At 44.6% G+C, this 144,179-nt stretch overlaps 1 protein-coding gene across 1 annotated transcript; it reads right to left on the reverse strand.

Annotated features, from left to right (window-relative positions):
* Nucleotides 1–11,801: 11,801 nt before the first annotated feature.
* On the reverse strand, nt 11,802–115,306 carry ARF3 (ARF GTPase 3). The gene is made up of 5 exons (XM_077297475.1): nt 115,156–115,306; nt 61,702–61,911; nt 37,668–37,778; nt 18,982–19,106; nt 11,802–16,942 (listed from the first exon to the last, which is right to left on the reverse strand). The coding sequence occupies exons 2-5, from the start codon at nt 61,847–61,849 to the stop codon at nt 16,781–16,783; spliced, it is 546 nt and encodes a 181-aa protein (XP_077153590.1). The 5' UTR covers nt 61,850–61,911; nt 115,156–115,306; the 3' UTR covers nt 11,802–16,780.
* Nucleotides 115,307–144,179: the final 28,873 nt, after the last annotated feature.

The raw sequence follows: 144,179 nt of genomic DNA on the forward strand, positions 1-144,179 counted from the left end.
AAGAAGGTCACCCAATCATCCTGATCCGCAGAAACAAAACACCTCAAATAAGCCTCCAGAGTCTGATTAGTTCGCTCCGTTTGTCCATTAGTCTGAGGATGAAAGGCAGACGAAAACGACAACTCAATGCCCATCCTAGCACAAAAGGATCGCCAGAACCTGGAAACAAACTGGGATCCTCTGTCAGACACAATATTCTCAGGAATGCCGTGTAAACGAACCACATTCTGAAAGAACACAGGAACCAGATCGGAAGAGGAAGGCAGCTTAGGCAAAGGTACCAAATGGACCATCTTAGAAAAGCGATCACATACCACCCAGATGACAGACATGCCGAGACACCGGGAGATCTGAAATGAAATCCATGGAAATGTGTGTCCAAGGCCTCTTCGGGACAGGCAAGGGCAAGAGCAACCCGCTGGCACGCGAACAGCAAGGCTTAGCTCGAGCACAAGTCCCACAGGACTGCACAAACGACCGCACATCCCGTGACAAGGAAGGCCACCAAAAGGACCTAGCCACCAGATCTCTGGTGCCAAAAATTCCCAGATGCCCTGCCAACACCGAGGAATGAACCTCGGAAATGACTCTGCTGGTCCATTTAACAGGAACAAACAGTCTGTCAGGTGGACAAGAGTCAGGTCTACCAGCCTGAAATCTCTGCAACACACGTCGCAAATCCGGAGAAATGGCTGACAAGATAACTCCCTCTTTAAGAATACGAACTGGTTCTGCGACTCCCGGAGAGTCAGGCACAAAGCTCCTTGAAAGAGCATCAGCCTTCACATTCTTTGAACCTGGTAAATACGAGACCACAAAGTCAAAACGGGAGAAAAACAATGACCAGCGGGCCTGTCTAGGATTCAGGCGTTTAGCAGACTCGAGATACATCAAATTTTTGTGATCAGTCAAGACCACCACACGATGCTTAGCACCCTCGAGCCAATGACGCCACTCCTCAAATGCCCACTTCATGGCCAACAACTCCCGATTGCCAACATCATAATTCCGCTCAGCAGGCGAAAACTTCCTTGAGAAAAAGGCACAAGGTCTCATCACAGAGCAACCAGGGCCTCTCTGCGACAAAACGGCCCCTGCCCCAATCTCAGAAGCATCCACTTCAACCTGAAAGGGAAGTGAGACATCAGGGTGGCACAAAACAGGCGCCGAAGTAAATCGGCGCTTCAACTCCTGGAAAGCCTCCACGGCTGCAGGAGCCCAGTTAGCAACATCAGAACCTTTCTTGGTCATATCCGTCAAAGGTTTAGCAATGCTAGAAAAATTAGCAATAAAACGACGGTAGAAGTTAGCAAAACCCAAGAACTTCTGAAGACTCTTAACTGACGTGGGTTGAGTCCAATCATGAATAGCACGGACCTTGACTGGGTCCATCTCCACCGCAGAAGGGGAAAAAATAAACCCCAAAAAGGGAACCTTCTGTACTCCAAAGAGACACTTTGAGCCCTTAACAAATAAAGCATTCTCCCGCAAAACCTGAAACACCATCCTGACCTGCTCTACATGCGAGTCCCAGTCATCAGAAAAAACCAGAATATCATCCAGATAAACGATCATAAATTTATCCAGATACTTCCGGAAAATATCATGCATGAAGGACTGAAACACTGAAGGAGCATTAGAGAGCCCAAAAGGCATCACCAAGTACTCAAAATGACCTTCGGGCGTATTAAACGCGGTTTTCCATTCATCTCCTCGCTTAATGCGCACAAGGTTGTACGCACCACGAAGATCTATCTTGGTGAACCACTTGGCACCTTTAATTCGGGCAAACAAGTCTGACAACAGAGGCAAAGGATACTGAAATTTAACAGTGATTTTATTCAAAAGCCGATAGTCAATACAAGGTCTCAAAGATCCGTCCTTCTTGGCCACAAAAAAGAATCCCGCACCAAGAGGGGAAGAGGAAGGACGGATATGCCCCTTCTCCAGAGATTCCTTGATATACGAACGCATTGCGGTATGCTCAGGTACAGACAGATTAAATAGTCTTCCCTTAGGAAATTTGCTACCTGGAATCAAATCTATGGCACAGTCACAGTCCCTATGAGGAGGCAGAACACTGGACCTGGACTCGCTGAACACATCCTGATAATCAGAGAAATACTCAGGAACTTCCGAAGGAGTAGAGGAAGCAATAGACACCGGCGGGGAATCACCATGAATACCCTGACAGCCCCAACTTGACACAGACATTGCCTTCCAATCCAAGACTGGATTATGAGTCTGTAACCATGGCAAACCCAAAACGACCAAATCATGCATTTTATGCAGAACAAGAAAACGAATCACCTCCCGATGTTCAGGAGTCATGCACATGGTTACCTGTGTCCAAAACTGCGGTTTATTTTCCGCCAATGGCGTAGCATCAATACCCCTCAGAGGGATAGGATTAACCAACGGCTCAAGAACAAAACCACAGCGCTTGGCAAATGACAGATCCATAAGACTCAGGGCAGCACCTGAATCCACAAACGCCATAACAGGGTAAGAGGACAATGAGCAAATTAAAGTCACAGACAAAATAAATTTAGGTTGCAAATTACCAATGGCGACAGGACTAACAACCCTTGTTAGGCGTTTAGAGCATGCTGATATAACATGTGTAGAATCACCACAGTAAAAACACAACCCATTCTGACGTCTATGATTTTTCCGCTCATTTCTGGTCTGAATTCTATCACATTGCATCAAATCAGGTGTTTGTTTAGACAACACCACCAGAGGATTAGCGGTTTTGCGCTCCCGCAAACGCCGGTCAATTTGAATAGCCAGCGCCATGGAATCATTCAGACTTGTAGGAATGGAGAAACCCACCATCACATTCTTAATGGCTTCAGAAAGGCCATTTCTGAAGTTTGCGGCCAGAGCACACTCATTCCACTGAGTAAGCACGGACCATTTCCGAAATTTTTGGCAATACACTTCAGCTTCATCCTGGCCCTGAGAAATAGCCAGCAAGGCTTTTCCTGCCTGAACCTCAAGATTGGGTTCCTCGTAAAGCAATCCGAGCGCCAGAAAAAACGCATCAATATTTGCCAATGCCGGATCTCCTGGCGCTAGCGAGAAAGCCCAATCCTGAGGGTCGCCCCGTAAAAAAGAGATAACAATTTTAACTTGCTGAACTGAGTCTCCAGATGAACGGGGTCTCAGAGATAGAAACAATTTACAATTATCCCTGAAATTCCTAAACTTAAATCGGTCTCCAGAAAACAGTTCAGGAATAGGTATTTTAGGTTCAGACATAGGACTACTGGTAACAAAATCTTGTATGCTTTGCACACGAGCAGCAAGCTGGTCCACACTTGTAATCAAGGTCTGGACATTCATGTCTGCAGCAAGCTCAAGCCACTCAGAGGTAAAGGGGAGGAAGAGAGGAAAAAAAAAATTTCAGAATTTCCTTTCTTATATCCCACTTCTGCAATGCATTAAACATTCAATGTAGGCCTGGCATACTGTTATGACCCCAATGGCAGAGGGTCTCAGGAATAAGTACCAAGTCTGCAAACACAAAAAACCAGCTCATAGGGCAGTGGTAACTGGGCTGACCATATATCTAATCCTAGCACCACAAATAGAAGTAGCCGGGGAACGTGCCTACGTTGGTTCTAGACGTCTCGCGCCAGCCGGAGAACTAACTAACCCTAGAAGGGAAAAGAAAGACCTTTCTTGCCTCCAGAGAAAAGACCCCAAAAGTTGGATACAAGCCCCCAACAAATAATAACGGTGAGGTAAGAGGAAAAGACAAACATAAGAATGAGCTAGGTATTTAGCAAAGAGAGGCCCACTAGCTAATAGCAGAATATAGTAAGATGACTTATATGGTCAGCAAAAGCCCTATTAAAATATCCACGCTGGATATTCAAGAACCCCCGAACCGTCTAACGGCCGGGGGGAGAACACCAGCCCCCTAGAGCTTCCAGCAAGGTCAGAAATCACATTTAGTACAAGCTGGACAAAAATAGTAGCAAAGCAAGTAACTCAAAAAACAAAGAAGCAAGACTTAGCTTAATTTTGCAAGAGCCAGGACCAGCAGACAGGAGCAACAGAAGGATCTGATAACAACGATGCCAGGCACTGGACTAAGGATCCAGGAAGTTAATATAGCGACACCCCTGGACTAACGACCCAGGTGAGTGCCAAACAGAAAAAAGACAATCCCAGAGTCATACCACTAGTGACCACAAGAGGGAGCCAAAAAGTCTAATTCACAACAGCCTGCATCTTTTTGCTGCTTTGTAATGGTGTTTTAGCAACTGCTCTCTTGATCCAATGAATTTGTCTTGCAGAAGCCTTCCTCATTATGCCTTTATTTGCATGAATCCATCTGTATTCTGTATCAGTCACAAATCTCTAAAGCTCTTCAGAGAGTGATAATTAAGGTAACCTGTCAATAGGTTTTTCCCTTATGAAGTAGGGACAGCACGTCTGCCCTCATGTACAGCATTCTAGAATGCTGTCTATTATGTACCCAATGTGCTTTTCATAATACAAAAAATTACTTTTATTATACTCAGCTACGAGGCGGTCTGATCCACTGGGCGTCGCTGGTCTTGATCTGGCAGCTCTTCTCTTCTTGCTTCATGTGGATGACGCGCTGTACGTCATCCAGTGTCCTCGGCATTGCGCTCCTACCCAGGCATACTTCTGTGCCCTGCCGAGGACGCAGCAAGGTTTTGCAGTGTGCATGTGTTGGCGCTCTTTGGCCTTTCCACACACATGTGCACTACAATACTTTTTATTGAGGGCACATTCTGGAACTATAGCCAGCATTCTAGAAAGCTGTCCCATGTAATGGAGGGCCATCACCTGTACGCACCATGTGAAAACCCTGTTGACCGGTTCCCTTTAAGGGTCTGTGAAACATCTAATGTTTTCGTACTTTGTCTAAGGCATTAAACGCATTGACACTTTTCGGAAGCAGCGAGATCCTTTTGCTCTCCCATATTGCTTGAAACCTGCTTAATAATGAGGAACATCCGTCTTAAGTAGTTTTCCCTTCATTGGGCTCACCTGGCAAACTACACTGCTCAAAAAAATAAAGGGAACACTTAAACAACAGAATATAACTCCAAGTAAATCAATATTCTGTTAAATGAAACTGTCCACCTAGGAAGCAACACTGATTGACAAACAATTTCACATGCTGTTGTGCAAATGGGACAACAGATGGAAATTATTGGCAATTATCAAGATGCCCTCAGTAAAGGAGTGGTTCTGCAGGTGGGGACCAAAGACCACATCTCAGTACCAATGCTTTCTGGCTGATGTTTTGGTCACTTTTGAATGTTGGTTGTGCTTTCACACTCGTGGTAGCATGAGACGGACTCTACAACCCACACAATTGGCTCAGGTAGTGTAGCTCATCCAGGATGGCACATCAATGCGAGCTGTAGCAAGGTTTGCTGTGTCGGTCAGCGTAGTGTCCAGAAGCTGGAGGCGCTACCAGGAGACAGGCCAGTACACCAGGAGACGTGAAGGGGGCCGTATTAGGGTAACAACCCAGCAGCAGGACCGGTACCTCAGCCTTTGTGCAAGGAACAGGAGGAGCACTGCCAGAGCCCTGAAAAGTGACCTCCAGCAGGCCAAATGTGCATGTGTCTGCAGTTAGAAACAGACTCCATGAGGATGGTCTGAGTACCTGACGTCCGCAGATGAGGGTTGTGCTCACAGCCCAACACCGTGCAGGAAGCTTGGCATTTGCCACAGAACACCAGGATTGGCAAATTCGCCACTGGCGCCCTATGCTCTTCACAGATGAAAGCAGGCTCACATTGAGCACATGTGACAGACGTGAGAGTCTGGAGATGCCGTGGAGAGCGATCATTAGGTACCGAGATGAGATCCACAGACCCCTTGTGAGACCATATGCTGGTGCAATTAGCCCTGGGTTCCTCCTAATGCAGGACAATGCCAGACCTCATGTGGCTGGAGTGTGTCAGCAGTTCCTGCAAGATGAAGGCATTGAAGCTATGGACTGGCCGCCCGTTCCCCAGACCTGAATCCGATTGAGCACATCTGGGACATCATGTCTCGCTCCATCCACCAATGTCCCGTTACACCACAGACTATCCAGGAGTTGGCGGATACTTTAGTCCAGGTCTGGGAGGAGATCCCTCAGGAGACCATCCGTCACCTCATCAGGAGCATGCTCAGACGTTCTACAGTAGGGAGGTCATACAGGCATGTGGAGGCCACATACAATACTGAGCATCTTTTCCTTGTCATGAGGCATTTCCACTGAAGTTGGATCAGCCTGTAACTTGATTTTCCACTTTGATTTTGAGTATCATTCCAAATCCAGACCACCATGGAATATTCATTTTGATTTACCATATATACTCGAGTATAAGCCGAGATTTTCAGCCCACTTTTTGGGGCTGAAATTGCCCCTCTCGGCTTATACTCGAGTCATACCGGGGGGTCGGCAGGGGAGGGGGAGCGGGGGCTGTCTAAAAATACTCACCTAGTCCAGGCGCGGTCCCTGCTTCCCCGGCGCCGGCAGCAGCAGCTTCTTCCTGTACTCAGCGGTCACATGGTCCCGCTCATTACAGTAAATGAATATTCAGCTCCACCTCCCATAGGGGTGGAGCCGCATATTCATTACTGTAATCAGCGGGACCATGTGACCGCTGAGTACAGGATGAAGCGCTGCGGCATCGGGGAAGCAGGATCTACACAGCAGGACCAGGTGAGTATATGGGGAGGGGAGCGCAGCGCTGCGCGATAGTCACCTGTTCCTCGTTCCGGGCGCCGATCTGTCTCCAGCACTGACGCTGAGGTCAGAGGGCGCGGTGACGTGGTCAGTGCGTGCCCTCTGCTGAACGTCAATGCTGGAGACAGATCGGCGCCCGGAACGAGGAGCAGGTGACTATTGAAAGTGTGGGGGTCTGAGCGACGGAGAGGTATGTGATTTTTTTTTTTTTTATCGCAAATGGGGCAAGTGTCTGTATGGAGCATCTATGGGGCCATAACGTTCCTGCAGCACTATATGGGGCCATAACATTCCTGCAGCACTATATGGGGCCATAACATTCCTGCAGCACTATATGGGGGCCATAACGTTCCTGCAGCACTATATGGGGCCATAACGTTTGTGCAGCACTATATGGGGCCATAACGTTTCTGCAGCACTATATGGGGCCATAACGTTTCTGCAGCACTATATGGGGCCATAACGTTTCTGCAGCACTATATAGGGGCATAATGTTTGTGCAGCACTATATGGGGCAAGTGTCTGTATGGGGCCATAATTAACTTTGTAGGGCACTACGGCATATGGGGCAAGTGTCTGTATGGAGCATCTTATAGGGCCATAACGTTTGTGCAGCACTATAAGGGGCAAATATCTTTATAGAGCATCTTATGGGGCCATAATCAGCATTTGTGCAGCATTATATTGGGCAAATGTGTCTATGGAGCATCTTATGGGGCCATTATTAACCTTTATGCACGATTATATGGGGCATATTTTAATATGGAACATCTTATGGGGCCATAATGAACAGTATGGCGCATTATATGGGGCTCCTGATTCAATATGGATATTCAAAGACACTTAACCTACTGATGTCTCAATTAATTTTACTTTTATTGGTATCTATTATTACTTTTGACATTTACCGGTAGCTGCTGCATTTTCCCCCCTAGGCTTATACTCGAGTCAATAAGTTTTCCCAGTTTTTTGTGGCAAAATTAGGGGGGGTCGGCTTATACTCGGGTCGGCTTATACTCGAGTATATACGGTACATTGATAATTGTTATGTTTTATTGTTCTGAACACATTTCGCTATGCAATGAATAAAAATTTGCAACTGGAATATTTCATTCAGAGATATCTAGGATGTGGTATTTTAGTGTTCCCTTTATTTTTTTGAGCAGTGTAATTATCACAGGTGTCTAAGATTGATTTCAGTGATCTAAAGAGCCCGGAGACACAATGCCATCCATGAGTATATTTGAAAAACAAAACATCTTTATGATGCTTAAATTCAGTTTGCATAATAATTTGAAACAAAACAAAACCAAAGAAGTGAGCATGAACATGTGTTTGTATAAATGCAACATGTAGGTACACGTTCACACTGTGGCCACCTAACAGACAAACCCTATACTCATAGCAGGACTATATAGCTTTCCATGGGCAGGTGTCTGAACATTCGGGCCTGCCTTCTGCTCTGCCCCATTTACATTGAGGTCTGCTGACACAGGGTGAAGTTTAATATCAGAGCTAGGACCATCCTGACTGGTTACACTATGTCGCAGTGGGATGGCTTTTACACTTTTTTGATCAAACCAGTGTCAACTAAGTACCCTAATTTATTTACATTTACTATTAATTTATATATTTACTTACTGCAGTGAATTTGATCATTGTCACGCTAGTGGGTGTGGACCCACTGCTCCATGGGCCAGGCCTATCCTTGAGGGGCATAACTAAGTAGCTACCTGGTGTTTACTAGAGCCTCTGAAGGTGAGGTTAAGGTTGACCTGTAGGTAGCCGCCAGGTACACTCCAAGGCGGTCTCCGCTACTGCAGCAGCTGACCCCAATAGTCATGAGCAGCGCAGGTGCGGACTTCCCCCGTCTACACTAAGGTCTGCTGATGCAGGATGAGGTTTATTAAAGATAGGACTGTTCCTTGCCGCAGTGGGATGACATTTACGCTTCTTTGATCAAAACATTGTCAACTACGTACCCTATGCTATTTACATTTACTATTTGCTCATTTTGTTTTTATCTTGGAGTTTAATAATTTGTAACGTTGCATATTTACATCTGGCCCCCGGCGGAGCTAATAACAGATGAGTGGTGAGGTTGCCAGATCTTCACCAATCCAATATTGGTGACCTATCCTCTGGAGAAAGTTAAGTCATCAATATTAGATGCAGAGAAAACCTTTTTTAAAAGTGAACCTGACAGTTAATACACTCTGCCCGATCCACGGGCAGCATATATCGTACATTGGCTGCATGATTTCAGTGATATATGCGTAACTCAAACTAGAAAAACCTGGTTTAAAAGTCACAGGAAATCAAGCCACACAGACTAGCGGGCGGGTCCCCGACAGCGTCTCTCCACCCACTTCCCTGGAGTGACATGTCTCTCCCTGCGTGCATGTATAGGGAGATATGTCACTCAAGGGCAGTCACCGGGACCTGCATGTCTGACTAGTCTCCCTCATGGCTTGGTCCTGGCATATTTTTACGTATGTTTTTTTCTCAAACACCAGGTGTTTTGTAGTCAAACATACCTTGGCTGAAATCATGCGGTCAATGTCTGATAAATGGGGCCCGTGGATCGGACAAAACATATCATCTGGCCTAAGTTGGAAGCCTTTTGTAAAGAGGAGACGAGAATTCCAAATCTTACAGACCTCGATCCACCAAATGATGCAACCTTTTTCACTTTAACCACAAGCCTGAAAGCTATATAAACTTTGATTTCTACTTTTGTGGTATAGTTTTAGCAACATTATTCATACGTGTCATGTGGAAAGGCTTAAAATATCAATTTGTCAGTCTCCGAGTTGGGTTAAAGACATGAAAATAGAAACGCTCATATCCTGTTTGATACGAACCAACCACTCACATTTAGTTAACAAAGTACATCTTAAGTCATGTCTCGTACATGTGGTTACTCATGTGAATGCCCCGGGGGTAGTCCTGTTCCACCTCTGTCCTTTTAGATATTTGCCCAGTGATAAAACTCTTCTTACAATTATCTGACTGGCTTCTACTCTTACTTTATATAACAATTTTACTATTAAACAATTATAAAACAATTTAGGCACTCTATAAGGTAAAAAAACAAAAGAACAACATACTGATTGTGGTCACGTGGGCTTTGCAAAAACACCTTTAGGATATGTGCAAGAAGCTTTTTTCCAGGTGCATTCAGCCTGTTTAAACTATGGGGTAAGATATAGGGAAGTGTGAGGAGCAATGAGTCTTGGAAATACATTTTCTGCTAAACATAGGGCAGATAGAGTTACTAAAGGAGTTGTCCCGGATTTAAATATAGATGACTTATCTATAGGATAGGTCATTAATATGAGGACTGGTGAGCGTTTGATGCTTGGCATGCCAACGATCAGTCAGTATCTGCTCTGGCAGCAGACAAATGTAAGTAATGCACACAACAGCTCGATACATTGTTTACTGCAGTGTGCTTCAAGTTTATCTCCTAGTTACTTGGGCAACCCCTTTAAAGTCATGGACATCAGCTTTAAGTCTGTGTGTTGGACTATGAACTGCAATACGTGGTAACAAACAGCTGAAAGTCTATATCTACTTGGTGTTAACTCCAATTAATTATCTAGCAAGCATCAAGAGAAAGAGAGCTAGTTAATGACAACACATTTCTCTCTACATTGTAAATTAACTATAAAACCATTGTTTTTACATCCATCTCTTTTTTTCCCCCTCTTCCTTTCCTTGGAGCTTCACATTCAAGGTCTGACAGCGCACAGTTCAAAGTGATAATATTGCAATTCTTCAGACTACTCCCATGAAAACAGTAGTGCAGAAATGCAGGCAGGTGCCATGACTGGGAGTATTTTAGCAGTAGCAGTGAGCCTTGGTTGGAATTGGGAATTTAAGCAACTGAAGTAGTTTTTGCCCACATTAATAAAAAAAAGTTGAGTAGATGGAGAATGGATGTGGGCTATAGTAGCAAACTACAGTCACATACTTACATTTCAGAAGGGAATGAATATATAGGTTAGTAAGAACTACAACCATATTCTGACACTATTTTGTTGCATTCTTTATTTTTTCATTGTAGAGTTTTGACAAAATCTTTCAATGAACTGGCATTTACAGGCTTAGAAACGTTCCCAGTCTTTTGTTACCGCAGCACTCACCCCAGTTGCCCATGTGCCAGTTGACACCAATGTCTACATGCTGAATTAATGGGCAACTAGGAACCTTCACTGGGGTGTTTGTGCAGGAATACAGCGGGATTAGGCTTTTTTTTTTAATGTCCTTACAGTTTATATATAATGTATACTATTTACAGCAATTCGGAGATTATAGCTGGACGTGCCCAGCCCCTTTAACAGCATATAAAATAATGCTTTACAGCAGCCAAATCAACCATAGGAACTTGGTCTAGAAATCAAGGATATATTTATCAATGCTAACTAATTTTGGGGACATGTTCACAATGCTTTTTGCAGTGTGTTGACAGGAAAAACACTGCGCATATTTCGAATGTTTTAGATGTTTTTTCTTTTCCTTTACATACATTCAATTGAATAGTCAAAAATACAGCAAAAAAAGCTAAAGAATTGAAATGTTGAGCTTTAAAAAAAAAAAAAACCACACGTAAAAAAACCTAAGGAGAAAAAAATCCCAGTGTGAATCATATTTGAGAAATCTCAGTTACTTTGCGGCTGTTAGACAGCTTGAATACATGTGGGGATTGCCTGTTTGTTAGGCAATCCCCACATGTATTCAGGCTGTCTAGCAGCCACAAATCATGCAGCTGCATCTACAAACTAAATCTCCGAGCATGCAGAAATACTCAGAGACCACCCGAGCATGCTTGGAGAAACTCGAGTAACGACTATACTTGCTCATCACTAGTCCAGAGTAAATGCTTAAAGATTTCAGAATTATTTTAATAAAGATAACGCCATGGTAAAAATAATCACCAAAATGATTAATAAAAAATTAATAAAAAACCCACACCCTTAAAAATTAGCTTTATGCAAAATGATTACACATTGTTTAAAAAAAGGTCACCAACAAACCTGGACAAAAGAACAGAAACAACACGGTGTCTTGCTTCCAGTGGTTTAATTCTTTTCTTTTTGAACACATACAGCTTACATTCCAAAATATACAAACAAAAAGAGAATAACCGGCTGAAACCATACGTTCCACTATACACCACACAGACCAGAGGTAAAAGAGTAGAGATAAAGTACAGTTGAAAAAGTCTACTGAGGCAACAACTTCAACTAAGTTATGAGAAGGAGAAAAGAAACACCAGGAAAAGTAACCTGATTACAACCAAACAATATCAATAAATATCAAATCAACAATCACTGGAGAAAACAATATGGTCCCTTATGTAAAAAGTGCACTACATGGTATGAAAGAGGACAACGGCAGCTCAGGTTTATTAATACCTCTTCTTCCCAACACAGGGATGTAGTCAAAAGCACCCAAGAGTGTTAAGTACCAGCAGCAACTCTGGGAAACAGATTCGTCTTCAGATACTGTCACAGATGGTTCTTTCTAATTTCATCTGGATTTTCCCTTTTATTGTAGCACTTCAGGGTTACAGTAAATAGCACTTGTACAATAGAGAAAAACCTACATTGTATATATTGTAAATTTAGCCGAATACCGAAAGCTGGTCCTCATAGATAATGGTTTTGCTTTCTTCTCTGTATCTTCTGTCTGTTATCAGACAAACCTTGAGGGTAGCAGTCATTTCCCTTTAACAATTACATCACAAAAAAGGGGTTCTCCACTTCGGACAACCCCTGCATAATCGCTTGAGTGCCTGATACAAACTAACACTAAATCGATACTCCCTTCCCGCATCCCTTGATAGCGGCACTGCTATTTCTAGTAAATCACAAAATATTGTTGTGTCATGTGACCACTGTAGCCAATTAGTGGCAACTGATTGGCTGCAGCTTTTATTCCATGAAAGCGGACATTTGTTTTGACAGAATACTGAAGGGATGCAGACGATCAGTGAATTGGCTGCAAGGGTCATGTGAGACGTATGAGAACAACCTCAACATCACAGGAATAGCACCACTGCGGGATGGGAATATTGCTTGTTTTCCATTTATATCGGGCACCAACATGATTACGCGGGGTTTATCCAGTAGTGGTCAACCACTTTTAAATAAGCCCAGCAATAGGAGCCTTTTACTGATGTATATGTAAAATGTTTAATAACAGTATTTCCGCAGTATTTGGCATCATTATAATTGACAAAAAAAAGCCTAAAATTCAGCTTTTTTCTAACTGAAGACCCCTAAAGTATAGAAAATATTTTACGGCCCCCAAAAACACCCCATGAAAAGCAAAAAGGACTGCAGAACAGGGTATTTCTTTATATTAGTCACGCACATGACATGTGTGGGCTCTGCAGTTTTTTTGTTTTTTTTTAATTCTGTTTATTAATTTCACAAATAAAAAAAAAATACTAATTTACAGTCATGGGTGAAAGTTTTGGCACCCTTGAAATTGTTCAAGAAAATTAAGTATTTCTCACAGAAAATTATTGCAATAACACGTTTATTCCTTGTGTGTGTATTAGAACAAAAACCACTCGTTTCCTATAACCACCAACAAGCTTCTTACACCTCTCCACTGGAATTTTGGACCACTCTTCTTTTGCAAACTGCTCCAGGTCTCTCATATTTGAAGGCTCCCTTCTCCCAACAGCAATTTTAAGATTTCTCCACAGGTGTTCAAATGGGATTTAGATCAGGACTCATTGCTGGCCACTCCAGAACTTTCCAGAGCTTTGTTTCAATCCATTTCTGGATGCTTCTTGAAGTATGTTTGGGGTATTGTCCTGCTGGAAGGCCAATGACCTAGGCACTACAATGCAACCCAAAATCCTTTGGGATTTCATGATGTCTTGCACACAATCAAGGCACCCAGTGCTTTGGATCTCCATCATATTTGACTGTAGGTACTGTGTGCTCTCCGTTTTGGGTAAACAATAGAATGATGTGCATTACCAAAAAGCTCTATCTTGGTCTCATCGGTCCGTAAGATGATTTCACAGAAGGATTATGGCTTATTCACATACATTCTGAAAAACTGGGTCATCCAGGGTCTCCTATTGTTCCATTTCATTCAAATATTGACAGATAGTTCGTGCTAACACAGATGCAAGCTGAGCCTGAAGGACAGCTTGAATGTGTTTGGAACTTAATTATTATTCTTTGTTGCAATCTTTCAGCAATTTTTCTCTGCCATCCACGTCCAGGGAGTTTAGCTACAGTTCAATGGGTTGTCTTTAAGTTCTCAGACAGTTTTCTTCTCCTCTTCCTGTTCTCCATGTTTAGTGTGGCACACACAGACAAACAGTGGAAAGATTGGGTCAACTTCTCTTTTTATCCGGATTCAGGTGTGATTTTCAGATTGCCCACACCTGTTACTAGCCACAGGTGAATTTGAAAGAGCATTGCATGCTTGAAACAAAGTTGTTTACACCCAATTTTGGAGAGGTGCCAAAAATTTTGTACTGTCCATTTTTGGTGTTTTGTGTGAAATTATGCCTAATTCACCTTTTTTCTCTCTTTTTTTGTGCTGTTCAAATATACAAATGAAATAAACAGGTGTATAACAAAACATGTAATTGCACTAATTTTATGAGAGAAATACTTCATTTTCTGGAATAATTTCAAGGATACCAACACTTTCGGGCATGACTGCATATTGCATGCTGAGGTCTCTTTGATTTTGTGGAATTGTTCCTTGGGCATTTGTCTTCCTAATCCTGAATACTAAAGAATGGTGCTGCCGTGATCCTCCTTTAAAAATGCCCAGAGCAGCCAGTTAGTGCCATACCTTACAGTGAATACCAGCTTTTCTGGAGCTGTGAACACTGAAGTTTTTATGAGCAATTGACTGTAAAAGTTGAAAGGCCTGTGTGAAGAAAACAGATTGGTCAGCTGATCAGTGTATGACAATCTCAGTAAAGATATAAATCACTGGAATAGGAGTGGTGAGGAATTAAGAGCGGCAGGTGACCATGCGCGATGCTTCTCCATTCAACGTCTGTAGGACTGAAGGAGCCCGCCGAGTATACCGTGTTTGGTTGTTTCCAGCAGCTACAATGAATGTAACAGCTGTACGCATGCGCTACCTTTGACCCACGCAAACTCCTCACTGCAATGTTGGGTTTTTAGGTGCTCGATTTAGTGGTTGAGTAGGTCCCAACAGTGAGGTCAGGACTGGGAAATAATGGGAAATGGCTGAAAAATATTTAAAAGTCCCATAATGCGTGTGTAATAGCCATGGTACAATTACCATAATTAATAACAATAGCAGAAATGCCAAATTTATCAAGATTTACCACAATGTGATAGAACATCCAACATGAGGCTATTTCCCCCAATCCTCCAATAGCAGAAGTCCTCTGAGAAGACCAGAGATGGAACACAGGACAGGTTGTTCTCTAGAAAAAGAAAATAGCAGAGAGGAAAAAGAATTCTTGGCGTGCCAACCATTTCTGAATTACATCTCCCATGATGCTGTGCTAACTGCCAGGGGCCAAAAGTTTCCCATCCTGGGTCCACAGAAACAAAATCTCTCTGCTTTAAGGAAAAAAGAAAAATAGAAAGATACGAGGGGCGATTTTGGTATCTGACACTCCTGTCATTACAATAATCCCTATTATTCCATCTGAAAACATTTTGCAGACAATAAAAGGTCACTTGGAAAAATCTGTTTTAAATCTATGATGTAAAGATGAATCACCTTAACACTAAATCCCCATCACGCTGTTTGCTTCACAGAGAGTTACGAGTCGCACAAACCATGAGTGCACGCCGTTTTTTCATCTCGCAGAATTCTGACAAAATATTTTAAAAAATTGTGTTTTTTAATCAATTTAGCCGCAACTAAGTTTGGGGAGAAGCGTCAGCACCGATTATACAAAACTCTTCATTTTATTGAAAAGTTTTAATGCAAATACGATGCTATTGGAATGTCATCAGCTGGATGGGCTCCCAGTGATGTAACTGACAGGAGGAGTGGAGATTGCCACAATGACCTCATTGGGAGCTGCTCCAGGCATTAGAAATAAGGGTGGTGAGACGAGAGCACAATGTGCTCAAATAACCTCTTATTTCACTATAGCAGGTGTCTAGAAATTAACACGCACGACCTACATGCACTGCACAGTTCATATAGAGTAAACTTTCCCACTGGCTCAATACAGTTGCAAAGGAAATAATACTATGGCTTTTGCGGTCAGTTTTTACCACCCGAGTACATGGGATTCATTTTGCTTTATTGCACTACACGTCAAACACAGTAAAGAATCCAGCTCTTGTGTGTATCCCATATAAATGAAGCACACGAGCAGCAGAGTCCGATTTCAGCACCACCCTGAAGATCTATGCAGATCTAGACCACAGTATACCGTAGAAATGAGATACGTACCGAGAACAATATATGGCCTTGGAATATATGCAAAGTTAATAAATTACTGTAGAGTAAAACAAGTCCGTCATTTATAGGACCCCTTTGAGTTAAAAAAAAAAAAAAAAAAAAAATCTGTAAAAGTTCACTTGTTCGGTGTACTAATTTTTCTTGTATGAAGCACTGAAGACAACCTGCCTTAAAAACAATCACAGTAAGCCAAATACATCTCTCCATCTTCAGCACAGGGAGCTTCTACAGAACATACAGACACAAAAACATCACAGCTCCCAAATCTGTTCCTTACCAACCCTGTCTACAGGGGGTACATTGCTATGGCAGAGGCTGCCAAATCTCACAAGTCCTCCCCCACCCAAATCTCCAAAAGGACAAATAAATAGAGAGTAACAGCAGCTGGATGAGTCAGAAGAAACACGGCACCCGATAAAAACACCCCAAACCAAAACGGCAAAGTAAGCTAGTGTGGAACCAGGAGAAGCAGGTGGGATAGGGTGGTCTGTGTCGGAAGCCAACCCCAACCTGCCCTGGCGCAAGAGGGAATTTTGGATGGAGGGGAATGGGGGAAGAAAAGTCAGGCGCACGCTGGGGAGGCAGAGGTAGGGCCACGAATCATTACTTCTTGTTCTTTAGTTGGTTGGCTAGCCAGTCCAGGCCCTCGTAGAGACCATCTCCACTGGTGGCACAGGTGGACTGGATGTACCAGTTGCGATGACGAAGAGAATGAAGGCCCAGTTTGTCTGTGATTTCTGCAGCATTCATGGCATTCGGGAGGTCCTGTAATGAGATTATTAGGAAGGGATTTTGATGAGCAACATATAACGGAATGAAATGGACATAAACTTGTAGATTGAGAGCCCTCGCGGGCAGGGTCCTCTCTCCTTCTGTACTAGTCGTGACTTGTATTGATTAGTATTATTGTACTTGTTTTTTAATATGTATACCAGTCCTCACATGTAAAGCGCCATTCCATGGCGCTATAATACTAAATAATAATAATCTACTATATAATTGTCTAAGGGTCACTTCCGTCTGTCTGTCTTTCTGTCACGGAAATTCCAAGTCGCTGATTGGTCGTGGCAAAACAGCCACAACCAATCAGCGACGGGCACAGTCCGGCGGCAAAATGGCCGCTCCTTCCTCCCTGCAGCCAGTGCCCGCTCCATAATCCCCTCCAGTCAGCGCTCACACAGGGTTAATGGCAGCGCTAACGGACTGTGTTATGCCGCAGTGTGACGCACTCCGTTAACGCTATTAACCCTGTGTGACCAACTTTTTACTATTGATGCTGCCTATGCAGCATCAATAGTAAAAAGATCTAATGTTAAAAATAATAATAAAAAAAAAAAAATAGTTATATACTCACCGTCCGTTGGCCCCTCGGATCCAGAGCAGGCCTTTCCCTGCTCCTCACGACGCTCCGGTGACCACTCCATGCATTGCGATCTCGCGAGATGATGACGTAGCGGTCTAGCGAGACCGCTACGTCATCATCTCGCGAGACTGCAATGCACTCTTGAGACCGGAGCGCGCGAGGAGCGTCGGTAACCGCTTCGCCTGGATCCGGGGGCCAACGGAAGGTGAGCATATAACTATTTTTTATTTTTTTTAATTCTTTTTTTTAACAGGGATATGATGCGCACCTTGCTATATACTACGTCGGCTGTGCAATATACTACATGGGCTGTGCAATATACTACGTGGGCTGGGCAATATACTACGTGGGCTGGGCAATATACTACGTAGGCTGCGCAATATACTACGTGGGCTGCGCAATATACTGCGTGGGCTGCGCAATATACTACGTGGGCTGCGCAATATACTACGTGGGCTGCGCAATATACTACGTGGGCTGCGCAATATACTACGTGGGCTGTGCAATATACTGCGCGGGCTGTGCAATATACTGCGCGGGCTGTGCAATATACTGCGCGGGCTGTGCAATATACTGCGCGGGCTGTGCAATATACTGCGCGGGCTGTGCAATATACTGCGCGGGCTGTGCAATATACTACGTGGGCTGTGCAATATACTACGTGGGCTGTGCTATATACTGCGTGGGTTGTGCTATATACTGCGTGGGCTGTGCTATATACTGCGTAGGCTGAGCAATATACTACATGGCTGTGCAATATACTACGTGGGCTGTGTTATACACTACGTGGCCTGTGTTATACACTACGTGGCCGGTGTTATACACTACGTGGCCTGTGTTACATACTGCGTGCGTGGGCTGTTATATACTACGTGGCTGTGTTATATGCTATGTGGGCTGTTATACACTCCATGGGCTGTGCTATATACTATGTGGCTGTGCTATATACTCTGTGGGCTGTGCTATATACTCTGTGGGCTGTGCTATATACTCTGTGGGCTGTGCTATATACTCTGTGGGCTGTGCTATATACTCTGTGGGCTGTGCTATATACTCTGTGGGCTGTGCTATATACTACGTGGCTGTGCTATATACTACGTGGCTGTGCTATTTACTACGTGGCTGTGCTATTTACTACGTGGGCTGTTATATACTACGTGGCTGTGCTATATACTACGTGGCCAGCCGCGGACAATCAGCGACAAGGCAGTCCGGCCGCGACCAATTAGCAAAGCGTGGTTCAAATCCCGGGCCAATTCGCGGCCGGACTGCCCTGTCGGTGATTGAATACTACGTGGCCGGCCGCGAACAATCTATTATTCTAAAATCTTCATAAATAAAATACATACATATTCTAGAATACCCAATGCGGTAGAATCGGGCTCCCATCTAGTAATAATAATAAATGGTGTCTCAGAGAATTACCACACATGAGACAAACCTGTTTATTTGCAAATACGAGCAGTACAGCATCCCGAAGCTCATCTTCTGCTAGCATCCTCATTAACTCTTCACGTGCCTCATTAACTCGTTCTCTGTCATTACTGTCAACCACAAATATTAACCCTGAAAAAAAAAATAGGATGGTAAACAGATAAATAAATTGCTCTAATTCAGGTCAGACTAAGGGGTGTGGTCATTTGAGACAGCCCCCACATGTACTCAGCCTGGCTAATAGCTGTAAAATCATTCAGCTGCCGTGATGAAAATTAAATCTCCGAACACTAACAAATACTCGGAGGTCACCCGAGCATGCTCTGGAAAACCCGAGCAACGAGTATACTTGCTCATCACTACTGGTCACCTCAAGTCTCTGCGTCAACTAGAACAGTTTGTAGGATTCTGTCTCGAAATGGCCTCCATGGTCGAATCAGTGCCCAGAAGCCAGGACTAAACAAAAGGCAAATAAAAAACCGTGTGGCATTTGCAAAGTCCCACAGCCTGCTAAACAGAAGGACCCTGGAAAAGTGGCAGAAGGTGGATTTCTTTGATGAATCTTCAGTAGAATTACACCACAGCCACCGCAAATACTGCAGGAGACCTACTGGAGCCCGTATTGATCCAAAATACACCCAGAAAACAGTTAAATTTGGTGGTAGAAAGATCATGGTCTGGTGTCACATTCTGTATGGGGGTGTGCGAAACATTTGCAAGGTGGAAGGCAGTATCAATAGCCTAAAATATCAAGAAGTATTAGCTACCTCTTATATTCCAAATCATAAAAGGGGTCAAATTCTGCAGCAGGATGGTGCTCCATCTCCTACATCCATCTCTACAACAAAGTTCCTGCAGGCAAAAAAGATCAAGGTGCTCAAGGGCTGGTCAGCCCAGTCACCAGACATGAACATCATTGAGCATGTTTGGGGTAGGTTGAAAGAGGAAGCTTGGAAGACAAAACCAAAGAATCTAGATGAACTCTGGGAGGCATGTAAGACTGCATTTTTTGCTATTCCTGATGACTTCATTAATAAATTGTATGAATCATTGTTGAACTGCATGGATGCAGTCCTTCAAGCTCATGGAAGTCACACAAAATATTAAATATGACTCTAATAGTACCCCAACTTAAAGTACAAATATATGTTGCATACCATTGGTGAATTAAGTTAATTATTTGTTTGAATATCACATTACTTTCTGTGGATGACAAAACTTTTGTCTTGCCAAAATCTGACCATTCTGTGTCCATTAACTGATCAATATTTCTGCATTGATGCCAATTTATTTTCTTAACCTAAACCACATTTCAGAGGGTTTCAGCTTTCAAAAGAATAATTTATACAACCAATGGATGAATTTAACATCCGGTTATAAGCTTTTATTTACATAACATGGATAAGCGACATAACTTCTGTCAGGGAGTGTATATATATTCATTTTTCGGCTGATAGAGCTGTATGATGGCTTATTTTTGCAGGGTAAGACAACATTAACCCCTTTCTGCCATTAGACGTACTATTCCATCCATGTCACCCGGGCCCTACTTCCCACGGACGGAATAGTACGTCATAGGCGATTGGCCGCGCTCCGCGTACCATGCGCGATGTGGCCAATCCGGGGCGACAAGAATCCCCCGCACCCCCTTCGTCTTGATTTTTCGGATCACCTTCGGCAGTAAGGGAAGCGGAGGAAACACGTACGGGAGTTGGAACTGATGCCATGGGGATATCAGTGCGTCCACCCCGATGGCCTGGGGATCCCGCGACCGTGCTATGAAGTTGGGAACTTTGTTGTTCAGTCTGGACGCCATCAGATCCACGTCCGGATTTCCCCAGCGAAGACAGATTTGCCGTAAAACCTCTGGATGGAGTTCCCACTCCCCCGAGGCGAGACCCTGACGGCTGAGGAAATCCGCTGCCTGGAATGTGCACTGCGGAAATGGTGGAGTGGTTGGCCTCGGCCCAACGGAGAATGTGGGAGACCTCCTGCAACGCCGCCCTGCTGCGGGTACCCCCCTGATGGTTTGTGTACGCCACCGCTGTGACGTTGTCTGATTGAATTTGAATTGGGTGACCTGCGAGCAGGAAGTGAAAATGTCTCGGGGCAAGTCTGATCGGTCAAATCTCCAAGATGTTTATGGTAAGTCTCGACTCCCGAATTGTCCAACGCCCCTGGGCAGTGTGGTGTCGAATCACCGCTCCGCAACCGAGGAGACTGGCGTTGGTAGTTACCACCAGCCAGCGGATCTGGAGAAAAGACCTCCCCTGGAAGAGAGATGATCCCAGAGTCCACCATTTGAGGGCTTGCCTGATCCGTGGAGACAGAGGACATGGTCGATCGAGGGATAAGGGACTCCTGTCCCAATTGTCCAGCAGAGCCTGTTGTAAGGGGTGGAGATTGAGTTGAGCGAAGGGAACCGCTTCTATTGCGGCCACTATTTTCCCCAGGATCTTCATAGCAAACCGAATGGACTGCGGACGAGGACGAGGACAGATGACCTGGTGGTTAGGAGCACCCGGAATGACCTGATGAGTAAACTAGTAATCAGAACAAGCTCTGGGAAAGTGGGAACTCTGCTGACCGCAAACCCTACTCCTAATCGCACACACTAGAAATAGTCGTGGAGCGTACATAACTCTCCCTAGACGCCTCTTCACAGCCTAAGAGCTAACTACCCCTAAAGATAGAAATAGAAGCCTAACCTTGCCTCAGAGAAATTCCCCAAAGGTAAAGGCAGCCCCCCACATATATTGACTGTGAGTTAAGAGGAAAGTCACAAACACAGGAATGAAACAGGTTTTAGCAAAGGAGGCCAGACTTCATTAAAATAGTCAGAGGATATTTGTGCGGTCAGCACAAAAGACTACAAAAAACCACGCAGAGTAAGCAAAAAGACTCCCCACACCGACTCACGGTGTGGAGGTGCCACTCTGCACCCCAGAGCTTCCAGCTAGCAAGGGAATATCATGATAGCAAGCTGGACTAGAAATTAGCAGAACTAAGAAATATATTCAGGAAGCAGTAACAACCAATGAACTAGCAAAGACTTAGCTTCTGCTGGAGTAGACAGGTCCTCAGAGAAGTCCAAGAGCGATCTGAACCAATACTGAAACATTGACAGCTGGCATCAAGTAACGATCTGAGTGGAGTTAAATAGGGAAGCCAGCAAGCAATAAACAAGAGCAGCTGACAAAGCCAACCTCAGTGACCAGCAGTTCCGCTCAAAGCCACCAGAGGGAGTCCAAGAGCAGAACTAACCAAAGTACCATTCATGACCACAGGAGGGAGTCCGAGAACGGAATTCACAACAGACAGAGCGTCCAAGCTCCCTCCTGAAGCTCTTGGGCCTTGGGAGCAAGACCAGCCCGTTTGACGTGTCCAGGATCATGCCTAGGAAAGAGATCCATCGGGCAGGAATGGGGGAGGACTTGTCCAAGTTGATTAATCAGCCCAGGCGCGAAAGAGAATCTAAGGTAATGCGGACACTTGCCTCGCAGGCCTGATAAGACAGACCTTTTACCAGGAGGTCGTCTAAGTATGGCAACACAACCACTCCTCGGGAGTGAAGAATGGCCATGACAGCCGCCATGACCTTTGTGAATACCCTGGGCGCAGTGGCAAGGCCGAAGGGTAAGGCCATGAATTGAAAATGGTCCTCTTGGATGGCGAAACGGAGGAACCTTTGATGTGGTGGGAAGATTGGGATATGAAGATAAGCATCTTTGATGTCTATTGATGCTAGGAACTCCCCTGTCTCCATTGAGGAAATGACTGACCGGAGGGACTCCATCCTGAAGTGCCGAACTTTTACGTTGTTTAGGAGCTTCAGGTCCAAAATTCCGTTCCGTCCTTTTTTGGAAAGACGAAGAGGTTTGAGTAAAAACCTCTGAATCTCTGGTGTTCTGGGACCGGAACAATGACCCCGTTTTGGCGGAGGGATTCGATGGCGCAGTAAAGTGCGCGAGATTGAGCCCCCGAAGTTGGGAGGCGAGAGGGGAAAAACTGTGCTGGAGGGGAGAATTCTATTTTGTAACCAGCAGACACCAGATCTCTGACCCATTAGTCGTGGATGGCGGAAAGCCAGACTTGTTGAAAAAGGAGCAGGCGTCCGCCTACTTTGGAGGTGTCGACTGGAATACTCCCCGAGTCATTGTGAAGGGAATCTGGCAGGTCTGGACCCTCTGGTCCTGGGTTGTCTAGGCTTTCATCGCCAGGACTGATTCGGCCTGTATGAAGGTCGAGAGTCTCTGTCTGTGCGTCGAGATCGTCTGATCTGGACGAGGCTGTGGAGTAGGACCAGAATGGGCTACTGCGAAAGGGCCGAAAACGAAAATATTGTTGGCGCTGAAAGGCAGCTTTAGGCCTGTGTTGCGGGACGAACTTACTCTTCCCGCCTGTAGCATCGGAATTAAGCTGGTCTAATTTTTCTAAAAAGAGACGTCCGCTCTGAAAGGAAAATCACACTTTTTTGAGGAGGAATCTGCGCGCCACTCTCTAAGCCAAATAGCTCTCCTAATGGTGATGGCGTTGGAAGCCGCAGTTGCCGCACAGCACGCTGCGTCTAAAGACAAATACATCACATAATCTACAGCCATGGCAATTTGTTTGGCAAGATCTGCCGCCTCAGATGGAAGATCCTGTTCCTGAATGGATTTTGCAAGGGCATCTGCCCAGAAAACCATTGCTTTGGCGACCCAAGCCACAGCGAAGGAAGGAGATAGAGAGGAATCGGAGGCTTCATACACTGAGCGAGCCAGGGAATCTAACTGGTGTTCTGTGGGATTTTTAATTGAAGCCCCATCAGGTACGGATAAGAGCGTTTTGGTAGCCAAGCGTAATACTGGAGGATCTACTAGTGGAGGTTCCGTGCAATCTTTAACAAGATCTGCGGAAAAGGGATACTTCAGTTCCAGGGCCTTTTTGCCCATAAAGCACTTATCTGGTCGCTCCCTGTGTCGCCGGACTATATCCAGGAAATCTGGATGAGAGGCGAACACCTTATGGGAACGCTTGGTTCTCGTAAAGGAAACCGAATGATCCGGAGCCGAATTAGGGTCATCATCCACTTTTAGCGCATGATTGACTGCCTTGATGAGGGAGTCAATAGTAGATCTAAACTCCGGAGAATCCGGATCTAAGGATGCATCAGACTCATACTCGGAGTCGTGATCGCTATGAGCCCCTGGAGAGGGTGAGCGAGAAGTGGAGCTACCAGAGGCGGAATGGCGTGGTGAATGCTCAGGAGAGGTAGTTTGGATCCGTTTTTTGGATGACCGTACCCTCCTTCCGGTGAGAGCGGCCCCTGCTAGCCGACGATTCCCCTGTTATGGAGGGATCTCTTAACCCAGGAAAAAGAGTGCCCCGCTCCCCAGAGGGGTCATGAAAGGATTTAATCGCTCTGGCTAAAGAATCCATGGACTGTGAAAGTGACGCGGCCCACTCAGGGGGCTAGATACACTGGGGTCAGTGGCGGCGGAGGGCTCCTGGGTACATTGGGCATCGCAGGCTGAGCAGAGAGGGGAGCTTTGAAGCCGAGGAAGTGAAGCCTGGCAGGTGGTACACGCAGTAAAAAAGGTAGTATGCACCTTGGTGGTCTTTTTGGCTCTAGACTGCGACATGATGTACCGTAATATAAGTAACAGGAAACGCTGCTGGATGGAAGCGAGGGTAACGCTGCAGGGAAGCACCTAACGCGGTCTCCTTACCCGGGTCCTGTGTCCCGCAAAGAGATGAAGTGACACTGATAGAAGAGAAGGCCGGCGTCCAGAAGAAAAAGCGCTGGCAAGTGCAGACTTGATGGAGCTGCGGCATGCAGAGGAAAAAAGATGGCCGCCGGGGGTTGTGAGGGTAATCTTGCAGAGAGTGAGAAGCGCCAGGCCCGGGGGCGGAGCCGCAAGATGATGCGAGCGGTGGGCGGGCCTATCGGGATGCGGCCCGCACTAGGCCGAAGCCGGGGACTAAATTTATGGCCTCGGCCCGGCGCGCGTCCGCGTACCGCCAGAAAACGTACAGCCCTGGGGGGACCCTGACAGATGAGCCCTCCAGATCCGCCAGAAAGACCGACCATACCCAGGTTGCACTTACCCCATATTGTGAGGGTAATCTCTGGAGGGGAATTGTGGAGCAGCTTGCCGGAGGTTAGCTGTGCCCGGGGTGGTTAGGACGGTGCAGGGTTGGGGAAGCCTCTATCCACCATCCCCATAAGAGGGGGGTGGAGAGGAACCGTCCGCCTCCTTCCATCATCCGCTTTCTCAGTGGTGATGCAGTGGGGGCTGCACGGACGCCACAAAGTAGAGAGCCTCTGAACAGCCGAGGGTAAAACCTGGTGGGTAGGGCAGAATGTCCAGCAATAGGCCTGGCTGCAGAAGAGGATACATGGAGGACACTCCATGTGCTCATCTGTAAGGAGGGGGGGAGATCAGAGCCCTTGAAGGGGCCCGTCGCCCCCCAAAAAATCAGCTCAGGCAGTGGCATCCCACGTCGCAGGAGATGATACTGAGAGGTAAAACTCCTGTGCTCGCCTGTTGTTGGTTCGGGGAGATCGGAGCCTTGAAAGGTTCCGTCGCCCCTTCATCCAGTAAAAAAGGTTAAATCAAGTGTGCCTCCTACGGACACTAAGCTTGAACTGGGTCTCTGGAAGCCAGCATGAGGGTGTATACTGCAGGGGAGGAGCTAACTCTTTTTGTCTCAACTTAGTGTCAGCCTCCTAGTGACAGCAGCTATAACACCCATGGTCCTGTGTACTCCAATGTGGCAAAGGAGAAAAGTGGAATAACACGTGATCAAAAAAGACGGATACAAATAAACATGGTACCACTGAAAACGCCATCTTGTCCAGCAAAAATGAGCCACCATACAGCATCAGCAAAAAAATAAAAAAAGTTATAGTCCTCAGAATAAAAGCAATGCAAAAATAATTATTTTTTTTTTTATATAAAATAGTTTTTATCGTATAAAAGTGCCAAAACATAAAAAAAAGATATAAATGAGGTATCGCTGTAATCGTACTGACCCGAAGAATAAAACTGCTTTATCAAACGTGGAACGGTATAAAAGAGATCAAAAAATGTCACGTGCCCGAAAATGGTACCAATAAAAGAGCCAACTCGTCCCGCAAAAAACAAGACCTCACATGGAAAATGGAAATATGGAAAATTATAGCTCTCAAAATGTGGAGACGCAAAAACTATTTTTTGCGATAAAAACCGTCTTTTGGTGTGAGACAGCTGCCAATCATAAAAATCCACTAAAAAATCCGCTATAAAAGTAAATCAAATCCTCCTTCATCACCCCCTTAGTTAGGGAAATATAATAAAATTTAAAAAATGTATTTATTTCCATTTTCCCATTAGGGTTGGGGCTAAAGTTAGGGTCTGGATTACATTTACGGTGTGTCAGGGTTAGGGGTGTGGTTAGGATTAGGGGTGTGTTGGAGTTAGGGGTGTGGTTAGGGTTGGGATTAGGGGTGTGGTTGGGATTAGGGTTAGGAGCATGTTCGGGTTAGGGGTGTGGTTAGGGTTATGGATTAGGGTTAGGGGTGTGTTTGGGTTAGAGTTTCAGTTAGAATTGGGGGATTTCCACTGTTTAGGCACATCAGGGGCTCTCCAAACGCAACATGGCATCCGATCTCAATTCCAGCCAATTCTGCGTTAAAAACGTAAAACAGTGCTCCTTCCCTTCTGAGCTCTCCCGTGCGCCAAAACAGGGGTTTACCCCAACATATGGGGCATCAGCGTACTCAGGACAAATTGGACAACAACTTTTGGGGTCCAATTTCTCTGGTTACCCTTGAGAAAATAAAAATTTTGGGGGGCTAAAAAATCATTTTTGTGGGAAAAAAATGATTTTTTATTTTCACGGCTCTGCGTTATAAACTGTAGTGAAACACTTGGGGGTTCAAAGTTCTCACATCACATCTAGATAAGTTCCTTGGGGGGTCTAGGTTCCAATATGGGGTCACTTGTGGGGGGTTTCTACTGTTTAGGTACATCAGGGGCTCTACAAATGCAATGTGACACCTGCAGACCAATCCATCTAAGTCTGCATTCCAAATGGCGCTCATTCCCTTCCGAGTTCTTCCATGCCCCCAAACAGTGGTTCCCCCCACATATGAGGTATCAGCGTACTCAGGACAAATTGGACAACAATGTTTGGTGTCCAATTTCTCCTGTTACCCTTGGGAAAATACAAAACTAAGGGCTAAAAAATAATTTTTGTGGAAAAATTTTTTTTTTTTTTTTCACGGCTCTGCGTTATAACTGTAGTGAAACACGTGGGGGTTCAAAGTGCTCACCACACATCTAGATAAGTTCCTTAGGGGGTCTGCTTTCTAAAATGGTGTCACTTGTGGGGCGTTTCAATGTATAGGCACATCAGGGGCTCTCCAAACGCGACATGGCGTCCCATCTCAATTCCAGTAAATTTTGCATTGAAAAGTCAAACGGTGCTCCTTCCCTTCCGAGCTCTGCCATGCACCCATACAGTGGTTTACCCCCACATATGGGGTATCAGCGTACTCAGGACAATTTGTACAACAACTTTTGGGGTCGAATTTCTTCTGTTACCCTTGGTAAAATAAAACAAACTGGAGCTGAAATAATTTTTTTGTGAAAAAAAGTTAAATGTTCTTTAAAAAAAAAAAAAAAAAAAACATTCCAAAAATTCCTGTGAAACACCTGAAGGGTTAATAAACTTATTGAATGTGGTTTAGAGCACCTTGAGGGGTGCAGTTTTTAGAATGGTGTCACACTTGGGTATTTTCTATCATATAGACCCCTCAAAGTTACTTTAAATGTGATGTAGTCCCTAAAAAAAAAAAAAAAAATGTTGTTGTAATAATGAGAAATTGCTGGTCAACTTTTAACCCTTATAACTCCCTAACAAAAAACATGTTGGTTCCAAAATTGTGCTGATGTAAAGTAGACAGGTCGGAACTGTTACGGTACTTAAGTATTTTGTGTGACATATCTCTGATTTAATGGCATAAATATTCAAAGTTGGAAAATTGAGAAACGTTCAAAATTTTTGCCAAAGTTCCGTTTTTTTCACGAATAAACGCAGGTAATAGCAAAGAAATTTTACCACTATTATGAATTACAATATGTCACGAGAAAATGTCAGACTCATCAGGATCCGTTAAAGCGTTCCAGAGTTATAACCTCATAAAGGGACAGTGGTCAGAATTGTACAAATTGGCCCGGTCATTAACGTGCAAACCACCCTTGGGGGTAAAGGGGTTAAAATACGGGAGCCCCCCCCCCAAAAAAAAAAAATGACGTGGGGTCCCCCTATAAATTAATAACCAGAAAAGGCTATGCAGACAGCTGCGGGCTGATATTAATAGCCTAGGAAGGGGCCATGGATATTGTCCCCCCCCCTGGAAACAAACACCAGCCCTCAGCTGCCTCAGAATTGGCGCATCTCTAAGATGTGCCAATTTCGGCACTTAGCTTCTCTCTTCCCGTTTGCCCTGTAGCGGTGGCAAGTGAGGTAGTAGTTGTGGGGCTGATGTCGCCTTTGTATTGTAAGGCGACATCAAGCCCACGGCTTAGTAATGGAGAGGTGTCAATAAGACACCAATCCATTACTAATCCTATAGCTAGTTGTTATAGGTTAAATAAAGACACAGCCAGAACAAAGTATTTTAATGACATAAAACACCACACAGTTTCCCATGTTAACCCCTTCATGACCCAGCCTATTTTGGCCTTAATGACCTTGCCGTTTTTTGCAATTCTGACCAGTGTCCCTTTATGAGGTAATAACTCAGGAACGCTTCAACGGATCCTAGCGATTCTGAGACTGTTTTTTCGTGACATATTGGGCTTCATGTTAGTGGTAAATTTAGGTCGATAATTTCTGAGTTTATTTGTGAAAAAAACGGAAATTTGGCAAAAAATTTGAAAATTTCGCAATTTTCACATTTTGAATTTTTATTCTGTTAAACCAGAGAGTTATGTGACACAAAATAGTTAATAAATAACGTTTCCCACATGTCTACTTTACATCAGCACAATTTTGGAAACAATTTTTTTTTTTGCTAGGAAGTTATAAGGGTTAAAATTTGACCAGTGATTTCTCATTTTTACAACAAAATTTACAAAACCATTTTTTTTAGGGACCACCTCACATTTGAAGTCATTTTGAGGGTTCTATATGGCTGAAAATACCCAAAAGTGACACCATTCTAAAAACTGCACCCCTCAAGGTGCTCAAAACCACATTCAAGAAGTTTATTAACCCTTCAGGTGTTTCACAGCAGCAGAAGCAACATGGAAGTAAAAAATGAACATTTAACTTTTTAGTCACAAAAATGATCTTTTAGCAACAATTTTTTTATTTTCCCAGCGGTAAAAGGAGAAACTGGACCACGGACGTTGTTGTCCAATTTGTCCTGAGTACGCTGATACCTCATATGTGGGGGTAAACCACTGTTTGGGCGCACGGCAGGGCTCGGAAGGGAAGGAGCGCCATTTGACTTTTTGAATGAAAAATTGGCTCCAATCTTTAGCGGACACCATGTCACGTTTGGAGAGCCCCCGTGTGCCTAAACATTGGAGCTCCCCCACAAGTGACCCCATTTTGGAAACTAGACCCCCCAAGGAACTTATCTAGAAGCATAGTGAGCACTTTAAACCCCCAGGTGCTTCACAAATTGATCCGTAAAAATGAAAAAGTACTTTTTTTTCACCAAAAAATTTTTTAGCCTCAATTTTTTCATTTTCACATGGGCAACAGGATAAAATGGATCCTAAATTTTGTTGGGCAATTTCTCCTGAGTACACCAATACCTCACATGTGGGGGTAAACCACTGTTTGGGCACATGGTAAGGCTCGGAAGGGAAGGAGCGCCATTTGACTTTTTGAATGAAAAATTATCTCCATCGTTAGCGGACACCATGTCGCGTTTGGAAAGCCCCTGTGTGCCTAAACATTGGAGCTCCTCCACAAGTGACCCCATTTTGGAAACTAGACCCCCCAAGGAACTCATCTAGAGGCATAGTGAGCACTTTAAACCCCCAGGTGCTTCACACATTGATCCGCAAAAATGAAAAAGTACTTTTTTTTCACACAAAATTTCTTTTAGCCTCAATTCTTTCATTTTCACATAGGCAACAGGATAAAATGGATCCTAAAATTTGTTGGGCAATTTCTCCTGAGTATGCCGATACCTCATATGTGGGGGTAAACCACTGTTTGGGTGCACGGCAAGGCTCGGAAGGGGAGGCGTGCCATTTGACTTTTTGAATGGAAAATTAGCTCCAATCGTTAGCGGACACCATGTCGCGTTTGGAGAGCCCCTGTGTGCCTAAACATTGGAGCTCCCCTACAAGTGACCCCATTTTGGAAACTACACCCCCCAAGGAACTTATCTAGATGCATAGTGAGCACTTATAACCCCCAGGTGCTTCACAGAAGTTTATAACGCAGAGCCGTGAAAATAAAAAAATTATTTTTCTTTCCTCAAAAATGATTTTTAGCCCAGAATTTTTTATTTTCCCAAGGGTAATAGGAGAAATTGGACCCCAAATTTTGTTGTCCAGTTTCTCCTGAGTACGCTGATACCCCATATGTGGGGGTAAACCACTGTTTGGGCGCACGGCAGGGCTCGGAAGGGAAGGCACGCCATTTGGCTTTTTGAATGGAAAATTAGCTCCAATCATTAGCGGACACCATGTCGCGTTTGGAGAGCCCCTGTGTGCCTAAACATTGGAGCTCCCGCACAAGTGACCCCATTTTGGAAACTAGACCTCCCAAGGAACTAATCTAGATGTGTGGTGAGCACTTTGAACCCCCAAGTGCTTCACAGAAGTTTATAACGCAGAGCCGTGAAAATAAAAAATGTGTTTCCTTTCCTCAAAAATATTTTTTAGCCCAGAATTTTTTTATTTTTGCAAGAGTAACAGGAGAAATTGGACCCCAAAAGTTGTTGTCCAGTTTCTCCTGAGTACGCTGATACCCCATATGTGGGGGTAAACCACTGTTTTGGCACACGTCGGGGTTCGGAAGGGAAGTAGTGACGTTTTGAAATGCAGACTTTGATGGAATGCTCTGCGGGCATCAGGTTGCGTTTGCAGAGCCCCTGATGTGCCTAAACAGTAGGAACTCCCCACAAGTGACTCCATTTTGGAAACTAGACCCCCAAGGGAACTTATCTAGATGTGTGGTGAGCACTTTGAACCCCCAAATGCTTCACAGAAGTTTATAACGCAGAGCCGTGAAAATAATAAATGTGTTTCCTTTCCTCAAAAATATTTTTTTAGCCCAGAATTTTTTATTTTTGCAAGAGTAACAGGAGAAATTGGACCCCAAAAGTTGTTGTCCAGTTTCTCCTGAGTACGCTGATACCCCATATGTGGGGGTAAACCACTGTTTGGGCACATGCCGGGGCTCGGAAGGGAAGTAGTGACGTTTTGGAATGCAGACTTTGATGGAATGGTCTGCGGGCATCATGTTACGTTTGCAGAGCCCCTGATGTGCCTAAACAGTAGAAACACCCCACAAGTGACCCCATTTTGGAAACTAGACCCCCGAATGAACTTATCTAGATGTGTGGTGAGCACTTTCAACCCCCAAGTGCTTCACAGAAGTTTATAACGCAGAGCCGTGAAAATAAAAAATAATTGTTCTTTCCTCAAAAATTATGTTTTAGCAAGTAATTTTTTATTTTTGCAAGGGTAACAGGAGAAATTGGACCCCAACAGTTGTTGCCCAGTTTGTCCTGAGTACGCTGGTACCCCAAATGTGGGGGTAAACCACTGTTTGGGCGCACGTCGGGGCTTGGAAGGGAGGGAGCACCATTTGACTTTTTGAATGCAAGATTGGCTGGAATCAATGGTGGCGCCATGTTGCGTTTGGAGACCCCTGATGTGCCTAAACAGTGGAAACCCCTCAATTCTAACTTCAACACTAACCCCAACACACCCCTAATCCTAATCCCAACTGTAGCCATAACCCTAATCACAACCCTAACCCCAACACACCCCTAACCACAACCCTAACCGCAACACACCCGTAACCCTAATTCCAACCCTAATCCTAACCCTAATCCCAACCGTAGCCCTAATCCCAACCCTAACCACAACTGTAACCCCAACACACCCCTAACCCTATCCGTAACCCTAACCACAAGCCTAATCTTAACCCTATTTCAAACCCTAGCCCTAATTCCAACCCTAACTCTAATTCCAACCCTAACCCTAAGGCTATGTGCCCACGTTGCGGATTCGTGTGAGATTTTTCCGCACGATTTTTGAAAAATCTGCAGGTAAAAGGCACTGCGTTTTACCTGCGGATTTACAGCAGATTTCCAGTGTTTTTTTGTGCGGATTTCACCTGCGGATTCCTATTGAGGAACAGGTGTAAAACGCTGCGGAATCCGCACAAAGAATTGACATGCTGCGGAAAATACAACGCAGCGTTTCTGCACGGAATTTTCCGCACCATGGGCACAGCGGATTTGGTTTTCCTTAGGTGTACATGGTACTGTAAACCTGATGGAAAACTGCTTCGAATTCGCAGCGGCCAATCCGCTGCGGATCCGCGGCCAATCCGCTGCGGATCCGCGGCCAATCCGCTGCGGATCCGCTGCGGATCCGCGGCCGATCCGCGGCCAATCCGCTGCGGATCCGCTGCGGATCCGCTGCCGATCCGCTGCGGATCCGCGGCCGATCCGCTGCGGATCCACTGCCGATCCGCTGCCGATCCGCTGCGGATCCGCGGCCGATCCGCTGCGGATCCGCGGCCGATCCGCTGCGGATCCGCGGCCGATCCGCTCTGTGTGCACATGCCATAACCCTACCCCTAACCCTACCCGTAACCCTAACCCTACCCCTAGTTCTAACCCTAGTTCTAACCCTAACCCTAGTGGAAAAAAAAAAAAAAAAATTTCATTATTTTATTATTGTCCCTATGGGGGTGATAAAGGGGGGGGGGGGGTTATTTATTATTTTTTTTATTTTGATCGCCGTGATAGAACCTACCACAGCGATCAAAATGTACCTGTAAGGAATCTGCCGACTGGCAGATTCGGCGGGCGCACTGAGCATGCGCCCGCCATTTTCCAAGATGGCGGCGCCCAGCGAGGAGACGGCCGGACACCGGGAGGATCGGTAAGTATGATGGGGTGGTGGGGGGGGTGGATCGGAGCACGGGGGGGGGGGGGGGGAACGGAGCACAGGGGGGGTGGGTCTGAGCAAGGAGGGAGCGGACAGGAGGACGGGGGAGCCGGCAGGCGGACGGAGGGGACCGGACCCCATAACGGAGGACGGGGGGGGCGATCGGTGGGCGTGGGGGGGGGCACTTCAGTATTTCCAGCCATGGCCGATGATATTGCAGCATCGGCCATGGCTGGATTGTAATATTTCACCAGTTTTTTAGGTGAAATATTACAAATCGCTCTGATTGGCAGTTTCACTTTCAACAGCCAATCAGAGCGATCGTAGCCACGGGGGGGTGAAGCCACCCCCCCTGGGCTGAAGCACCACTCCCCCTCTCCCTGCAGATCGGGTAAAATAGGAGTTAACCCCTTCACCCGATCTGCAGGGACGCGATCATTCCATGACGCCACATAGGCGTCATGGGTCGGATTGGCACGGGTTTTCATGACGCCTACGTGGCGTCATGGGTCGGGAAGGGGTTAATTATACGCCTAATTCCGGTGACACCCTCGTTCTCCTGCAAAAAAAATAAAATAATAAATGAATACAAATACTCTCTGGTCCGATGAAATCCATTTAATAACAAGTGTCCCAGGACGATCTCTCGTGTAGAGTGGTCACATCGGGGGATGTGACCGCTCTACAGGGGCCTCCAATGACACACTGACAGGAGATATTACTCCTGCCGTGTAGTTCATCGGAGTTGGTGCTCTCACTTTACAGCACTACAGCTGTGTGAGAATTTTCCTCCTAATACAATGACCTCCTGTCATTGTATCACTGGAGCAGTGAAGAGCGGTCACATCTCCCGATGTGACCGCTCTACACAAGAGATCGTCGTGGGACATTCGTTATTAAATGGATTACATCGGAACAGGGAGTATACTGTTGGTTTATTTTATTTTTATTTTTTTTGCAGGCGATCGAGGGCGTCTGGGATTAGCTGTTTGGGGAGTATGTACTGTATGAGTATATGTTTTTTTTACTATTCAACACAGTAGCCGGATGATGGGACTAGTATCCCATTATTGGATAATGCTGTCACTGTTCTATGTGACCGCAGACATAGCCGGATGGGACTAGTAGTCCCATTGCACGATGCCTGCTTACACACACACACACACACACACACACACACACACACACACACACACACACACAACACACACACACACACACACACACAACACACACACACAGCCAAGCACATCTTCTCCGCACACAGTCTCCGCCCACACACTCTTCCTCCCTATCTGCAGCGTTTTTTGCATGCAACTCCGCAGCAAAACCGCAAATCTTTTTACACCTGCAGTTTTGCTGCGGATTTGACTGAATCAATGGAAGTCAATGGGTGCAGAAACGCTGCAGATCTGCAAAAAGAATTGACATGCAGTGGAAAATTTAACGCTGCAAATCGGCGCAGATTTTTCCGCAGCATTTGCACACTAATTCTAGATTTCCCATTAACATTGGTTGTGCACTACACTGCGGATTTGATGCAATTCTTCGCGTCAAAAAACGCTGCGGATCCGTGTGCACATAGCCTAATAGACTATTTTGACTCCTTGTTCTCTGTATTATATTCTACGTTTTGGATTGTAAAGCTAATTAATTAATGCTGGCCTACTATGCAATCAGGTCTCCCCCTCCTGATTACATACCTATGATGGTTTCTGTTCTCAGGATATTGTTTAAAAGCTATTATTAGTAGTAGCACTGTGGGATAGATGTGACTTTTTGATTGCTTGGTACAACATTTTGTGTACAATTGTGAAAGTAATTTTGGCGTTCTTTAATTTTTCCTTCATTTACAGTGTTTACCAATCGAGTTAATTGTTTTTATATTTTAATAAATCTGACTTTCCTCAATGCGGTGATACCATGTGCTTTGGTTTGTTTTTTTTTATATATCTTTATTTTCGATGGAGGAAAGGGGAAGTGATTTGAAGTTAATCTTTTTTATTTTTTTGAACTTCACTATTTTTGTTAGCCTCCTTAGAGGACATGAAGCTGCAATCGTCTGATCGCTGGTGCTGCATATAGCAGAAACCACGATCTCCTTTGAAGCCGGGTATCGGGTGGGCTTGCTGCTTAATACATGTATGGCGGATGTCATGCAGGGGTTAACATTGTAACTCTGCTCAGACTAAGTATAAGCCCAAGCTCACCAGGAAGTAAGAGCAGAGAGAGGATTTCCATTACAACCAAAAGATACTAAACCACACGCAATTTACACATTTACAGCAGATGAGCCAGAACAAGAGCAGATTTAACTGAAGAAGTCAGCTAAAATTTAAATAAAAAAAAAAACATAAAACATAAAAAGTTATTCGGCAGGGCTGCGGATGGCAGAGTACTTCCTCACTTCTTCCTCCCTGAAACCCTGCCTACTTCTCCTTGTGTCCTGCGGTGCCCTGCGTACCCAATGATAAAGATAGGTACGCAGGGCACCGCAGGACACAAGGAGAAGTTGGCGGGGTTTCAGGGAGGAAGAAGTTCCCCACGTACCTATATTTATCATTGGGTACGCAGGAACGTACGCTGTTTGCGGATGCCTCTGCATGCGCCGTTAGGTCGCTGCGCTGAACGTAACAAGTTGCATTTTCTTGCGGTCAGCGCAGCGTCCAAATGGCGCATGCAGAAGCATCCGCAAACAGCGTTCGTCCCTGCGTACCCAATAATAAAGATAGGTACGTGGGGAACCATAGGACGCAAGGAGAAGTAGGCAGAGCGTAGGCGGGGTTTCAGGGATGAAGAAGTGAGGAAGTACGCTGCCATCCGCATCACTCCCGTACGCAAGTCTGAAAACAGCCTTACTGACATGCATATCAGCTATCCTCTCTTGGAGCTGGATTCCCTTTTTTCCACATGTGCATCTCCAGGTGACTGGCAGAGATGCAAATCCGTGCTCAAGATTTCCTGGACTCATAAGGAAATTCATCTAAAGGGTGAGCTGAATATACCTTTTTTTCTATATCAGCTATCCTGACATGTTTTTGGAGATCCATTTGCACAGATTGCTTACAAAGTATAATTGGCCTATGTATGTATAGATATCATCACCAGTAATTACCATCAGTAATTTTATGATTAAATGTAATCAATCTTGTGTTTACGATCTGTATATTAAAATTGTGACATATAAGGGGAAGGAAGGGTCTCGAACACAACATACCGTATATACTCGAGTATAAGCCGAGAATTTCAGCCCATTTTTTTAGGCTGAAATTGCCCCTCTCGGCTTATACTCGAGTCATTCCTAGGGGTCGGCAGGGGAGGGGGAGCGGCAGCTGTCTAATAATACTCACCTGCTCCTGGCGCAGTCCCTGCACGTCCCTGGTTCCCGGGCGCTGACTGCTTCTTCCTGTAGTGAGAAGTCACATGGTACCGCTCATTATAGTAATGAATATGGACCCAACTCCACTCCCATAGGGGTGGAGCCGCATATTCATTACTGTAATGAGCGGTACCATGTGACAGCTCACTACAAGAAGAAGCTGCAGGCGCCGGGGAACAGACGTGCAGGGACCGCGCAGGAGCAGGTGAGTATAACGCAGTGCGCGATATTCACCTGCTCCATGTTCCACCGCTGGCCGCCGCCGTGTCTTCCACGTCCTCTACAGTGATGCTCAGGTCAGAGGGTGCGATGACGTGCTTAGTGCGCGCCGCCCTCTGCCTGAACAGTTAGTGCAGAGGACGCGGAAGACGCAGCGGCGCCCATCGGTGGAACGGGGAGTAGGTGAATATAGCAAGTGCCGGGGGCCTGAGAGGGGAGTATGTGATTGTTTATTTTTTTTTTTAATCGCAGCAACAGCATATGGGGCAAATGTCTATATGGAGCATCTTATGGGGCCATGTGCAGCATTATATGGGGCAAATGTCTGTATGGGGCCATGTGCAGCATTATATGGGGCAAAATATCTCTATGGAGCATCTTATGGGGCCATGTGCAGCATTATATGGGGCAAATATCTCTATGGAGCATCTCATGGGCCATAATCAGCATTTGTGGAGCATTATACGGGGCAAATGTGTCTATGGAGCATCTTATGGGGTCATAATCAGCATTTGTGGAGCATTAAATGGGGCAAATATCTGTATGGAGCACCTTATGGGGCCATAATCAACATTTGTGCAGCATTGTATGGGGCGTATTTTGTATGGAGCATCTTATGGGGCCCATCATGAACTGTATGGAGCATTATATGGGGCTCCTGATTCAATATGGATATTCAAAAACACAACCTACTGATGTCTCAATTAATTTTACTTTTATTGGCATCTATTTTTAATTTTGAAATTTACCAGTAGCTGCTGCATTTTCCACCCTAGGCTTATACTCGAGTCATTAAGTTTTCCCAGTTTTTTGTGGCAAAAATAGGGGTCTCAGCTTATACTCGGGTCTTATACTCGAGTATATACGGTAGTTTCTAAGTCGAAAACCCAAGGATAATCATCATCGCTGTCATCTTGTCCACTTCAACAAATAATGCACATAACACATATAAAAAAATATATAACATCTCACCCTGAGTATTCTGGAAGTAATGTCTCCACAGTGGTCGGATCTTGTCTTGGCCACCAACGTCCCAAACTGTGAAGCTGATGTTCTTGTATTCTACTGTTTCTACATTGAAGCCTGAGGGGGAGAAAGCAGTACAAGTATTTGAGATTGTTGAGGTATGGAAAAGTGGAAAAAGTAGATAAACAACAAAAAACATTCACCTCCTTCTGTACTCTCCATTTGAGAACATGACTACCAGGACTAGTGAAGCTATTGGGGTTGGCCACTATGATGTTATGGGGTTGGATGGATGTCTATTCACTAAAAAACATGGTGTCCAAAAATGAATGGATCAATGTAAAAGTGGGTGAAGATTACCATTGCACAAAAGTATTACTGCAATATAGATTGTGAGCCCTCACTGGCAGGGTCCTCACTCCTCATGTACCAGTCGTGACTTGTATTGTACAACCAAAGCAGCAACAATTAAGTAGCTAACTCAATGAAGCTCACCAATCACAAGATCATTTAAAATTTAACATTTATTGATATCATAAAAAAAAATCCAAGAAACCGCTCAAATATTTGAACACGAACAATTACCCCAAGTCAGTGGGGAACATCCAACCAAAGCATAGCACGTATAGATAAATCCATAAATATAAATAATATCAATGTCAGCGGGCAAGGAAAGGTAACACTTTAAAGCAGACAAAGCCCCATCCGGTTATATTATTTAAAACCTATAGCACTTAATGTACCGTCACACTCAGCAACGCTGCGGCGATATAGACAACGAGCGCTGGATCGCTGGAGCGTCGCTGTTTAGGTCACTGTAGAGACGTCAAACACAGCAACTCCAAAACGATGCAGGAGCAATCCAGTGACGTAACGGCGACTCACTTCTCGTTCTCGCTGGTTGTTAGCTCCATTACATCCATTGTTAGTGTCACGATTCACACCGTGACTGTCAAGATCCCTTAGCCGCTGCCCACAATATGTCACGGATCGGGGTGACTTTAGACCAGCAGCCGGCTGTCACATGTGCAGGGGGCTTATCCTAGTTATCCCTCCACTGCCACAATGTGATGAAAAAACACCCACGAGGCTATTGACCTCTTAGTTTACAGCAGGGGCTTATTTTAGGTATCCCACTGCTCTTCAGTATACCATGAACTGCAGGGATTTGTGTATATCCCGCTTGCAGTTCCACTTAAACCTTGCAGCTCTCTGGCGCCCCCCTTTCTCTCAGGTCAGATTAGGTACCGCACCTAGGGTGATTAGTCGCCAGAAACGCTGCCTGCTATGTACTGGCTATTGGGTGCACTGCAGCGACGCGATAACTACTCCCACTCAGGCAGGAACAATAATTATCAAGCTGCAGTCGCTACAGGGACCCCCAAAAGCCGGCACACGGTCGCTGCCACCAGCTCCAATTGAACGGGTCTGGAGCAAACCCCAAAAAAACAGTAGCGTAATTCCCTTCAGAGACAGGGTACGGTTTAGGGCAGGAAGAACGAACTAGTATTAAATAATATACCCCATAAATGATTTTTAGGCAGTGTTTATAAAAATATTTTACAAAGATGTTACAAATGAGACAATTGTAAATATGTACAAGGTAATTATAAAAATAAAAGGATTAAATGAAGAAAAGATAACACTCACATTTCTCAGATCATTGCATTGCAGGCAACAGGCTAGGAGCTTTCCATCTATCCCAGTGCATTGGCACTCGCAGTCTGGTCGCTTCAGGTAAAAACTCACAACTCTGCTCTCTTGGATGCCTGCCAGCACTTAAAACCTACAGTCTGTGACCTCACAGAAAGGGCCTGGTTTTCCAACTCCTCCTACCTCTTCGGTTTCACTAACTGGGCATTAAATATATCTGATGCCCGTAACTTCGCTACAGAACATAAAATAATCGCACCATACCCATCGTTCATCTCATAGTATCGTGGGCATTCCGATGAGATCAAATATGTCCTATTTGTCACGCACACTGACAGAGAAATCCCTACCTCTGTACCAGATGGAGCTACAAGCCTGTGATTAGAGTGATGCGTAGATCCTCCGAGTGTGATTATGACGATATATTTTGGTGTTCGTAACTTAAACGGTTTGCATAATATCTTCCAAAAACAGAACAAAGACCTTCCATGCGTTCTAGAAGTTTCTCTAACAGTTCCTGCTAACACAAATTTCTCTTGCAGCTATGCTAGTCGTAAATACCTTTCGTCAATAAAACTCCCCCACAAGGCAAGCTCTTCTACACAGACAGATAGAAACACAGGGAAGGAAAGAGAACCAGAGAGAGGGGGGGGTCTTAGCCCCCGCATGCTAGCAAGAAAACTAACTTATGATATTTCATACCATATCGTGACACCTCCCCCTTTTGGCGTGCGCTACGGCGGCAGGACCTCTCGGTATGCCTCCATGCGCACCTCCGTGGGTTCACCCTGGCGGGAGAGTCCATCTGCATTACCATGCTCTTTGCCCGCTTTGTGTTTAACGGTGAAGTCAAATTGCTGAAGGGCAAGGCTCCAGCGTAGCAACCTGCCATTGGTTCCACACATGGTGCTTAGCCAGCGCAGAGGGTTGTGGTCGGTCACCACGGTGAAGGTGCGACCGTACAAGTAGGGCTGCAAGCGCTGCAGGGCCCAGACTATGGCCAGGCACTCCTTCTCAATGGTGGAGTAGGCCACTTCCCTCGGCAAAAGTTTCCGGCTCAGGTAGAACACGGGGTGCTCTTGGTCCTCCGAGTCAACCTGGCTGAGCACAGCACCAAGGCCAAACTCACTGGCGTCAGTCTGTACCAAGAACGGTCGACTGCTGTCGACGGCTTTCAACACAGGGGCGTTGCACAGTGCTGTTTTCAACGCCTGGAAGGCCCCCTCACAGCCATCTGTCCAGTTGACGATGTGGGGTAGCTTCTTCCTGGTGAGGTCCGTCAAAGGTTTTGCCAGGCTACTATAGTGCTGCACGAAGCTCCTATAGTACCCTGCAGTGCCCAGGAAGGACATCACCTGTTTCTTGTTCCTGGGAGTGGGCCAGTTCACGATCACGCCCACTTTGTCAGGCTCTGGCTTTAGGGTGTTTCCACCTACCCGGTGCCCCAGGTAGTGAACCTCCCTCATGCCCATCTGGCACTTTCCCGGCTTGATAGTCAGTCCTGCTCGGTGAATTCGCCCGAGCACCTCTTCGAGATGCTGCAGGTGTTCATCCCAGGAGGGACTGAAGATGGCAATGTCATCTAAGTACGCCACAGCGTACTTCTCCAGTCCCTGAAGCAGGAGATTGACCATCCGCTGGAAAGTGGCAGGGGCATTCTTCATGCCGAAGGGCATGACCGTGGACTCGTACAGTCCAAAGGGTGTGATAAAGGCGGACTTCTCCTGCGCCTCGGGGCTCAGGGGAATCTGCCAGTATCCGCGACTCAGATCCATTATTGTCAGGTATTCTGCGCCAGCTAACTTCTCAAGCAGTTCCTCGATGCGCGGCATTGGGTGCGCGTCAGAGGCTGTAATGGCGTTGAGCCCCCTGTAGTCCACGCAGAACCGGGTGGTCCGGTCCTTCTTTGGCACGAGAACTACAGGTGAGGCCCACGCGCTCTTTGACCGTCGAATCACCCCCAACTGTAACATCTCATCGATCTCCTGGCGCATAATCTGCTGCACCTGGTCAGAGATTCGATAGGGTGTTCGCCGTAGTGGGGCGTGGTTCCCGGTGTCCACCTCATGGACCGCTAACTCAGTCCTTCCAGGCCGGTTGGAGAACACGACCCGGAAGGGTTCCAGTGTGGTTTGCAACTGCAACCGCTGTGGTTCATCTAGCGAGGCGCTTACCTCCACGTCCTCAATGGACCCACGGGCCTTGGCTTGGGCCAGCATGTCCAGGAGGGCGTCTTCCTCCCCGTCCTCGGGTGCGCTGCAGACCGGTAGGATGAAAGGTTCACGTTCGTGATGAGCCTTCATCATGTTGACGTGAAAGGCCTTTCGCCTACCCCGAGTGTGGTCAAGGGTGACCACGTAGGTGACCGGGTTGAGCTGTTGGTGGACAACGTACGGGCCGTCCCAGGCTGCCTGAAGCTTATCCGTTGGTACAGGAACCAGCACCCACACCTTTTGACCCACGTGGTAGGTCCGCTCCTGGGCGTTCTGGTCGTACCAGTGCTTCTGTTCAGCCTGAGCCTGCGTCATGTTGTCATGCACCAACTGCGTCAAGGTCTGCATCTTGTCACGGAAGCGCATGACATACTCCACTATGGACACTTCAGAAGGGTTCGGCTCCTCTTCCCAGGATTCTCTTACCAACCCAAGGGGTCCCCGGACTCGCCTGCCGTACAGGAGCTCGAAGGGGGAGAACCCCGTCGAGGCCTGCGGAACCTCTCGGTAAGCGAATAGCAGGTGTGGGAGGTACCGCTCCCAGTCGCGCCCTTGTGTCTCAACCAGCATGCGTAGCATCTGTTTGAGGGTACCATTGAAGCGTTCACACAAGCCATTGGTCTGTGGGTGATATGCACTCGATACCAGGTGCTTCACCTGCATTTTCTTACAGAGAGCCTCCATTAGGTGAGACATAAATTGGGTCCCTCGATCAGTAAGCATTTCCCTGGGAAATCCTACACGTGAAAAGATGGCCAACAGGGCATCCGCCACCTTATCTGCCCTAATTGACGACAGAGCTACTGCCTCTGGGTACCGGGTAGCGTAGTCTACCACAGTAAGAATATATTGCTTTCCAGAGCTGCTGGTGACGGCCAGCGGGCCCACAATGTCCACCGCAATCCTCTGGAAAGGCTCCTCTATCACTGGCAAAGGGATCAGGGGAGCCTTAAGAGCAGGCCCCGCCTTCCCCACTCTTTGGCAGGTGACACAAGAGCGGCAGTAGTTTGACACATCTGTCCCCATCTTAGGCCAATAGAAGTGTTGAGACAGCCGGGCCTTAGTTTTGCTGATCCCCAAGTGTCCAGCTAGCGGGATCTCATGGGCAATCCGCAACAACTCACCCCGGAATTGCTGCGGGACGACCAGCTGTCTTTCCCTCAACCACTCCTTTTGTGATTCTCCGGGTACTGTCTCCCGGTACAACCTTCCTCCTTCCCAGAACACCTTCTCCTTATCAGTCTCGGAGAAGCGCGTCTCGGCGAGTTGTCTCAAACTCTCTAGGCTCGCATCTGTGTGCAGAGCGGCCTGAAACTCCTGGCTAGGGGAAGCCAGAAGCGACGTCAGGGTCCCTTCCCCACGGGAGCCCTCTGGGACCTGCACTGGGTCCACCTCTGGTTCAGTCATACTGATGACTGAGGAGGGTCCGGAAGGCAGACAGGTATCTGTGTTCCGGGCACTCTGACTGCGGGTGACAGCAGCTACGTAGGCTGTCTCCCCGGGGATTTCTACAGACCCAACAGCCGACGCTGCTATGGGCTCTACCTCCCCATCCACCCCCGTTACCTCAGGAGCATTGCTACTTATGGGCCAGTTACCTTCCTCGGTGGCACTGGTCAATTTCATGGCGTCACCTGTCTCACGGTTCCCATGTATCTCCCCATTTCTTGTAGCACCGACACTTGCCCCTGCTAGGGGTTCCTCAGCCGTCTCACTCCGCAGAGCAACGTGGCTGAGCACTCCTGTACCTATGGACACATCAACTTTTACAGAAACATCATTATCAGATACAGTTGGCACAGGTACAACATTTTCACCATCAATCCTAGGGAAAAAATGGTTAGCAGATGCATCACTACAAGATAAAGCATGGTCAGGTAACACATGCGATTTCCCATCATCATCATCATCATCATCATCCCCAGGGTTAACTTTACCCTCATTAGTAGATTGGGGAGGAGGGTCATCCACGAAGTATGCAACCAACCTCCCCAAATCAGTCCCCAACAAAACATCAGTGGGCAAATTATCAGACAGCCCCACTTCCTTCACCCCGCTCCCAGCACCCCAATCAATAAAAACCCGGGCCATCGGTAAGGGACAGCTGATGCCCCCAATCCCAGTGACAGTTAGGGTTTTCCCCGGAATGATTTCTTCAGGGGCCGCCAGTTCGGGTCGGATGAGGGTTCGTTCAGCCCCGGTGTCCTTGAGGCCTGTAGCAACACGACCTCCCACAGTGACATGCTGTACGTTATCACACCCCCTCCCAACCACACCACCCACCAAAAGAACGGCTGCATTAGGCCCTGGGGCCTGGGATGAGGGGTTCTTCTGCCTGGCTGGACATTGGTGACTGAGGTGTCCAGTCTGCCTGCAGTGGTAACACTGGCGAAGTTCGGTGGTAGGTCTGGTGCTGTTGGCCACGGGGACAGGACCTCTGGTGTGTTGGCTGGCAGGGGTACTGGCGTTGGCTGCAGGCTTACCCCCTCTCCAGCTGGTGGTGACTGGCTTCCGCACTTCCGATCTACGGTTGGCCTCATAGGCATCGGCAATCTGCGCTGCTTTCGTCACGTCTTTGGGTTCTCTGTCCATCACAAACTGTCGCACCTCAGTTGGGCAAAGACGGAAGAACTGGTCTTTGATCATCAGGTCTCGCAGCTGTACAAAGGTGGTCACTGACAGTCCTTGGGTCCACTGGTCAAAGTGGGTCCCCAGTCCATGCACCACATCACTGTAACTGTCGTGTGGGCCACGTTGGAGGGTCCGAAACTTTTTACGGTACACCTCGGGTGTAAGCTGGTACTTGGCTATCAGAGCCTGCTTGATGGCCTCATAGTCACCATCTTGTTCTTGAGGGAGTGCAGCAAACGCCTCCAGAGCTTTTCCTCTCAGCCCTGGTGTCAGGTACCGTGCCCATTCTTGTGTAGGCAGCTGGTACTGTCTGCAGGCTTTCTCAAAGGCCCGCAGAAAAGTGTCCAAGTCCCCATCCTTTTCCATAACAGGAAAGTGGTCGGGTCGGGGTTTTGGTGTCTGAGCGCTGCTGGGCTCACGGCTGGACTGGGACGACCCCTGCATTTGCAGTTGGGCCATCTGCAGCTGGTACTCCCGCTGCGCTTGGGCCTCTCGCTCGGCTCGCTGGGCCTGGGCCTCTCGCTCGGCTCGGGCCTCGGCCTCCTGCCGGTATTGCTGAATCAGCTGCAGACGTCTCTCTAGATCATCTGCGGGGCATTGTTGCAGAGCCAGCTGCAGGAGGAGGTCTGCGCCCCCTTGGTTGCCAGTAGGGCCCGTATTCAGTGGTTGGACCTCTGCGGCAGCACCATGCTCGCTTGTGCCAGCTTCTGCGGCCTCTGGGCTCTGTGGCCTGGCTTGGTCTGCTTCAAATTGCACCAGTTCAGCGACCATTTGAGCCTTGGACTTGTCCTGGGGTTTCAGGCCATGGTACATGCATATCCCAGCAAGAGTGTCTTTCTTCTGCTGGGTGTACCAGGCTTCTCCTTTCGCAGCCATGGTTGCCAAATAAAAGATAGAATAGAAAAACGAAAAGAAAGGGACGGGATAATTACCAGTACACAATTGTCTCACAACTAATAAACACTGAGTTCGTTCTCCAAACTTATTTGCGCAGAGTTCTCGCAAGAACTTTCTGCAAGTTTTTAGTGAGAGGAATGATTGCTCAAACCAAATCACTAATGCTCTAATATCCCACCGCCTTGCCACCAATTGTCACGATTCACACCGTGACTGTCAAGATCCCTTAGCCGCTGCCCACAATATGTCACGGATCGGGGTGACTTTAGACCAGCAGCCGGCTGTCACATGTGCAGGGGGCTTATCCTAGTTATCCCTCCACTGCCACAATGTGATGAAAAAACACCCACGAGGCTATTGACCTCTTAGTTTACAGCAGGGGCTTATTTTAGGTATCCCACTGCTCTTCAGTATACCATGAACTGCAGGGATTTGTGTATATCCCGCTTGCAGTTCCACTTAAACCTTGCAGCTCTCTGGCGCCCCCCTTTCTCTCAGGTCAGATTAGGTACCGCACCTAGGGTGATTAGTCGCCAGAAACGCTGCCTGCTATGTACTGGCTATTGGGTGCACTGCAGCGACGCGATAACTACTCCCACTCAGGCAGGAACAATAATTATCAAGCTGCAGTCGCTACAGGGACCCCCAAAAGCCGGCACACGGTCGCTGCCACCAGCTCCAATTGAACGGGTCTGGAGCAAACCCCAAAAAAACAGTAGCGTAATTCCCTTCAGAGACAGGGTACGGTTTAGGGCAGGAAGAACGAACTAGTATTAAATAATATACCCCATAAATGATTTTTAGGCAGTGTTTATAAAAATATTTTACAAAGATGTTACAAATGAGACAATTGTAAATATGTACAAGGTAATTATAAAAATAAAAGGATTAAATGAAGAAAAGATAACACTCACATTTCTCAGATCATTGCATTGCAGGCAACAGGCTAGGAGCTTTCCATCTATCCCAGTGCATTGGCACTCGCAGTCTGGTCGCTTCAGGTAAAAACTCACAACTCTGCTCTCTTGGATGCCTGCCAGCACTTAAAACCTACAGTCTGTGACCTCACAGAAAGGGCCTGGTTTTCCAACTCCTCCTACCTCTTCGGTTTCACTAACTGGGCATTAAATATATCTGATGCCCGTAACTTCGCTACAGAACATAAAATAATCGCACCATACCCATCGTTCATCTCATAGTATCGTGGGCATTCCGATGAGATCAAATATGTCCTATTTGTCACGCACACTGACAGAGAAATCCCTACCTCTGTACCAGATGGAGCTACAAGCCTGTGATTAGAGTGATGCGTAGATCCTCCGAGTGCGATTATGACGATATATTTTGGTGTTCGTAACTTAAACGGTTTGCATAATATCTTCCAAAAACAGAACAAAGACCTTCCATGCGTTCTAGAAGTTTCTCTAACAGTTCCTGCTAACACAAATTTCTCTTGCAGCTATGCTAGTCGTAAATACCTTTCGTCAATAAAACTCCCCCACAAGGCAAGCTCTTCTACACAGACAGATAGAAACACAGGGAAGGAAAGAGAACCAGAGAGAGGGGGGGGTTTTAGCCCCCGCATGCTAGCAAGAAAACTAACTTATGATATTTCATACCATATCGTGACAGTTAGTGTCGTTGCTTTTGATGTCAAACATGACGATACACGCCGACCTGACGACGAAATAAAGTTCTGGACTTCTAGCTCCGACCAGCGATGGCACAGCGGGATCCAGATCGCTGCTGCGTGTCAAACACAACGAGATCGCTATCCAGGGCACTGCAACGTCACGGATCGTTCTCGTTCCAAAGTTGCTGAGTGTGACGGTACCTTTAATCACAACCATAGGACACCTATCATAAAAAGGTATAGTGAGTGCCAAACGGCATATCAAAAACCATAAGCCGTTGAGTCCCAGTGTGAAAGCCAAGGTAATATCCTGGAAAAAGCCCGTCCATGCATGATAATCCACCCAACACCTTACCCAAGCCGTGCCAGTCTAGTGAATGCCCTCCTCCGGCGCCCCAACGTGCGTTTCGCCCTCTGCTTCTTCCGTGGGATGCCCCCGGAAGTGTTGCTGCTTTGGTTGTATATGTCTAGAGAAGTACCAATATTTTTTGTAGTTTAGGACGCCTTTGTGATTCACGTGACTTGTATTGTGTAAGATTACTGTACTTGTTTTTTTATTATGTGTACCCCTCCTCACATGTAAAGCGCTATGGAATAAATGGCGTAATAATAATAATAATAATAATATTAATAATATTATCATCATCATCATCATCATCATCATCATCATCATCATCATCATCATCATCATCATCATCATCATCATCATCATCAACAACAACAATAATAATATATGCCAGAATACTGGCATTCATTGTAACTGAAAACTACACTAGCTCATACATTCTTTAGATTCTATTTTCTGGCACAGGGGCAGCTAAAGATTAACCATATTTATAAAGAGGCATGTAGCTTTTAATAAATTTGGTGCATATTAGTTAAGCATGTAAATTCAAGCTTGGTATACAAGACTCCAGTTTTGATAACAGATTATATATATATATATATATATATATATATATATATATATATATATATATATATATATATATATATATACCGTATTTTCCGGCGTATAAGACGACTGGGCGTATAAGACGACCCCCCAACTTTACCAGTTAAAATATAAAATCTTCTTAAAAGTCGGGGGTCTTCTTATACACCCTATGTCGTCTTATAGGGCCGGTGAATATGTGCCTTTTGGGGGGGGGGGGGAGTGATCCTGATGCCGAGGGGGCGTCTCACAGGAAAGTGAGTATCCCCCATTACCTTATCGTAGCGGTGCAGCGTGGGGGTCTCAGTGCTGGGAGTGGCGGCGGCGGCGGCTGCTGTGCTCTGGTGCGGCGGTTGCTGTGCTCTGGTGCGGCGGCTCCTCTTCTGTGTGGGGCCTCTGTGCTGTGCGGTGGCGGTGGCGGCGGCATATCTTTATCCAGTTGGGGCTCCTCCGGCATCTCCTTAGCCCTGGAGGCCCCGCCGCAACTCCATCGGTGCAATGCAGCGGCCATTTTCCCGGAGGCAGCTCAATAGGTGCGATGCGGTGGCCTCCGGGAAAATGGCCGCTGCTCAGATTCAGATCTCGTCCCGAAATCTCGGGACACGAGATCTGAATCTGAGCAGCGGCCATTTTCCCGGAGGCCACCACATTGCACCGATGGAGTTGCGGCGGGGCCTCCAGGGCTAAGGAGATGCCGGAGGAGCCCCAACTGGATAAAGATCCGCCGCCGCCGCCACCTCACAGCACAGAGGCCCCACACAGAAGAGGAGCCGCCGCACCAGAACACAGCAGCTGCCGCCGCTCCCAGCACTGACACCCCCACGCTGCACCGCTAGGATAAGGTAATGGGGATTACTCACTTTCCTGTGAGACGCCCCCTCGTCATCAGGATCACTCCCCCTCCCCACCCACCATATACACCGGCGTACACGACGATTCCCGGCGTATAAGACGACCCCCGACTTTTAAGAAGATTTTCGGGGGTTAAAAAGTCGTCTTATACGCCGGAAAATACGGTATATATATATATATATATATATATATATATATATATATATATATATATATATATATATATATATATATATATATATATATATATATATATATATATATATATATATATATATATATATATATATATCTATATCTTGAGAAAGGATTTGTTTTATCCGAAACATTGCCACGCCGCAGGGAATTAAAGTCCTTTTTTTTTTTTTTTTTTTTTTTTTACATCTTTTTGTGCTGCTTCCCTTTTTGTTTACTATAAATTATATAGTAATATTTATACACATATATTACTATATATAAATATATATACACACATACAGCTAGTGGAATAAGCAGAGGACGCCACCAATTTTCGAAGTAAATATGTTTTTAAAGATTCTATTGACATTAAATTCTCACCAGATGTCAGTAACAACCCATCCAATCCACACAGGAAAATAAATCATATTGTCCACAAATGAAGTTCAATTATGTGTAATAATGAGAAATAACACAGTGAAAAAAAGTATTGAACACATCAAGAAAGAGGTGCAAAAAGCCATGGAAAGTCATGACACCAGCCGAAATCTATCAGCAATTAGAAAGCAATACTGCCACTTAATGAAAACAAATACGGTACCAGCTTGTTCAACTAATGGTCTATAGAAAGACGTCTCATTGCCAATGTGCTACACAAGAAACATCTTATGATGAGTAAAACCAGTGAGCCACCTCAAAACTCCTGCTACCTTATTGTTGCCAAACATATAATATATACATATATACACAGTACAGACCAAAAGTTTGGACACACCTTCTCATTTAAAGATTTTTCTGTATTTTCATTACTATGAAAATTGTAAATTGACACTGAAGGCATCAAAACTATCAATTAACACATGTGGAATTATATACTTAACAAAAAAGTGTGAAACAACTGAAATTATGTCTTATATTCTACAGTAGGTCCTTCAAAGTAGCCACCTTTTGCTTTGATGACTGCTTTGCACACTCTTGGCATTCTCTTGATGAGCTTCAAGAGGTAGTCACCGGGAATGGTCTTCCAACAATCTTGAAGAAGTTCCCAGAGATGCTTAGCACTTGTTGGCCCTTTTGCCTTCACTCTGCGGTTCAGCTCACCCCAAACCATCTCGATTGGGTTCAGGTCTGATCACTGTGGAGGCCAGGTCATCTGGCGTAGCACCCCATCACTCTCCTTCTTGGTCAAATAGCCCTTACACAGCCTGGAGGTATGTTTGGGGTCATTGTCCTGTTGAAAAATAAATGATGGTCCAACCAAACGCAAACTGGATAGAATAGCATGCCGCTGCAAGATGCTGTGGTAGCTATGCTGGTTCAGTATGCCTTCAATTTTGAATAAATCCCCAACAGTGTCACCAGCAAAGCACCCCCACACCATCACACCTCCTCCATGCTTCACGGTGGGAACCAGGCATGTAGAGTCCATCCGTTCACCTTTTCTGCGTCGCACAAAGACACAGTGGTTAGAACCAAAGATCTCATATTTGGACTCATCAGACCAAAGCACAGATTTCCACTGGTCTAATGTCCATTCCTTGTGTTCTTTAGCCCAAACAAGTCTCTTCTGCTTGTTGCCTGCCCTTAGCAGTGGTTTCCTAGCAGCTATTTTACCATGAAGGCCTGCTGCACAAAGTCTCCTCTTAACAGTTGTTGTAGAGATGTGTCTGCTGCTAGAGCTCTGTGTGGTATTGACCTGGTCTCTAATCTGAGCTGCTGTTAACCTGCGATTTCTGAGGCTGGTGACTCGGATAAACTTATACTCAGAAGGAAAGGTGACTCTTGGTCTTCCTTTCCTGGTGCGGTCCTCATGTGAGCCAGTTTCTTTGTAGTGTTTGATGGTTTTTGCCACTGCACTCGGGGACACTATCAAAGTTTTCCCAATTTTTCGGACCGACTGACCTTCTATTCTTAAAGTAATGATGGCCACTCGTTTTTCTTTACTTAGCTGCTTTTTTCTTGCCATAATACAAATTCTAACAGTCTATTCAGTAGGACTATCAGCTGTGTATCCACCAGACTTCTGCACAACACAACTGATGGTCCCAACACCAATTATAAGGCAAGAAATCTCACTTATTAAACCTGACAGGGCACACCTGTGAAGTGAAAACCATTTCCGGTGACTACCTCTTGAAGCTCATCAAGAGAATGCCAAGAGTGTGCAAAGCAGTCATCAAAGCAAAAGGTGGCTACTTTGAAGAACCTAGAATATAAGACATAATTTCAGCTGTTTCACACTTTTTTGTTAAGTATATAATTCCACATGTGTTAATTCATAGTTTTGATGCCTTCAGTGTGAATGCACAATTTTCATAGTCATGAAAATACAGAAAAATCTTTGAATGAGAAGGTGTGTCCAAACTTTAGGTCTGTACTGTATTATATATATATACTGTATATTATTTTATAGATCTATTGGTTATTTTCGGATCTTAAGTCACACTTTTTTCCCCAAATTTGGGGGCACAATTGGGGTGCGTCTTGGCAGTGCATGCACAGGACTCCCTCAATACTTCACCGCACATCTGTGACCAATGCTCCCAACACAGCTGATTCTGTACTGTACACCAAGGCAGTGAGTTACAATAACAGACATTTTTCATTGCTCTTGTGCCTGATATTTTGCCATTTGCTTACCATCATGTTGATGGATAAATGAACAGTTTTGTTTAGTGTGCGCAATCAATGTGTCCAGTGCATCGGCACACACTCGTGATATTGCTTTCATTCATACCAAAACAGGTTAAGTTTTTCTAATGCATTATCACTATATAATTATATACCTTATTATTAATTTTTTATAAACGGTTTGGTTTAGTTGACGATATTTGTGGCAGTCCTTGCACAGAGTGGTTTCTTTCATTTGGGCTGTACATGTTATTTAAGGTAAGCTGCTAGCGGTGGTTAACTGAATGAACGTCCGCAACTGATTAACACCACCTCACTTTTCCCTGTAGATAAAATATTGGTTGCTTGTTAATTTAGCATCCACATGAGCAGTCCTTGGAGTTGCTCAGCGCAATGGTTTTTGTTCAGTATTTGCCTATCTTTGGAGTAAGTGCAGGTGTTAAAACATTATGGAGATAGGGAATATATAGGTTTATATTATAGCTTTCTTATATATAATTTTGGCAGTTTATCAAAACTGGAGGAGTTTTGTAGGCCACACTTGAATCTACATGCTGGAGAACAAGGTGAACCTGTAATATTTATTAGTAAGCGCCACAAAATGTAGTAAGCAAGTATTACAGGTTCTCCTTGTTAGTGCCGCCTTCACCACAGACAGTTCTCCCATCCACAAAACGTCACAATATCACATCGCCAACACATTCGGTAAAATAAAGTGGGCAACGATTTCACTATAGAAGTGACAAGTTAAGGGGCTGCTGCTTACAAACATTTTAGGTCCCCCAAAAAACCAGAACTTTATCCCTTGCTTGATTATGGTAATTTTTTTAATTTTTTTTTTTTTTTTGTCCAGTTTCAGCAAAGCAAATCTAAAGCCCTGTATAACAGATCCAGAATATAGCCTCATCATAGATCAGATCGCATCAGTTTTACATTTTGTTTTGGAGATATACAATATACACAGGTGAGTCTTCTGGATTATACAGAAGCAGAAAGAGTAGAAAGTGTAATTCACCATTTGTCATTGTATACGGATTTCAATAAAAAAAAAAAAAGGAAACATTTGTATATATTAAAAAAAAAAGCCCATTATCTTTGCCCAAGTTGCACAAGTATACTGTAGTCATTAGCAAACAAGCTATACAGTAGTGAATTAGTCAATATACCTATAACCAGAGGAGTAAAAACTCAAAGCCTTATAAAGCCACCCTACTGCTCAAGTATGACATAGAGGCTTTTCCTCAGATTCCTTTTCCATCAAGAGAGGCTGCCCTATTCCCCTCTATTCTTCTTACTATTGAACCCTTGACTTGAAGTACGGTAGTTGTCTTAATTAAAACTCCAACACATAGAAATAGAGTCAGTCTCCCATAAACTCCTTCTGTTCACAGATGACATTTTGCTCTAACTTCCTTGCTTTATGGATGATTTCTAATATTGAACTAATGGGCGATCTAGAGGTCAATCATAACCTTAAGCCCTGAACTTCTCTCTTCCCACCGCTATAATGTAATTAAACAAGACTTTCCAGTGGCCCACACCAGTCAACTCAATCACCTTGGCGTGAAATTGGCCACTAACCTTGAATCCCCATTGGCAGCAAACTACCCTTAAATGCTGCGTAAATTCCGTTTGCTAATTCAAATGGGGGCAAATGTCAGCTTTCCTGGATAGTCCGCACACACACACCCTCAAACTGACAGTGCTCCGCATATTACTTTACCTATTCTGAGTTCTCACGGCTGCCATTCCATGTCAGTACCGTAAAACAACCTAACAATTGATTAATTCTTTTGTTTGGAGAGATGGCCTCCCTTGAGTACAGGGAGTACTGTCAGCGCCTAAAAGGTGGCCCAGGGGAACCTAATATGGCAAAATATTATCAAGCAGCTTAACTGGCTCAATAAACATATCATGCACCCTTTGAACCACCTTTTTGGCTTTCCCTGGTGGCCCCACCGTGCCATCCACTGATCCTTGACACTATCTATGGCTCCACAAACCCCAAAACTTGTTTCAAACACTAACGTTCCACTCACTCAAAATCTTGAAGTTATTAAAATACTCGTTTGCCCTTAATGATTCAGTTTTACCTTAAGCACCCTTGTGGGGTAACATTCAATTTACTTCAGGTACGAAGTCCATCCTAACTTTCCGTGCATGGATCGCCAGATTTCACCACCTACTTAATGAAGGTGGCATCATCCTATTTCCAGCTATCCAAGAAAAATGTAATCTTCCCTCTAAAAAGGTTTTTAGGCATTTTGTTACCTATAGCTCAAACACTTTATTACTTTGCTATTAAGGAATACAACCCCACCTTTACCCTCATTTGAACAGAGATGTCACCAAAACCCATCATGCCCCAGCAACCATCTCAATCCTCCATTTTCATTTAAACCATTCCAGACACAGATGTAATCTCACCTACACCACCCGTTGGGAATCAAATATTGGTGCTACGTTATTGGATTCAGACTTAAGTCTGGTCCTCCATCACAAGTAGTTTACTCAACACTTTGATGATAGAAATAAATGATAAAGCTATAGCGAGATAGCTTCTGACTGCAGCTACGAGTTGCTACGGCTGTTTCTAACAAATCATCCCGATGCTTAAGAGGCTACCAATCCACAGGCAAAATGTACCATAACATATGTTGGCTCTGCCCCAAATCATGTACTGTAGGTCTGGATTAGGGTATATTTCTTCATTCTTTCAGTCACATATCAGTACATAACCTAAAGAAAAAGGTCTGGGAGGCTTTACTAAATAAAAGCTTCCACAACATCCCAAACCCTTATCTACAGTCATATGAAAAAGTTTGGGCACCCCTATTAATCTTAAGCTTAATGTTTTATAAAAATTGTTTTTTTTGCAACAGCTATTTCAGTTTCATATATCTAATAACTGTTGGACACATTAATGTTTCTGCCTTGAAATGAGGTTTATTGTACTAACAGAAAATGTGCAATCTGCATTCAAACAAAATTTGACAGGTGCATAAGTATGGGCACCCTTATCATTTTCTTGTTTTAAATACTCCTACCTACTTTTTACTGACTTACTAAAGCACTTTTTTTGGTTTTGTAACCTCATTGAGCTTTGAACTTCATAGCTAGGTGTATGCAATCATGAGAAAAGCTACTTAAAGTGGCCACTTGCAAGTTGTTCTCCTGTTTGAATCTCCTCTGAAGAGTGGCATCATGGGCTCCTCAAAACAACTGTCAAATGATCTGAAAACAAAGATTATTCAACATAGTTGTTCAGGGGAAGGATACAAAAAGCTGTCTCAGAGGTTTAACCTGTCAATTTCCACTGTGAGGAACATAGTAAGGAAATGGAAAAACACAGGTACAGTTCTTGTTAAGGCCAGAAGTGGCAGACCAAGAAAAACATCAGAAAGGCAGAGAAGAAGAATGGTGAGATCAGTCAAGGACAATCCTCAAGCCACCTCCAGAGATCTGCAGCATCAACTTGCTGCAGATGGTGTCACTGTGCATCGGTCAACTATACAACGCACTTTGCACAAGGAGAAGCTGTATGGGAGAGTGATACGAAAGAAGCCGTTTCTGCAAGCACGCCACAAACACAGTCGGCTGAGGTATGCAAAAGCACATTTGGAGAAGCCAATTTCTTTTTGGAAGAAGGTCCTGTGGACTGATGAAACCAAGATTGAGTTGTTTGGTAATACAAAAAGGCGTTATGCATGGCGGCAAAAAAACACAGTGCGTTGTATAGTTGACCGATGCACAGTGACACCATCTGCAGCAAGTTGATGCTGCAGCTCTCTGGAGATGGTCTGAGGATTGTCCTTGACTGATCTCACCATTCTTCTTCTCTGCCTTTCTGATGTTTTTCTTGGCCTGCCACTTCTGGCCTTAACAATAACTGTACCTGTGTTCTTCCATTTCCTTACTATGTTCCTCACAGTGGAAATTGACAGGTTAAATCTCTGAGACAGCTTTTTGTATCCTTCCCCTGAACAACTATGTTGAATAATCTTTGTTTTCAGATCATTTGACAGTTGTTTTGAGGAGCCCATGATGCCACTCTTCAGAGGAGATTCAAACAGGAGAACAACTTGCAAGTGGCCACTTTAAGTAGCTTTTCTCATGATTGCATACACGTAGCTATGAAGTTCAAAGCTCAATGAGGTTACAAAACCAAAAAAAGTGCTTTAGTAAGTCAGTAAAAAGTAGGTAGGAGTATTTAAAACAAGAAAATGATAAGGGTGCCCATACTTATGCACCTGTCAAATTTTGTTTGAATGCAGGTTGCACATTTTCTGTTAGTACAATAAACCTCATTTCAAGGCAGAAACATTACTGTGTCCAACAGTTATTAGATATATGAAACTGAAATAGCTGTTGCAAAAAAAACAATTTTTATAAAACATTAAGCTTAAGACTAATAGGGGTGCCCAAACTTTTTCATATGACTGTACTTTATATTTCTAGCGGTTAAAAAAAACAAAAAACTATTGCATCAGCTTGCAAAAAAACGAGACTAGACTTCTCAGAAGTTAAAAGGCAAATTTTTAGTTATATGATCAAGGAGAAACTAATCACCTATATTGACGGATAAGGTACATAAATTCAGTCACCCTGAGAAGACTACAGCAGCCATACTCCCTCCGCCACACGACCACTGCATCTACAGGCTTCTACTAACCCCAATTTTTCTCAAGTTCTCAATAAATAATGATAATTTTTATTTATATAGCGCCAACATATTCCGCAGCGCTTTACAAATTATAGAGAGGACTTGTACAGACAATACACATTACAGTATAACAGAAATCACAGTTCAAAACAGATACCAAGAGGAGTGAGGGCCCTGCTCGCAAGCTTACAAACTATGAGGAAAAGGGGAGACACGAGAGGTGGATGGTAACAATTGCTTTCGTTGTTCGGACCAGCCGTAGTGTAAGGCTCAGGTGTTCATGTAAAGCTGCATGAACCAGTTAACTGCCTAAGTATGTAGCAGTACAGACACAGAAGTCTATTAACTGTATAAAGTGTGTGAGAACATGATGCGAGGAACCCGATTATGGTTTAAGTTTTTTTGTTTGTTTGTTTGTTTTTTTAAATGGGCCACAAAGGGATAGTTAGGTTAATGCGTTGAGGTGGTAGACCAATCTGAACAAATTAGTTTTTAGGGCACGCTTAAAACTGTGGGGATTGGGGATTAATCGTATTAACCTGGGCAGTGCATTCCAAAGAATCGGCGCAGCACGTGTAAAGTCTGGGAAACGGGAGTGGGAGGTTCTGATTATTGAGGATGCTAACCTGAGGTCATTAGTGGAGCGGAGGGCACGGGTAGGGTGGTAGACTGAGACCAGAGAGGAGATGTAGGGTGGTGCTGAGCCATGAAGTGCTTTGTGGATGAGGGTAGTAGTTTTGTACTGGATTCTGGAGTGGATGGGTAGCCAATGTAATGACTGGCACAAGGTAGAGGCATCGGTGTAACGGTTGGTGAGGAATATGATCCTGGCAGCAGCATTCAGGACAGATTGGAGCGGGGAGAGTTTGGTAAGAGGGAGGCCGATTAGTAGAGAGTTACAATAGTCCAGACAGGAATGAATAAGTGAGACAGTAAGAGTTTTTGCAGAGTCTAAAGTAAGAAAAGGGCGAATTCTAGAAATATTTTTGAGATGCAGATAAGAAGAGCGAGCCAGTGATCGGATGTGGGTGGTGAATGAAAGCTCGGAATCAAGTAGGACCCCAAGGCGGCGGGCATGTTGCTTTGGAGTAATGGTGGAACCGCACACGAAGATGGCAATGTCAGGCAAAGGTAGGTTAGTAGAGGGAGAGAACACGAGGAGTTCAGTTTTTGACAGGTTCAGTTTCAGATAGAGGGAGGACATGATGTTAGAGACAGCGGTAAGACAATCACTGGTGTTTTCTAAAAAAGGTCGGCGTTATATAAATTTCATGTAACAAATAGAACTTTACTCCCCGTTGGGCATCCTCCCTCATCACATCCTCTCTTTTCCCGTTTGACAGCTCCCCTTATTGTTCCTTGACATATAGTCACGGTCTTTGACCTTAAAATTAATCAATAATAAAAAAAAAATTAAAAAAAACAGTTTAAAACAAACAAAAAAAAGTTTAAGAGCATCTGTCATTAGGCTTATCTACAGTATATGTGCATGCAGGTCATAGTAAGCTGAATAAATACTAATCAAGATCTGAGAGAAAATCATGTTTTTCTTACATGTAAATGAGCTGTTCCAGGCTATGGGACTGACACAGATCTGCATGAGAATCTGCCTAAAAGGATTATTTTATATGAAAGGTGTGGTTACCAGAGTGAGCTCTCCTGATTTCACTGCAGAGCTAGGTGTGATTATAACGGTCACAGCTTAAGCTTCCATCTCAGAGGCAGCCAGCGTTTTAATACAGCAGAGCTGTGAGAGCTGCAGCAAATGTGCTTGTAAGGAGACAAAGTTCAGTGTACATGTCTCACACTGCTCATACCCCCTTTAATTAAAAAGAGTTCATGAGGCAGATTCTTATACAGACCTGTGTCTGACCCATATTCATGAACAGTTCATTTACACATAGTAAGGGTATGTTTCCACGTTCAGGAAACGCTGCGTTTTTGACGCTGCATTTTTCCGCAGCGTCAAAAACGCAGCGTCCAGATGTTACAGCATAGTGGAGGGGATTTCATGAAATCCCAACTCCACTATGCGTTAAAAAACGCATGCGTTTTTGCCGCGAAAACGCATGCGCGGTGCATTTTTTCAAAACGCAGCATGTTGCTACAATGAGCAAAACACGCAGGTACACCGCAGGTGACCTGCCAGTGATCTCAGGTGCAGTTTTGGTCAGGATTTTACTTGCATAAAATCCTGACCAAAGCCTGAAGCAAGCCTGAACGTGGACACATACCCTAAGAGAAACATGGATTTCTCTGGAATAAGACATTGGATCGCAGATATAAACCATTGTATTCAGCTTCCTATGACCTACATGTCCACATAGACGGCTTGGGAGGGTTGATTCTACTTACAAATTCCCTTTAAAGGGATATCCGGTACTAAAAAAAAAAAAAAGTGACCAAGCACTAAGCAGGCAGGTAGTTGTTACCTACCTACTTGTTGTGCCTGGTGCCATTCTCTGGCAGCAAATAGCGGTTACAGAATTCCGCTGATGTCAAGTCTACAGAGCGGCAGTTTCTCTTTTTGTTGACAGTACGGGACTACTTGTGTCATGCTGATTAACAGCCGGCATGACACCAGCAGTCCCGCATTGTTAACAAGAAGAGAAACTGCTGCTCTGTTGACAGGGAGCAGCTGAATCTCTGGCAGGAGTGGTCAATGACCGATGCCAGGTACAACAGACATGTAGATGTCTCTATTAAGCAACTACATAGCTTTTTTTATTTATTTATTTTTTTATTTAAAGGGAATCTGTCACCTCATTTTGCCGCTACAATCTTCAGCCACCGCCATTAGGGGCTTATCTACAGCATTCTGTAATGCTGTAGATAAGCTCCCGATGTAACCTGAAAGATAAGAAAAACAAGTTAGATTATACTCACCCAGGGGCGGTCCGGGTCCGATGGGCATCGTAGGTCCAGGTCTGGCGACTCCCATCTTCATGCAATGACGTGCTCTTCCTTGCTTCTGTCGCGGCTCTGGCGCAGGCGTAATTCTCTGCCTTGTTGAGGGCAGAGCAAAGTACTGCAGTGCGCAGGTGCCGGGAAAGGTCAGAGAGGCCCAGCACCTGCGCACTGCAGTACTTTGCTCTGCCCTCAACAGGGCAGAGAATTACACCTGCGCCGGGGCCGCGACAGAAGCAAGGAAGAGGACGTCATCGCATGAAGATGGGAGTCGCCGGACCCAGGCCTGCCATGCCCTTCGCACCCGAACCGGGACCGCCCATGGGTGAGTATAATCTAACTTGTTGTTCTTTTCTTTCAGGTTACATCGGGGGCTTAGCTGCAGCATTACAGAATGCTGTAGATAAGCCCCAAATAGCGGTGGCCGCAGTTTACATCGGCAAAGTGAGGTGACCGATTTTTTATTTTTTTTACTTTCCCAGGATATCCCCTTAAAAAAAAATATGTCGGCAGAGCCCCGCAACACCGGAGACCGCAACAGCAGGACAGGACACCCACGCAGCAGCGTGCCGCACATCGGAACACCCCCTCATCCCAGCCTGCTGCATCACCCCAATCCTGCCTCCTGCAGCAGCGATCCTGGGACCCCGCTTCACCACAGCCACCACCCCAGGTAAGCAATAAGACGCATGGATTATAAGAAGCACCACTATTTTATTTAAAAAATTTGGGGTGCATCTTATAATCCCCCCAAAAAAATACGGCATGTGTAAAAAAAAAAAAAAAAAGTATTGTTTTTTTTGTATTGGGGAAGTATAAGTGGTGTGTGAATGTTTAGTCTAGCGCAAAATTTTTTTTTTTTCCCCCTGCATTTGTTAAGTCTCCTCAGGGTACTAGAACCTGCGATCGTCTGAACGCTTGAACTATACTCAGCATTGCCAGGCTCTGCAGCATTTAGTTTAAAAAAATTTTAAACTAAAAACTTATTATTAATAATACACCTTTGAGGCCCACCACCAACTGTGCTTCAATGGAGCTTTGTGTTGCCATAGCAACCCACAGGCACAGAGCGGCACCCCCATACCAGCGCGATGTATATGACACTGTCAGACTGAGAGTGGCATTTAACAGGTTAACAGTCACAGGCTCTGCACCACCAGCAGCTGTAAGGCTATGTTCACACGGTGCGGTTTTTGCTGCGGATCCGCAGCGGATTTGCACTGCGGATCCGCAGCAGTTTTCCATGTAGGTTACAGTACAATGTAACCCAATGGAAAACAGGACCCGCTGTGCCGACGATCCTTTTTTCCACAGGCAAATCCGCAGCGGTTTTGCCTGCAGAAAAAAGAAGTACCATGTCAATTCTTTCTGCGGATTCCGCTGCGGGTTTCCAGCAGCACCAATAGGAAACTGCATTTGGAAACCCGCAGTGGAATCCGCAGAAGAAAAAGGATGAAAAACCGCAGCTAAAATCAGCGCTGAATTTAGCTGCGGTTTTTCAAAACAGGACCTGAAAAAAAAAGGATGAAAAAAAGGAACGTGTGAACGTAGTCTAAAAAGCAGATCCTGACTGTGACACACACCCATTATCTGCTCGGTATGGGAAAGGCTACCCTTTGAGCTTGCTTCATAGGAAACATTTAGTTTTCTGCATTTTAATTTTAGCCTTGCTTTTTCCAAAAGCCATAACTTTTTCATTTTGTCATCTACATAGACGTAAGAGGGCTTGTTTTTTTGTGGGACACGTTGAACAGTATGATTATAGGGATACCAAACTTGTCCAGTTTATTATGTTAGTATTGTCTCCTTCCCCACCATCCTGTAGAATGCAAGCAAGGGCAGGGTCCTCGCCCCTCTGTATCAGTCTGTCATTGTAAGTTTGTCAACTAAGTGATATCTGTAATTTGTATGTAACCCCTCATGTACAGCACCATGGAATCAATGATGCTATATAATAACAATAATTTTCTGAGACCCTTAATGTTTTTATTTTTTGTCGATGGAGCAGTGCAATGTGACTCAGCTGCACTTCGCCTCACCCCACACTGACTAATGCAGAAGGTTAAGACCAGGAGATCAGGGCTGTATCATAAGTCTCACCCTGAGAAATCTTCTCTGGCTGGTGGGGCGTGTTCTTCTTTCCTTTCCTGAGTAATGTAGACCAGGGGTGTCAAATTGCATTCCTCAAGGGCTGCAAACAGGTCATGTTTTCAGGATTTCCTTGTATTGCACAGGTGATCATTTAATCACCTGCACAGAATGATTCCAGCACCTTGTGCAATGAGAAGGAAATCTTGAAAACACGCATGGTTTGAGGCCCTCGAGGAATGCAGTTTGACACCCCTGATGTAGACGGCTTAAGATTGCTCAGAATCATACAGGAGGCAGAAGTACACATTCCCAGTGAAAACTGCATCATAACCTTTTTATGTTCAATAGGGTGTTACATTTATTGAGTACAAAATATTTTGATTGCTAATATCGCCGCAACAGAAGAAATTAAAAAACAATAATAATAAACAACACTTGCACTGTTTGTCCAGTTCAACATGAAAAAAAATAGTGAAAGGTTCTGTAACAATACAACACCATAAACCCTGCCTCACACTTTATCACTGCAATATTCCATTCATTGGCTATGTGCACACAACGTTTTTATAGTCGCTTCAGGAGCATTATGTCCATTTTTGTGGCACTTTTTCTGACATTGCGTGCACGAATTGCAATCAGTTGTTCAGATTTGGCATAAAGCTTCTATTCATCCTAAATGTGATTTAGAGACTTGGGACATTATATTACAAGATTGTTCACTTGTTATTAACACACAAAAGCGTTACATGTGACTTTACCTATAGTTGGGATTGTGGTGACGATCTCTCCAAGTTTCAGCTTGTATAATATGGTGGTCTTCCCAGCGGCATCAAGTCCCACCATAAGTATTCGCATTTCCTTCTTCCCAATAAGACTTTTGAGCAGATTTCCAAAAATGTTTCCCATGGCTCTTCTCTCAGGATCACAGATCTGAACAGGTAAAGACTGTAGGTGGCTTGTGCTCTTTCCTGAAATGACAACACATGACTATAAATCTGAAACAATAAGATGAGATTCGGCTTATCAGATGCTCTAAACATGGACTGCTGCATAAAATGAAAAAGTCTACCCAGCGCTACATCATGAAATAGTCTTTGGTTTTGACGCAATAGTGTGGAGGAAGGAGGACGGTTCTTGCACCAGCCTTCCCAGCTTTGATATATATGAATTTTTGGGGCACACAGCATTTACACAGAAAAACAAAAGAGCTTTTTAAATTACATGGCACAAAGAGGTTAAAAAATATTTTAAACATGGGCTCCTTGACACAAACCGTTGTGGTCAACATTATTGGCATCCACGAATATTAAAGGCAATCTGTCCCCAGATTTAAGCTATGTGAATTGAGATCAGCACAACGTAGATGCAGAGACCGTGATTCCAGCAATGTATCACTTACTGGTCTCCTTGCTGTCATGTTGATACAATCACTGTCTTCTCTGCTTTGCACACCGTCGCCCACACCTGTGATTGGCAGCTTTCTAATTACTCTGTGCATAGGCAGTAAGCTGCTAGTCAATGGTGGGGACAGTGGTATGTAGAGCAATAAACTAGGAGTAATGAGACACCTAGATAACCTCCTGCCGATAAAACCTTAACTTTATATTAAAAAAAAGCAGTACACAGCCTAAAAATTGACATTACTGGAATCAGGGTCTTCACCCCTACACAATGTTGCTCTTGGATTACGTAGGAAAACCATGCTAAAGGATTCCCTTTAGAAGGGATTTTGCCATTACAACTTTCTGTACAAATTTATGCTTGCTGAGACAAAAAAATATATTTATATATAAATAATATAAATAAAACAGGTACAGATCCTCCCCAGGTCCACTGCTCTGGTAATTGTACAGTGTGTGCAGAATTATTCGGCAAGTTGTATTTTGATCACATGATAATTTGTATGCATGTTGTCCTACTCCAAGCTGTTCAGGCCAACTACCAATTAAGTAAATCAGGTGATGTGCATCTCTGTAATGAGGAGGGGTTTTGTCTTGTGACATCAAAACCCTATATAAGGTGTGCTTAATTATTAGGCAACTTCCTTTCCTTTGGCAAAATGGGTCAGAAGAGAGATTTGACGTCTCTGAAAAGTCCAAAATTGTGAGATGTCTTGCAGAGGGATGCAGCAGTCTTGAAATTGCCAAACTTTTGAAGCGTGATCACCGAACAATCAAGCGTTTCATGGCAAATAGCCAACAGGGTCGCAAGAAGCGTGTTGGGCAAAAAAGGCGCAAAATAACTGCCCATGAATTGAGGAAAATCAAGCGTGAAGCTGCCAAGATGCCATTTGCCACCAGTTTTGCCATATTTCAGAGCTGCAACGTTACTGGAGTATCAAAAAGCACAAGGTGTGCGATACTCAGGGACATGGCCAAGGTAAGGAAGGCTGAAAAACGACCACCTTCGAACAAGAAACATAAGATAAAACGTCAAGACTGGGCCAAGAAATATCTTAAGACTCACTTTCCAAAGGTTTTATAGACTGATGAAATGAGAGTGACTCTTCATGGGCCAGATGGATGGGCCAGAGGCTGGATCAGTAAAGGGCAGAGAGGTCCACTCCGACTCAGACGCCAGCAGGGTGGAGGTGGGGTACTGGTATGGGCTGGTATCATCAAAGATGAACTTGTGGGACCTTTTCGGGTTGAGGATGGAGTGAAGCTCAACTCCCAGACCTACTACCAGTTTCTGGAAGTCATCTTCTTCAAGCAGTGGTACAGGAAGAAGTCGGTATCGTTAAAGAAAAATATGATTTTCATGCAGGACAATGCTCCATCACATGCCTCCAACTACTCCACAGCGTGGCTGGCCAGTAAAGGTCTCAAAGAAGAAAAAATAATGACATGGCCCCCTTGTTCACCTGATCTGAACCCCATAGAGAACCTGTGGTTCCTCATAAAATGTGAGATCTACAGGGAGGGAAAACAGTCCACCTCTCGGAACAGTGTCTGGGAGGCTGTGGTGGCTGCTGCACGCAATGTTGATCGTAAACAGATCAAGCAACTTACAGAATCTATGGATGGAAGGCTGGTGAGTGCCATCATAAAGAAAGGTGGCTATATTGGTCACTCATTTTTGGGGGTTTTGCTTTTGCATGTAAGAAATGTTTATTTCTAAATTTTGTGCAGTAATATTGGTTTACCTGGTGAAAATAAACAAGTGAGATGAGAATATATTTGGTTTTTATTAAGTTGCCTAATAATTCTGCACAGTAATAGTTACCTGCACAAACAGATATCCTCCTAAGATAGCCAAATCTAAAAAAAAACAACCACTCCAACTTCCAAAAATATTAAGCTTTGATATTTATGATCAATAATAAAAATAATCCTCTAAAATACAACTTGCCTAATAATTCTGCACACAGTATATATGTGATGTCTTGTCTACAGCTCATCACTGGGCTCAGTGGCTTGTGCTATCTTAATTGCAGAGTTGCTATGGCCTGTAATTGGGTGAGGTGGTCAAAAAAAAATAATTTTGAATTATTGAGAATTTTACCTGCAAATATGTACAAATAAAATCCACATTGAATTACAATATGATCCATGTGGATCCTTGCAGAGAGTGACATGTTAAGCATGCGGAGATGAGGTGAGTTTTAGACTGCAATGCTCCTCACGGAAATAAGCAAATTGTCTCCTCAGAGAGGAAGAGTGCTAGAACTCTAGTGCCTCCTATAGGAAGTAGCAATCCTAACAGTCAATGTTGACCCTCAAAGGAGCCTTGTCACATGACTTATTAGGATAAAAGCCAAAACCAGAATCTCAATTTGCAGACACTGTGTTTCGGGATAATGCCCATCGTCAGTGCAAAGTGTGAGATCTGGTTTGGCTGGGTGAGATCTGTCTGACCGAGATCCATATGAATACAATTTTACAAATCTAATTCAGATGTATTATTTTTCTTCACCAAAATTGACCTTCTAGCAGATTTTAAAATCTGCTCCATGGTAATTTCACTTTCACTGCAGATTTCAAACCCTCACTTCAGCAGGTAAAATGCAAAGTGAATCCAAAAGGAAGAATACGCTGTTACAAGCAAATTTCTCCACCCTAAGGTTACAAGTTGCGTTTTAGCTGCGTATTTTACTGCAGGCAAAATCTGCTCTCTTGGCAGTAAAGAAGCTGCTTACAAAAAGCAGGTTCTGCTGCATATTTGTTGTCTGTTTCATGCTGATAAAAGTTTAGTTATCCTAAGAAAATAACGATGATTATGAAACTTCCTTCAGGTCTTTGCACCAAAACCTGATGCATGCGTTTTTGCACTTACATAAGGCTTTCTATACATTAAAAAATGCTGCAAAAAAACCCTGATTGCAGTGTCCATAGAAGGGAGGAAAAGGTATGGATTTTTGAAGAAGTGCAGGGTGCAGGTGCGGGATTCCAGCGCCACAACTGACGTGCATGGGGGGGTAGCATTACAATGAAGACAGGAGGCAGGGATTTCCTCCATGCACAGCACGCTCCAGAGCCTGGAAGAAATCATTACATAAAGAAAGAATATAAGATTTCTCAGCAATAAGACCACTAATGAGAATATGAGGCATACAGGTAGGACTAGTGTTACATTTCTATCACCTGTATGCCCATATTAATAGGTCATATACAGGGGTTGGACAAAATAATGGAAACACCTGGAAACATCAACAAAAGTTAGTTTAATCTGGTGTAGGTCCACCTTTTGCGGCGATTACAGCCTCAATTCTCCGAGGTATGGATTCATACAAGGTGTGAATTGTTTCCAAAGGAATTTAAGCCCATTCTGCAGTTAAAACACACTCCAGTTCTTTGAGCGACGATGGCGGCGGAAATCGACGTCTAACTTGAATCACTAAAATCGACAATAAATCCTTAATAATATTGAGGTCTGTGGATTGTGGGGGCCAGATGAGATGCTTAACTTCATTAGAATGTTCCTAGTGCCATGCTTTAACGATTCTAGCTGGATGAATTGGTGCATTATCATCCTGAAAGATGGCGTTCCCCTCTGGGAACAGTGCTTCAACCATTGGATGCACTTGGTCGCCCAAAATGCCTAAATAATCTCGGCTGTTAATTCTTCCATGAAGGGATATCATTGGCCCAGCGGATCTCCACAAAATAGCACCCCAGATCATCACAGAACCTCCACCATGTTTCACGGTTGGGAGAAGGCAGTCTGGATGGAATGCTTCTTTTGGCTGTCTCCAAACAAACACTCGGCCGTAGGTCGGAAATAGGGTAAACGATGATTCGTCTGAGAATATCACATGTTTCCACTGCTCGAGGGACCAATTCTGGAGGTTTCTACACCACTCTAAACGCTTGGAAACATTTGTCATTGAGAGTAGCGGTTTTCTAATTGTAGCTCTTCCGTGGAATCCAGATTTGTGCAGCTCCCGACTAACAGTTTTCATGGAAACTGGGTTCTGTAGGTGTTCATTGAGCTCAGCAGTGATTTTCGGAGCCATGGTCTTGCGATCCTCTCTCACAATTCGTTTTAGAGTCCGACGGTCTCTCTCAGTCAACTTTGACTTTCGGCCGGACCTGTGCTTTGCTGCGGACGTTTTTCCTTCTCTTTTAAGCGCAGTCATTACTTTGGAGACAGTACCTCTTGACACGCCAAGCATTCGGGCACTTTCTGTTACACTAGCGCCTGCCACACGAGCACCAACAATTTGGCCTCTTTGAAAATCCGAGAGGTCTGCCATTGGTATCAGGTTCTCATCAATGTTCTTACAATTATGCAAAACAAACAGTTAATTTACATACACATATCACATAACACAAATAATCAACTACAAAACATTACCATATGTCACGGTTTGCATGTTTATCACATGTTTGAAGATTATGATGCCAAAACGTTAGGTGTTTCCATTATTTTGTCCAACCCCTGTACGTTCCGTGGATTAACAGAATCCCTTTAAAACTTTGCTTTTCCTAGTGATGCCTCTGGCTGCAGGTGATACTTACGCAATCTCTCTGGACCATCAGGCGTTTGGTACCTCTATACACATTGGACAGTCAATCTAACCAGTCGATAATGGCAGGTTCTAACAACATTAGTCTAATGTGCACTGTGGCCTTAAAGGGAATCTGTCAGCAGGCTTTTGCTATCTCATATGACAGCAGCATGATGTAGGCAAAGAGAAGCTTAATCCAATCCAACGATGTATCACTTTGAGTTAAATGGGTGCAGCCGTTCTCACAGAGTTTTTAGATTTAGTAAAGCAGCTGATCTGAGAAAGCTGCCCCACCCCCATCAGGCTCTATATAGACAGTAAACTGCTTATTGCAGAAGGGGTGGAGTTGGATTTGCAAGCAGGCAGCCAGCTAGTCACAGCAATATTATCACAAGGTGAGCAAAGCTTCAGGTTAAATACACATCACCCAGCTGCACATCTGTGTTTTAACCCCATCTCATGCTGTCCTCCGTTTACATAGCAAAAACCTGCTGACAGATTCCCTTTAAAAAAAGGAGTGGTCTGAAGTTTAAAGTAATTTCCCTCCTAAATCCCCATCTATTGAGTGCCAGAGTACACCATATTCTAATATACTTGAATTCCATGTCCTTCCCTAACTACAATAACAGCTATCCCCCCACACACACACACTTCCTTTTTGATAATGCTTCGAGAATCCCAGTGCATGCTGGGATACTAAGATGAAGCATCATCAGGGGGCAGAGGCTGCAGTTACTGCCGCAAACTCCTCCCGGAAAGTCTCTTCAGTTACGCTCGTTTTAGGGTCTGGGCGATGTGTAGAATGACAGTGCGTGCTCTGTTGCCGGCTCAGATCAGCACTAGATTTTGCAGAATAGCTGTGTCATTTATAACACCAAAACGTATTTGCCTTGTGATATTGATGGCAAAGCATTTGTTCTTCTGTAAAATCAAGTGACCAAACCCCTAAAAAAAATTAGTTGACCGATGCACAGTGACACCATCTGCAGCAAGTTGATGCTGCAGCTCTCTGGAGGTGGTCTGAGGATTGTCCTTGACTGATCTCACCATTCTTCTTCTCTGCCTTTCTGATGTTTTCTTGGCCTGCCACTTCTGGCCTTAACAAGAACTGTACCTGTGTTCTTCCATTTCCTTACTATGTTCCTCACAGTGGAAATTGACAGGTTAAATCTCTGAGACAGCTTTTTGTATCCTTCCCCTGAACAGCTATGTTGAATAATCTTTGTTTTCAGATCATTTGACAGTTGTTTTGAGGAGCTCATGATGCCACTCATCAGAGGAGATTCAAACAGGAGAACAACTTGCAAGTGGCCACTTTAAGTAGCTTTTCTCATGATTGCATACACCTGGCTATGAAGTTCAAAGCTCAATGAGGATACAAAACCAAAAAAAGTGCATTAGTAAGGGTATGTTTCCACTGTCAGGATGGCCGGCGGTATCGCCGCAGCGGCGAAGCCGCTCGGCGCTAAGCCCCGCCCCCTTTCTGGGACGCGATCATGCCAGATGTGTTAACTCTTCACATCCGGGATGATCGCTCTCTCCCATAGCGCCCTGTGATATGCCTTGCGGGGACGCTGCGTCCCCGCAAGGTGTACGGACATGCTGCGATCTGAAAAGACGCACAGCATGTCCGTAGTCGCAGGGCCGCCGCATGCGGGTTTCCACGCATAGTGGAGACGGGATTTCAGAAAATCCCCTCCACTATGCTGGAACATCTGGACGCTGCTTGTTTGACGCTGCAGCTCTGCGCAGCGTCAAACAAGCAGCGTTTCCTGACCGTGGAAACATACCCTAAGTCAGTAAAAAGTAGGTAGGAGTATTTAAAACAAGAAAATGATAAGGGTGCCCATACTTATGCACCTGTCAAATTTTGTTTGAATGCAGATTGCACATTTTCTGTTAGTGCACAATAAACCTCATTTCAAGGCAGAAACATTACTGTGTCCAACAGTTATTAGATATATGAAACTGAAATAGCTGTTGCAAAAAAAAACAATTTTTATAAAACATTAAGCTTAAGATTAACCCCTTAAGCCCGTATGACGTACTATACCGTTGAGGTGGGGTGGGCCTTAATTCCCGGTGACGGGATAGTACGTCATACGCGATCGGCCGCGCTCACGGGGGGAGCGCGGCCGATCGCGGCCGGGTGTCGACTGCATATCGCAGCTGACATCCGGCACTATGTGCCAGGAGCGGTCACGGACCGCCCCCGGCACATTAACCCCCGGCACACCGCGATCAAACATGATCGCGGTGTACCGGCGGTACAGGGAAGCATCGCGCAGGGAGGGGGCTCCCTGCGTGCTTCCCTGAGACGATCGGTACAAGGTGATGTACTCACCTCGTACCGAACGTCTTCTCCCTGCAGGCCCCGGATCCAAAATGGCCGAGGGGCTGTATCCGGGTCCTGCAGGGAGCACTTCCGGGTCGGAGCAGGCTGCAGATGAAAGCTGCAGCCTGCTCCGATGAAAGTATGATCGCGGATCTGATAGAGTGCTGTGCACACTGTCAGATCTGCGATCTGTGATGTCCCCCCCCTGGGACAAAGTAAAAAAAAAAATTTCCACATGTGTAAAAAAAAAAATAAAAAAAAAAAATTCCTAAATAAATAATAATAAAAAAAAAAATATTATTCCCATAAATACATTTCTTTATCTAAAAAAAACAAACAAAAACAATAAAAGTACACATATTTAGTATCGCCGCGTCCGTAACGACCCAACCTATAAAACTGGCCCACTAGTTAACCCCTTCAGTAAACACCGTAGGGAAAAAAAAAAAAAAAACGAGGCAAAAAACAACGCTTTATTATCATACCGCCGAACAAAAAGTGGAATAACACGCGATCAAAAAGACGGATATAAATAACCATGTTACCGCTGAAAACGTCATCTTGTCCCGCAAAAAACGAGCCGCCATACAGCATCATCAGCAAAAAAATAAAAAAGTTATAGTCCTCAGAATAAAGCGATGCCAAAATAATTATTTTTTCTATAAAATAGTTTTTATCGTATAAAAGCGTCAAAACATAAAAAAATGATATAAATGAGGTATCGCTGTAATCGTACTGACCCGACGAATAAAACTGCTTTATCAATTTTACCAAGCGCAGAACGGTATAAACGCCTCTCCCAAAAGAAATTCATGAATAGCTGGTTTTTGGTTATTCTGCCTCACAAAAATCGGAATAAAAAGTGATAAAAAATGGTCACGTGTCCGAAAATGTTACCAATAAAACCGTCAACTCGTCCCGCAAAAAACAAGACCTCACATGACTCTGTGGACCAAAATGTGGAAAAATTATAGGTCTCAAAATGTGGAGACGCAAAAACTTTTTTGCTATAAAAAGCGTCTTTTAGTCTGGTTTCACACTTGCGTTTTTATCTGCATGCGTTTTTTAAAAAAACCGCATGTGTGAAAAAAAGCATGTAAACGCGGTAAAACGCATGCGTTTTTATAGAAAAACACAAGAAAACAAGAAAAAAACAAAAAACCCTAACCCTACCCCTAACCCTACCCCTAACCTGAAATACGTGGCACTGAAATACGTGGCACTGAAATATACGTTTATATACGTATATACGTATATAAGTGCCACGATATTTCAGTGGCCACGTATATAAGTGCCACGTATTTAAGTGCCACGTATTTAAGTGCCACGTATTTAAGTGCCACGTATTTAAGTGCCACGTATTTAAGTGCCACGTATTTCAGTGCCACGTATTTCAGTGCCACGTATTTCAGTGCCACGCATTTACGTGCCACGTATTTACGTGCCACGTATTTACGTGCCACGTATTTTTCAGTGCCTGAAATACGTGGCACTGAAATACGTGGCACTGAAATATCGTGGCACTGAAATATCGTGGCACTGAAATATCGTGGCACTGAAATATCGTGGCACTGAAGTATTTACGTGCCACGTATTTTTCAGTGCCTGAAATACGTGGCACTGAAATACGTGGCACTGAAATATCGTGGCACTTAAATACGTGGCACTTAAATACGTGGCACTTAAATACGTGGCTCTTAAATACGTGGCACTTATATACGTGGCACTTATATACGTGGCACTTATATACGTGGCACTTATGACTGTCAGAAAATGTTCAGTAAACGGTTAGGGGTAGGGTTTCAGGTAGAATTGGGGAGTTTCCACTGTTCAGGCACATCAGGGGCTCTCCAAACGCGACATGGCGTCCAATCTCAATTCCAGCCAATTCTGCGTTGAAAAAGTAAAACAGTGCTCCTTCCCTTCCGAGCTCTCACGTGCGTCCAAAAAGGGGTTTACCCCAACATATGGGGTATCAGCATACTAGGGACAAATTGAACAACAACTTCTGGGGTCCAAGTTCTCTTGTTATCCTTGGGAAGATAAAAATTTGGGGGGCTAAAAATCATTTTTGTGGGAAAAAAAATATGTTTTATTTTCACGGCTCTGCGTTGTAAACTGTAGTGAAACACTTGGGGGTTCAAAGTTCTCACAACACATCTAGATAAGTTCCTTGGGAGGTCTAGTTTCCAATATGGGGTCACTTGTGGGGGGTTTGTACTGTTTGGGTACATCAGGGGCTCTGCAAATGCAACGTGACGCCTGCAGACCAATCCATTTAAGTCTGCATTCCAAATGGCGCTCCTTCCCTTCCGAGCTCTGTCATGCGCCCAAACAGTGGTCCCCCCCCCACATAGGGGGTATCAGCGTACTCAGGACAAATTGGACAACAACTTTTAGGGTCCAATTTATCCTGATACCTTTGTGAAAATACAAAACTGGGGGCTAAATTTCATTTTTGTGAAAAAAAAAAAAATATATTTTCACGGCTCTGCGTTATAAACTGTAGTGAAACACTTGGGGGTTCAAAGTTCTCACAACACATCTAGATAAGTTCCTTGGGGGGTCTAGTTTCCAATATGGGGTCACTTGTGGGGGGTTTGTACTGTTTGGGTACATCAGGGGCTCTGCAAATGCAACGTGACGCCTGCAGACCAATCCATTTAAGTCTGCATTCCAAATGGCGCTCCTTCCCTTCCGAGCTCTGTCATGCGCCCAAACAGTGGTCCCCCCCACAAATGGGGTATCAGCGTACTCCAGACAAATTGGACAACAACTTTTGGGGTCCAATTTATCCTGATACCCTTGTGAAAATACAAAACTGGGGGCTAAAAAATCATTTTTGTGAAAAAAAAAAATAATTTTTATTTTCACGGCTCTGCGTTATAAACTGTAGTGAAACACTTGGGGGTTCAAAGCTCTCAAACCACATCTAGATAAGTTCCTTAGGGGGTCTACTTTCCAAAATGGTGTCACTTGTGGGGGGGTTTAATGTTTAGGCACATCAGGGGCTCTCCAAACGCAACATGGCATCCCATCTTAATTCCAGTCAATTTTGCATTGAAAAGTAAAATAGCGCTTCTTCCCTTCTGAGCTCTGCTATGCGCCCAAACAATGGTTTACACCCACATATGGGGTATCGTCGTACTCAGGACAAATTGCACAACAATTTTTGGGGTCCAATTTCTTCTCTTACCCTTGGGAAAATAAAAAATTGGGGGTGAAAAGATCATTTTGTGAAAAAATATGATTTTTTATTTTTACGGCTCTGCATTATAAACTTCTGTAAAGCACTTGTTGAGTCAAAGTGCTCACCACACATCTAGATAAGTTCCTTAGGGGGTCTACTTTCCAAAATGGTGTCACTTGTTAGGGGTTTCAATGTTTAGGCACATCAGGGGCTCTCCAAATGCAACATGGCGTCCCATCTCAATTCCAGTCAATTTTGCATTGAAAAGTCAAATGGCGCTCCTTTGCTTCCAAGCTCTGCCATGCGCCCAAACTGTGGTTTACCCCCACATATGGGGTATCAGCGTACTCAGGACAAATTGTACAACAACTTTTGGGGTCTATTTTCTCCTGTTACCCTTGGTAAAATAAAACAAATTGGAGCTGAAATAAATTTTGTGTGAAAAAAAGTTAAATGTTCATTTTTATTTAAACATTCCAAAAATTCCTGTGAAACACCTGAAGGGTTAATAAACTTCTTGAAAGTGGTTTTGAGTACCTTGAGGGGTGCAGTTTTTAGAATGGTGTCACACTTGGGTATTTTCTATCATATAGACCCGTCAAAATGACTTCAAATGAGATGTGGTCCCTAAAAAAAAAATGGTGTTGTAAAAATGAGAAATTGCTGGTCAACTTTTAACCCTTATAACTCCGTCACAAAAAAAAATTTTGGTTCCAAAATTGTGCTGATGTAAAGTAGACATGTGGGAAATGTTATTTATTAAGTATTTTGTGTGACATATGTCTGTGATTTAAGGGCATAAAAATTCAAAGTTGGAAAATTGCGAAATTTTCCAAATTTTTGCCAAATATTCGTTTTTTTCACAAATAAACGCAAGTTATATCGAAGAAATTTTACCACTAACATGAAGTACAATATGTCACGAGAAAACAATGTCAGAATCGCCAAGATCCGTTGAAGCGTTCCAGAGTTATAACCTCATAAAGGGACAGTGGTCAGAATTGTAAAAATTGGCCTGGTCATTAACGTGCAAACCACCCTCGGGGCTTAAGGGGTTAATAGGGGTGCCCAAACTTTTTCATATGACTGTATATATATATATATTAGGGCATGTTAGGTTAGAATATGGGTTGAACTAGATGGACTTAAGGTCTTCCTTCAACCTTAATAACTACATTACTATTTATATATATATCAGATTTTGGCAGAACTGATACCAATTCAGACCAAATGATCTAAGCTTTCATCTTATGTGGGTGAGGGGGAGGACACCAAACCAGAGGTGGGGCTAGGTTCACCTGACCCATGGGCAGTGCAACAGGTCGATGGCCATTGGTTATCACCTCAAATGTGGCCTGAACGTAGCACATTTGGATTCATGTTCACTTTCACAAGTATTTTTACTCAAAGTCATCAAAATTCAGTCACAGTGCAGTAAATCATTGCATCTCCACTAATGCTTTTGTTATTAGTTCGGCTAGGATAGTGGTGCTGTATGATGAGCAGGGAAGGGGGGGGGGCGTGTGTCTAGGTCTAGGTCAGAGGAGCTGCGGAGTGTAATTAAGTTATTAAACAGAAAAAAAATTATGTGTGTACATTCCGGCAGCCAATCAGAGTACAGAAACCATCCACGTCATGACACGTCTGTAATTTGCTGCCAAAGTCACATCTTGTTTAAGTGGCGCTATTTTCTCAGTGTCACAGTGCAGAGAAGCCGCTTCTGATAGTGCTGCAAGTGAACTTGTCAGTTAGCTAGATAGGATCCTGTTTTGTGTGAAATTGATCTTCGAGCATATAACTACCGTATTTTTCAGCGTATAAGACTGGGCGTATAAGACGACACCTAACTTTTCGGGGGTCATCTTATACACCGGGTGTCGTCTTATACAACGTGTGCAGGGAGCAGTCCCAGATGGTTCCCAGGATCTGGAGGAGAAGAGACTCTCCTTCAGGCCCTTGGATCCATATTCGTGTAAAAAAAAAAGAATAAAAATAAAAAATATGGATATACTTACCTTCCGACGACCCCCGGAGTTCTCCCGGCTCTCAGCATACGGCGGCTTCCGTTCACTGGGATGCATTGCATGCCACGAACGACCTTCATGACGTCACGTGGCCTCTAGACTTTCGCGTCTCCCCTCCTCCAGACCCTGGGAACCATCCTGGACCACTCCCTGCACCATATGCGGCGACCACAGAGCTCCGCACATGCTGTACCCGGCGTATAAGACGACCCCACGACTTTTGAGATTTTCAGGGGTTAAAAAATCATCTTATATGTCGGAAAATATGGTAGATTGTGCTAAAACTGTGTTCCAGTCTCAGGAGACCCCTTTTGCTAATTCAAATCGTTTGTACTAAAACTGTGTTTCAGTGAGAAATCAGAAGGCCCGATTTCCACTTATAAAATCGTTAGATATAACAGTGTTGTTCAGTCACACTAAGAAAATAGTGATTATTATTTACTGACAGGTGTGGGCCTAAGGTTGTGAAACAGTGGGTTACAAGAGGGGAAGGCTACTTACAACATGAGTGGGAAAAAGCGAGATCATGGTGGAAGGGGGAATAGGCTTGGTGTTCGACGTGTACGTGGGTTAGGTGTTATTGTTAAAGAAAGCTCAACTGAACAAACACCGTCTCGTCCTAACCAAAGGTTACTGACAACATCTGTTACTGGACAGGCTACTCCACTCCCTTGCTTTGGCAGCCATACAGCGGTACGCCTTGTAGACAAGGGCCAGAAAGAGCTCCAGCGGGTGGCAAGCGTTGCATCAAGTGGCCTCTCCTCCTCTTCCTCCACCTTAACATTACACACAGTACAATCCTCGGAGGCGGCACCCCAATCACACTTGTTTCCCCCCAAATTTCCAAACGCTCAACTGACTGTGGGGAACCACAGATGGGCCATTCTGCAGAGCTATTCACACATTCTATTCCTTGGGCATCAGAGGTCTGCTTCGAAGATTCACAGAACCCAGAGGAAAAAAACATCTGCAATGATGCCCATATTTTTTTCATGTTGGATACGGGGCCAGATGAAAGCATGGTCCAAGCAGAATCCAGACCCTCAGCGCCAGACGTTAACCATCGGGGGTGGAGGTGATCCTGATGAGACTCAGATACCAGAGGAGCACACGGACTGTACTGTGGTGTCAGGGCAGGAAGAGGAGGAGTGTGAGAACTGAGATGATGACAATGAATCCTCAGCCACAACTCTGGCTGTGGCCAACACCAGTCGAGAGTGTGCAGTTGGCAGGGGCGTCAAAATTGCCTAGCATGGACCTTTTCTGAGACCGCAAAGGATGACCCAACTCATGTTATCTGCCAATTTTTTATTTTTTTTTGCAAAACTCTAGTAGAGGCAAAAATTTTACTAATTTGACAATTACATACATGAACCGGCACATGCGTGATCAACATGCCTTAGGCTACTTTCACACTAGTCCGTCGGTACGGGCCGTCGCAAACCATCGGCCCGACGTACCGACGGACAGTGTGTTACATTGCACAATGGGGCAGCGGATGCAGTTTTTCAACGCATCCGCTGCCCCATTGTAATGTCCGGGGAGGAGGGGGCGGAGTTCCGGCCGCACATGCACGGTCAGAAATGGCGGACACGACGCACAAAAAAAGTTACATGTAACTATTTTGGTGCCGACGGTCCGCCAAAACACGACGCATCCGTCGCACGACGGATGCGACGTGTGGCCATACGTCGCAATGCGTCGCTAATGTAAGTCTATGGGGAAAAAACGCATCCTGCACACAACTTTGCAGGATGCGTTTTTTCTCCTAAACGAAGCATTGCGACGTATTCCAAACGACGCTAGTGTGAAAGTAGCCTTAGTCTGGGGAACTCCCTGTGCTAAAATGCGGACTAGAGGTCCTCGCCAACCATCGGCTGTCCCATCAACAACATCTGCTGCTTTCAGTCACCATGCCAAGTCTTCCCACACAGTCTCCGGCTGCAAAAACTTCATTTGTTTACCCCCCTACAGTCATGGAGAGTGAGAGCCAGGCAGCTGTTAAGGAAGTGAACATGACTGCTGTTTGGGTCACTAGCACAACCCATCTTTCTTAATCCACCATAACATCTCCACCTGCATCTCACTCACAGTCCAGCATTTTGTCCTGTCTCCATACTCCACCCTCTCTCAGCACAGCAGCCAGCCCTCAATCCCGCAGTTATGGTCATGTAAAAGAATATTTCCTCCTACACATGCCAAAGCTAAGAGCTTGAACTCCACCATCTCCAATCTGTTGGCCAAGGAAAAGCTGCCTTTCCGTCTAGTGGATACAGACAGTTTCAGAAAGTTGATGGCCGACAGTCCCCAGTACCATTTCCCAGTTGCCATTAGTTCTCTTAGAAATCTGTGCTTGTGCTACACCAGCATGTCGCAGACATCACTCGTTCCCTGAAAAAAATCTGTCTGCCAACTGGACAAGAAAATGGACAGGGGCGCTACATCTCGCTGCCTGGGCAGTGGGTGACTCAGGTGGCTGTGGGGGAAGGCGGTCAAGGGGCTGTTTCGCAAGTCTTTGAATCCCCAAGGCTTGCGGGACAAACCTCTGTATCTAATACTTCCTCCAATGCTTCTGGCTCTTCCACCTCTTATATGGCCTCCACCTGTGCCCTCATCCTCTCCCTTAATCAGATGTGTTCCAACAGTGCAGTGAGAATCCCCCGAACCTCCGCAATCAGGCAGTGTTCAAATTAATATACTGTGGACATCGCAGTCACACAGCTCAAGAGTTTTGGACAGCCATCCAGGCAGAGTTAGAGCAATGGCTGCAAGGGAAGGCCGTGTGCGATAACTGTGCAAAACTGGTGGTGGTCCTATGCTGGGGAACCTCACACACGTGCCTTGAATGGCTCACGTCCTCAACCTGGGGGTACAACAATTTCTACACCACTCCAGGTCATCGACTTGCATCGCTAAAGTCTTTCGGCATATTGGTTAACCGTTTGATTTGCGATGTTCCGACATAGTGGAATTCCACTCTGCACATGTTGCAGTGACGAGCCCTGGAGCAGTATGCCTTTTGCATAGCCTGGGTCAACGCAGTATGGATATGGTGCAAATCACACTTGTGGAGTGGGCACAGATGAATGACCTCTGCACCCTTCTGCACAGTTTTGAAATTACTACTAAGATGGTTAGCGTGGACAATGCAGTCATCAGCAACACTATTCTGGTCATCTACATGCTGGAGCACACTTTAAAAAGTCTGCATGAGGAGGTGATGATCCCAGGAGGTGGAAGCAGAGGAGGATGCAGAAGGGATTACAATTTCTCAAATTTCAGGACTGTGGTCACACAGGTGGGTGCCATGGGAGGGTGAATTACAGTGATCGAGAGGGGCTCATGGTACCAGACAAACTGTTAGTGAAGATGCAGGAGCCAAGGAACAAATGTAGGAGGACAAGGAGAAAGAGGTAATAGACGAACAACAGTCAGGAGATAAAGAGGATAATGATCCCCTCTTTGTTGTCCGTGGTCGGCAGGAGGTGACAGAGGAAGCAAACTTGAGTGTTACCCTGCCACTAACACACCATAGACTTGGACCTCATGGAAGAGCCCGACACTTGAGCGCCATCTTGCTGCACTATTTTTAACATGATGCCCATATTCTTAGTTAGAAATAGTGTTGACTACTGGATTGCCATCTGTTAGATCCACAGTACAATAGCAAATTTAGCCAGATGCTTCCCCCTTGAAAGGGACATGCGCATGCTGTAGTATCAATACACGCTTGTAGACAATCTTAAGAGTGGGTTTTCCCCAAGACAGCAGTGAGCCACACAGTGTGCTTCCCATTTCTAGACGTCAAACCCCAGGAACATCAAGGCACTATCGCAAAAGCATTAGCAGCAGCGTAAGTGGCATAAGCAATTTCTGCGAGTTGTTTCACACATTATTTAGACTAGCCTGTGCACCAGCAGAACCGAATGCAAGTCTGCCACACTGAAAGACTGGAGAGGGTGGTGCAGGAGTATCCAGAGTTCAATATCAATGCCAAGGAGGGCGGGCATTTGGATTTGGGGGTGTAGAATTTTGTTGGATTTCTTTAGGGGGTCGAGGAGCCATTTTGCTTTTTCAGAGCCTTTGTTGGACCAGTTACGTGGAAGCCCCCAATATTTCCATTAACAGATGACAGACCTGAGCGGGGATTTGCATTTTTTTGCAGATTGATTTGAAGCTTTTGTAGGGAATACATTACATAACATTTGGAAACACATTTATCCGGCGCTCTACGATGAGCATCTACATTGGATTTTCCAGCTAAGTCTCTGAGTGATGCAATTCAGCTGAGACACCCTACCCCCCCCTTCCCCGAGTGAGCCATTCACTATGAGGCAGCAAAGAGTTACTCTGGACTCCGTTTGGCTTCTATTCAGTGATGTCTTTCTTTTCAGAGGTGCACAAAACTGGCCGACCGTGCTTTTATTCACGCCTAAAAAGATGGACAACGCTGGATCAAAGGCAGCTTTTCCAGCACATGTCAGCTGATTTCATTAGCTGACATGTGGCCCTAACAGCTGCAGGTGGAAATTGCAATCCTCCCACAGCTGTTAACATGTTAAATGCCACTGTCAATCTCTGACAGCAGCATTTAACATGCTCGCGCCGGAAGCACGTCACTAATCCTGCTCATCGCCGCCCATGTCACAAGACTGCAGGATGCCGATGGGTTGGCATGACAACCCGGGGTCTGCAGGAGACCCCTGTGGTTGTCATTGCCAGATAGCCATAAGTGCTGCCCAGCAGTCGGCGCTTATAGCAAGTGAGCATTTCTGCTCCACAGAGCAGGCCTGAAGCCCTGCTCTGCGTAGCACAGGTGATCTGATGATCACAGCTTCCGGTCTCCCATGGAGGCTATTGAAGCAAATGTAAAGTTAAGGAAAAAGAAAAAAAAAAAAAACACACCACACCCACGTAGTGGAATTGAACTTTCTTTGCAATTTAACCGAAATTTCAATTTTTTTTCCCCGTTTTCCAGTACACTATAAGGCAAAACCAATGGTGTTGTTCAAAAGTACAGCTTCTCGCAAAAAACACAAGCTCTCACATGGCCATAATGATGGAAAGATTTAATGAAAAATAAAAAAGTTATGGCTCTTGGAAGAAGGGGAGCAAGAAAAACTCAAAACCAGAAAAACCCAAGGTTATGAAGGGGTTAACTTGTTTTCTTATCTCTTCAAATGTGCTTTTCCAACCTTTTTTCAAAGTATAATTAGGTCAATAAAATTATATTGGTTGTGTGAGGGAAAAAAAAAGTAAAACGTATGTCCTCATGAATTGGCCCCTTAATGAAAATCCACTTCAGTAAATTGCTCCCATTAGGATGCATGTAACTTTGCTCCTCTTTCAGCTGCGGCGCCGCACTGTAAGAGATGTACACTTATCAGTGGTTTTAGTACCTTTATATTGCAATATACCATTTATTTGTATTTGTGGAGTAAATTATAACAGGGTGGATTGATTTAAATCACGCCGATTTAAATCACGATTTAAATCAAAAGATTTTTTTCTATTTAAATCGGATCGATTTAAATCATGATTTTAATCATGATTTAAATCACTGATTTAAATCAAAAGGTTTTTTTTAATATAAATCACGATTAAAATGAGAAGTGAGAGCAGTGCGCATGTGCGCCCATAGTTACACGGACGAAACTAGGGGCAACGATCTAACGCCAGGGTGAGGGGGGGACCCCAAAGTAAGTAAAAATCTTTTTTGTTTTACTATATGGCAATAGGTAGGTGTTTAAAAGCAGCATGTCTTAATTGTATAAACTATTAATAGCCTCCACATTTTGTTCATACTGCCCCTTTAATTCCACACTTCTAGCTTGGTTTCACTTTTGGTTTAGTTTCTTTTTCCATTCAGTTGACATGCCCAAACTTGTTGGATAGTCAGCATCCTACAGAAACCTCTGGAAGAGCATGGCATTGTGAATGTTACACATATACAGCCTTTATTCTACTGAGTTAAACAACTCAGCTTTATCTCATGATGGAAGAACCTTTGGATGGTAAAATATTTTCCTCAAAAAGCAGTTTATTGAAAAAAATCCGATTTAAATAAAAAAAATCCGATTTAAATCAAAAAAATCCGATTTTTTTGATTTTTTTAAAAAAACATTGATTTTTATCCACCCTGAATTATAAACTTTACAGCCGTGTTTGACAAGGGTACTTTAAAAAGATAGCGTTAAATGACAAAAAAAAAAAAAAGAAAAAAAATGAATTTTTGCACATGTATTACATGTGAGGCTGGCGTCACACTAGTGCGTTTTACGGACGTATGAGCACAGAAAACACGTCCAGAAAATACGCATTGCACACGGCCCAATGATTCTCTATGGGGCAGCTCCTATCTGCCGTATATTACGCATCCGTAATATACGGTATGTTACGGGCGTAGAAAATCGCAGCATGCTGCGTTTGTCAGCGTATTGCGCAAAAAATCCGCCAATGAAAGTCTATGGGGGCGAGAAAATTACGGATTACACACGGACCATGCGTGTATAAAATATATAAAGCTGAATGTGTGTGTGTATGTGTGTGTGTGTATGTCCGGGATTGGCACCTGCACCGTCGCAGCTACAGCCACAAAATTTTGCACAGTCACACGTCTGGACCCCGAGAGCGTCATAGGCTATGTTGTGAGGCGAAATTTTAACCCCGCGCGTTCCAATTCACGAAACAATTTTGCCCCTATATACATAATGGGGAAAATGTGAAAGGAAAAGTGTTGGAGGCAAATTGACAGCTGCCAGATGTGAACAAGGGGGACTTAAAGAATGAGAGCGATGGCGCCAAAGAGTATATACCGTACAGTTGCTAAGGTGGGGCCCCGACATGGGATACTCACCACACACGGGGATATGAACACACACACAAAATGCGCCACACACTACCACGTGCTTGAACACATATACCACCCTCAGCACACATTTCACCACACATGCACCAACCTCGCCACAAAAGTCGAAACACAAAAGTTGCCGCTCAAAACTCGCCACGCGCAAAACTCTCCACATGCAAAACTCACCTCATGGAAAACTCGCCACGCGCAAAATTCGCCACATGCAAAACTAGGCTCCAGTAAAACTCGCCACACGTGCAAAACTCACCTAATGGAAAACTCGCCACACGCAAAACTTGCACACGTGGAAAAATTGCCACATGCACAAAAGTTGCCTCACACAAAACTTGCACATACTCAAAATGCACCACACATAAAACTCGACGCGCAAAACACACTAACCTGTCACATGCAACTCGACACACAAAAAGTTGCTACACGCATGTCGCCACACAAAACTCATCTCACAAAAGTCGCTACATGCATGTCGCCACACGCAACTCAACACACACAACTTGACACATGAAACTCGCCCTAAAACACACACACAAGTCTTGTATTATCCTTCAAAAATAAAAATCTGATTAATAAGCGGACAAACTACAAGAGCAACAACTGTACCATATAGGAAATACGGCAGCTGTCAGTCACATGACCTGTCTATTATGTGTGTGTGTGAGCTAATATATACTGCCAGGGGGGAGGGCTTCCTGTTGGCTGGGGATTTATCAGTCTGCCAATAGCAACCAATCACAGCTCAGCTTCTACTTTGCTACAGTTAATCTGAGCTCTGATTGGTTAATATAGGCAGGACTGTTGTGAATTTGCTTTTTGCTCCCTCTAGTGGTTACTAGTTTTTTGACTCTGGTTTTTCTGTCATTCCTTTTATCCGCACCTGGGTCGTTAGTTAGGGGTGTTGCTATATAAGCTCCCTAGACCTTCAGTTCAATGCCTGGCAACGTAGTTATCAGAGCTAGTCTGCTGTGCTCTTGTCTACTGATCCTGGTTCCAGTTATATCAGCTAAGTCTGCCTTTTGCTTTTTGCTATTTGTTTTGGTTTTGTATTTTTGTCCAGCTTGTTCCAAATCTATATCCTGACCTTTGCTGGAAGCTCTAGGGGGCTGGTGTTCTCCCCCCGGACCGTTAGACGGTTCGGGGGTTCTTGAATTTCCAGTGTGGATTTTGATAGGGTTTTTGTTGACCATATAAGTTACCTTTCTTTATTCTGCTATCAGTAAGCGGGCCTCTCTGTGCTAAACCTGGTTCATTTCTGTGTTTGTCATTTCCTCTTACCTCACCGTTATTATTTGTGGGGGGCTTCTATCCAGCTTTGGGGTCCCCTTCTCTGGAGGCAAGAAAGGTCTTTTGTTTTCCTCTACTAGGGGTAGCTAGATTCTCCGGCTGGAGCGTGTCATCTAGAATCAACGTAGGAATGATCCCCGGCTACTTCTAGTGTTGGCGTTAGGAGTAGATATATGATCAACCCAGTTACCACTGCCCTATGAGCTGGATTTTTGTATTCTGCAGACTTCCACGTACCTCTGAGACCCTCGCCATTGGGGTCATAACACAGGACATTCTCAGTATAACAAAGCTTGTGTGAGGTAATAGCATGTTGTTAGGGTGAGTTGGTGGAAAGGCTGATGTCAGTCACATTACCTCTATGTGAGAGGATATAGAAACTGCCAGTTACAGACTATTTTTACCACAATAATGCCTCATAAGAAAAGGAATTCCATGGCACGAATGTCAGCTGATGCGAAAAGAAAAGCTGCATTACGGGCCAATGAAAAATGTGAAGACCGAGAAACAAGGCTGACACACATGAGAACAGCAGCTGCTTTCTCAAGAGCCAATGAACTTTCTGAGGAGAGGGAAGCGAGGCTTGCAGACAAGAGAACAAGAACTGCTTTCTCAAGAGCCAATGAATTTTCTGAGGAGAGGGAAGCGAGGCTTGCAGACATGAAAACACGAACTGCTTCCTCAAGAGCCAATGAACTTTCTGAGGAGAGGGAAGCGAGGCTTGCAGACAAGAGAACACGAACTGCTTCCTCAAGAGCCAATGAGTCATCTCAGCAGAGAGAAGGCCGACTTGCCGCTAAGAGAATTTCTATTTCTTCCACCAGGGCACAGGAAATGGTTGGAGATTTGAAATATGCTGCCTTTTGTTACTAGTCAGACATAAACTATCAGGATAATCCTAAAGTTCAGATAGGAAAAATGGATGTGGTCTGCATGTACTGCAGTGCCCTAAAATGGAAAGATGAACCGCCAGGTTTATGCTGTGCAAATGGCAAGATAATACTTCCACCTCTCGTGTCACCACCAGATCCCCTAAAGTCTCTGATGACAGGTACGAGTACAATATCAAAGCATTTCTTGGACAACATCAGGAAGTACAACTCCTGCTTCCAAATGACATCATTTGGTGCAACAAAAGAAATGTTTGCAACAGGATTTATGCCGACATTTAAAGTTCAAGGACAGGTTTACCACTCAATTGGCTCACTGCTTCCATTACAAGGAGACAATTTCTTCAACTCTTCTTCATGGGAAATGCAGAAGCATAGGCTCAGCGGAGATGCTCTTTAATTCCTAACACTCGCCTTGATATTGTCACTATTTTGCAGCAGTTCCTTCACTCCAACAATCCATATGTTCAACTTTTCAAGACTGCACTTGAATGCATGCCAAATGACGATTACAAGGTTGTCATTCGAGCTGACAAAACACCACAAGGTGAGCATCAGCGACGTTTCAATGCTCCCACATTTGATGAGGTAGCCATCTTGATTGTAGGTAATGATTTTCAAAGCCGTGACATTGTGCTTCAGAAAAGGAACAATAGTTTGCAACGAGTAGCAGAAACTCACAGGTCCTATGATGCACTGCAATATCCAATCATCTTTTGGCAGGGACGGCTATCACTTTGGAATACCTCAGACAGATCCTACAACAGGCAACCCTTCAGGAAAAAAGCGTCTGCCATGGACTTCTATGCATATAGGATCATGACAAGATTTGCAGAGGAAAATCACATCTTGAAATGCAAACACCTCTTCCACCAATTTATTGTTGACATGTATGCTAAGATTGAGAGTGAACGTCTTTTATATATCCGACTAAACCAAAAGAAGCTCAGGGCAGAGGAATATATTCACCTTAGAGATGCTGTTGCAAATGATGCTGATCCAAAAAAGTTAGGGAAAATGGTTATTCTTCCATCAACTGTCACTGGAAGCCCATGACACATGCATGAATACACACAGGATGCAATGGCTTATGTGAGAAAGTATGGCCGTCCAGATCTTTTCATCACCTTTACTTGCAATACTGCCTGGGAGGAAATTGGAGGGCACCAATATATATATAGAAAGATAGATATAGACAGATATAGATATAGATACATATATTTATATTTAATTCAGCGCTAGATAGCAGAAAAGCCGGTAATTCAATTGCCGGCTTTTCCAATCTCCTTCACATACCCAACAGGATATGAGACATGGTTTACATACAGTAAACCATCTCATATCCCTTCTTTTATTACATATTCCTCTTTACTAATGTAACAAGTGTCTCTGTGTAAAATTTAGGGGGTCTAGCTATTAAATTAACCCCTTCATGACCCAGCCTATTTTGACCTTAATGACCTGGCCGTTTTTTGCAATTCTGACCAGTGTCCCTTTATGAGGTAATAACTCAGGAACGCTTCAACGGATCCTAGCGGTTCTGAGACTGTTTTTTCGTGACATATTGGGCTTCATGTTAGTGGTAAATTTAAGTCGATAATTTTTGCATTTATTTGTGAAAAAAATGGAAATTTAGCGAAAAATTTGAATATTTCGCTATTTTCAAATTTTGAATTTTTATTCTGTTAAACAAGAGAGTTGTGTGACACAAAATAGTTAATAAATAACATTACCCACATGTCTACTTTACATCAGCACAAATTTGGAAACAAAATTTTTTTTTTGCTAGGAAGTTATAAGGGTTAAAATTTGACCAGCGATTTCTCATTTTTACAACGAAATTTACAAAACCATTTTTTTTTTAGGGACCACCTCACATTTGAAGTCAGTTTGAAGGGTCTATATGGCTGAAAATACCCAAAAGTGACACCATTCTAAAAACTGCACCCCTCAAGGTGCTCAAAACCACATTCAAAAAGTTTATTAACCCTTCAGGTGCTTTACAGCAGCAGAAGCAACATGGAAGGAAAAAATGAACATTTAACTTTTTAGTCACAAAAATGATCTTTTAGCAACAATTTTTTTATTTTCCCAAGGGTAAAAAGAGAAACTGGAACCCAAACCCAAAAGTTATTGTACAATTTGTCCTGAGTACGCCGATACCCCATATGGGGGGGGGGGAACCACTGTTTGGGTGCACAACAGGGCTCGGAAGGGAAGGAGCGCCATTTGACTTTTTCAATGAAAAATTGGCTCCAATCTTTAGCGGACACCATGTCGCGTTTGGAGATCCCCTGTGTGCCTAAACATTGGAGCTCCCCCACAAGTGACCCCATTTTGGAAACTAGACCCCCCAAGGAGCTTATCTAGATGCATAGTGAGCACTTTGAACCCCCAGGTGCTTCACAAATTGATCCGTAATAATGAAAAAGTACTTTTTTTCACAAAAAATTTCTTTTAGCCTCAATTTGTTCATTTCCACATGGGCAACATGATAAAATGGATCCTAAAATTTATTGGGCAATTTCTCCTGAGTACACTGATACCTCACATGTGGGGGTAAACCACTGTTTGGGCACATGGCAAGGCTTGGAAGGGAAGGAGCGCCATTTGACTTTTTGAATGAAAAATTAGCTCCAATCGTTAGTGGACACCATGTCGCGTTTGGAGAGCCCCTGTGTGCCTAAACATTGGAGCTCCCCCACAAGTGACCCCAATTTGGAAACTAGAGCCCCCAAGGAGCTTATCTAGATGCATAGTGAGCACTTTGAACCCCCAGGTGATTCACAAATTGATCCGTAAAAATGAAAAAGTACTTTTTTTTTTTTCACAAAAAAATTCTTTTAGCCTCATTTTTTTCATTTTGACATGGGCAACAGGATAAAATGGATCCTAAAATGTGTTGGGCAATTTCTCTTGAGTACACTGATACCTCATATGTGGTCACAAACCACTGTTTGTGCACAAGGCAAGGCTCAGAAGGGAAGGAGCGCCATTTGACTTTTGAATGAAAAATTAGCTCCAATCTTTAGCGGACACCATGTCGTGTTTGGAGAGCCCCTGTGTGCCTAAACATTGGAGCTCCCCCACATGTGACCCCATTTTGGAAACTAGACCTCCCATGGAACTAATCTAGATGTGTGGTGAGCACTTTGAACCCCCAAGTGCTTCACAGAAGTTTATAACGCAGAGCCGTGAAAATAAAAAGTCATTTTTCTTTCCTCAACAATTATGTTTCAGCAAGCAATTTTTTATTTTCACAAGTGTAACAGGAGAAATTAGACCCCAATAGTTGCTGCCCAGCTTGTCCTGAGTATGCTGGTACCCCACATGTGGGGGTAAACCACTGTTTGGGCACACGTCGGGGCGCAGAAGGGAAGTAGTAACGTTTTGAAATGCAAACTTTGATGGAATGGTCTGCAGGCGTCACGTTGCATTTGCAGAGCCCCTGATGTGCCTAAACAGTAGAAACCCCCCACAAGTGACCCCATTTTGGAAACTAGACCCCCCAAGGAACTTATCCAGATGTGTGGTGAGCACTTTGAACCCCCAAGTGCTTCACAGAAGTTTACAATGCAGAGCCGTGAAAATAAAAAATAATTATTTCCTCAAAAATTATGTTTTAGTAAGTAATTTTTTATTTTCACAAGGGTAACAGGAGAAGTGGACCCCAATAGTTGTTGCCCAGTTTGTCCTGAGTATGCTGGTACCCCATATGTGGGGGTAAACCACTGTTTGGGCGCACGTCAGGGCTCGGAAGGGAGGGAGCACCATTTGACTTTTTGAATGCAAGATTGGCTGGAATCAATGGTGGCGCCATGTTGCGTTTGGAGACCCATGATGTGCCTAAACAGTGGAAACCCCTCAATTCTAACTCCAACACTAACCCCAACACACCCCTAACCCTAATCCAAACTCTAGCCATAACCCTAATCACAACCCTAACCCCAACACACCCCTAACCACAACCCTAACCCTAATCCCAACCCTAATCCTAACCCTAATCCCAACCCCAACCACAACCCTAACCCCAACACACCCCTAACCCTAACCACAAGCCTAATCTTAACACTATTTCCAATCCTAGCCCTAATTCCAACCCTAACTCTAATTCCAACCCTAGCCCTAAGGCTATGTGCCCACGTTGCGGATTAGTGTGAGATTTTTCCACAGTGCATTTTACCTGCGGATTTACTGCGGATTTCCAGCGTTTTTTGTGCGGATTTCACCTGCGGATTCCTGTTGAGGAACAGGTGTAAAACGCTGCGGAATCCGCACAAAGAATTGACATGCTGCGGAAAATACAATGCAGCGTTTCCGCACGGTATTTTCCGCACCATGGGCACAGCGGATTTGGTTTTCCATAGGTTTACATGGTACTGTAAACCTGATGGAAAACTGCTACGAATCCGCAGCGGCCAGTCCGCATCGGATCCGCAGCCAAATCCACACCATGAGCACATAGCCTTAGGGTATGTGCCCACGCTGCGGATTCCATTGCGGAATTTTCCGCAGCGGAATTGATAAATCTGCAGTGCAAAACCGCTGCGGACCCGCAGCTGCGGAAACGCTGCGGTTCCGCAGCGTGTGCACATACCCTAATTCTAACCCTAATTTCTAACCCTAACCCTAGTGTAAAAATAAAAGTAAATATATTTTCTTTATTTTTATTATTGTCCCTACTTATGGGGGTGATAAAGGGGGGTTCATTTACTATTTTTTTTATTTTGATCACTGTGATAGGTTTTATCAGTGATCAAAATGTACCTAGAACGAGTCTGCCGGCAGATTCGGCGGGCGCACTGTGCATGCGCCCGCCATTTTGGAAGATGGCGGCACCCATGGAGCAGACGGACGGACACCGGGAGGCTCGGTAAGTATGAGGGGGGGAGCGGAGCACGGGGGGAGCGGACAGGAGGACGGGGAGCGGACAGGCGGACGGAGGGGAGCGGAGCACAGGACGGAGGACTGGGGAGGCGATCGGTGGCAGTGGGGGGGCAGATCAGGGTTTCCAACCATGGCCGATGATATTGCAGCATCGGCCATGGCTGGATTGTAATATTTCACCATTTTCATAGGTGAAATATTACAAATCGCTCTGATTGGCTGTTTCACTTTCAACAGCCAATCAGAGCGATCGTAGCCACGAGGGGGTGAAGCCACCCCCCCTGGGCTGAAGTACCACTCCCCCTGTCCCTGCAGATCGGGTGAAATTGGAAATAACCCTTTCACCTGATCTGCAGGGACGCGATCCCTCCGTAACGCCACATAGGCGTCACAGGTCGGATTGGCACCGACTTTCATGACGCCTACGTGGAGTCACAGGTCGGGAAGGGGTTAAAGGGTTAAATCCCGGAAAAAATTGGTGTGGGCTCCCGCGCAACTTTCTCCGCCAGAGTGGTAAAGCCAGTGACTGAGGGCAGATATTAATAGCCTAGAGAGGGACCATGGTTATAGGACCCCCCTGGCTAAAAACATCTGCCCCCAGCCACCCCAGAAGAGGCACATCTGTAAAATGCGCCTATTCTGGCACTTAGCCTCTCTCTTCCCACTCCCGTGTAGCAGTGGGATATGGGGTAATGAAGGGTTAATGTCACCTTGCTATTGTAAGGTGACATTAAGCCAGGTTAATAATGGAGAGGCGTCAATTATGACACCTATCCATTATTAATCCAATAGTACGAAATGGTTAATAAAACACACACACATTATTGAAAAGTATTTTAATGAAATAAAGACACATGGTGTTGTAATATTTTATTCTACTCTTAATCCACCTGAAGACCCTTGTCACCTGAAATAAAGTTCAAAAAACCAAACAACAATATTCCATACCTTCCGTCGTTCAGTCTTGTCCCACGCTGTGAATCCATCTGAAGGGGTTAAATCATTTTACACCCAGGAGCTCTGCTAATGCAGCTGTGCTCCTGCCTGTGAGGCCGGCGTCACACTAGCGAGTTTTACGGACGTATGAGCGCAGAAAATACGTCCAGAAAATACACATTGGACACGGCCCAATGATTCTCTATGGGGCAGCTCCTATCTGCCGTATATTACTCATCCGTAATATACGGTATGTTACGGGCGTAGAAAATTGCAGCATACTGCGTTTGTCAGCGTATTGTGCAAAAAATCCGCCAATGAAAGTCTATGGGGGCGAGAAAATTACGGATTACACACAGACCATGTGTGTGACTTGCGAGAAATACGCACCGGTGTTCTATAGAAAAGCCGGCAATTCAGTGCAGAGTACAGTAAAATCACACTCTCAGAATAGAGTAGGCAGAATAAATGTGTACACATGGAATATATATATATATATATATATATATATATATATATATATATATATATATATATATATATATATATATATATATATATATATACATATATACACATATATACATATACATATACACTCACCGGCCACTTTATTAGGTACACCATGCTAGTAACGGGTTGGACCCCCTTTTGCCTTCAGAACTGCCTCAATTCTTCGTGGCATAGATTCAACAAGGTGCTGGAAGCATTCCTCAGAGATTTTGGTCCATATTGACATGATGGCATCACACAGTTGCCGCAGATTTGTCGGCTGCACATCCCAAAGATGCTCCATACAAGGCAGGATGGATCCATGCTTTCATGTTGTTTACGCCAAATTCTGACCCTACCATCCGAATGTCGCAGCAGAAATCGAGACTCATCAGACCAAGCAACGTTTTTCCAATCTTCTACTGTCCAATTTCGATGAGCTTGTACAAATTGTAGCCTCAGTTTCCTGTTCTTAGCTGAAAGGAGTGGTACCCGGTGTGGTCTTCTGCTGCTGTAGCCCATCTGCCTCAAAGTTCGACGCACTGTGCGTTCAGAGATGCTCTTAGGCCTACCTTGGTTGTAACGGGTGGCGATTTGAGTCACTGTTGCCTTTCTATCAGCTCGAACCAGTCTGCCCATTCTCCTCTGACCTCTGGCATCAACAAGGCATTTCCGCCCACAGAACTGCCGCTCACTGGATTTTTTTTCTTTTTCGGACCATTCTCTGTAAACCCTAGAGATGGTTGTGCGTGAAAATCCCAGTAGATCAGCAGTTTCTGAAATACTCAGACCAGCCCTTCTGGCACCAACAACCATGCCACGTTCAAAGGCACTCAAATCACCTTTCTTCCCCATACTGATGCTCGGTTTGAACTGCAGGAGATTGTCTTGACCATGTCTACATGCCTAAATGCACTGAGTTGCCGCCATGTGATTGGCTGATTAGAAATTAAGTGTTAAAAAGAAGTTGGACAGGTGTACCTAATAAAGTGGCCGGTGAGTGTATATACATACACACATATATATGTATATACTAGATGGTGGCCCGATTCTAACGCATCGGGTATTCTAGGATATGCATGTCCACGTAGTATATTGCACAGCCCATGTAGTATATTGCCCAGTTACGTAGTATATTGCCCAGTGACATAGTATATTGCCCAGTGACATAGTATATTGCCCAGTGACATAGTATATTGCCCAGTGACATAGTATATTACCCAGTGACATAGTATATTGCCCAGCCCACGTAGTATATTGCCCAGTTAAGTAGTATATTGCCCAGTTACGTAGTATATTGCCCAGTTACGTAGTATATTGCCCATTTACGTAGTATATTGCCCAGTTACGTAGTATATTGCCCAGTTACGTAGTATATTGCCCAGTTACGTAGTATATTGCCCAGTTACGTAGTATATTGCCCAGTTACGTAGTATATTGCCCAGTTACGTAGTATATTGCCCAGTTACGTAGTATATTGCCCAGCTACGTAGTATACAGCACAGAGCCACGTAGTACATTGCACAGCGACGTAGTATACAGTACAGAGCCACGCAGTATATTGCCCAGCCACGTAGTATACAGCAGAGCCACGTAGTATATTGCCCAGCCACGTAGTATACAGCACAGAGCCACGTAGTATATTGCCCAGCTACGTAGTATATTGCCCAGCCATGTATGTCACAGCCTAAAAAATAAACATATACTCACCTTCCGAGGAGCCCCTTGTAGTTCTGTCGCCTGTGTTCAGTGCAGGCGGCAGCTTCCGGTCCCAGGGTGTGATGATGTCGCGGTCACATGACCGTGACGTCACGGCAGGTCCTTCTCGCGCAGGTGCGCGGGGCCTGCGATGACGTCGCGGTCACATGACCGTGACGTCACGCAGGTCCTTCTGGCGCAGGGCCTGTGATGACGTCACGGTCACATGACCGTTACGTCATGGAAGGTCCTTCTGGCATACCATCCTTGGCACCGGAACGTCGCGAGGAGCGGGAAAGGCGGCAGAAGGTGAGTATATAATGATTTTTTATTTTTGTTAACATTAGATGTTTTTACTATTGAGGCCGCATAGGCAGCATCAATAGTAAAAAACTTGGTCACACAGGGTTAATAGCGGCGGTAACGGAGTGAGTTACCCGCGGCATAACGCGGTCCGTTACCGCTGGCATTAACCCTGTGTGAGCCGTGACTGCGGGGAGTATGGAGCGGGCGCCGGGCACTGACTGCAGGGGAGTAGGGAGGGACTAATCGGACTGTGCCCGTCGCTGATTGGTCGCGGCAGCCATGACAGGCAGCTGGCGCGACCAATCAGCGAAGCGGGATTTCCGTGACGGCAGTTGCCGACAGAAAGACAGAAGTACCCCTTAGACAATTATATATATATATAGATATGTCAGTGAGACACACATACATATATATATATATATATATATATATAATTCAGCGCTAGATAGCAGAAAAGCCGGTAATTCAATTGCCGGCTTTTGCTATCTCCTTCACAAACCAGACAGGATATGAGACATGGTTTACATATAGTAAACCATCTCATATCCCTTCTTTTATTACATATTCCTCTTTACTAATGTAAGAAGTGTCTCTGTGTAAAATTTGTGGTCTCTAGCTATTAAATTAAAGGGGTAAATCCTGGAAAAAATTGGCGTGTGCTCCCGCGCAATTTTCTCTGCCAGAGTGGGAAAGCCAGTGACTGAGGGCAGATATTAATAGCCTAGAGAGAGACCATGGTTATAGGACCCCCCTGGCTAAAATCATCTGCCCCCAGCCACCCCAGAAGAGGCACATCTGTAAAATGCGCCTATTCTGGCACTTAGCCTCTCTCTTCCCACTCCCGTGTAGCAGTGGGATATGGGGTAATGAAGGGTTAATGTCACCTTGCTATTGTAAGGTGACATTAAGCCAGGTTAATAATGGAGAGGCGTCAATTATGACACCTATCCATTATTAATCCAATAGTACGAAATGGTTAATAAAACACACACACATTATTGAAAAGTATTTTAATGAAATAAAGACACATGGTGTTGTAATATTTTATTCTACTCTTAATCCACCTGAAGACCCTTGTCACCTGAAATAAAGTTCAAAAAAACAAACAACAATATTCCATACCTTCCGTCGCTCAGTCTTGTCCCACGCTGTAAATCCATCTGAAGGGGGTAAATCATTTTACACCCAGGAGCTCTGCTAATGCAGCTGTGCTCCTGATGGTAAAACTTGGTGAATTAATGGAATGCAGGGGAATGAACTGTAGTTACCTCGAGTCGCGGTGATGCGCCCTCTGCTGGATGAACTCATATGAACTCGAGCGTGGGAAAATATTCTGAAAAGTTCACAGGCTCGAGTTCATGGGGTGGCTGGGGGGAGATGTTTTTAGCCAGGGGGGTCCTATAACCATGGCACACCAATTTTTTCCAGGATTTAACCCTTTAATTTAATAGCTAGAGCCCCCAAATTTTACACACTTCTTACATTAGTAAAGAGGATTATGTAATAAAAGAAGGGATATGAGATGGTTTACTGTATGTAAACCATGTCTCATATCCTGTCGGGTATGTGAAGGAGATAGGAAAAGCCGGCAATTGAATTACCGGCTTTTCTGCTATCTAGCGCTGAATTAAATATAAATATATATATGTGCCTCACTGACATATCATTATATATATATATATATATATATATATATATATATATATATATATATATATATATATATATATATATATATATATATATATATATATATATATATATAATGATATGTCCATTTTGCAAGCCTGCGAGAAAAAAAAAAAAATCGCCATACGGATGACACACGGATAAATTTGTGCGTAAAAATCGCATCCTCGCATTGAATACGGAACAGTGTTTTGGGACAATTACTGCGTATTACGGCCGTAAAAAAACAGACCGTATTTTCATACGCCTAGTGTGACGCCGGCCTGACAATGAATCGCCTCCTTGAATCACTTGACGGACTACACTGACCTGATCCATTATGCCACTTTTTAATACAAAATGATCTATGGTATTTGTAGGGGTTATCCCTTTAGTGACCGGTCCAAATTTTTTAAATCTGTCCAGTGTCACTTTATGTGGTAATAACTCTGGAATTCTTCAACATATCCCAGTGATTTTAAGATTGTTTTTCATGGCACATTATAATTTATGATAATGGTAAATTTAGGTCGAGATGTTTTGTGTTTATTTATAAAAAATATTTAAAAAAATTTACAAAAATGTAAAAAATTAGCCATTTTCAAACTTTGAATGATTATCCGTTTAAGGCTGCTTTCACACTAGCGTCGGTACGGGCCCGTCGCAGTGCGTCGGGCCGACGTACCGACGCATACTGTGAAATAAATGCCCGACGTGGGCAGCGGAAGCAGTCTTACGACGCTTCCGCTGCCCCATTGCAAGGTCCGGGGAGGAGGGGGCGGAGTTTCGGCCGCGCAAGCGCAGTCGAAAATGGCGGACTCGACATGTAACTTTTTTGTGCCGGCGGTCCGCCAAAACACGACGCAACCGTCGCACGACGGTTGCGACGTGTGGCAATACGTCGCAATGCGTCGGTAATGTAAGTCTATGGGGAAAAAACGCATCCTGCAGACAACTTTGCAGGATGCGTTTTTTCTCCTGAACGACGCATTGCGACGTATTGCAAACGACGCTAGTGTGAAAGTAGCCTAAGGCCGGAGTCACACTAGACCGTAATACGGACGAGTGCTATGAGAATAAAAAAATAAATAAAACAAAAATCGTATAGCACTCGGCCCAATGTTAATCTATGGGGCAGCTACTATCATCCGTTGTTTTCTCGGCCGTATTATACGTGCGAGAGAAATCGCAGCATGCTGCGATTTTCACCGTACATTGGCAGAAACTCGCTAATTAAAGTCGATGGGTGCGAGAAAAACTTGCACACCACACGGACCATCAGTGTGACTTGCGAGAAATATGCACCGGTGTCCTATAGAAAAGCCGGTAATTCAGTGCGCTCTACAGTAAAATCACACTGACAAGATAGAATAGAATAGATAAAATAAATGTCTACTATATCTATCTATTTATATTAGTGCCTTGCGAAAGTATTCGGCCCCCTGGAACTTTTCAACCTTTTCCCACATATCATGCTTCAAACAAAGATACCAAATGTAAATTTTTGGTGAAAAATCAACAAGTGGAACACAATTGTGAAGTTGAACAAAATTTATTGGTTATTTTAAATTTTTGTGGAAATTCAAAAATTGAAGAGTGGGGCGTGCAATATTATTTGGCCCCTTAATACTTTGTTGTGACACCTTTTGCTGCGATTACAGCTGCAAGTCGCTTGGAGTATGTCTCTATCAGTTTTGTACATCGAGAGACTGAAATTCTTGCCCATTCATCCTTGGCAAACAGTTCAAGCTCAGTGAGGTTTGATGGAGATAGTTTGTGAACAGCAGTTTTCAGCTCTTTCCACAGATTCTCGATTGGATTGAGGTCTGGACTTTGACTTTGCCATTCTAACACCTGGATACGTTTATTTGTGAACCATTCCATTGTAGATTTTGCTTTATGTTTGGGATCATTGTCTTGTTGGAAGACAAATCTCCGTCCCAGTGTCAGGTCTTTTGGTCCTGTATTTGGCTCCATCCATCTTCCCATTAATTTTAACCATCTTCCCTGTCCCTGCTGAAGAAAAGCAGGTCCAAACCATGATGCTGCCACCATGTTTGACAGTGGGGATGGTGTGCTCAGGGTGATGAGCTGTGTTGCCTTTATGCCAAACATATCGTTTGGCATTGTTGCCAAAGAGTTCGATTTTGGTTTCATCTAACCAGAGCACCTTCTTCCACATGTTTGGTGTGTTTCCCAAGTGGCTTGTTGCAAACTTTAAACAACACTTTTTATGGATATCTTTGAGAAATGGCTTTCTTCTTGCCACTCTTCCATATAGGCCGGGTCTTAGTAGATTTGCAGTGGTATGATACTCCTTCCATTTCAATATGATCGCTTGTACAGAGCTCCTTAGGATGTTTAAAGTTTTGTAAATCATTTTGTATCCAAATCCGGCTTTAAACTTCTCCACAACAGTATCACGGACCTGCCTGTTGTGTTCCTTGGTCTTCATGATGCTCTCTGTGTTTCAAACAGAACCCTGAGACTATCACAGAGCAGGTGCATTTATACGGAGACTTGATTAGACACAGGTGGATTATATTTATAATTATTAGGCGTTTAGGACAACATTGAATCATTCAGAGATCCACAATGAACTTATGGAGTGAGTGTGCTGCACTGAAAGTAAAGGGGCCGAATAATATTGCACGCCCCAATTTTCAGTTTTTCAATTTCCACAAAAATTTAAAATAACCAATAAATTTCGTTCAACTTCACAATTGTATTCCACTTTTTGATTCTTCACCAAAAATTTACATTTGGTATCTTTATGTAGCCTGCATTTCATTCATTCCCCAGTCTTTTACAGCCGGGAGCGGCAGTATTTAACCCCCTTGAGATGGATTTACAGCGTGGGAGTTGACTGTACTGCGGACAGGTATGGGATATTATTGTTTTGTTTTTGTTTGTTTTTTACAGAACAACGAGGGCTTCGGTTTGGATTGAGCATACAACAAAGATATTAAAAACCTGTGTGTTTCTTTCTTTCAATAAAAGACTTTATTCTTAATGTATGTATTTTTAACCCTTTCCTACTATTGGATTAATAATGGATAGGTGTCTTATTGACACCTCTCCATTATTAACCAGGCTTAATGTCACCTTACAATAGCAAGGTGACATTAACCCCTTATTACCCCATATGCCAATGCCACAGGGCAGTGGGAAGAGAGAGGTTAAGTGCCGGAATAGGCGCATCTTACAGATGCGCCTTTTCTGGGGTGGCTGGGGCAGATGTTTTTAGCCGGGGCGGCGCAATAACCATGGTCCCGCTTTAGGCTATTAATATCTGCCCTCAGTCACTGGCTTTCCCTCTCTGGCGGAGAAAATTGCGCGGGAGCCCACGCCAGTTTTGTCTGTGGATTAACCCTATAATTTAAGGGGCACGCTGGACCTATATTTTGGTAAGGTATTAACAATAACTTTGTATATTTTTCTTACTATCGGCATTCTTATACTTTGTTTTTTCTAGGTTATGATGTGCACATTGGTACTATTGGCTATGTAGCCTTATTTTTTACTCTAATACTATTGGCCTAGTGTGTGTCATCTTATGCCTTTAGAGTAATTGCAATTATATGAATTGACTCAATTATCTTTGCACTATACACTTTATATTTTGCACATAAACTCTAATATTCATGGTATTCATATCTATGGCATACCTTATACATATACAGTTAGGTCCATATATATTTGGACAGAGGCAACATTTTTCTAATTTTGGTTACAGACATTGCCACAATGAATTTTAAACAAAACAATTCAAAAATGAAAGCTGAAAGTATGAACTTCAACTGCATCTGAATTGTTTTGTTTAAAATTCATTGTGGTAATTTCTATAACCAAAATTAGAAAAATGTTGTCTCTGTCCAAATATATATGGACCTAACTGTATATATATGTATTGCTTTATTTTTCGCATAATTTGATTTTTTGTCCAGCGTTTGCGTTTTTCCATCACTTGCATGGGCTACCTGCATCTCCTATCTTTTAATTGTTTTTTAACAAAAATTATTTGTGTATTTGAATAAAGATCTTTTTATATTGAAAGTTATTGGTGTCTGAGGACCTTGTTTCTTCTCGTTCTAGTGGTAATTAAATGGTTAGAGATGTCAAAAGGTGTGATCCATTAGTGATTATGTATTTAAAGCGTGTCAAAAACATTTGTCTCAATGACATCTTGGCTTTGGCTTGTGTGTTAGTAGTCCTTTGGCGTAACAAATATGTCAAGGTCTAGACACCTGGCTAGTAAAGAAACAATTTGTTTCAATATTAACCCTATAACTTTAAAAAAGCACACGGACGGCACACGGACAGCACATGGACGGCATCCGTAAGCAGTATGTGTTTACACGGACCCATTGACTTGTATGGGTCCGTGTGATCCGTGCAGCTGCACAAAAACGGACATGTCGACGTGTGGGGCACATGGACACACGGTCCGTGAGAAAACACATATGTGCACAGACCCATTATTTGAATGGGTCTACGTGCATGTGTCTCCGATACGTGTGAAAATTGTCACCACACGTACTGGAGACACTGACGTGTGAAAGAGGCCTAAAAGACGTTTTTTATTTTGAAAACTAGTTTTTGCATTACCATATATTTTGAGAGCTATAATTTTTTCATATTTCGGCTGACAGTCATGTTATGGCTTGTTTTCATTGGTACCATTTTCGGGCACATGCCATTTTTTGATCGCTTTCTATTCCAATTTTCGGGGGACAGAATGAACAAAACCCAGCAATTCAGGAATTGCTTTTTGCTTTTATACCGTTCCACGTGTAGTAAAATTGGTAAGGCCAGGTTCAACACATTAACACGGGCTGCTGTTAACGCAAGTGCCGACTTGTCATAATGTTAGCGCAGATAGAGCTAGCAGGTGCTCTATCTGCGCTAGCGGTGACGGACCCGGAAACCCTGCAGCCCGCGTCCGTCACTCAATGATGGCACATCGCTAGCGCATGCCCATTATGGGTGTGCACTAGCGATGCGCCCGAAATAATCATAATGGCAGCGTTAACGGACTGCATAACGCGGTGTAACGCAGTCTGTCTAACGGACTTTTAAAACGCAATGTGAACCCAGCCTAAGACAGCTTTATTCTTCGGGTCAGTACGATTACAGCGATACCTCATTTATATCTTGTTTTATGTTTTGGCGGTTTTACACAATAAAAACTATTTTATAGAAAAAATAATTATTTTTGTATCGCTTTATTCTGAGCTATAACTTTGATTTTTCTGCTGATATGGCGGCTGTGCAGTGAGATCAGCAGAGCAGACTGTCAGTCATTACATGTCTCACAATGGTAATGCCCGCTTTTATCTATATATAATTGTCTAAGGGGTACTCCCGTCTGTCTGTCTGTAACGGAAATCCCGCGTCGCTGATTGGCGACGGGCACAGTCCGGCCGAGAATTAGTCCCTCCCTACTTCCGTCCAGTCAGTGCCCGGCGCCCGCTCCATACTCCCCTCCAGTCAGCGCTGACACAGGGTTAATGGCAGTGTTAACGGACCGCGTTATGCCGTGGGTAACGCACTCCGTTAACGCTGCTATTAACCCTGTGTGACAAACTTTTTACTATTGATGCTGCCTATGCTCCATTCCCTGACAGCAAGCAGCTTGAATGGTAAACATATCATTCATTCTCTGAACTGAAATATCCTGCATGTCTATTGCTCCATTCCCTGACAGCAAGCAGCTTGAATGGTATCTGAGTCATTCTATCTTCGGCATTGAATCCTGCATATATCTATATATGTTAGTTATGTTATAATGCATTTGTTTGTGTTTATAGATATTTAACTCACTTCTGCTTGTCCTTATGCAGAGAGATCACATAACTGTTTCAAAGGGGTTTATGATCCATGTAGACCTGGACATTTGTTTATCTGATCACTACATTTATTGTGTCCTGCTGTCTCAACAGAGTTAGATTGATTTGTAACGAGAGGGGGAGAAACACCCAAAAAAAAAAAAAGTGAGATCTAAGAGCTAGTCTTCTATAAATGTAGACATAGTTTGGGGATGCATTCGTGCACTATTATTCGTGTACTTTTATTCAAAGTAGTTTTTTCTAAGTATTCGGCAGTGATAACATGGCAGTTAGACAGGGCAGGAGACAGGTAAGACAATCTAAATCTATTCCCTATTCACTTGAAACAGAACAAATACTCACCATATCTATCTGTATAATCTATATCCTGGCTGCTGCATTCACTCACATTCACCGCCCTTGCATTAACTTTCTACACTCCATCCATATCGGCCCCTCTGTCCTTGCTTCTCCTATGTATAGCACTCATGCTCTGTTCACATTGCTTAACAGCGCAGATCCATTCAGTCCCACCATCCAACACAAGAGACGCTCTCACAAATCACTTAACCATCTGCTCACTCTTTCTATCCTCCTTCTCCTAGTCGCTGGAGACATCTCTCCCAACCCCGGCCCCCCATGTTATAGCCAGTCAAATCTCCCAACTGCTACACTCAGAAACCCCTCTAACCTTATTAATATTCCCTGCATGCTTTCTGTCTCTTTCAATTGTGCCCTTTGGAATTCTCACTCTGTGTGTAATAAACTCTCCTTCATTCATTACTTTTTCCTTTCTAACTCTCTTAATCTCCTGGCTCTTACTGAAACCTGGATCCAGCAGTCAGACACCACCGCTGCTGCTCTTTCATATGGTGGACTACACTTTTCTCATACCCCAAGATCAGACAACAGAGCAGGTGGAGGCGTTGGTCTGCTCCTTTCACCCAAATGTACCTTCCAAGTTATCCCCCAAGTACCCTCACTTGTATTCCCTTCCTTTGAGGTCCATGCTGTCAGACTCTACGTCCCCTTCTCCATGCGAGTGGCGGTGGTGTATTGTCCTCCCGGCCCCTCTCATCAGTTCCTGGATCACTTTGCCACCTGGCTTCTACACTTTCTCTCCTGTGACACTCCCACCCTTATCATGGGTGATTTCAACATCCCCATTGCTTCTCCCCCTCTCCCCATCTGCTACTCACCTTTTATCTCTAACCTCCTCTTTCGGCCTCTCGCAGCATACTAACTCTCCAACGCATGAAGATGGAAACTCCCTTGACTTGGTCTTCTCCCGACTTTGCTCAGTGGATGATTTCACAAACTCCCCTCTCCCGCTCTCTGACCACAACCTTCTTTCATTCTCTATCAAGAACTGCCACCCCGCTCAGGTCACCCCCACTTTCCACACTTATAGAAACATACAGGCCATTAACACCCAGAAACTTATGAAGAACTTGCAGTCCTCATTGGCCTCAATCTTCTCCATCTCATGTCCTGATTCTGCTCTGAAGCATTACAATGAAACCCTGCAAAGTGCCCTGGATGAAGCTGCACCTCCTATACATAGAACAACTCGGCACAGACAGCGACAACCGTGGCACACGCTGCAAACACATTTCCTGCAGCGGTGCTCCAGGTGCGCCGAACGTCTGTGGAGAAAATCTAATCTACCCGAAGATTTCATCCATTATAAGTTCATGCTAAAAACATACAACTCTGCCCTTCACCTCTCCAAACAAACCTATTTCAACACCCTCATCACCTCACTGTCAAATAACCCTAAACGTCTCTTTGACACTTTCCAGTCCCTCCTCAACCCAAGAGAGCAGGCCCCAACCACAGATCTCCACGCTGACGATCTGGCCAATTACTTCAAAGAAAAAAATCGACCACATTCGACAGGAAATCATCTCCCAATCTCTTCATACCATGCACAGTCCTCCCTCCCCCACTGCATCTAGTTCACTCTCTGACTTTGAACCAGTTACAGAAGAAGTAAGCAGGCTCCTTGCATCTTCTCGCCCGACCACTTGCACCAGTGACCCCATTCCGTCACATCTCCTCCAGTCCCTTTCCCCGGCTGTCACCTCTCACCTAACAAAAATATTTAACCTTTCCCTCACTTCCGGTATTTTTCCCTCCTCATTTAAGCATGCCATCATACATCCATTACTTAAAAAACACTCCCTCGACCAAAATTGTGCCGCTAATTATAGACCTGTCTCTAATCTTCCCTTCATCTCTAAACTCCTCGAATGCCTGGTCCACTCCCGTCTTACCCGCTATCTCTCAGATAACTCTCTTCTCGACCCTCTTCAATCTGGTTTCCGCTCTTTACACTCTACTGAAACTGCCCTCACTAAAGTCTCTAATGACCTACTAACAGCTAAAACTAATGGTCACTACTCCATGCTAATTCTCTTGGATCTCTCCGCAGCATTCGACACTGTGGATCATCAGCTCCTCCTCACTATGCTCCGCTCCATCGGCCTCAAGGACACCATTCTCTCTTGGTTCTCCTCCTATCTCTCTGACCGATCCTTCACTGTATGTTTTGCTGGTTCCTCCTCCTCTCACCTTCCCCTTACTGTTGGGGTTCCTCAAGGATCAGTCCTAGGCCCCCTCCTCTTCTCTTTGTATACTGCCCCTATTGGACAAACAATCAGTAGATTTGGCTTCCAGTACCATCTCTATGCTGACGACACCCAATTATACACCTCTTCTCCTGTTATCACGCCGACCTTTTTAGAAAACACCAGTGATTGTCTTACCGCTGTCTCTAACATCATGTCCTCCCTCTATCTGAAACTGAACCTGTCAAAAACTGAACTCCTCGTGTTCTCTCCCTCTACTAACCTACCTTTGCCTGACATTGCCATCTCCGTGTGTGGTTCCACCATTACTCCAAAGCAACATGCCCGCTGCCTTGGGGTCATCCTTGATTCTGAGCTTTCATTCACCCCCCACATCCGATCACTGGCTCGCTCTTATCTGCATCTCAAAAACATTTCTAGAATTCGCCCTTTTCTTACTTTCGACTCTGCAAAAACTCTTACTGTCTCACTTATTCATTCTCGTCTGGACTATTGTAACTCTCTACTAATCGGCCTCCCTCTTACCAAACTCTCCCCGCTCCAATCTGTCCTGAATGCTGCTGCCAGAATCATATTCCTCACCAACCGTTACACCGATTCCTCTACCTTGTGCCAGTCATTACAATGGCTACCCATCCACTCCAGAATCCAGTACAAAACTACTACCCTCATCCACAAAGCACTCCATGGCTCAGCACCACCCTACATCTCCTCTTTCGTCTCAGTCTACCACCCTACCCGTGCCCTCCGCTCCGCTAATGACCTCAGGTTAGCATCCTCAATAATCAGAACCTCCCACTCCCGTCTCCAAGACTTTACACGTGCTGCGCCGATTCTTTGGAATGCATTACCTAGGTTAGTATGATTAATCCCCAATCCCCCCAGTTTTAAGCGTGCTCTAAAAACTCATTTGTTCAGACTGGGCTACCGCCTCAATGCATTAACCTAACCATCCCTGTGTGGCCCATTCAAAAAAAAACAAAAAAACAAAAAGAACCAAAACAATCAGGTTCCTCTCATCATGTTCTCATACACTTTATGCAGTTAACAGCACTCTATGTCTGTACTGCTACATACTTAGGCAGTTAACTGGTTCATGCAGCTTTACATGAACACCTGAGTCTTAAACTATGGCTGGTCCAAATAACTAAAGCAATTGTTACCATCCACCTCTCGTGTCTCCCCTTCTCCTCATAGGTTGTAAGCTTGCGAGCAGGGCCCTCATTCCTACTGGTATCTGTTTTGAACTGTGATTTCTGTTACGCTGTAATGTGTATTGTCTGTACAAATCCCCACTATAATTTGTAAAGCGCTGCGGAATATGTTAGCGCTATATAAATAAAAATTATTATATTATTATAATAGTAAAAAGATCTAATATTAAAAATAATAAAAAAACCGCTAAGTCATCTGGGTAATTTCACAATGCATCGCTGGGAACGGAAGCTGGCGGCAGCAGCGTGCGCATTGGGACAGCTTCGCTGGACGCCGGCAGTTGAGTATATAACTATTTTTTATTTTAATTATTTTTTTTAACAGGGATATGGTGCCCACACTGCTATATACTACGTGGGCTGTGTTATATACTGTGTGGGCAGTGTTATATACTTCGTGGCTGCTATATACTACGTGGCCTGTGCTATATACTGCGTGGGCTGTGCTATATACTGCGTGGGCTGTGCTATATACTGCGTGGGCTGTGTTATATACTGCGTGGGCTGTGTTATATACTGCGTGGGCTGTGTTATAAACTGCGTGGCTGTTTATATACTGCGTGTCTGCTATATACTACGTGGCTGCTATATACATACATATTCTAGAATACACGATGCGTTAGAATCGGGCCACCATCTAGTATATATATAATTGTCTAAGGGGTACTTCGGTCTGTTTGTCTGTCTGTAACTAACTTCCGTAACGGAAATCCTGCGTCGCTGATTGGTCGCGGCCGACCGTGACCAATCAGTGACAGGCTTAGTCCGGCTGCGAATTGGCCCCTCCCTAGTCCCCTTGAGTCAGTGCCAGTGTGTCGCCCCATCCCGGGCCAACTTTTTACTATTGATGCTGCCTATGCAGCATCAATAATAAAAAGATATAATGTTAAAAATAATTTAAAAAAATAAAAAATTGTGCTATTCTCACCTCCCGTCGTCCACCAATGCGCGCGATGCTGCCGCCAGCTTCCGTTCCCAGTGATGCATTGCGATATTACCCAGATAAATTAATGTCTTTAAAGGGAGATTTGTAGTTAAAATTCCACGTCGCCGCTAAGACGAATTTCAGGAGAGTATAGTTGATTCACAGTGGTTTTATTCAACGCGTTTCAGGGGTCTCATGCCCCCTTCATCAGGAAATACCACTATACTCTCCTGAAATTCATCTTAGCGGCAGCGTGGAATTTTAACTACAAATCTCCCTTTGAAGACATTAATTTCTTTGGTCGGTGAACACATGTGGATCTGCAGCAGCCGCTATCTACATGCTCTAATCTCATCCTAACCAGGTGAGCAAATTTGGTGTATATTCTCCTCTGTGTAACGTGGATAAGACCCTATTGCACTTTGTCTCCCCATTGTTTTGCAATAGATATTACCCAGACGACTTCATTGGGAACAGAAGCTGGCTGCAGCATCTCGCGCATCGGGACAGCTTTGGTGGAACGCCAGAGGGTGAGTATATAACTATTTTTTATTTTAAGTTGTTTTTTTAACAGGAATATGGTGCCCACACTGCGCTATACTACGTGGGCTGTGTTATACACTGCGTGGGCTGTGCTATATACTACCTGGCTGCTATATACTACGTGGGCAGTGTTATATACTGCGTGGGCTGTGCTATATATTACGTGGGCTGTGCTATATACTACGTGGCTGCTATATACTACGTGGTTGTGCTGTATACTACGTGGCTGTCTGTGTTATGTGGGCTGTGCTATATACTATGTGGCTGCTATATACTACGTGGGCAGTGTTATATACTGCGTGGGCTGTGCTATATACTACGTGGCTGCTATATACTACGTGGTTGTGCTGTATACTACGTGGCTGCCTGTTATGTGGGCTGTGCTATATACTATGTGGCTGCTATATACTACGTGGCTGCTATATACTACGAGGCTGTGTTATATACTACGTGGCTGTCTGTTACGTGGGCTGTGCTATAAACTACATGGCTGCTATTTACTTTGTGGCTGCTATATACTATGTGGCTGTCCTATATACTAAGTGGCTGTGTTACATACTACGTGGCTGTGCTAAGCGCGACATACATACATACATACATACATACATATTCTAGAATACCCGATGCGTTAGAATCAGGCCACCACCTAGTGTAATAGAAGCTCTGAAGAGATTCTCAAGGGGATTCTGTGTCCTGCCCATAGCTCATTTGCATATTTAAAAAAATACCTTAGATTTCTCTGGAATCAGACATCAGTTCGCTATCAAGGCGTCAATTAAGTCAACTTTCTATGTCCTACATGCCCATATAGACAGCTTAGGCGGGTTCATCCTACTAACGGAGTTAATTTAACCACCGAAAATGCATCACTCTTCTCCATTGTTTGTAGCATCACAGCACAGTCCTATTGAAGTGTGTATTTCAGAACACTGGGTAGCCGGTTAGATTGGGAACACTAGAACCCAGGAACTTATGTGAATATTGGCAGCTGCATATCTAAATCACCCAAGTAGGATATTTGTTGACTCCTTGACAAGAACAATTATCAGCATTTGGAGAAGTTTCATCTCTTCAGTTTTAATGACTTTATAAATATAAGTGCCATGTATGAACTTTTTATTTTTAGGAGGTGCTGTGTGCCTCAAGCTGTGTGCCTTCTATCTACCAAATATTCCAAACATTTATTATAGAAGGAGCCAGAAAATACAAAAGCTAAATGTGCAGCCGACTTCTTTTAATAACTGTATACAATCCTGGTAAAATGTATAAGAAGTATCACAGAGAAGAATGACGTTTATACAGAATAAGGCCTCATAGACGTCCGGTTTTCATGCACATTCTTCTCTCCATGGTTGAAACACATACCTCTTGTAGTCTATGGGGGGTGGTTCACATGAACACTATCATCCATGTGCCGTCTTTTTTTTTTTTTTTTTAGCATTGCCATTATTAGTAGAAGGTTTGCATTTTCTTTTTTCATGTGAGAAATTAATCACAGATGAAACTCAGTTTTGTTTGGCGTATGAGGAAAATCACTGATGTCTGAATGAAGCCCAAGGCTAGGTTATTATGGCCACATTTTAGAGTCTAAATTATGCACAACACAACTGGAATCCATAGTTTTAATGACCATTCAAAAGGGATATGAAGGCTAAATATGTACATACCGTATGTACGTACTGGTAAAATTATTTACTCATCTTGTGTGATATACTGCTGCTAAACGGCTTGATTTTCTACTTTTTGTGAAAAGCTGTTAAATGTATATCCAGGTTGGGATCTAAATTATGCATCTCAAGATGTGGCACAGATGGTGTGAATTGTGCCCTGATCCAGTGATCCAGGCAGGTAGTGAATTATTTATAGGCCTGGATGGAGAGAAAGTATTATTTCCGAACGCTCGATTCATTTAACAATGTCCTACATGGGGTTATAAATGCTACCTGCATCTGGCAGAATTACGTAGAATTGCTAAAAATAGCCAGGGGACTACGATGGGGCATTCATACGTGCCTTTCATGCTCACACAAAAATAAATATTAATTTGATGTCAAAGAGATGGTCTTTGAAAAATAATATTTGTTTTATAGCAAAGAGACATGAGATCAGGGGAATATGGAGGTACAGCCCCATGCTCTCCAACAAGAGCCCTTTTTCGGCCTTGTACATGAAGTCACAGTCATATGATAGACACAGCTGCATGGCTCCTAACAGTAGCAACCCAGTTATCAGCGCTGGAAGTAAACAATGAAGGGCTTGTGAGTGATCTGGAACAACCAAAGCAACTGATACAGAAAGTAGATAAAGGAAAATGCATAGCTTTTCTTCATAGAAAACACTCATTTGCTGAAACATTACTACCCTTTTAACCGTTTGGTCTACTCGAGTGCTGTGGACTTCTTACATGGCATCCACACCTTCCAGCCAGGAGCGCAGCTTTCCCTTCACACGTGTCCCTTCCATTATGTTATATTGCAACCTGCTCCACCAGTGGTGCCAGTTTCCTTCATGCCTGGACTGCTCAGGTACAGGTGGAGGAACCATTCTTACATATATGTGATGACTGTGTAATAGTATAAATCAAGATATTTATTATACTACAATAAAAAAAAAAAGTGCTGTCAAGAAAACATACTATATAAAGCCAATTATAAAAGAATAGTATTGATGGTCTCCAACTGGTGAAAACCTCCTTCTATACGGTGTGTTACCACAGCTAAAGGATGCCCATTGTCCAGGTGACACCAGACTACATGGCACGTCACCATGCCCATACTCTTTAGACATGGCCATTTTTTTTTAATCCACCCTAGTGCCCCTAGCAGACTTTTTAACCAGGTCATAAGGGCAAGTTTATTCTTTCTATCATATCAAAACATTCCTGGGTCTCGTTTACACGTGTAAGTACAGAGGTGTCCTTTTTTAGTAGGATTCGGCAGCACAAATAACCCAATAGAGCGGCACAGATGACAGGTTTTATTTTCCCCCATCGATCACAGCATGCATTATTCTCTTCTGCAGATCAGAAAAGACTGGATCATTCAAGTCAATGGATGCATAAAAACAAGACATAGGTACTGCATCACATGTTTAATCTAGGAAACTAGGATCATGTAGATATTAAAATGAGGTACAAATCTGATTACCCCAAGGGAATAAAATAATAGACACATGAATGAAAATCATCTGAGTTTTCTGGATGAAAAGCAGACAATTTTTTCATACGCTTATCTGAACCTAGCCTTGCACTCAAGCATCGCAGCGGGTATATGTTGATTCAATATCGGTAATAGAATAGTGTGGGAGAGTACTTTACTACACAAAGGGTCAAGGCAAGATGAGATACATTATGTGGCATATGCTCCATTTAATAATAGGACCCTATGGGCAACAGAAGCCCCTGCATACCCCCACAGTGACATACATCGGCGGTATACTCGTACATAGGGTGATGTTATTGACTAATAGCTCTGACAAAGGCTCAGACAACATGATCACTGGGGATTATATTGTCAACCTCTCTAAATGATTTTAGGTAGTACATGGCTAGGATCTGATTAAAGCATTAGCACCTCATTTAGATTCCAAAAATGTTGTATTAAACCAAAGAGCAATCTTCTAAAGAACATGACTAATAGCGACTCGCTTTGTTATAATGAATACAAGGAGAGTTGTATGTCTGTTTATTCAGACAACTTCCTTCACGTCTCAATCTTTTCTTCCTGGAGACGTGTAATTTTGTCATGCGAATACTAAGAGCAGGCTTTATTCTGTCATCGTGAGGCAGGCAATAAAGAACTTTCTGCCTACTTATGAGGGAAGCAGCAGTCTCTACTGTAACATAATGACAATGGCTCCTTTTGTAGGGGAAACTATACAGTTGTGCTAAAATGTTTACATACCCTGGCAGAATTTTTGCTTTCTTGGCCTTTTTTCAGAGAATATGAATGATAACACCAAACCTCTCTCTCCACTCATGTTAGTGGTTGGGTGAAGCCATTTATTGTCAAACTACTGTGTTTTCTCTTATCACATCATAAAGACAACCCAAAACATCCAAATGACCCTGATCAAAAGTTCACATACCCCATTTCTTAATACCGTGTATTGCCCCCTCTAACATCAATGACAGCTGCTTGAAGTCTTTTGTGGTAGTTGTGGATGCGGTTCTTTATTTTCTCAGATGGCAAAGCTGCCCACTCTTCTTGGCAAAAAGCCTCCAGTTCCTGGGTTGTCTAGCATGAACTGCATGCTTGAGATTTCCCCAGAGTGGCTCAATGATATTGAGGTCAGGAGACTAAGGTGGGCACTCCAGAACCTTCACTTTGTTCTGCTGTAGCCAATGGCAGGTCGACTTGGTCTTGTGTTTTGGATCGTTGTCATGTTGCAACGTCCAAGTAAGTCCCATGCGCAGCTTCCGGGCTGATGAGTGCAAATTTGTCTCCAGTATTTTCTGATAACGTGCAGCATTCATCTTTCCCTCAACTTTGACCAAGTTTCCTGTGCCTTTGTAGCTCACATCCCCAAAACATCAGTGATCAACCTCCGTGCTTTACAGTAGGAATGATGTTCCTTTCATTATAAATATTAATCTTTATTTTTATATAGCGCTAACATATTCTGCAGCTCTTTAAAGTTTTGCACACATTATCATCGTTGTCCCCGATAGGACTCACAATATAAATTCCCTATCAGTATGTCTTTGGAATTTGGGAGGAAACCGGAGAACCTGGAGGAAACCCATGCAAACACGAGGCCAAAATACAAACTCCTTGCAGATATGGTCCTTGGTGGGACTTAGACCCCAGCGCTGCAATTCTGCGGTGCTAACCACTGCGTCACAGCGATGCCCGAGCCTTGTTGACCTCTCTCCAAATGTAATTTATGGTTGTGGACAAAAATTTTAATTTTGGTCTCATCCCTCCAAATTACCTTGTTCCAGAAGTTTTGACGCTTGTCTCTGTGCTGTTTTGCGTATTGTAGGCGGGATACTTTGTGCCATTTGCACAGTAATGGCTTTTTTCTGGCGACTCGACCATGCAGCCCATTGTTCTTCAAGTGCCTCCTTATTGCGCATCTTGAAACAGCCACACCGCTACTTTTCAAAGAGTCCTGTATTTCAGCTGATGTCATTTGTGGGTTTTTCTTTGCATCTCAAACAATTTTCCTGGCAGTTGTGGACGACATTTTTGTTGGTCTACCTGACCGTGGTTTTGTTTTTACAGAGCCCCTGATTTTCCATTTGTTAACCCCTTCACCCCCGGAGCTTTTTTCGTTTTTCGCTCCCCTCCTTCCCAGAGCCATAACTTTTTTATTTTTCCGTCAATATGGCCATGTGAGGGCTTATTTTTTGCGGGACGAGATGTACTTTTGAACGATACCATTGGTTTTACCATGCTGTGTAACAGAAAACGGGAAAAAAATTCCAAGTGTGATGAAATTGCAATAAAAGTGCAATCTCACACTTGTTTTTTGTTTGGCTTTTTTTGCTAGGTTCACCAAATGCTAACACTAACCTGCCATTATGATTCTCCAGGTCATTACGAGTTCATAGACACCTAACATGTCTAGGTTATTTTTTATCTAAGTAGTGAAAAAAAATTCCAAAGTTTGCTTAAAAAAAAAAAGTGCGATTTTCCGATACCCGTAGCGTCTCCAATTTTCGTGATCTGGGGTCAGGTGAGGGCTTATTTTTTGCGTGCCAAGCTGGCGTTTTTAATGATACCATTTTGGTGTAGATGTCGCAGCGACCAAAAAAACGTAATTTTGGCGTTTAGATTTTTTTTCTCGCTACGCCATTTAGCGGTCAGGTTAATCCTTTGTTTTTATTGATAGATCGGGCGAATCTGAATGCGGCGATACCAAATATGTGTATGTTTGATTTTTTTTTTTATTGTTTGATTTATTTTGATTGGGGCGAAAGGGGGGTGATTTGAACTTTTATATATTTTTTATATTTTTAAACACTCTTTTTTTTTTAATTTTGGCATGCTTCAATAGCCTCCATAGGAGGCTAGAAGCATGCACAACTCGATCGCCTCTGCTACATAGAGGTGAAGTACAGATCACCTCTATGTAGCAGAAATGCAGGTGTACTTTGAACGCCGACCACAGGGTGGCGCTCAACGCAATCGGCCATCAACAACCATAGAGGTCTCAAGGAGACCTCTGGTTGTTATGGCAATGCACCGATGACCCCCGATCATGTGACGGGGGTCAGCGGTGCGAGCAGCTCCGGCCGCGCAGCCGGGAGCGCTAGTTAAATGCCGCTGTCAGCGCTTGACGGCGGCATTTAACTAGTTAATGGGCGCGGGCGGACCGCGATTCCGCTCGCGCTCATTGCACGCACATGTCAGCTGTACAAAACAGCTGACATGTCGCGGCTTTGAGGTGGGCTCACCGCCGGAGCCCACCTCAAAGCAGGGGATCTGCCAGCTGACGTACTATTCCGTCAGCTGGCAGAAAGGGGTTAATCACAGTTTGAACGCTGCTGTCTGGCATTATCAATTCCTTGGATATCTTTTTGTATCACTTTCATGTTTTATACAGCTCATTAACCTTTTCCCGTAGATCCATTGATAATTCTTTTGCTTTCCCCATGACTCACAATCCAGAAACGTCAGTGGCTGGATGAAAGATGCAAGTCTGTCTGGATCCCAGAAACTCACTCAGCTGTTATGCACACTGATTACAAGCAAACAGGTCACAGGTGATGATGTTACCTTTAGTAGGCATTCAAACCCATTTGTGTCTACTTCTGTGCATGTTATCAGGCCAAAATCACCAGGGTATGTGAACTTTTGATCAGGGTCATTTGAATGTTTTGGGTTGTCATGATTTAAAAAGATAAAACACAGTAGTTTGGCAATAAATTACTTCACCCAACCACTAACCATGAGTGGAGAGAAAGTTTTGGTGTTATCGTTCATATTCTCTGAAAAAAGGCCAAGAAAGCAAAAATTCTGTTGGGGTATGTAAACTTTTGAGCACAACTGTATATGGGAGGAGAATGACAGTTGGTGCTCTATGTTCCATGGAGCTTTCAGTAGAATGTCTTTCGCTCTAGCTTCTACCTTTACATAGAATTTTATAAGCACCAACTCATCTTCTGCCTCAATAATGTGAATGAGTCTTCACTGAATGCAGATTTTACCTATAAATTGAAGAGTAAAAGATCAATAAACGGAGATAAATAAAAATAAAAAAACAAGTATCTCTGATAAGATATATTGCAAAGTTGATCATTTTTATCTGCAGGACCGATTTATGAATTAAAAGTTACTTTTAAAGAGAACCTGTCAGCAGGATTTACTCCTGCACTGAACCTCAGTTTCCAAGAAAAGCTTCCTATCACCCCCTTGTTAGAGCAAAACGTCCAAGCAATTTTTCCAAAACGTCATGTGCATGAGGCGACTTCTCTGGCACGCAGTGGGAGGTTGAAGCTGCCGGATATATTCCTGACTTCTCTGTCAATGCCAAGGAGAAGGTAACTGACAAATGTGATTTCAAGTGCTGGTACATCATAATTTCATGACACTTTTTTTTTTTGCAAACTTGCCAGGACACTTTGCTATAATAATGACAAGATGAGAAGCATTTACAGGATTCCAGTTTCCTTTAAAGAGGCCGTGGTGTTCATAGTGCACAACCATCTAATGGTTCTGAATCTGCAATATTCAGGGGGTGAATAAAACCATTCCAGTTCTTTGCTTGCTTAGTTTTCATTATGCATATGGATTTCCAAAATGAGATGACTTGAAGGATTTAGACGAAAGTGGAAAATTCAGCAAAATCAAGTTTCTCTGAATTGAACAAATAATTGTCTATAGATTTTTCTAACACGTCACTATTTCTTTAATGCTTTTCTACTATCAGACAAAACTATTTCAGGTAAAAACACATGCGGCACAAAGGAGGTGTTCTATCTCCAGTGCAGCACGGTGGCTCAGTGTTGCTTTTTAGGTTTGGGGTCCTGGGTTCAAATCCCACCAAGGACAACATCTGCAAGGAGTTTGTATGTTCTCCCCGTGTTTGCGTGGGTTTCCTCCCTCATTCCAAAGACATACTGATAGGGAATGTAGATTGTGAGCCCCAATGGGGACAGTGATGCAGATGTCTGGTGCTACAACCAAAGACATTACAACTTTCAGAAATTGCAGAGATTATCTGTTTGGCAAGGATGCATCAACCACTTATAATGTACAGAATCTAAAATGATCACTACTGTGCACAATGGCTGCAGTCCCCCATATTCCATGAGGTTAGCACAACTGTGTGCAGCTCTCCTGAGATTTTCATGACTGCGGTAAGACAATGGAATCAGCAAATGATGGAGTGGAGAAAGCTGCAGACAAGACCGTCACACACGTTTTGTGAGGCACAAATAGAGTCTCCAGACACCTCCAGTCTAGGTGTTAGGGCTCATACTCACCTGCGTGAAATACGGCCGAGTCTCGCAGGTTACAACCCGGCTCTGCCGCCGGCACTCCAGAGCGGAGCGTGCGGCCGCACAGCAATACATGGAGCTGCACGCTCCGCTCCCAAGTGCCGGCAGCAGAGCCGGGTGTTACCATGCGAGACTCGGCCGTATTTCACGCAAGTGAGTATGAGCCTTTAAGGTCACGATCACATAGATATTGTATAGATCTGTGTGGCGCAGACCTCTAATATATTGCCTGTAGCCCTCTATGTGCTCATACTAAACCCAACTCTACAGAATACTAGATTATGGAGGTACTCCACCCCACTTACCAGATAACATAGGGCCTACGCACATCTATGTACAGGCTCACAAGATCTGTTTGTAATTCCTACTATTTGCACAGGCCCTTAAAGGGAACCTGTCACGTTGCACATGCAGTCCGATCTGAGGACAGCACGGTATGGGGAAGGAGAAGCGGAGCAGAAGGACACAGAAAAAGATTCAGAATAACTGTATTTTAAATGTATTTTAATCATTGAAATCCCTGGTGTTTGTACATATACAAGTCCAGTGGGCGGTCCTACTAGTGACTGACAGCTATATCTGCATGCACAGTCATACAGGAAGGACTGTCAATCACTGAACAGGTCCGCCCACTTGACTCACATACAAACACCAAGGATATTCAATATATAAAATACAAGTATAACAAAGTTAGCATTTTCATCATTTCAGGTCCCCTTTTTCCTAACCATACATAAACAATCAGCTAAAATGGCCAATTTTGGCTAAACATTAGCAAATTAAATACAACGGCCGACAGCAGACTGCTGACTACTCAGAAGGCGAGTTACCAAGTTAGTATTTTTTGTGTCTATAAACAGTTGAAACTATGTATAATCAAATAAATATCCATCACTTTATACAAGCCCACGTTGCTCTTTTTCAACCAGGTCCTTGATCAGCCAGCTCACTCTGCCATGCTTATCAGGTGAGTAATACGAGTGATCAAATGTACAATCTATATCAAAAGACTGACCAACACTTCCTAAACAGTAAGCAGGTGTGTACAGATGCTTACTAAGAGCAGCCATCTCCCTACATAACAAATATAGGATCCTACCTTCCCATATAAACATAGGCTTTAGCCTAAAGAGAGGGTTCACATTGGGCAGGTTCCCAGCAACGAGAGTCGCCTTACCATGGCTGCTGGGGCCATTAATGTGCAAAGTAGCTAAATTTTTCCAATTTTCTAGCACAATAATGAAATTCGAATTTGGGGCGACACCGCGGCACGGGGGGGGGGGGACCCGGCAGGCGACACCATGGCCCAGTGGGGGGTGGCCCGGCAGGCGATACCGGGGCGCAGGGGGGACCGGCAGGCGACACTGCGGCACGGGGGGGGGGGCCCGGCAGGTGACAGCGCAGCACGGGGGGGGGGGGGGCAGGCAGGTGACAGTGCAGCACGGGGGGGGGGGGCCCGGCAGGTGACAGCGCAGCACGGGGGGGGGGGGCAGGCAGGTGACAGTGCAGCACGGGGGGGGGGCCTGGCAGGTGACAGCGCAGCACGGGGGGGGGGCAGGCAGGTGACAGTGCAGCACGGGGGGGGGCAGGCAGGTGACAGCGCAGCACGGGGGGGGGGCAGGCAGGTGACAGCGCAGCACGGGGGGGGGGGGTACCAGGCAGGTGACAGCGCAGCACGGGGGGGGGGCAGGCAGGTGACAGCGCAGCACGGGGGGGGGGCAGGCAGGTGACAGTGCAGCACGGGGGGGGGGCCTGGCAGGTGACAGCGCAGCACGGGGGGGGGGCCCGGCAGGTGACAGCGCAGCACGGGGGGTACCAGGCAGGTGACAGCGCAGCACAGGGGGGGGGACCAGGCAGGTGACAGCGAAACGGGGGGGGGCGGCAGGCGACAGTGCTGCTCTCATGTAACAGGGCTGATTTACATGTGGACACAAGGACTCCTGTCATGGAGGTGCTCGCTCCTCACAGCAGAGCAGGGAGAATGTAGTAGGTAGGTACTCATTAAAGATGGAGGCTGCTGCTGCTGCTTGTGCTCCTTGCGTGGGCGACACACACATCCAGCGCTGCTAACACGCGAGAGCCGCCACAGACCCTGAACACGCAGTATGGCTGCACCGCCGCCACTTCTGGCACCTACCTGCGCCTCTTCTCCTTCTCCCTCGCCTACCGCAGCGACTCTTCTGTCCTCTCCAACCGGAAGCACCCGGCCAAATACCGCGACAGTTGCCCCTCTTCTCTGTCAGCGGTGCGGGAAGCGCTCGCGAGATTTGATCTGGTTTCCACAGTAACAGATGCAGCAGCGCTCTCCTCCATTCTGCTGCAGGAATGAGTGGGCAGGAGGCCTGGTCCTCACATGCGGCCCTGATGCCTGCAATCACCCACACATCCATTAGCGGCAGCGAGCAGCAGCCATGACCGTGACGTGCAGCCATCGTGTGTGCAGGGACATACTGCTCCGGGACACCTGCTAATCGGTGTGGTCGGGTGTGTAACCTCCGGCCCCGCCGTGCACACTGCTGCTACAGACGTCTAGGAATAGGGGGCTATAGAGCGTTCTGATGCCGGGGTGGTCCTGTATCGGGGAAACTAGTCCGTTCAGGTGACAGTGTGTAAAGTGCAGCGGAATATGATGGCGCTATAACAGCAAAACGGAATACTGTGATATCCCACCATCACCGTTCAGAGGAACCGCAGCCAGTCTCATCCACACTATGGGGGGCACGTAAATGGGGGGGGCATATAAGGGGGCGATTCATCCAGACCTGCAATTCTCCCGCTCACGTTTCTTAATCAGTGGTGAGTGCCGCTATGTGCTCCTCACCACAAACCTTACTCCAGCTTGTGCCAAAGTAAGATGTTTGGAGTAGCACATGCTGCCGCTCGTCATAAATTTTGCAAGCCGGTGTCGCCATGACCCAAGCGGCGCCCACTTTGTCGGAGCTGGGGTTAGAATGACATGAAATCTGGCAAAAAGGTTTTGATAAATCAGTGATCTGCTGACTCGATAACTGCAGAGTCCAAACTTCTGGTATTAACATCAGAACAAAGACTGCAAGCCTTACATCACCAAGCTCCATGACATTGGTTTCCATGGCCAAACAGCTGCCTGCAAGTCTTACATCACCAAGCACACCACACGTCGGACAGAGTCTTGTAAAGCTGCCACCACGGGACTCTGCTGTAGTGGAAATGTGTTCTGTGAAGTGATGAATCCCAGGTTTTCGTTCTGCCATCTGATAGATCTTTTAGGCTAAGTGCACACGTTGCAGAATTGGAAATTTCTGCGGCAATTCCGCAACTCCTGCCGCGATATATCGCATGCAGAATTGGCATGCGTATTCCCGCTAAACACTAGCGTTTTCCAAGCGATCTGTAGCATCGCTTGGAAAACTGATTGACAGGTTGGTCACACTTGTCAAACAGAGTGCGGCCTACAGTATGCAGTATCAATAGTAAAAAGGTAGAATGTTAAAAAAAAATGGTTATTCTCACCTTCCGGCATCCCGATCTCCTCAGCAGTGCACGCGGCGGATTCCGTTCCCATGGATGCTGTGTGCGAAGGACCTGAGATGACGTCACAGTCATGTGACCGCAATGTCATCGCAGGTCCTTCGCACACAGCATCCCTGTGCCCGGAAGGTGCCGCGTGCACCGCTGAGAGGCCGAGGACTCCGGGGGACCCCTGGAAGGTGAGAATACCACTTTTTTATTTAAATTATTATTTATTTTTTTTACAATTATATGGTTCCCAGGGCCTGGAGGAGAGTCTCCTCTCCTCCACCCTGGGTACCATCCACACATGATCTGCTTACTTCCCGCATGGTGGGCATAGCCCCATGCGGGAAGTAAGCGGATCAATGCATTCCTGTGTGTGTGGAATCCCCGCGATTCTGCATATTAATGAACATGCTGCGTTTTTTTCCGGAATGCGTTTCCGTTCAGGAAAAAAACGCAGCATGTGTATATAAAATGCGGATTGCATTCTTTTAACAGGATGCTTAATGTGAGCGTTTTTTTCGCAGTTTTATCGCGTTTTTATAGCGATAAATCCGAAACGTGTGCACACAGCCTTAGGGTTTGGAAAATGCAAGGAATACGTTACCTTCTTGTCTACATTGTGCCAACTGCAAGGCGACGTTCCCATGAGGAGCTTTTGATGTTGCAGAATTTCTACACCTATTATATAAGTTACATTTGTGCTCAAAAGTTTACATACCCAGGCGGAATTTTTGCCTTCTTGGCCTTTTTTTTTTCAGAGAATATGAATGATAACATCAAAACTTTTTCCCCACTCCTGGTTAATGGTTGGGTGGAGCCATTTATTGTCAAACTACTGTGTTTTCTCTTTTTAAATCATAATGACAACTGTATATACTGTATTTTTGGGACCATAAGACGCACCTCAAATTTTCAGACGGAAAATGAGGAAAAAAATATGTCAAATGGGGGTCCATTTTACAGTCCAGAATTCAGCTTACCCGAGGGAGATTGGCAGCGCTAGAGGAGCGGAGTCACAGGGGGTGTTTGGTGGTCCGGCGATATGACCGAGACTGGTGTGCATGTTTGGCAGTTCTCGGCTGCGTGGGGGGCTACAGCGACATTTTGTGAAATCCCAGATCCCCCGCAGTGGTGTGGGGGCTCAGGTGACATTTTGTGAAAGCCCGAAGGCCCCGCATTGCCTCGATGCTGTGGCCTCCGGGAAAATGGCCGCTGGAGGCGGCGCATGCGCAGATTGAGATCTTGGCAACGAGATCTCGGGAGACCCAAACCATCACTGATTGTGGATACTTCACACTAAACCTTGGAAATCAAGGGTCCCAGTGTCTGGAGGAAGAGTGAAGAGACAGACTCCAAGCTGCTTGAGGTCTAGTGTGAAGTTTCCACAATCAGAGATGGTTTGGGAGCCATGTCATCTGCTGGTGTAGGGCCACTGTGTTTTATCAAGACCAAAGTCAAAGCAGCCGTCTACCAGGAAATTTTAGAGCACCTCATGCTTCCCTCTGCCGACAACCTTTTTGGAGACGGAAATTCCATTCTCCAGCAGGACATGGCACCTGTCCACACTGCCAAAGTATCAATCCCTGGTTTAAAAACAACACTATCACTGTGCTTGATTGGCCAGAAAACTCTCCTGACCTTAACCCCATAGAGAATCTTTGGGGTATCGTCAAGAGGAAGATGAGAGACACCAGACCCAACAATGCAGATGAGCTGAAGGCTGCTATCAAAGCAACCTGGGCTTCCATAACACCTCAGCAGTGCCACAGGCTGATCGCCTTCATTCCACGCCGCATTGATGCAGGAATTGATGCAAAAGGAGCCCCGACCAAGTATTGGATTTCGGATTTTAAAACCATTTTTTCAAGCTGGTGTTATAACTAGGGTTGAGCGAAACGGATCGTTCATTTTCATAAGTCGCCGACTTTTGGCAAAGTCGGCGTCTCATGAAACCCGACCCGATCCCTGTGTGGGGTCGGCCATGCAGTACGCGATCTTGGCGCCAAAGTCGCGTTTAGTATGATGCGTTTAGCGCCATTTTTTCAGCCAATGAAGGAGTGTGGGCAGAGTGATGACTGTCATGATTCTCAATGGCGAGAGAACATAGCCCAGCATATATGAGAACTAGCTCTTGGAAGATGGAAACTATACTGACCATGAACTAAACCTGCCGCACAACTAGAAGTGGCCGGGTAGCATGCCTACGTTTTTTTATCCCTAGATGCCCAGCGCCAGCAGGAGAACTACCTAATCCTAGCAGAGGAAAAGACAGTCCTGGCTCACCTCTAGAGAAATTTTCCCAAAAGGCAGACAGAGGCCCCCACATATATTGGCGGTGATTTTAGATGAAATGACAAACGTAGTATGAAAATAGGTTTAGCAAAAATCGAGGTCCGCTTACTAGATAGAAAGAAGACAGAAAGGGCACTTTCATGGTCAGCAGAAAACCCTATCAAAACACCATCCAGAAATTACTTTAAGACTCTAGCATTAACTCATAACACCAGAGTGGCAATTTCCGCTCACAAGAGCTTTCCAGACACAGTAACGAAACAGCAGCTGTGAACAGGAACAAAATGCAAAAACACCAAAGGACAAAAGTCCAACTTAGCTGGGAGTTGTCTAGTAGCAGGAACATGCACAGAAAGGCTTCTGATTACATTGTTGACCGGCATGAAACTGACAGAGGAGCAAGGTTATATAGCGACTCCCACATCCTGATAGGAGCAGGTGAACAGAGGGGATGATGCACACAAGTACAATTCCACAAGTGGCCACCGGGGGAGCCCAGAATCCAATTTCACAACAGTACCCCCCCCTCAAGGAGGGGGCACCGAACCCTCACCAGAACCACCAGGGCGATCAGGATGAGCCCTATGAAAGGCACGGACAAGATCGGAGGCATGAACATCAGAGGCAGTGACCCAAGAATTATCCTCCTGACCGTATCCCTTCCATTTGACCAGATACTGGAGTTTCCGTCTGGAAACACGAGAGTCCAAGATCTTTTCCACAACGTACTCCAACTCACCCTCAACCAACACCGGAGCAGGAGGCTCAACGGAAGGCACAGCCGGTACCTCATACCTGCGCAACAATGACCGATGAAAAACATTATGAATCGAAAAGGATGCAGGGAGGTCCAAACGGAAGGACACAGGGTTAAGAATCTCCAATATCTTGTACGGGCCGATGAACCGAGGCTTAAACTTAGGAGAAGAAACCCTCATAGGGACAAAACGAGAAGACAACCACACCAAGTCCCCAACACAAAGCCGAGGACCAACACGACGACGGCGGTTGGCAAAAAGCTGAGTCTTCTCCTGGGACAACTTCAAATTGTCCACCACCTGCCCCCAAATCTGATGCAACCTCTCCACCACAGCATCCACTCCAGGACAATCCGAAGATTCCACTTGACCGGAGGAAAATCGAGGATGAAACCCCGAATTACAGAAAAACGGGGACACCAAGGTGGCAGAGCTGGCCCGATTATTGAGGGCGAACTCCGCCAAAGGCAAAAAAGCAACCCAATCATCCTGATCCGCAGACACAAAACACCTCAAATATGTCTCCAAGGTCTGATTAGTCCGCTCGGTCTGGCCATTAGTCTGAGGATGGAAAGCAGACGAAAAAGACAAATCTATGCCCATCCTAGCACAGAATGCCCGCCAAAATCTAGACACGAATTGGGTCCCTCTGTCAGAAACGATATTCTCCGGAATACCATGCAAACGAACAACATTTTGAAAAAACAGAGGAACCAACTCGGAAGAAGAAGGCAACTTAGGCAAGGGAACCAGATGGACCATCTTAGAGAAACGGTCACACACCACCCAGATGACAGACATCTTATGAGAAACAGGCAGATCCGAAATAAAATCCATCGAGATGTGCGTCCAAGGCCTCTTCGGGATAGGCAAGGGTAACAACAATCCACTAGCCCGAGAACAACAAGGCTTGGCCCGAGCACAAACGTCACAAGACTGCACAAAGCCTCGCACATCTCGTGACAGGGAAGGCCACCAGAAGGACCTTGCCACCAAATCCCTGGTACCAAAGATTCCAGGATGACCTGCCAACGCAGAAGAATGAACCTCAGAGATGACTCTACTGGTCCAATCATCAGGAACAAACAGTCTACCAGGTGGGCAACGATCAGGTCTATCCGCCTGAAACTCCTGCAAGGCCCGCCGCAGGTCTGGAGAAACGGCAGACAATATCACTCCATCTTTAAGGATACCTGTGGGCTCAGAATTACCAGGGGAGTCAGGCTCAAAACTCCTAGAAAGGGCATCCGCCTTAACATTCTTAGAACCCGGTAGGTAAGACACCACAAAATTAAACCGAGAGAAAAACAACGACCAGCGCGCCTGTCTAGGATTCAGGCGCCTGGCAGACTCAAGGTAAATTAAATTTTTGTGGTCAGTCAATACCACCACCTGATGTCTGGCCCCCTCAAGCCAGTGACGCCACTCCTCAAAAGCCCACTTCATGGCCAAAAGCTCCCGATTCCCAATATCATAATTCCGCTCGGCGGGCGAAAATTTACGGGAAAAAAAAGCACAAGGTCTCATCACGGAGCAGTCGGAACTTCTCTGCGACAACACCGCCCCAGCTCCGATTTCAGAAGCGTCGACCTCAACCTGAAAAGGAAGAGCAACATCAGGCTGACGCAACACTGGGGCGGAAGAAAAGCGGCGCTTGAGCTCCCGAAAGGCCTCCACAGCATCAGGGGACCAATCAGCAACATCAGCACCCTTCTTAGTCAAATCAGTCAATGGTTTTACAACATCAGAAAAACCAGCAATAAATCGACGATAAAAGTTAGCAAAGCCCAAAAATTTCTGAAGACTCTTAAGAGAAGAGGGTTGCGTCCAATCACCAATAGCCTGAACCTTGACAGGATCCATCTCGATGGAAGAGGGGGAAAAAATGTATCCCAAGAAGGAAATCTTTTGAACCCCAAAAACACACTTAGAACCCTTCACACACAAGGAATTAGACCGCAAAACCTGAAAAACCCTCCTGACCTGCTGGACATGAGAGTCCCAGTCATCCGAAAAAATCAGAATATCATCCAGATACACAATCATAAATTTGTCCAAATAATCGCGGAAAATGTCATGCATAAAGGACTGGAAGACTGAAGGGGCATTTGAAAGACCAAAAGGCATCACCAAATACTCAAAATGGCCCTCGGGCGTATTAAATGCGGTTTTCCACTCATCCCCCTGCTTGATTCGCACCAAATTATACGCCCCACGGAGATCAATCTTAGAGAACCACTTGGCCCCCTTTATACGAGCAAACAAATCAGTAAGCAGTGGTAACGGATATTGATATTTAACCGTGATTTTATTCAAAAGTCGATAATCAATACACGGCCTCAAAGAGCCGTCTTTCTTAGACACAAAGAAAAAACCGGCTCCTAAGGGAGATGACGAAGGACGAATATGTCCCTTTTCCAAGGACTCCTTTATATATTCTCGCATAGCCGCGTGTTCAGGCACAGACAGATTAAATAAACGACCCTTAGGGTATTTACTACCCGGGATCAAGTCTATGGCACAATCGCACTCCCGGTGCGGAGGTAGTGAACCAACCTTGGGTTCTTCAAAAACGTCACGAAAGTCAGACAAGAATTCAGGAATCTCAGAGGGAATAGATGATGAAATGGAAACCAAAGGTACGTCCCCATGAGTTCCTTTACATCCCCAGCTTAACACAGACATAGCTCTCCAGTCGAGGACTGGGTTATGAGATTGCAGCCATGGCAATCCCAGCACCAAAACATCATGTAGATTATACAGCACCAGAAAGCGAATAACCTCCTGGTGATCCGGATTAACACGCATAGTCACTTGTGTCCAGTATTGTGGTTTATTACTAGCCAATGGGGTGGAGTCAATCCCTTTCAGAGGTATCGGAGCCTCCAATGGCTCCAAATCATACCCACAGCGTTTGGCAAAGGACCAATCCATAAGACTCAAAGCAGCGCCAGAGTCGACATAGGCGTCCGCGGTAATAGATGACAAAGAACAAATCAGGGTCACAGATAGAATAAACTTAGACTGTAAAGTGCTAATTGAAACAGACTTGTCAGGCTTCTTAGTACGCTTAGAGCATGCTGATATAACATGAGTTGAATCACCACAATAGAAGCACAACCCATTTTTTCGTCTAAAATTCTGCCGCTCGCTTCTGGACAGAATTCTATCACATTGCAAATTTTCTGGCGTTTTCTCAGTAGACACCGCCAAATGGTGCACAGGTTTGCGCTCCCGCAGACGCCTATCGATCTGAATAGCCATCGTCATGGACTCATTCAGACTCGCAGGCACAGGGAACCCCACCATAACATCCTTAATGGCATCAGAGAGACCTTCTCTGAAAATCGCCGCCAGGGCGCACTCATTCCACTGAGTAAGCACAGACCATTTGCGGAATTTTTGGCAGTATATTTCAGCTTCATCTTGCCCCTGAGACAAGGACATCAAGGCCTTTTCCGCCTGAAGCTCTAAATGAGGTTCCTCATAAAGCAACCCCAAGGCCAGAAAAAACGCATCCACATTGAGCAACGCAGGATCCCCTGGTGCCAATGCAAAAGCCCAGTCTTGAGGGTCGCCCCGGAGCAAGGAAATTACAATCCTGACCTGCTGTGCAGGGTCTCCGGCAGAGCGAGACTTCAGGGACAAAAACAATTTGCAATTATTTTTAAAATTTTGGAAGTGAGATCTATTCCCCGAGAAGAATTCAGGCAAAGGAATTCTAGGCTCAGACATAGGTGCATGAACAACGAAATCTTGCAAATTTTGTACCTTTGTGGCGAGATTATTCAAACCTGTAGCTACACTCTGAAGATCCATTTGAAACAGGTGAACACAGAGCCATTCAAGGATAAGAAGGAGAGAAAGAGAGGAAGGCTGCAGTATAGGCAGACTAGCAGGTGATTCAATTAAGAGCACACTCAGAACTAGAGGAGAAAAAAAAAAAAACAAAATTGTAGCAGACTTCTTTTTTCTCTCCTTTCTCAGCCAGTAATTTAACCCTTTTTTTCTGGCCGGTCAAACTGTCATGATTCTCAATGGCGAGAGAACATAGCCCAGCATATATGAGAACTAGCTCTTGGAAGATGGAAACTATACTGACCATGAACTAAACCTGCCGCACAACTAGAAGTGGCCGGGTAGCATGCCTACGTTTTTTTATCCCTAGATGCCCAGCGCCAGCAGGAGAACTACCTAATCCTAGCAGAGGAAAAGACAGTCCTGGCTCACCTCTAGAGAAATTTTCCCAAAAGGCAGACAGAGGCCCCCACATATATTGGCGGTGATTTTAGATGAAATGACAAACGTAGTATGAAAATAGGTTTAGCAAAAATCGAGGTCCGCTTACTAGATAGAAAGAAGACAGAAAGGGCACTTTCATGGTCAGCAGAAAACCCTATCAAAACACCATCCAGAAATTACTTTAAGACTCTAGCATTAACTCATAACACCAGAGTGGCAATTTCCGCTCACAAGAGCTTTCCAGACACAGTAACGAAACAGCAGCTGTGAACAGGAACAAAATGCAAAAACACCAAAGGACAAAAGTCCAACTTAGCTGGGAGTTGTCTAGTAGCAGGAACATGCACAGAAAGGCTTCTGATTACATTGTTGACCGGCATGAAACTGACAGAGGAGCAAGGTTATATAGCGACTCCCACATCCTGATAGGAGCAGGTGAACAGAGGGGATGATGCACACAAGTACAATTCCACAAGTGGCCACCGGGGGAGCCCAGAATCCAATTTCACAACAGATGACATAGGGGTTAGGGGCGTACACGGCTATTATCATTTTATCGCTTGTGCGCAGTAGGGCTTTGCAATGTGTAACAAGATTTTCTGTGCTAACAGAAATAAACACTTGAAATAGATCACTCTGTTTGTAATGACTCTATATAATGAGTTTCACTTTTTGTATTGAAGAACTGAAATTAACTTTTTGATGGTATTCTAATTTTGTGAGATGCACCTGTATATAAGAAAAGTTTTATAAAGTGCCAAATGCAACTATGTATACCTATATGAATAAATGGGACTACAAATAGACATGTGAATGAGATAATGCTGCTATGTAAAAGCCTTAGTAGGGTATAATATAATGGCAGCAATGAAGTATGTCTATAGTGTGATTTTTTTGTGGCTTAAATAAGATGTAGCATCAGGAACATTCTTAACAGCTGAAGTGTCTGGTAGATGAAAATACTTGCATCCGTTTGAAAGGAAATTAAATAGTGTTCCCACCAACCCAACGCACGTTTCACCCTTTCTTCGTTAGGTCGCTTGTTTGTGGTGAAGAGAGGGCCCATTTAAATATCTTCAGCTGCCCATTCGCAAAGTATGTGATTTATTGTAGACCATCTGTGTGAAGAGTAACGCGCTGGTTAGAAATTGCTCATGCAAGGCTGGGATCCATCCCTACATATTTGGATATGTCCACCGCCGGCCCATGAACCGCAAGCGCACCAACACTGCTAAGCAATGGTGAATGTGCAACGTGCTCACTATGTCCATCCACAGAAGATCCTGGGAGATCCAAATCAGCTATGTGCACAACCCAGCACGTTGGTATCGGAGGACTGGTGGTGTGTCTATATGTAGTCTGTCAGCTGAGTAAGGGTAAGTTCACAAAGGGCGTTTTTGCTGCTTTTTTTGTGCAGCAAAAACTGATCTTTCCTTTGTTGGGTTTTTGGTGCCTTTTTTGTTGCGTTTTTCGTGTGTTTTTTTTCTCTTTGTCCATGCTAATGTCCTTGGATTTTCAGCAGCAAAAACGCAGCAAATAATGATACCTGCGTTTTTGCTGCGCTTTTTTCAACACCCATTCAAGTCAATGGGTGAAAAAACGCCGCCAAAACGCTGAAAGAAGTGGCATGCTCTATGTCCAAAAAACGCAACAAAGCACAAAATACTGATCACACAAAAAACAATGTGTGTGCATGAGATTTCTGAAATCTCATAGGCTTTGCTGGTATTGTAAAAAGCAGCTGAAAATTAGCATAAAAAAAGCAGCAAGAACGCCCTGTGTGAACTTACCCTTATAGGGAAGACGGAGGTTACAAACTTGAATAGTTTGTACAACATTGTGTCTATTTGGAAGGTGTAGGTCGAGTTTGACTCAAAGATAACTCTATATATACAGTACTAGCAAGTACCATATTCATTATCATATGATGTTAGTTATCAATACTAGCTATTATATGTAATTAATAAATCAATTAGTATATTATCAATCCTGGTAATTAGTATTTTATTAGATTAGTTCAACTATGGATATTAAAATACTAGACTGTGGCCCGATTCTAACGCATCGGGTATTCTAGAATATGCATGTCCCCGTAGTATATGGACAATGATGATTCCAGAATTCGCGGCAGACTGTGCCCATCGCTGATTGGTCGAGGCAACCTTTATGACATCATCGTCGCCATGCTGTGCCCGTCGCTGATTGGTCGAGGCCTAGTGGCCTCGACCAATCAGAGACGCGGGATTTCCAGGACAGACAGACAGACAGAAAAACCCTTAGACAATTACACTGGTCAACAGCATTTTTGGTGCCAAAGATATTTCATCGAATTTAGGGTATTTTTGGGGTGCTGATTCTGAATATGTCATCAGTTTTGCCAGATTGGCTCAAGTTTTTGAGATTTTTGGTATCTTATTTATAGCACTTGTTGGTAAATGCGACGCATCATCTCATTAATTTCTTTGGATTAGTACTTGAACTGAGCAGTTCTCAATATAGTTTTGTGTTAATTAGTGTTCTAAAAGTTTGTTCATAGCTTGATTTTTGCACTAACTTTATGTTGTTGTCTGTTTTCCAGTGAAAAGCATGAACTCATCAAGAAGAAGTTGTCTTAACGATCCAGACTCATTCTGTTACATTTGTGGTGAATACACACTGCCAAAACATAGAAGAAACATAACAGACTTTGTAAAAAAAGTGTATTTTGCCTATTTTGGGGTTATGCTTGGGGACCAAGACAAGTTTTGGGCACCACACATAGTGTGCAAAGCATGTATCGAATTATTACGAAAATGGAGCAAAGGACAAAGAAAAAGCTTCAAATTTGGTGTTCCAATGGTGTGGAGAGAGCCAAAAAATCATCATGATGACTGTTATTTATGGTAAACACAGGTACAGGCACATCTTCACAATGAGGGACAGGCCTTCTTGCAGATTCCATGTTACTCCCATTTTCGTTTCTTATGCTTATTGAATCCTTGCACTTGCACTGCACAGAAATAACAGTCATCATGATGATTTTTTGGCTCTCTCCACACCATTGGAACACCAAATTTGAAGCTTTTTCTTTGTCCTTTGCTCCATTTTCGTAATAATTCGATACATGCTTTGCGCACTATGTGTGGTGCCCAAAACTTGTCTTGGTCCCCAAGCATAACCCCAAAATAGGCAAAATACACTTTTTTTACGAAGTCTGTTATGTTTCTTCTATGTTTTGGCAGTGTGTATTCACCACAAATGTAACAGAATGAGTCTGGATCGTTAAGACAACTTCTTCTTGATGAGTTCATGCTGAAAACAGACAACAACATAAAGTTAGTGCAAAAATCAAGCTATGAACAAACTTTTAGAACACTAATTAACACAAAACTATATTGAGAACTGCTCAGTTCAAGTACTAATCCAAAGAAATTAATGAGATGATGTGTCGCATTTACCAACAAGTGCTATAAATAAGATACCAAAAATCTCAAAAACTTGAGCCAATCTGGCAAAACTGATAGCATATTCAGAATCAGCACCTCAAAAATACCCCAAATTCATTAAAATATTTTGGACACCAGAAAAAAAATTTTTTTTTGTTGACCTGTGTTATATATATAGATATACTAGATTGTGGTCCGATTCTAACGCATCGGGTATTCTAGAATATGCATGACCCCGTAGTATATGGACAATGATGATTCCAGAATTCGCGGCAGACTGTGCCCATCGCTGATTGGTCGAGGCAACCTTTATGACATCATCGTCGCCATGGCAACCATTATGACATCTACGTCGATACTGTGCCCGTCGCTGATTGGTCGAGGCAAATTCGCGGCAGACTGTGCCCGTCGCTGATTGGTCGAGGCAACCTTTATGACATCATCGTCGCCATGCTGTGCCCGTCGCTGATTGGTCGAGGCCCGGCGGCCTCGACCAATCAGAGACGCGGGATTTCCAGGACAGACTAGATATACCGTATATACTCGAGTATAAGCCGACGTGAGTATAAGCCGAGACTCCTAATTTTGCCACAAAAATCTTGGAAAAATGAATGACTCGAGTATAAGCCTAGGGTGGGAAATGCAGCAGCTACCGGTAAATTTCAAAAATAAAAATAGGTACCAATAAAAGTAAAATTAATTGCGACATCAGTAGGTGTTTTTGAATATCCATATTGAATCAGGAGCCCCATATAATGCTCCATACAGTTCATGATGGGCCCCATAAGATTCTCCATAATAAAATATGCCCCATATAATGCTGCATAAAGTTCATGGTGGGCCCCATAAGATACTTCATACAAAAATATGCCCCCATATAATGCTGCATAAAGGTTGATTACGGCCCCATAAGATGCTCCATAGAAAATATACAACATATAATGCTGCATAAAGGTTGATTATGGCCCCATAAGATGCTCCATACAAAATATACCCCATATAATGCTGCATAAAGGTTGATTATGGCCCCGTAAGACGCTCCATAGAAACATTTGCCCCATATGCTGCTGCTGCAATTAAAGAAAAATGACATACCTCTTGTCCGGAGCAGGAGGGGTCACCGGCACTTGCGATATTCACCTGTTCCCGCTCCACCGCTGTGCGCCGCTCCATCTTCCGGCTCTCTGACTGTTCAGGCAGAGGGCGCACACTAAACACGTCATCGCGCCCTCTGACCTGAACGTCACAGCCAGAGGACACGGAAGACACAGCAGCGCACAGCGGTGGAACGGCAACAGGTGAATAACTCAATACTCACCTCCTCCGTTATACTCACCCTCCCGGCGCCGTCCCTGGCAGATTCTCCGATGCGATGCTCTCTGACGACGGCAGCTTGTTCCTGCGTTCAGTGGTCACCTGTACAGCTCATTAAAGTAATGAATATGCGCTCCGCCTATGGGAGTGGAGTCGCGTCCATATTCATTATTTTAATGAGCGGTACCACGTGACCGTTGAACACAGGAAGAGCTGCGGGCGCCGGAGAAGCAGGGACATGCAGAGACGCGCCGGGAGCAGGCGAGTATGATTTGACAGCTGCCGATTCCCCTCCCCGCCAACCCCCTGGGACAATGACTCGAGTATAAGCCGAGAGGGGCACTTTCAGCCTAAAAAAATGGGCTGAAAATCTCAGCTTATACTCGAGTATATACGGTAACATTGGATGCATATATGTGGAAAGTGAATTGTCTGTTAACGTGAATGAGTACTTAAAAAAGAGAAAATAAAAAACTAATAAAGAGAATAAAATAAACTGTGCAAATCGAGAAGTGCAATGGTGAAATATATTGTTTCACCAATTAAATCGGTTAGTATGTGAGAAAAAAGTGATCAATTGTGTCTATACTACAATGAAATATGAAGTATGAAAAACTTGTGTGAAATTTTATTTTTTGAAAAAAATGTGTGCCAAGAGAGAATAACCGTATACAGTATGATGTGTCCCATATCACAAAGAAGATGGGATAATCAGAGTGTATATATATTTATGTGATGGAATTAAGTGAATATACCCAAAACATTTTCTACAAGAACATATTAAGATGTTAAATAATTTGATTTAAAAAATACCACATTGGTCCAAATAGAGAATGCCTATAATGGCTACCTGTAAATGATACTGGTCCATCTAGTCCTGTAAATTTGTCCATCAGGGAAATAATATGTATATCACATCGGAAGTCCAGTAGGCTATAGATAACACAAGTACTTCAAATTCTAGATGTTGTTGAAGGATCAGGTGTAAATCACATCTGATCTCTAGTGTAATATAAATAACGAGTGCTCAGGTTCCAAATGAGTGTTCACCTCAAGAATGTTGCCAAATCTTCACCCTAGATATATCTATCCCAGACAGATCCCATCCGAGCAGATAGGATGTAAATCCAGTCCAATAGGATGGAAATAACACAGGCTGTTCAAGTTCTAGGTGTAGCCCTGTCTCTTAGGATGTTGTCAACTCTTCACCTAAAGGTACCTTCACACTGAACAACTTAGTCTGTGTGACAGCTCTCCAGCGACCACACAACGACAAAACAGCGACGCTGCAGCGATCGGCATCGTTGTCTATATCGCTGCAGGGTCGCTTAATGTGATGGTACCTTTAGAGGTATTTTCCAGTAGGTCGTCAAGAGACATAAGCCATTGTTCATATGAGCCTGAATATTGACCCTTGAATTAATGTTTGTTGAATGACTGTTGTTTTCCAATTTTATCAGCTCCTACAGTTTATTGTTCTACTATCCTTGGGCGACAAATTGAACAATCAATGTTTGGTAATATGTTGATTATCCATTGTATCAGTCTATGCAGCTTGTTGTCCTGCAAACATTAAAAGAGAAACTATGAACCCTCGAACAATGAGAGATGAGCTCCTGCCACCTTCCCCCAATCCTGTGGAAAAATGCCTAAATAAGACCTGCAAATTGCCTCTTCTGAGAAAAAGAGGACTTAACTCTATAGTGCCACCTGTTGGAAGTAGCGATCCTACAAGTCACAATCAACCCTTCAATGAGTCGTGCAATATGACTTAGGATAAAAGCCAAATCAGTATCTCAATTCGCAGACACGGTGTTTAATAAGACCTGTGAACTATAAAAGAGGGATCTGCCTGTTTCCACTGAAACTTAACAGAACAGCCATGCACCATTGCTCTAGCCAGAGGAATACAGATTTAATCCACTGCCCATCACTGAGCCCATGGAGATGTTTGGAGCACCCAGGTTGGGACTATCAGATCACCTGGCCACATATCTCAATCAACTGTCAGCTTCCTAAGCTTGCCACTGCATCCTCTCTGTGGGTACGTGCCAAAAGAGGAGTGACATTGGTTGGGGTAGTTGGCCCTGAAATCCCCAAAGTCACAGCTGACCCAATCCCGGTGAGCCAGCGCAAGGGTGTGACTGTAGTTTGCAACATCTTATGTATTTGCTGGGACTTTAATATATGTTATTGTCTGTTGATGGTTCAATAAAGTATTGTCACACTGTTTTACCCTCACACTTTGAGTAAGTGTTCTGCCCACAGGAAAATACAGTGGACGTTCAGTGGTACGTGCCTGGTCCATGTGGACAGCCTGGACGAGAGCACCCACTGACCCTCATGTCTCCAGAGAAGGTTTAGAACTTTAGATCAAAGCATATTCATGTGTGTACTGTAAATGGCCCAGTCACAGTACAGACCTAAATCCCATTGAGAATCTGTGACGACTTGAAAATTGATTTTCTTGCTCATAAAAACAGGCAGTTTCATCAGCGTGTCATTAGAGTTTGGTCAGATTTTGATCAGTTTTTCTCTGATGGGGAAATGAAAAAATGTTTCTCCATCTTTTTTCAGTCCCTGAAAAATGGACTGATTGCTCTCAGTGGGAAAAACAAAATAATAATCTTGTAGTTATGATTAGAGATGAGCAAATTTGTTCAGGGTCCCTACTTATTCAGCAAGCTATAGCACTTACCGAATAAGCTGCAGAGGGAACCCGGATACATGGAGCGCACCGGCTGATCAGCTGTTCGGCTCCGCAGCTGCATGTGTCCCGGCTGTGTCACAGTCACAGCACATGCATGGAGAGCCTGTTTGTTAGGGAATCCCCATATGTATTCAGGCTGTCTAGCAGTCGCAAAGCATGCAGCTGCGGGGACACAAACATAATCTACGAGCATGCCCAAAATACTGGGAGAACACCCGAGCATGCTCGGAAAATCCAAGTAACGATCATACTCGCTCGTCATCAGTCACTACATGGTACCAAAGAAAAATATTTAGAATTGAGAGTCCTCAGTGGTTGATACCTTTTAATGGCTAACTGAAAAGATGGTAACAAATTGCAAGCTTCCAAGACTACATACGTCTCTTCATCAGGCAAAGACTAAAACAAATTCTGAAGAATCACATATTTATGCACAACATAGTATAGAAAAAAAAAAAAAAAAAAGAGGGGAAAAAAACCATGGATAAGCCAGGTGACATGAAGCAGAAGTACCATGGGTGATAAACAGTTACGTCCATAAATATTGGGCCATCTTTTCAGTTAGCGATTAAAAGGTATCAACCACTGAGGACTCTCAATTCTAAACATTTTTCTATCTACTGGCTAACACGGTACCAAGATATATTTCTTTCCTGTATCAACATGGTACCAAAGCCTTTTTCTTTTTTTTTTAAAATGGACATCACTTGAATGGCATCTGAGTGCTGTTTGTTGTTTTTTTCACTGACCCATATATTTCAGATTTTGATCCTACACTTGGATCAATATCAGGTTAGTGTCTGGGATTTTGCATGAACTACACTGTCGGAAAACAATTGGACATCTGAACTACTCTACAGATTATCATAGGTTCGAGAGAAAAATGGTCTGGTCATACGCCAGTCAGGGCAGTAATGCCCTGATGGCGGCCCTGCTTGTGCAAGGAAAAACTGAGGACTGAATGCAAGCCTAAGAGAGAACATGCTGCAGCTTTCCAGTGAGGATTTTATTTCATTCCAGAACTTGATTCACATCTACATTGCTCAGTACTGCAGCTTATGAACAGAGGGGTCTGAGCGCAGGAATCTCTCACATCTAGGTGTCTAGGAGACATTATAGCATCTAGTCTATACCCACTAGCTCAGAGGGAACTGAAAATAAAGATAGAGAAAAATTGGTAAAAATATGAAGGATGCAAGTCACATAATGGCCAGAAATTATGTATACTTCATGCACACACTTGACGGCTTATTATGAGGAATAACTTGAAACTACAGGTACTTATTAAGTCATCCACCTACATGCAATTATACACAGACACATCCCTGCTTTCTCCTCCCCACTCTCCATGTCTGTTGAGCTCATTTATTTAACTTTACTAGTCGTAGACCTGTCCATTCCATGTTTACTTGGCTTAGAATATAAAGAGGACGATTTTACCTACCCTACATGGCAGCCCACACGCATCCTAGAAGCTAGAAATCACACAAAAAGACCACACCTATTGATAAAAGGTCAGGTTAAAAACCAATTTGACAAGTTTGTTTAAACTTGCCCTTGTATCAACACTTTGACTCTTTCTGTTACTTTAAGCAAATATTAATGAATTTTATGTCACTCTGCCCTTCATATATTTAATGACTCTGATAGATAGATATACGGTATATATACTGTATATCTATATATATAAGAGGCATCGTGATTACTCGCCCCCTGCACAGTAGCTCTGCCCCCCACCACATCACCACACACAATCCCGCCCCCCACCACATCACCACACATAATCCCGTCCCTTCAAAACATCACCACACATAATCCTGCCCCAACACATCACCACACAATCCCGCCCTCCCAACATATCACCACACATAATCCCGCCCCCCACCCCATTACCACACATAATCCCGCCCCCCACCACATTACCACAGATAATCCCGCCCCCCACCACATTACCACAGATAATCCCGCCCCCCACCACATTACCACACATAATCTCGCCCCCCCACCTCATTACCACACATAATCCCGCCCCCCCACCACATTACCACACATAATCCCGCCCCCCACCACATTACCACACATAATCCCGCCCCCCAACACATTACCACACAATCCTGCCCCCCACCACACATAATCCCACCCCCCAACACATCACCACACATAAAAATGACTACACATAATCCCGCCGCCCCACCACATTACCACACATAATCCCACCCCCCCACCACATTACCACACATAATCCCGCCCCCACCACATTACCACACATAATCCCACCCTCCACCACATTACCACAGATAATCCCGCCCCCGCACCACATTACCACACATAATCCCGCCCCCTACCACATTACCACACATAATCCCGCCCTTCCACCACATTACCACACATAATCCCGCCCCCCACCACATTACTAAATAATCCCGCCCCCCCACCACATTACCACACATAATCCCGCCCCATCACATCACCACACATAATCCAGCCCCCCACCACATTACCACACATAATCCCGCCCCCCACCATATTACCACACACAATACCACCCCCCCACCACATTACCACACATAATCCCGCCCCACCACCACATTACCACACATAATCCCACCCCCCACCACATTACCACACATAATCCCGCCCTCCACCACATTACCACAGATAATCCCGCCCCCGCACCACATTACCACACATAATCCCGCCCCTACCACATTACTACACATAATCCCGACCTTCCACCACATTACCACACATAATCCCGCCCCCCACCGCATCACCACACATAATCCCGCCCCCACCACATCACCACACATTATCCCGCCCACCACCACATCACCACACATAATCCCGCCCCCCCACATCACCACACATAATCCCGCCCCCCCAACCACATCACCACACATAATCCCGCCACCACACATAATCCCACCCCCAACACATCACCACACATAAAAATTACCACACATAATCCCGCCCCCCACATTACCACACATAATCCCACCCCCCACCACATCACCACACATAATCCTGCCCCCCACCACATTACCACACATAATCCCACCCCCCACCACATTACCACACATAATCCCGCCCACCCACCACATTACCACACATAATCCCGCCCACCCACCACATTACCACACATAATCCTACCCCACTACATCACCACACATAATCCCACTCTCCACCACATCACCACACATAATCCCGCCCCCCACCACATCACCACACATAATCCCGCCCCCCAACACATCACCACTGTCAGGACTCTGAACATTTTTTATTACCTTTTTGTGCATTACTGCCCTTTTCCAAGATGGCGTCTTTGGTCTCATGTGCACTGTGTCTTCCTGCTATAAAACTCCACCCCAGCCTTCAGTCTGTGCTAGAGTTTTCTGCCTTGCATCCAGCTCCTGACCTCTGGTGACTCCCTGGCTATATACCTGCTCCTGTGAACCTGTGGGGTTATCCTGCTACTCTGCTCTGAGTTCCTGCTGCATACACCAGTTCCAGTAATCCTCCTTCATCTGCTGCTCGTGTTTGCTTCCATCTGCATTTGCTGGACATGTAAGCTGTTTCTGCTCTGCAAGAACCTGAGACTATTACCCAGACCTCCCTGGTTGAGCTAAGATATTATTTGAACTGCCTTATAAGCACATCTATCTGTGTTTTGGACTAAGCAAGGACTTATTCGTGTCAAGTATCCTCAAGAATAATTGTGCTTCATAGACTTTCTGCATGATTGCATTTTCCTCTGAAGTTTCCTATAGACTGCTGAGCTGCATTTGATATTTGCACCAAGTGTTGTGGACTTGAGTTTCTCTCTGCACCTGTTTGAATCACCATGTGATAATATAGACTTTACCACTTATAAAACTGTGTCCTGTAGTTGTCTTGTTCCACGCAAAGAGTCTCCTGAGTTATCCCCTTTAATTATTACAACCACACATAAAAATTACCACACATAATCCCGCCCCCCACCACATTACCACAGATAATCCCACCCCCCACTACATTACCACACATAATCCCGCCCCCCACCACATTACCACACATAATCCCACCCCCCCACCACATTACCACACATAATCCCGCCCCCCCACATCACCACACATAATCCAGGCCCCCCACATTACCACAGATAATCCCGCCCCCCCAACTTACCACACATAATCCCGCCCCCCACCACATTACCACACATATTCCCGCCCGCCCACCACATCACCACACATAATCCCGCCTGCCCACCACATCACCACACATAATCCCGCCCCCCCACATCACCACACATAATCCCGCGCCACCAACACATCACCACACATAATCCCGCCCCCCACATTACCGCACATATTCCCGCCCCCCCACATCACCACACATAATCCCGCCTGCCCACCACATCACCACACATAATCCCGCCTGCCCACCACATCACCACACATAATCCCGCCCCCCCACCACATTACCACACATAATCCCACCCCCCCACCACATTACCACACATAATCCCGCCCCCCACATCACCACACATAATCCAGGCCCCCCACCACATTACCACAGATAATCCCGCCCCCCAACTTACCACACATAATCCCGCCCCCCACCACATTACCACACATATTCCCGCCCACCACATCACCACACATAATCCCGCCTGCCCACCACATCACCACACATATTCCCGCCCACCACATCACCACACATAATCCCGCCCCCCCACATCACCACACATAATCCCGCCCAGCACCACATTACCGCACATATTCCCGCCCGTCCACCACATCACCACACATAATCCCGCCCCCCACATCACCACACATAATCCCGCGAACCCAACACATCACCACACAATCCCACCACCCCACCACATAACTACACATAATCCCGCCCCCCCACATTACCACAGATAATCCCACCCCCCACCACATTACCACACATAATCCCATCCCCCCACCACATTACCACACATAATCCTGCCCCCCACCACATTACCACACATAATCCCACCTCCCACCACATTACTACAGATAATGCCGTCCCCCCACAACATTACCACACATAATCCCACCCCCACCACATTACCACACATAATCCCCCCCCACCACATTACCACACATAATCCCGCCCCCCACCACATTACTACAGATAATCCCGCCCCCCACCACATTACCACACATAATCCTGCCCCCCACATTACCACACATAATCCCACCCCCCACCACATCACCACACATAATCCCGCCACCCCACCACATTACTACACATAATACCGCCCTCCCACCACATTACCACAGATAATACCACCCCTCCACCACATTACCACACATAATCCCGCCCCCCACCACATTACCACACATAATCCCGCCCCACCACATCACCACACATAATCCAGCCCCCCCACCACATTACCACACATAATCCCGCCCCCCACCACATCACCACATAATCCCGCCCACCACATCACCACACATAATCCCGCTCGCCCACCACATCACCACACATAATCCCGCCCCCCACCACATTACCACACATAATCCCGCCCCCACCACATCACCACATAATCCCACCCACCACATCACCACACATAATCCCGCTCGCACACCACATCACCACACATAATCCCGCCCCCCCACCACATCACCACACATAATCCCGCGCCCCCAACACATCACCACACATAATCCCGCCCCCCACCACATCATCACACATAATCCTGCCCCCCACCCCATTACCACACACAATCCCGCCCCCCACCACATGACCACATATAATCCCGCCCCCAACACATCACCACAGTATTGTTATTAACTTCATTTTAAGTTAATTCACCACCTGCGTAAGCGCTATTGAATGTTGTCATTATTTACTTTTGTTTAATCACCAGCAGCGTAAATTAGATAGCAATGAGCGTGCCGAGCGTTAGCTGGCTGGAAACATCTAGTATATATATATATATATATATATATATATATATATATATATATATATATATATATATACACTCACCGGCCACTTTATTAGGCACACCATGCTAGTAACGGGTTGGACCCCCTTTTGCCTTCAGAACTGCCTCAATTCTTCGTGGCATAGATTCAACAAGGTGCTGGAAGCATTCCTCAGAGATTTTGGTCCATATTGACATGATGGCATCACACAGTTGCCGCAGATTTGTCGGCTGCACATCCCAAAGATGCTCCATACAAGGCAGGATGGATCCATGCTTTCATGTTGTTTACGCCAAATTCTGACCCTACCATCCGAATGTCGCAGCAGAAATCGAGACTCATCAGACCAAGCAACGTTTTTCCAATCTTCTACTGTCCAATTTCGATGAGCTTGTACAAATTGTAGCCTCAGTTTCCTGTTCTTAGCTGAAAGGAGTGGTACCCGGTGTGGTCTTCTGCTGCTGTAGCCCATCTGCCTCAAAGTCCGACGCACTGTGCGTTCAGAGATGCTCTTAGGCCTACCTTGGTTGTAACGGGTGGCGATTTGAGTCACTGTTGCCTTTCTATCAGCTCGAACCAGTCTGCCCATTCTCCTCTGACCTCTGGCATCAACAAGGCATTTCCGCCCACAGAACTGCCGCTCACTGGATTTTTTTTCTTTTTCGGACCATTCTCTGTAAACCCTAGAGATGGTTGTGCGTGAAAATCCCAGTAGATCAGCAGTTTCTGAAATACTCAGACCAGCCCTTCTGGCACCAACAACCATGCCACGTTCAAAGGCACTCAAATCACCTTTCTTCCCCATACTGATGCTCGGTTTGAACTGCAGGAGATTGTCTTGACCATGTCTACATGCCTAAATGCACTGAGTTGCCGCCATGTGATTGGCTGATTAGAAATTAAGTGTTAACAAGAAGTTGGACAGGTGTACCTAATAAAGTGGCCGGTGAGTGTATATATATATATATATATATATATATATATATATATATATGTGGCACAGTTTTGGATCAAGTCAGAGATTTGGCAGCAAAAAAAAATACATATACAGGTCCTTCTCAAAAAATTAGCATATAGTGTTAAATTTCATTATTTACCATAATGTAATGATTACAATTAAACTTTCATATATTATAGATTCATTATCCACCAACTGAAATTTGTCAGGTCTTTTATTGTTTTAATACTGATGATTTTGGCATACAACTCCTGATAACCCAAAAAACCTGTCTCAATAAATTAGCATATCAAGAAAAGGTTCTCTAAATGACCTATTACCCTAATCTTCTGAATCAACTAATTAACTCTAAACACATGCAAAAGATACCTGTGGCTTTTAAAAACTCCCTGCCTGGTTCATTACTCAAAACCCCCATCATGGGTAAGACTAGCGACCTGACAGATGTCAAGAAGGCCATCATTGACACCCTCAAGCAAGAGGGTAAGACCCAGAAAGAAATTTCTCAACAAATAGGCTGTTCCCAGAGTGCTGTATCAAGGCACCTCAATGGTAAGTCTGTTGGAAGGAAACAATGTGGCAGAAAACGCTGTACAACGAGAAGAGGTGACCGGACCCTGAGGAAGATTGTGGAGAAGGACCGATTCCAGACCTTGGGGAACCTGAGGAAGCAGTGGACTGAGTCTGGTGTGGAAAGGCGTGTGCAGGAAATGAGCTACAGGTGCCGCATTCCCCAGGTAAAGCCACTTTTGAACCATAAACAGCGGCAGAAGCGCCTGACCTGGGCTACAGAGAAGCAGCACTGGACTGTTGCTAAGTGGTCCCAAGTACTTTATTCTGATGAAAGCAAATTTTGCATGTCATTCGGAAATCAAGGTGCCAGAGTCTGGAGGAAGACTGGGGAGAAGGAAATGCCAAAATGCCTGAAGTCCAGTGTCAAGTACCCACAGTCAGTGATGGTGTGGGGTGCCATGTCAGCTGCTGGTGTTGGTCCACTGTGTTTCATCAAGGGCAGGGTCAATGCAGCTAGCTATCAGGAGATTTTGGAGCACTTCATGCTTCCATCGGCTGAAATGCTTTATGGAGATGAAGATTTCATTTTTCAGCACGACCTGGCACCTGCTCACAGTGCCAAAACCACTGGTAAATGGTTTACTGACCATGGTATTACTGTGCTCAATTGGCCAGCCAACTCTCCTGACCTGAACCCCATAGAGAATCTGTGGGATATTGTGAAGAGAAAGTTGAGAGACGCAAGACCCAACACTCTGGATGAGCTTAAGGCCGCTATTGAAGCATCCTGGGCCTCCATAACATCTCAGCAGTGTCACAGGCTGATTGCCTCCATGCCACGCCGCATTGAAACAGTCATTTCTGCCAAAGGATTCCCGACCAAGTATTGAGTGCATAACTGAACATTATTATTTGATGGTTTTTTTGTTTGTTATTAAAAAACACTTTTATTTGATTGGACGGGTGAAATATGCTAATTTATTGAGACAGGTTTTTTGGGTTATCAGGAGTTGTAGGCCAAAATCATCAGTATTAAAACAATAAAAGACCTGACAAATTTCAGTTGGTGGATAATGAATCTATAATATATGAAAGTTTAATTGTAATCATTACATTATGGTAAATAATGAAATTTAACACTATATGCTAATTTTTTGAGAAGGACCTGTATGCCTAGCTGTTCTTGGTGACCACTGCAGCCAATCAGTGGTTAGTCTTTGGTCACACCAAAAGAGGAAATCAATGAATACGATGGAGGACCAAGATGTCGGTAAATACCACTTATCTTTCAATTAAAGGAAACCTGTCAGCTGATACATGCTGCCCAATCCATGAGCAGCATATATCAGTGACTGGCTGTATTATCCCAGTCAGGTATGTTTGTCTCTGAAACGCCGCAGCATTTGACAAGCCTCTGCCTGCATACGCGTATAGGCAGATAGCTGTCAGTCTCTGTCAGCGGACGGGAGAAGCCGCAGAGGACTCGCCTGTTCTACTAGTACACAGTACAGCTCGGTCCCCACGGCGGCTATTATAAGCACGTGTTTTTCTGAAATGCCCCAGTGTTTCAGAGACAAACATACATGGCTGTGATCGTACAGCCAGTGGCTGATACACGGTTTAGGCAGCTTTCTTATAAGCTTATGTGCTTCCTTGATCTGCTACAAAACGCCATTCTTTTTAGACATGTAAGGCGCATTTATTATGTTTTTTTCCTGCAGTAATCACAACGCTTATTTTCTTTTGTCCTTTCTTTTAATACTATGAAGAGGATTTCCCCTTAATGATTGCAATACGCACACAAATGACTTTATAGATATGATTTTATACACACACATGACTTTATTCATGAAATGGTGTTTCTCCCAGTTATTTTGTAATTGTTCTTTCCCACAGATGAAGAATAGGAGATACATTTTCCCAGCGATCACCCTGAATGGACTGGAACATCAGCTAATATACACAAAAACTCCTTCCCCCTCGGCTTTAATTAGAAACAGATTAACAGAGTAGCTCTTTTCAGTGACAAGCATTGGAGGGGGGTAAAGTTAAACCTGAGCCGGAAAGATGTTTTTAAGACACCCACCCATTCTTTATTTCAGTGCATGTTTGGATGACTGCACAATCCCGTTACAGTAATCTGCTATAAGTTGAAGGAATAAAGGAGGAGGACAGGGATCATCCTCTTAATAGGAGTCAGTGTCTGTTTTACTTATTTGGGGAAAGAGATGTGCCTAGGCTCCAGAACCACCCTTATTAATTTATCTTATTAAGCCCAGGTCTTTGTTGGTAAGAGTGGTGAGAAGTCCTCTAGCCTGTGAATAATAGTACTAGCAAAGCTTATGCAAAGGGTGCGCGCACTCCCCAGGAAGGAGAGATAATGGGCACCCTGTAACACATTCCATCTATCTTCCAAATGTTAAAATAGATATATTTTTTAGTATCATGTTTATAGTGTCAGTGGCAGCCCTCTGATGCCTACATGGCTACTAAACTTTAGGCACATATTATGTGACCAGGGTATTGTAGCCCTACAATCCAGGATAGGGTAGATGTAGACTGCATGTTTAGGTGCCGCAGTAATAAAGATTTATCTCTTAGGTGACGTTCCCATGATGATTATTTGGGGAGTTTATGATGTCGCAGATTTTCTGCAGCATCTTTGCACCAATTAGGTAAGTAGGTTACTTGTGCTTTTTTTTTTACATGCATTTTTAGTCTTTTCTCTGCATTTGGTACAACGAGGGAAATAAGCATTTGATCCCTTGCTGATTTTGTAAGTTTGCCCACTGACAAAGGCATGAACAGTCTATAATTTTGAAGGTAGGTTAATTTTAACATTGAGAGATAGAATATCAAAAATAAAATCCAGAAAATCACATTCTATAAATTATATAAATTTATTTGCATTTTGCAAAATATTTAGAATTGAGAGTCCTCAGTGGTTGATACTTTTTAATGGCTAACTGAAAAGATGGTAACAAATTGCAAGCGTTTGAGACTACTCAGATCTCTTCATCAGGCCATGAAGAGACCTGAGTAGTCTTGAAAGCTTGCAATTTGTTACTATCTTTTCAGTTAGCCATTAAAAGGTATCAACCACTGAGGACTCTCAATTCTAAATATTTTTCTATCTACTGGCTAACACGGTACCAAGATATTTATCTTTCCTGTTTGCATTTTGCAGTGAGAAATAAGTATTTGATCCCTCTGGCAAACAAGACTCAATACTTGGTGGCAAAAACCCTTGTTGGCAAGCACAGCAGTCAGATGTTTCTTGTAGTTGATGATGAGGTTTGTGCACATGTCAGGAGGAATTTTGGTCCACTCCTCTTTGCAGATCATCTCTAAATCATTAAGATTTTGAGGCTGTAGCTTGACAACTCGGAGCTTCAACTCTCTCCATAAGGTTTCTATGGGATTAAGGTCTGGAGACTGGCTAGGCCACTCTATGACCTCAATGTGCTTCTTTTTTAGCTGCTCCTTTGTTGCCTTGGCTGTATGTCGTGGGTCATTGTCTTGCTGGAAGACCCAGCCATGACCCATTTTTAATGTCCTGGCGGAGAGAAGGAGGTTGTCACTCAGTATTTTATAGTACATGGATCCATTCATTCTCCCATTGATGCGGTGAAGTAGTCCTATGCCCTTAGCAGAGAAACACCCCCAAAACATGTTTCCACCTTCATGCTTGACAGTGGGGACGGTGTTCTTTGGGTCATAGGCAGCATTTTTCTTCCTCCAAACACGGCGAGTTGAGTAAGGCTGCTTTCACATATCAGTTTTTTGCCATCAGGCACAATCCGGCGAATCTTGAAAAAAACGGATCCGGCAATAGTTTTTTCTCATAGACCTGTATTAGCGCCGGATGGCCTCATGTTTCATCCGTTTTTTGCCGGATCCGTTGAAAATTTGATTTCCGGAGGCCGGAGAAAACGAACATAGGAAAGTTTTTTCTGTCTGTTGAAAACACGGACGGCGATGGATCCGGCAAAAAACGGATGAAACGTGAGGTCAAATTATGGAATCTGGCGACGGATTCTGTTTTTTAAACAAATCATGCATTTTCCATTCTGGAATCTCTCTCTGTCTTCCTTCCTTCCCCCCCCCGAATCCAAAATAGCAGATCCACATACTCGGATCCGGTGACAAAATGGATCCGTTGCATCAGTTTTTCACAATTTGCAATGGATCAGTTTTTTCGAAAATTCGCTGGATTGTGCCTCATGGCAAAAACCTGATGTGTGAAAGCAGCCTTAATCCCAAAGACCTCGATTTTTGTCTCGTCTGACCACAGCACCTTCTCCCAATCACTCACAGAATCATCCAGGTGTGAATTGGCAAACTTCAGACAGGTCTGCACATGTGCCTTGTTGAGCAGGGGGACCTTGCGGGCACTGCAGGATTTTAAACCTTTACGGCGTAATGTGTTACCAATGGTTTTCTTGGTGACTGTGGTCCCAGCTGCCTTGAGATCATTAAGAGTATGTGCACACGTTGCGCAGTGCAGATGTTGCGGAAAATTCCGCGCGGAAACACTACGGTTTATTTTCTGCAGCATGTCAATTCTTTGTGCAGATTCCGTAGCGTTTTACACCTATTCCACAATATGAATCCGCAGGTGTAAAAAGGCAGATGAAATCTGCACAAAATCTGCATAAAATCCGCAGATAATCTGCGGTGAATTCTTCAGAATCCGCGTGGAAACATCCGCAATGGAATCCGCAACATGTGCACATAGCCTCACAAGTTCCCCCCGTGTAATTTTAGGCTGATCTCTCACCTTCCTCATGATCAAGGATACCCCACGAGGTGAGATTTTGCATGATGCCCCATTTCAATGTCGATTGACAGTCATTTTGTATTTCTTCAATTTTCGTACTATTGCCCCAACAGTTGTCTCCTTCTCACCCAGCGTCTTACTTTTGGTTTTGTAGCCCATTCCAGCTTTGTGCAGGTCTATGATCTTATCCGTTACATCCTTATAAAGTTCTTTGGTCTTGCCCATGTTGTAGAGGTTAGAGTCTGACTGATTGAGTCTGCAGACAGGAGTCTTTTAAAAAGGTGACTATGTAAGACAGCTGTCTTTAATGCAGGTAACGAGTTGATTAGGAGCGTCTAACTGGTCTGTAGGAGCCAGAACTCTTAGGGTGTGTGTCCACGGTCAGTAAACGCTGCTTGTTTGATGCTGCGCAGAGCTGCAGCGTCAAACACGCAGCGTCCAGATGTTCCAGCATAGTGGAGGGGATTTTTTGAAATCCCGTGTCCACTATGTGTGGAAACCCGCACGCGGCGGGCCTGCGACTCCGGACATGCTGCGCGTCTTTTCAGATCGCAGCATGTCCGTTCACCTTGCGGGGACGCAGCGTCAAGGCAAGGCATAACACAGGGCCCTATGGGAGGGGTGCGACGATCCCGGATGTGTACAGTTAACACATCCGGCATCAGCGCGTCCCAGAAGGGGGCGGGGCTTAGCGCCGAGCGGCTTCGCCGCTCCGGCGATACCGCCGGCCAT

Source organism: Ranitomeya variabilis, chromosome 3 (assembly GCF_051348905.1).
Source record: "Ranitomeya variabilis isolate aRanVar5 chromosome 3, aRanVar5.hap1, whole genome shotgun sequence".
NCBI classification, from domain to species: Eukaryota; Metazoa; Chordata; class Amphibia; order Anura; family Dendrobatidae; genus Ranitomeya; species Ranitomeya variabilis.

What these genes read in the sequence shown, in the direction of transcription:
- ARF3 (XM_077297475.1), bottom strand. Translation starts at nt 61,849, where the DNA reads ATGGGAAACATTTTTGGAAATCTGCTCAAAAGTCTTATTGGGAAGAAG. An exon ending in TTACTTCCAGAATACTCAGG is followed by an intron (nt 19,107 to 37,667) that starts GTGAGATGTTAT and finishes TTTTTTTTTCAG; the next exon opens with GGTTAATATTTGTGGTTGAC. An exon ending in TCGTATTTGCAAATAAACAG is followed by an intron (nt 16,943 to 18,981) that starts GTTTGTCTCATG and finishes ATCTCATTACAG; the next exon opens with GACCTCCCGAATGCCATGAA.